Source organism: Xiphophorus couchianus, chromosome 4, assembly GCF_001444195.1.
Source record: "Xiphophorus couchianus chromosome 4, X_couchianus-1.0, whole genome shotgun sequence".
Lineage (NCBI taxonomy): Eukaryota > Metazoa > Chordata > Actinopteri > Cyprinodontiformes > Poeciliidae > Xiphophorus > Xiphophorus couchianus.
Genome location: NC_040231.1, coordinates 24,739,335 through 24,882,603, shown reverse-complemented (window position 1 = coordinate 24,882,603; position 143,269 = coordinate 24,739,335). Strand labels below are relative to the sequence as shown.

Below are 143,269 nucleotides of genomic sequence, written 5' to 3'. Positions count from 1 at the left end.
GAGCTTTGAAAATGTAGGTCAAGGATCTACATCTCCAGTCCCTGAGTACGCCTGCTGTGCAACCTTTGGACGCAAACGTGCTCCAACACACCTCAATCAAAAAGCTCAATTACCTCCTTGGCAGGTCAGCAAGTTGTGCAAAGACCTAGTTATTAATAATTTATTTGGTACAGATGTGTTGGAGCAGGGATGCATCCAAACGTTGCAGGGCAATGGTACTTGAGGACCGGAGTTGCAGACATTGAAGGAATCTTTCACCTTGTTTTGTTTGGAAAATCATGTCTATTTGTTTGGCCTGAACTTTTACTTAAATATGCTGATCCAAACTATTCTATTGCATGTCTGGTTATGTGTTCTGCCAGCAGGTCTCAAACAGGTTGTCTATATATATATATATATATATATATATATATATATATATATATATATATATATATATATATATATATATACATATATATGTAAAGGGGTATAAATGCATTTGCATCCCACTGTATCCCTCTCAGTCCTTTCTATACTCCTTTGGCGCCGGCTCAGCTGGCTGCCTGCAGACACAGCTCCTGTCGTGTGTGTTAATCTGTGTATAAAAAATTCTTGCTGTAACTGCGAAATAATTTCCCTGCTGGGATGAATAAAGTAATTCTTCTTCTTCTTCTTCTTCTTTCCCTAAAGGTTGTGAACAATGCCCTCGTCTTTAGTAGTTTTTGAAAGTTCTCCCTATGCAAAGGTAAACAAATGTGGTTTTGGCAGACATCTGATCAAACTTCCTGTTACCGTCTCTGTTTATGATAATGAGTGGAATAATTTCCAGCAGTGGTCTGAGTGTTGACAGGTATGCATTTCACCTTTGCTCAAGCTTTTTTCTTCTTATCTCATCTGAGCAGTGATTTCATCAAGTGTGGGAAATGGAAATTAACAGCAGATCATCCATCTCATGGGAGGTTGTGCAACAAAGAGAGATAAACTTTTACATCAACACAATGACTTACTAAGAGAGACCTCTGCACCAATACAAAGGCATTCATCAAGCCACTTGCTGTCCACAGACATGTGAGGCTAAATCCAATAAATGCCCATTAATCCACTTTATGCGGAGTACACAGACCGCCTATTTAATTGTCTTTCCTACAAATGTAATTGAGTTCCCTGTAATACTCTAAGGGCAGAGATAAGGTAATCTCGCATCAACTCCCCAGGTTTTATGCAATGGAAACTTACTATTTGTGTTGTTGGTGTTTGGAAAACTTTGTGTGCCTCCCCCAATAGTCTCTATTCACAGCGTTGACGATGCAATAGAGCAGTGGTTCTCAAACTTTTTTCAGTGATGTACCCCTTTAAAAATATATTTTTAGTCAAGTACCCCCTGACACGGGCAAAACATTTTTGGAATTAAAAAGAGGTACAGTGCTGTAAAATCACTGTCTGATTTATTAAAGCCAAACAACTTATATCAGTGAACCTGACAAATACATCCATATTGCAAACATTGCATGGTTAAACAAAAAAGAAAAACAGAAGACGGTGACCACCAGGAAGGTATAAAACCAGTCAAACCGTTTTATTTTAAAGGATATTGAAACTAAATACTGAATATAAAATTCAGTGCATGAACACACATTTATATTTTATCGAACTTTTTACAAAATAATTTTTCCCAAGACTTATTATGAGGAGCCTACTGATTTTTCAAAGATATTTTGAAAAGCTTCACGTACCCCCTGCAGTACCTCCACGTACCCCCAGGGGTACACGTACCCCCATTTGAGAACCATTGCAATAGAGTATGAACAATGGATATCCAAACAGATATGGGGTTTTTTTTAAATCTTGTTTTAGGAAATTTTCAAATAATTTAACTGATAAAACATGTTAAAAACATCAAAAATTTTTTTGTTTAAATATTTCTAAATGGGTCATTGATATACAATTCATTTACCAGATCAGCAATATTCCATTTTAAACACACATACAGAGAAATCAAAGCAAATTAGTTCCCAAATAAAGGTGTGTATTGTTAAACAACTGGAATGACACAGGGAATAAGTGTGATTTTAAGCTATAAGTCCATACAACGTCTTTAAATAGCAAAGGTTTCAGGGCTGCTTCATATACACTTAAGTTGTTTCCCCAGATTTTTTTTTTAATTGGTAAAACGTGAGATTATTGCCTGCGCCATTGTATCAGTTCTACTTTCTTTATCTGAAACCAGTAAGGAGTTACACAGGCTGTGTGTTTGGAAATATTATTTTGATTTGAATGCAAAGTCTACTCAAGTGTCCAAGTGTTTTGCTCGTTCATCCAAATCTTCTGCAGCGAACATTACACAAGCTACAAAATGCTTTTTCTTTAGGAGTGGAGTTTTGTGTTGTGAGTGTGTGAAAAGACCATTTTAGACAACTTAATAAATTATTGTTTCATGGGATAAACTCTACCTACTATTTGAATTGTCATGACGTCGTGGCCTGTGATTTCTGCTTTTCTCTTGGAGAAGTCTTTTGATGAGCGTTTCAACTCTTGTCAGAAATATTATAAATGACATCTGGCTGTATTTGGTTTATGGTAAAATTATGGTCTTTCCATTTAACTCCAATAGCCCTCGCTGGAAGATTCACAAGTTTAAAAATGCAGTTGAAACCTTTGCCACTGTCAAATGCTACAGTAAAATCTAGCTAAAATAAATGATTTAAGCCAAGTTTTAAACGTAGAAAAGGTGCCTGACAATATTTCAATCAAAATATAGCAGCTGAGTCTAAAAGAGAAAGGTCTGATAATCCTGCCCCACTCTATGTCTTACAGCAAAGTGCTCTGTTTGAAAACTAAGTGTTTGGTCACTACAGATGCTTTGTGTGTTTGTACATTGCTGATGATGTCTGCTACTTTAGAAATATGACAAATTTAATATTCACTGCTTTTACTCTAAAGTGTCAAATAATTTACAGAAAACAACACATCAAATTATCACTAAAGAGAATTTAATTTACATGGGTTCCTGCTTTGTCTTATTGGAAAGAAACTGCTCTGAAAATATTTCCACGGCCAATATACTAACAGTATGTGAGATAAATATAATGTTTACAGATGTTTTGGGGGGTTTCTGAAAAGATCCTTGCAGTAAAGTGCATCTGCAATTTTCCTTTCAGTGTTGCTAAACAAAAACATTAACACAGCATATAAAGCTACGCGATAACATTTTCATTTAGGACAGGGGACTCGGAAGAAAATGATAACACATCTGCTTCTTGAAAAAAAGTGGGGGATTTGTATAACCATGGTATGTATGAACTCAGGCAAGCCATTCAAGAGAAGAAAAGTTATGGCAAGCGGATGCATTTTCCCCCCCCACTCTGTCAGGTTCTTTCACGAGTGGCTCATCTGTGCCTGGCTATAGGAACCTTTACATAAATCACTGCTCACTCTGACAGGTTGGCAGCATGATAAGTGTAGGTGAATTTATCGTCGTGGGCTCAGCAGGTTCACGCTACCATTTACCTTGCCTGAAGATTTAGCTGCAGCAACGGGGCAGACCTTCAGACGTCTTCAGTCAGCTCTATTTGTTGCTTACTTATTATCAGTATTATCAGTTTTTTTTATTTATTTATTTTTATTTAGTTGATACCTTTGATTGTGAAGGAGTTTGGTTCATCTGAGGAGCTTTTGTTAGAAAAACCCCCCATTGAGGGGAACAGGAATGCAAATTCTCAGTGGTTCAGAAAAAAAACTTTGGATGACTTAGATTTTTCACTCATCTCCAGAATTATGTGCAAGAACTGTTTCAATAATATGATCGACTTCCATTCTGGCTTCCACTTTTCCAAACTGCTCGATTGATCACCATGTAATTAACTACTGTAAGAGGAGTTTCTGAATTGTGTAAAAAAAAAAAAAACACCTTTCACCTTTGTCCCATCACAATCACTTGCCAAGAAACAGTCCAGTACTGACTTGATTTAGTTTCGTGACGGAACAAGTTAAACTGACATGTCGAGTAATACACCTTTACGTCCAGATGACCTCAGTCCAGATCAGTCCTGTCAAACTTTGTTTATGCTGTTTTTGTCTCTCTGATGTTTGTACTGGATGGTCTTCAGTACGGTGTTGTGTCATGAGCCTGTCCAAAGTTAGAGCAAAATTGCTCAGCTGATAGTATTTCTGCTCTTTGTGTGCATTTATAACACACGGAGACTCCCAAGACATCCCTGCAAACTTTGCGTAACCCGTTCAATTCACATACCAAAATATGTTTGCGTGTGATGCAGAGGGAGTGCGTGTGGGCGGCCAGAGCAACTATTTCAGCCCTTGGAAGTTGGACTTCATTTTGAGCCTCAGCCCCACATCAAGGAGACTGTTACATAAAATTGAGACACGCTTCAACATACCTTGTAAAAATGAAAACAGCAACAAAAAAATAGCAAGAGAAAAAACAACCCGGCTAGTCACGCATCTTGCATTAGTGGAAAAGTGAAAGCAGCCATGATGGCCTGAGGGAAGGTTGTGCAAGGTTGCCAACTTTGCAGGTTGTTTGACTGCATGTGCATTTTCTGTTAATGTATGAGTAATGACGTACAAGTGAGTTGGCAGTGGGACAACCAGGGTTAGCAAAACTGCATGGTTGCTTGAAAGTAAGCGTAGTTGCTTTGTCCAGATTGTGCATTGATAAAACATGCATGCATTTTATGTGGGTACGATTTCATCGATATTTAGGAGGGGAAATTAGGATTAAAAACTGAAAATAAAAAAGTTAAATTCCAACCATTTTTAAAATGTACTTGTTCAACTAAATTTCGTAAAATATGAATGATTACTAAGATGGGAGAACAAGTGGTTTGCTCTCCCATGTTAAAAAAATAAATTTAAAATAGGAATTGGTCATAGTGCAGACATAAAACATTAGTGAAACAACATCCATAGGGTCAATTAAATTCAAATTCAAAAATACTTTATTGATCCAGAAGGGAAATTAAATGTTGCTATAGTTCATTAATCAAGACTCTTCAATGAGTTATTGTAGATGCCAATGGCTGTGGGCAGGAAAGATCTCCCATAGTGAATTTATAGCAAATTTGAAGAAACCTCTCACTGTAGACGCTCCATGATAGTCTCATCAAGAGGATGTCCAGGGTTATTTCACAATTAGAAAAATTATATAAATTAGACAATTTGTATTTCTTTTATTTCAGTTCATTTTGTTTTGGACATTTCCCTTGTCAAGAAGCTCAACTTGCTAGCAAATTTGATGACAGCATTAGTACTGTAGCTAAGCAAGATAAAAATGGAAATAAACTTTCTTGAATTCAATTAATTTCACAATTCTTATTTTTTTCTAATTTGATCTACTTTTTTATAATACAGCACATCTAAAACTAACAGTCTTATTGTTCTTTGCTGGACATCGTACACAACCAATCAGAACTATGGCTGATCTCAAGTCTACATAAAATTATTAGATAGAAAAGAATAAAGTTGTGAATTTTGTTACAATTTAACAACTATTGAATATTACATGTACACAATATTCTCAAATAAACTTTCCATATTTTTTTTTTGGCTAATGTTAATTTCGCCCAAAATAGCTTTTAAATTGCATCATTTTGCAAGAAGCAAAAAGAGACTTCTGTTGTCAGGTGGTTGGTTTTTTTGATTCTTGTTTTTACTTAATGAATTAGTAATAAGGGATTTATGTCACAATGATAAGTTCATCAAATAATTTAATAACCATTAAAAGAAGAGATAATTAAATGTGTTTTAGGGGGGTTACAGAGTAGATTTACATGCACAGGTATGGATAGTTAACTTTATTTTTACTTTTATCACCCAATTTTCAGAAGTAAATATGTTCAGCAGCATTGCACTAATCTCTGAAATGTGTTGATGCTTCCTTGTTACTCGCTGGGATTTGATTCTGAGTGAGACGCACAACAGATCTCTGAACAGCAGTTCCCCCAAAAATAACATTAAATAAATAAATAAAACCCATCCTTCACAGTTTAAGCTCGCTACATCTATGCAAATCAGTCGATTTCTGTCGAAAACCAAGACTGTTAATCAAATTAGGGGATTTTCAGATGTTCCAGCTTTATGTTTTCTTCTAACAGTAATAATGGGAGGCGTATTAAACCAGCCAGGAAGATCGCTCCTTTCCCTCTGAATACTGTAGTTTTCCCCTCTTCACAGCTGAGACAAGCATTTTTTTTTTTGTTGAGGATTTTCACTCTGTAGACAAGTCCGTTCTAATAACAGTCAATATGAGATTTTAGGAAAAAGCCTAATAACATATAATTTTAGGAGGATTATGTGGGCATTGTGATCAAACATTGAAGTAAATTATCACCTATTTGTCTCTGTCTTAGACCAACAGATTTCCAGGCATCGGTTCTTGTGTTCACGCTGAGCTGTGCAATTAATGACATGTTGACAGACAAAGCGCACGCCACCATTGTTCATATTAAGCTTCTCACGCAGCCAACTAATTGGGGCAAATAGACTGTATCGTGTCACTAAAGAAGCAAAGACGTCATCTTCCCAGAGTAATCCCATTGTTCTTGCTTCGATGTGAAGCTGGCACACAACAAAGCGATGCCGTTTTGTAAATAATAATTCTGGCAGGGCAAACAAGAATGATGATATGGGTAAGGAAAACTCTCTGTCTGTGGCACAGGAATAAACACAATCACACAACCCAGAATACTAAACATTATTAACGATTAGCGTTATTACTCGGTCTGTGAAAACAGCCTCCTCCCTTCTAATGGTGTTAGTGATTTGCCTCTGGAGACTGTAAATATTATGGCCAGGCTGACTGCATCAGATCATAGGCTTGAGTTTTTCACCAGCACTCATCGGGTTTTTCTTTTCTTCTGCTTTTTTCCTCAAACTTAGAAAACATATGTTGATTACACAAAAGATGATTGCATAAAGTCTGTGTTGTGGAACTCAGACTCTCTTTTGTAATATAATTTTTCACAGTGTCCAATGTGGAACGAACCCCAGAGAGAGGTGGGGAGGTTGTCGAAGTGATGCTGCCAATGGTCTCTCTGCGTGGCAGCCAGCGCCGTTGAGTAGTCACGAAATCCGTTTGACAAGAACCTGATTAATGGGGCTGACTAACATCTGACACACACAGCTGGAGTTGCTGGGATATTTACAGTGATGGAAATCACCAGTGTATTTTCTCAACAACTGTGAATACACCTTGTGCTGTACCTTACCAGCTTGTACATAAGCTCTTTTCCCTCAAATTGTATTCAGTAGAGACAATTTGAGATCGTTTGCAAACAAATAATCTACTCTTAATACCAATTGTACAACATGGTACAATTTGAAGTTGTTGCAACAAAAAAGACAGAAAATGCTATATGTTATAAGATAACAAATTAATAAGTGATTTATAAATTAATAAGAAAATGCTGGCTGAAGTTAATTTTGATCCCTTGATATTCTAATCTCTTACAATAACCATCTTTAAGGTTAATATGGGTTGAGGTATGCAGTTCTCCAAAGAACTGCATACTGAGGTGCATCTCAGATGAAAATATTAGGGTAAAGGAAAAAAATACTAATTATTTCCATCTGAGCTGTTGCACAGCAAAAACAACAACAACAACAAAAAAAACATGGCATTCAACTCGAAAGTGAATTTTAATCAAATTGTTTTAAATAATACTTTACCCTTCAGAGCTGAAAAAGTATCAGAATTTGATAAATATTAGCCTATGAAGTAATACATGGTGAATTTATGTATTTGGTCGCTTATAGTGATCAATGTCACCTGGCGTAACCGACAATGCTATGGAGAATCTGATTGGTCTGCAGTCGAACTGCTGTGCAGGTTAACCAATCAAATGCCAGTATTTATTTAAAATGTAGTGGTGAATGTTTATATGATTCTATATTATGTAATGATGGATTGAAGTACAATCAGTAGTGAAAAGTTCAATAAATTTTGAAATTATCACATCATTTTAACATATAATGAATCAGAACTTTCATTACCAAGTTATAAATTAACCGTTTATTCAATACATAACTGACATAGAGAAACAAATACGGATACTTTTTTTTTTTAATTCTTAAGTATGTTTTTAAATGAATTACTATGACACAGAAAAATATGTATTTACGAATTGGTTAGATTTGATTTGGTTATGTTTGGTCATGAGTTTCTGGGGAAGACATGTTGTTAGAAAAAAAAAAACATAAAAACATCCGAGGACACCTGAGGCGGTGCAATAGCGCCATCTATGCCCGAAAGTGTGTCTCTGCTTCTTACCGCACCTCCTCACCACTTCTCTGCAAAACATACCACAGGCCCCGGCTGCTGACTGTCCCTGAAAAAGGACAAGAAACCCCATCAAAATGTCTGATATGGAAGACGATTTCATGTGCGATGATGAAGAAGATTACGACCTGGTAATTAAGATTATTATCACCTGTTTGGCTTTTAAATGTACATCGTTTATCCGCTGAGAGCTGTTACCAAAGTCCCGACAGCACGGGGCTAGTTAGCTTTAGCTCTTAGCTAACGTGAAGCTGTCACTATATAAATAACGTTAGCTTCCCCGCTGGTGTTATTATTAGTAAAGGCTGACATAAGAGAAATATCATGAAGCATTAACGCTGTCGCTGACAGAGGTGGTTGAGAAAACACGTCGCTTTACGATAATTTATTTTAGGGGAAGTTACGAAGTCATGTTGTTAGCTAACTGCACGTTAGCCAATGAGCCTACCATGCTTACCTCTGCTTCATGAAGGGAACAGTTTGATACCCTGATCAATACTGATTCTTATAAACTCAGGAATATTCAGAGGACAGCAATTCAGAGCCAAATGTGGACTTGGAGAACCAGTACTACAACTCCAAAGCCTTGAAGGAGGACGATCCCAAAGCAGCACTTAGCAGTTTCCAAAAGGTGCAGTTGAGCTCCATAAAAGCAATCTGTTATTTACGTGTATTTAGAGCAAAATATGCATAGACTTCTTCATGTTTGTTCTGTACAGGTATTGGAACTAGAGGGAGAAAAGGGGGAATGGGGTTTCAAAGCTCTTAAGCAGATGATAAAAATCAACTTTAAGTTGGTAAGTCATGTACCGCATGCTTAATTGAATTATTTTACTCCTTTCCATTAAATCAGGGTTGTTGTCATGGTCTTTTTTTTTTGTTCTCAACACCATAGACCAATTTTCCAGAAATGATGAACAGGTACAAGCAGCTCCTTACATACATCCGAAGTGCTGTTACCAGGAACTACTCAGAAAAGTCTATCAACTCCATTCTGGACTACATTTCTACCTCTAAACAGGTATGTTTCTACAGCAGCAGATAGATACGTGTCAACTTATTATTTAACTAATCCTTCCCTAAAATTTAAAAGAGAAAAAATTTGCATATTGACTTTTGCAGAGATCTCAATAATTTTGTATGCAGCCACTCTTTACAAAAACATACAGATACACGTTTATCACTTTCCTACTCTATCTCGTTTTTGCTGTTTGAATTGCTGTGCATCTTAAATTGTTGCCCTTCCGAACACAGATGGACTTGCTGCAGGAGTTCTATGAAACCACACTGGAGGCTTTGAAGGATGCAAAAAATGACAGATTGTGGTTTAAAACCAACACAAAGGTACATAAGCATCAATCCTCAGTCATACACAGCCAATTACTAGTAAAATGTCCTTTACAATTCCTTTTTGTTTCATTTCTTTAGTTGGGAAAGCTGTACTTGGAGAGAGAAGAGTATGGAAAACTTCAGAAGATACTTAGGCAACTTCACCAGTCATGTCAGGTAATAAATCTAAATAATATTGTGCATGAAATAATATTTCTCTTAAGGTCAGAGGCTAGTTTAACGCAGGTCTGACTCATACATTGACTGATTAAGTAGATATTCCTTTATTCATTCATATTTGTATTTAAATCCAGACAGATGACGGAGAGGATGACTTGAAAAAAGGCACACAGCTGCTGGAGATCTACGCTTTGGAAATCCAAATGTACACTGCACAGAAAAACAACAAGAAACTGAAAGCGCTGTATGAGCAGTCGCTTCACATTAAGTCTGCTATCCCTCACCCTCTCATAATGGGAGTTATTAGAGGTTTGCTCTCTTTTTTAAAAAAAAAAATAGATCAATAATTTGAGCTGCGTGCGCCATAACATTTTGCGATCCTAAAGCTGTTTGTGGAATAATTCGTCTTCGATTGGTCCCTGCCAGAGTGTGGAGGGAAGATGCATCTAAGAGAGGGCGAGTTCGAGAAAGCGCACACGGATTTTTTCGAGGCCTTCAAAAACTACGACGAGTCCGGAAGCCCACGAAGGACGACGTGCCTGAAGTACCTGGTCTTGGCCAACATGCTGATGAAGTCGGGGATAAACCCTTTCGATTCTCAAGAGGTGTGGAGATTATGTTTATTTATTTGTACAGCATGTTGAACTTCAGTTAAATAATGCCAGTGGGAGTTGGAATGATTGCACTACCAGATCATACAGTTAACATTTGTTTTAAAACCCAGCAGAAACAATTCTAATCAGGGTGATAAAGTATACTTTAACGTTTACTTTTTGCAAATTTTAACTTCTTTTTCTCCCCCTAAGGCCAAACCATACAAAAACGACCCAGAGATCCTAGCTATGACAAACTTAGTAAGGTGAGTGTCCATCTATGAACGCATAATCATAATAAGAGGGCTGAAATGTTAATATTTACTGATATATTTAATAATTACTGAGATTTAGACAAGCTTTAAGAATTATAGACAGTAGATGTTTATCTTGGAGTCTGTTGAACTCACACTTCTTCACACGAAGAAGTAAAAGAGTTTTACTTCTTTGGTTGTACATGTTGCTCTAAGAAATTTTAAGAGTAAAGCAAGTTCGGTGAGAAATATGTTTCTAATGATAAGAAGAGAAGTTAATATGAATCAATGTTTCACATGCAAAGGTTTTGTCTTTTGGACAGATGCTCACCGTGCCACTTTTGTATCGCCTTGCAAAAGTATTTACACATTGTTGGGTTTCTCACATTACAGCTAACAAATTTATTGGAACTTTTTCAGACAGACTCAATGCAAAGCAACAGATGAATGTGAAATATAAAAAAATATATACCAGATTTACAAATTTTCCTGTGAAATTTTTTCCAAAGAATCAATATGCAAATGAAGTGTGATGTATATATGCACTCAGTCCCTTTTATTGTGATACTATGAAAATTATGATATAAAAAGTTGTCCTATGTGAGTCTAATAGAATAGAATAGAATAGACTTTATTGATACCCAGGGGGAAATTGCTTATTTGTTGAAAGCACAGCAGTTTTTTTTTAGACTTTAATAAAATAAAACCATGCACCTTTTCCTTCTGCTTTAGGTGTTTGCTGCTTTATGTCGGTATATCAGATAAAACATGTAAGGGATGTGAATATTTCTGTAAGCACCGTACAACCAGTGTGAGCAGCTTTTCTTGTCTCTGTGGAAATCATCTATAGCTTAGCCTTAGCAAGAACATTAATGTTTATAAAACCATTCACTGCAAATGACCGAACAGTTCTTTATCAACTCAGTTGATAGAATTTGTAGAAATGTGAAGCTTTTACACATTTCCTGCTTTCTTTTTTTGCAAGCTTTTGTTCCAGTGTTTACACAGATACCAGATACTGTCAGTAAAGTCTCATTTTCCGAGAACATATCTAAGATTTAGTAAGATAAATAAGAAACTAAGAATGGAAACCCAAAGCTATTACAAGAATAGAGTTTAGAAGAAATATTTATATAATTTGCAATATGTTTGATGACCTTCAGGGTGGCTGGGGAGGGGAACTGAGGTCCCAGAGATCCCAGAAACATGGGAACTATTTAAACAACTGAGACTGTTTTCCTTTTTCAGCGCCTACCAGAACAATGACATCACCGAGTTTGAGAAAATCTTGAAGACAAATCACAGTAACATAATGGACGACCCGTTCATTAGAGAGCACATAGAGGGTGAGTCGAGGACGTGACCACAGTCAGTTTGCCTGAACAGTCGTTAAAATGTGTGATGTTATGTGACGTTTCAGAGCTCCTGCGTAACATTAGAACTCAAGTCCTTATCAAACTCATCAAACCATACACAAGAATACACATCCCCTTCATTTCTAAGGTGAGTCTGAAAATATGTGCCTATTTCCTGGCACCATAACTTTTAGGACTTGACAGATTTTTTGTCAGACGCTCAAACTTATGGCTACCTGACCAAATCAATACTTGTGAATTCAGATTGATCTACTTACTCAAATGTGTATTTTTACAAATTACATACAGGAATTCAGAATTGCAGTCTTCCTATGATGATATATTTGATGTTTTGTTTACCCTGTCGCTGTCATTATAGAGTGTGTACAATGTAGGACCTCTTATGTGTTGCTTTTCTGTGTTCACTCATACATCTTTAACCAGTTTGAGAACATGTCTGCTCTGTGTTGTTTCAGGAGTTAAACATTGACGTGTGCGACGTGGAGAGTTTGCTGGTGCAGTGCATCTTGGATAAGTAAGTTTGGCCTTTGTGTGCTGAGAACAAGAACAAAAGAAGAAAAAAAAACACCTGCTTTCCTGTAAATATCAATGTTTCCTCATAGTTTGAATCCCTTGACCTGTAAGAGTTAAGCAATGCGAATTGTTTCATCGATAATTAAGGCTTAATTGCTTGTAGGTTTTAAACATTCCTTTTCAAAAAGGGTTTGAGACAAGTACAGTGGAAGCTCAGGAAATTAAGGTAAGAAAATATTACATTAGTTACCAGAAGAAAAGACTGAAATGTAATACTTTCAGAAGAAAAGTAAATAAATTGCAGATTTGTCACACTAGTTTAGCTGGAAACACACGGCAGCAGGATGCATTATGGGAACGCAAACCAGTGAAGTCAGTGTGATGCTATGTACAAGGTTATTTTCTTTTCTGCCATTCGTGTGCATGTTATATTGATGTGTGCTAATTATGCAAGCAGTGTTGCAGACCATATACACCTTTTCAGCATCATCATACAGCGTCATATTCAAGCTGTAATGTTTCACTTGTAAAAATGAACAATAACTGAGACAGTAGGAAGTGAAACCACCTGTTTGATGTAACTTTCCTTTTGTTTATGCCAACTAATTTCTTGTCATTTGTTGTGTTTGTGATAAGTTTACCTGATCTCCCTGCCTATAAATGAACTAAACATTAATCTTTAAATTATAAATATGTCACAGATTTGAATTGTGTCTGCAATAAATGCCCTTTCTTTGGTTTTCCACAGCACGATCCATGGACGAATCGACCAGGTCAACCAGCTTCTAGAACTGGACTACCAGAAAAGAGGAGGCGCTCGCTACACAGCGTTAGACAAATGGACAAATCAGCTGAACTCCTTGAACCAAGCCATTGTTAGCAAGCTCACATGATGGCATATCGAATAAAGAGACAAAGGAAAATGGCATGTTTGAATACATCCATAATGTATGCTTATGTGCTTCTACGAGTAAATCTGCTCAGACGAGATACACAGCTCGGGTTTTGAGAATGCATCAGTTTCACGAGGACTCCATGAACCCCAGGAACATGTTTCTTTCTGTTCTGATGAGAGGAAATCACAGACTCCTGTTTTTTTGTTTTTGTTTTGTTGTTTTGGTTTTTTTTTTAATGTTGATTGGCCGTGTCTTTCAGGTGCAGCAGACAAATATCTTGGTTGTATAAAAAGTTAAAATGTGTATGAAAGTCTGTACACAACATTTTAATGTATACTGTTGCCTGTTAATAAACTTGATTTCCCTCGGCACTATAAAAGGTCTGAGCTGCTTTCGGGTAGCAGTGAGGTTTAAAATGTGTCCCAAGATAAATGTGGAATTGCAAATGAGATATTCTCTCTTAAAGCATTTTTATCTTAATAAGGCGTAGTTGAAATTAGAATTTTATATATCTAACTTTATGTTGTGTTTTTCCTTACATCACAAAATTAATTTATGTTTTTTTTATGCTGTCTTTTACTACATAGCTAAATTACATATTAAGTAGACTTAAAACCTTAGAAAGCACCTAAAAATTTCATGGGTGATTTAGTACTTATGAAAATACAATACAAATTGAAACATCTTAATGTCTGTAAATGGTGTGAGGTCAGAATTATTTATATTATTCTGATTATATATATCCGAAGTTTGACAGCTTCCGTTTCAGATAACTGGGTCCATTCCTTCACAGTCAGCCGCCGAATGATTTGGGTGGGAGCGGTGACAAACGGTGAGGGGGGAAGTTTATCTGTTAGGTGGTATCCGTCTACTGGCGCAGAAAGGTGCTTGTAACGTTGTGCATCACCAGTTTGTGGGAATGTGGATAAACACGTCATTAACACGTTGACAAATGTACTACATAGGACACGACGTAGCTAAGTGTATTAAGTTTGAAAAATGTTAGATAGTTCACGGCATCCAAACAACCGTGTTATTTTTATATCGGCCTTAAAGTGTGAGTGTTGTCGTTGAATGTAAGCGGGTTGCAATGTGTATTAGTAGGTTAAAATCCTGCATGTCAAATGCAGCTTGAATTGAAGCGTAAACTCCGGCCCTCTGATTTGACTCGCCGGCTGGGAAATGATGCTGAGCCCCTCCCATTTCCTCATCGACAGCAGTTTTCCCTTTGTAGCCAGACGGCGCTTCACGCTCGCAGCTGACGCAGCAGCAACAGTTAACGGTGGAGTCCGTGTGAGCCGCGAGTTGCTCTTAGGCTTTAGTGGTTGATATTATTTACAATGAAGAAACTAAACTGGGCTCCGTCCTGACAGTGTCCGCGTAGTGATCAATGACGGTCTGTGGCGGAGTCGGTGACTGACATGGACGCAGGTGACATTAAGGTACGGTTTATCGTTGCTCTGTTTTTGATGGCTTTAGCTAACGCTTTAGCCTGTGGAAAGAAACGGGGCAACGTTAGTTTGGGTTATCGAGGCCGAAATTTTGACTTTTTTTGCAGTTGCCCCCCTAAAAAAAAACAAAAAAACAACAACCACTGTTGTTGTTAATAACAACTGCGTCGTCACTTTTTGTTGCGTTCAAATGCCCTCTTGAATCTTATTCGATACTAGCCGAGAGATAGGGTTAGGTGTTTTGGAGACAGGCGACAGCTAAGTAAGCTAACCTAAAAAAACGGCGTTAATGTATCTTACGAACCCGCAACGCCGTATTATTATTTAGCCACGGACTGTGTTTGGTTTATGCCACCAAACCACCAGTGATAATTATAACCGCATTCCTTCGCGTTTTATTCCGCCGTGGTTGCAGGCTAGCGTTGTTGGCTAGCAGAAGCTAACTTAATATCTCTCAGCTGTCATAAGACGCGGCTGCCTCTTGGTGTAACCTCGTTTTATATATATATATATATATATATATATATATATATCTTCACTTTTTTTATCAGTTTTTGGATGTAGACAAATCAGATCTGGAAGGTTTCAGTCAGAAAGGAGTGTTTGCATGAGTGTTGTCATGAGAGACGGAGACGTTTCAGTGCGTGGACCATCAGGAGAGGAATGTCTGGTTCTTCTGCATGTCTGTCATTCCTTTGCAGCTCTCAGCTATGCAGAAAGTTCACTTTGGTTGCGATCGGATTTTTCCTCCCTTTTTAAAAGCCAAAGCTTCAATTTAACCTGCCACTAAAAGCATTACATAGTAGTCCTGCATGACTCACAGCTGGTCAAACGAGTCGTGCTAAATGAACTTTCACGTCTTATATAAATGGCTGACTTGAGTGAATTAAGCAGTAAACACATTAGTACCTCTGACGTTGTCTGCAGACATTAGGATTAAGGATTCTTAGATTTGTAAAAACAACACCCATAACAGTAAAGACATGTAGAGTTTTAATCTCCAAACCCTAATAACTTGTGGCACAATGATCTCAGAAAGCAGCCTGGATTACAAGAACCTAACAGGACTCATAGATACTGTGGCACTAGGCGATTTAAGCACTTAAGGAAGTAATCTACTTTATTTTATATTTAATCCTGCCCTAAAAACCTAACTGCTGTAACAATGCCATGGTAGATGTCAGCTCTTTTTGTAAAAAAAAAAAAAAAGTCTACAAAGTTGTAGTATGCTGTGTGGCAACCACATAGCTCAATTCCAGTATAGAATCAGATACTCTCCCATGGTTTCAGAATGTTTGGACAAACGGTGAGCTCAGAGAAGCCCGGTCGTTTTAGCTTGGTTCTGTCATCCCAAACGGATGCACATCTGGGTCTGACCTCATTGTCCTTTTTAACAATCGCAGCTTTTCTCAGCGACCCTCCCTCTCACTAACACATACCCACTGATCCACCCATGGTTGGAACGGAAAGATGAATCCTCTGGTTTTTCTCCACATATCTCTCTTTGGTCATGCTTGTCTACCCCCTGTGGTGGTGTTGTTTTGTTTTTGTTTTTTTCAGAATTAACATGAGAAGTCCATGTAGCGTTCTTTTGGATAATTAGCTAATCCCGTGATGCAGTGCCTGCCTTATCCTCTCACACTTAATCCTATAACGGCACACTATCAGCAACAGCATAAGATCGCACAACTCCAGAGCTACTGCGCTGTTAAACTCTGTGGCCACATCACTTTAGATTTGAAGACTATTACCGCTATGTTGGGTTTGAGAAGTTTAAGAAAGAAATCTCCATTTTTAAACATAATTTGGGCCTCTTGAGTGATCTGGTAGACTTCTATCTTCACTGGATGGGTTGAGGTCTCAGAGTCACCTAAGGGAAAGTGAAGAAACCACCCACAAACACCAGCAGTGGGAGACAATAGTTGTCTGTGCAGCATCCAGTGGCTGCACTGACACTCCATTCATCCACCACAACCACGGCTTCAGAGAGAGGGGACATCTTTGTACGCTGAACCCTGTCACCTCTTCTTTCTTTGCAAAATGGCAAATTGAAGTTTGACAACAAGTGCCACCACGACGTGGAGCAAAGGGTGTTAGGAGATAACAAATGATGCTTCCAGATGTCAAAACCATTGCTTTGGTTGGTTTCGGATCAAGTGAATACTTTGTAATGTCTGTTAATTAAAGGCTTGTCATTAACTAAAGTGCTCAGAGAGAAAAAGTTCCAAGGATAAAAGGAAAGAATAATAAAAATTAATTAAAAAGATAAAGGAAAAAAATAGCAGCTCATTTTCCTACTATGGTTACTAAAATCTGGATTGGATGGTCTTTTCGCCTCGCTGGCGAAGGTAATGATTAGTTGGTGTAATTAGATGTTTTTTTTTATTTTGCAAGAGTTTAAAAATAATTGCAGATATAAAGTAAACCAACTTTTCTTAACGAGGTAATTCAGTTTTAGGAGCATGTTGAATGCATGTTTACAATTAGCCTTAGTGTAATGTAGCGATGGATCAATCAGAAATCTGTGGCCCATTTTCCCAGCGTTTGTTCTTATAAAGCTTCGACCTGCCAATGTTGTCATTAGCTGATCCCGTTTTCTAAGTAACAACTGTAATTAAGAAGCGCATTCAAAGTATTTTTGTGACCGGTCATTAACTTTTTACAGAAAAGGTGACGTCACGTTGGAGTTAGCACGTCAGTCTAAAACAGGGTCTTATGATTCTGAGAAGAAAGAAAAAGATTATAGAGTTGGCATTTATCACTCGCAATGTCATATTTTAGAGATTAGAGAGTATTTCATTTGCCCCTAATAAAATAATAGCTTTTTTTGGTGAAAAAAGTAGATGTGATTAATCTAGGTTGGCTAAGAGTTTTCTAAGAATATATTTGCTCTGACTAAAGCCAGAATTTCCTCCCGTCAGTGTTATTTTTAGGCATTTGTTTTAGTTTTTTAGTTTTGGTTTGAACTTTTGTCAGTGATGCGTCATGGGGGGAAAAAAACAAGCATTATGTCATGGAAAAAAGAAATTGTGACCCTTGTATCATGTGACTTTTTTATGGTTAATGACAAGTAGGGTTGTAAAGTGACGGCATGACTAAGAGTAAATATACCTCCAGATGTGATCAGCTCAACACACTAAAGTTATAAACCTAAAGGTGCGTTGACTGATTATCTCTGACGTGCAGCATTATGTAAGCTGACTTTGGAAAAACAATTTTCTTGTCTCTAAAAAAATTTAAATGACAGACTTAAAACACATATTAATTACAGAGCAAAGTGTTTATTTCTTAATTTTATTTCATTGAAATGTTTAAGGAGCCTAGTTCTGTGTGGTCTTTCAGCTCTCTTCAGGTGTTTTAAAGACTTCCTTTACTTTTGTTCATAATATTTTTAATTTGTTTTTAAGTTTTTATAAACTGAATTGATCATTTCCTCACCACTGATCAGGGTTCACAGATATAAAATAATAAATTAATATTATGATTATTTGATCCATTATCAAATAAGATCAAATAATTGTTAACACATTTTTATTTCTTTTGCCACCAAGGTTAGTAATGTCTGGATTGGTGGTCTTTTAGTTTAGACTGGCTGGCAGACATAATGATTATTTGTATATTTATTAAAAAAAATACAAAATATGTATGTTACTAAACTATAATAATAGTAAAAAAATCAAGGACTGAGAACTTTGAAATTCGGCCAGAGAGCTTGGGAATCTAATGCTTGACCCAGTTTTGAAAGAATTATTCCTAAATGAGGCTCCAAGTGTAAATATTTGAGGGATGCCTTCAGACTTTTGCCCAGCACTGTAAATTAGGTGTTCACTTTTGTTGTCGAGGTTTATTACTTTAGCCCATGACTGGCAAATGTGACGGGAGGCCATAACCTCTCTAGAGTTGGGTGCTGCCACGAAAAAGAGCCCTCCTCTTCAAGCCGTTCGTCGATATCCCGACAGCAATTTGACGAGCGGATCTCCGCTGTTTACAGCTGTTTGTTTCTCAGATGCATCTTGGCAGCTGGTGATTACTCGACATCGCTCGTCGCGGGGCAGTAATGGTTGCTCGTTTGCGTCTGTCCAGGATGTGAAGCTTTCACCTGAAGTGGAACCATTTATCCCACTGAGGAAAGGTTTTGAAGGATCACTGGTCAGCATGAGTCTCTCTGGCGAGGCGGGCGGCGGCGGAGGAGGGGGAGCCAGCGGAGGGGTGGAGGCTGCACCCATACCCAGCTACCTCATCACCTGCTACCCATTCGTCCAGGAAAACCAACCCAACAGGTACTGTGCTGCTTTCACTGTGGGGGTGAAAAAGCACCAGAACATGTAGTTCATTTTTATTATTTAATGTCCAAACTCTATAAGCCCTAAAATGGCTGACCTAAGACAATTGGATTTAATGTTTTCTCAGAATGAGGTTTGCTGCTATAAAAGCAGAACATTGTTTCCAGCATGTTATGTTTCACAACAAAATTATCATATTTTTTTAAACATCTTACTTAGTCAGAACCACCGGATTCCTCTGTTCTCCAAAATGCCTTAATTAGAACTGGAGGCCTCACCAGTTTTGGTGTTTATTTTGAACCAAAATAAACTAATGTTTCCACCGACGCTTCCTTTGTCCACACTGATCATCTGTATCCTGCACGCATCCGTTTCTTTGTTTCCTTTCCCACTATTTGAATGCAAGGAAATGCCCACTATAGTAGACTGAGGCTGTGGAAATGTCACGTTGATCTTTATCAGCATTTGCCTGTACTGTGTGCATGCTTGGAGCAAACCACACATAGAAACATCATGCATATTAACCGCTCTGGCTAAAGGAATCTGGGCCTTGTTCAGCCTGGACTTGAGTTAATTCAATTTTGCGTCTTTAGTGAAATCACAAAACAGGACATTCACCATCTGCTTTTTTACAGGCAGCATCCTATGTACAATGGAGGGGAGCTTCGCTGGCCGCAGCCTAACCCCAGCCCTGGGGGTCCATACCTGGCCTACCCCATCTTGTCTTCCCCACAGCCTCCCGTCTCCAATGACTACGCTTACTACCAGATCATGCCTGCACCATGCCCTCCTGTGATGGGTTTCTACCAGCCCTTCCCTGGGACGTACGCTGGTCCAGTGCAAGCCGGGGTGGTCAGTCCTGTGTCAGCGGATGTCGGTGAAAGGCCTCTGCCGCTGGGGCCTACGTATGGGATGGCCGGCCAGAGAGGGAGGGGCATTCCCCGATCGAATGTTCTTACTAAGGTGTGGAGCTTCAACAAGGTTTTTCCACTCATTCTGTTGCTGCATTGAGGCCATTTTGTTGTAGCTTCAACGGACGGTTAACATCTATTTTTCACTTCCTCCAGCAGCCACATTTAGGTGTTTGCCAGGCTCCAAGAGGTCGTCGGCCCCCAACTAGACACATTGCCGTGCAAAAGGAGGTGTGCACATTAACGCCTGACGGTCGGACCAAGACTGTTATGTTGGTGGATGCAGCTCAACAGACTGGTAAGAACAATACGACAATAATTACACTTATTTTAGAATTCAACTATTTTTATGTTTTGAAGGCTTTGCTGTAAATACTAGTTTGAATATCACTAATGCAGCAGAGATGTTGGTTGGACACACTAAGTCCAGCGCCGTGATCTCACGCCACCTCAACTTCTCTTTATTTATTTCAAACATGTAAAATATCAGAGAGAAATAAAATGAGGCGAAAACACAAATAATAAAACATACAAAATATTCATATCTGGTTCAAAAGGGAGTAGGGAGAAGCAAATGCTTACTAAATCCTACCTCGAATTATGTCGTCCAGTACATACAAAGTCCATTTCAGTGCAGAATGCAGACTGTTGCTGTGCACTACCTGTCAGCTGGCAGAAGGAGGGATTACACATTTCCTTTGGTGAGAAAAATGACAAATTCAGCTGTTTGGAAACACAGGCAGTCACTGGGTGGTATCTAAAGGAGCACTGCCCATAACTGTTTATTAAAGTTTATGCAAAGCTAAAGTTGGCCATCTTAACTTATTTGTTAAGCAGCTAACTGTAAGCTGACTACATGAGCAGATAACCGTACTTAATAACCAGCTTATAAAAGCTTGATTTACCTGTGTTGTATTTTTCCTGACGGTTATCATGCTGTTCATGAGAATCTCATGTGAGCCCAGGATTAGACTTCAGTCCTCTTGCTGATTGAAGCGTGCGATGACCACATTCCAGGGTTATTAAAAGATTGCTGCTTTTCACATCATGACAAAGCGCTTTTCCTGTCAGCTGCCAAGGACACAATAACAGTAAGAGCAGTGTCTGGTACTGCTCTTACTGTTATTGTTGATGTTGACGATGCTTCGGCTTAACCTCGAGAAGAACTGGAATGCTCAGATTCCAGTGTGAGATGGGAACATGCGTGCAGCACATGATGTCACCAATCAAGTCTCTGCTGGGAGAGTGACCTTATGTGTTTTCTGAATGCAGAGTTTTCTGAATGCAGCGTTTGTACGGGTGCTAGAAATCATTGAAAACGCTTGAAATTCAATTGGGTGTTTTCAAGGTTTGGAAAGTGCTTGATTTCTGTGTAAAGTCCTTGAAAGGGCTTGATAAGTGTAATCGAACATTTGATTAAAAGCCTAAATTTATCATGGCATTGTTACAGCAGTTAGGGTGTGTGAGAGACTTTTATTTACTACGTCCATACATTATAGAATACTATCACAAGATTTTATTAATAAAAGTAATAAATTATATCTTATATTAGTGAATTGAACCTCCCTGTTGTGGTGTAAAAGTTTGAAAGCTACCTTGAAAATGCTTGAAAAGTGCTTGAATTTTACACTGCGGGAAAAAGGGCACAAACCCTGTAAATGTTAGTCATTCTTAGTGTTTGTTTAGTTGGACCAGGTCTTCAGGGTCTGTCTGTTAATGAAAAATACATGCTTATCTTTTTTTTTTTTTTTTTTGCCCCCCTCAGACTTTCCAGGTGAAGTGGCGGGGCGTTGTGCCTCTGAGCAGGTTAGTCCACAGATGTGGAAAAACCGAACAAAGAGAAGACGGGCTTCGCACTCGGCAGAAGGCTACAACGAGCAGGGTGCCAGCGAGGCAGATATTGACAGCGACAGCGGCTACTGTAGTCCCAAACACAACCAGGCCACTGGAGTGACACAGCGAACTCCAGAGAACACCGCTACGCCGATGGTATGTTGAGTTTTCTGTGCTTAGCCGAAGATCAAAAAAAAATCTAGACGTTTATACAGAACTGATTAATTTGTTGTTTTTTTTACCTCTGTCCTTTAACCCGGCCCAGTGCATCCTGGTGTGTTGCTGTGTTTTATGTTGCTGCAATCATACCAGTTTAAATGTACCTATAACTCAAATTGTCTGTTAGCTTTTAACATTAATAAAGTTTCACACAGTGTGCTTAAAGCGTCCTTCAAAATATTTAAATCTTAAAACTGTTTATGTTCTGAGGCACACATGTGAGAACATCTACAACTCTCCTGGATTATTGAAATATTAAATTAAGCAAATAGGAGAGGGAGTTTTAGGTGAGTGAGTGTGATTAGGACGCATTGCAACGTCATCTCCAAAGGAAGACAACACGAACGTCCGCGTTGGCAGATCTTGCTTTAAAATTTGCTTTAAAAATGCAGATGTTTAACAAAATATTCTAGAAAATAGCTATTGATAACCATGAGATCATGTAGCTTAATATTTTTATTCCCACAGATCATCTTATAAACATTTTTTAATTACACCTGAAATTATTTTAACCTTTTAAATGCTCATCATATTAAATTCTTTTATGTCTTTGTTTTCCTAGGGAGTGGAAACTGGTGTGGTGACAGGTAAGTTTAGTCCCTCAGATTTTTTTTATAATGTAGGAATAATACATCACTGCTAATTGGTATTTTTTCTTATACCTTAACATTTTCTTTTATTTGCCAGCAGGTACCTGGGTAAATGTAGCATCTCAGGCCACTCCGAAGTACTGGAGGGACCGAAATGGCCAGTTCCACCGAGCCGATCAGAGGAAGATTCCTGAACAGAGAAATTTGCCACAAGTAAAGTTTTTACACTGCATCTAAATTAAACAACGAAGGTTATGACTGTAGTTTTATATTGGCTCCTTTCCTATCATGCCCTTCTTACCAGAGTAGATCCACAAGTAGTGATGGGTAAACCTTTTATTTACTTGAATTACTTTTTTCCCACCAGGATTTCCATAATGGTTACTCTGGACATTTAACATCCAACCAATCAGAGCAAATAGTCCAGTCAGCAGTGGCCACTGGTGGGGATCTCACTCCAGAGCCGCTTTACTTTGAGGTTAGATGAAGCATTGGTCTGTTTCTGTATGAATTTTAGCAAGACAAAGGCATTTCAGCCTCCGTGTTTCAAAAATAACTAAACTAATACGACCTCCGCATGTTTTCTAGGATGAGGATGAGTTTCCAGATCTTGCAGCTGGAGGATCTGTCCAACGCAGCACTAAACCTGAGCCTGCTCTGCCTCAGACGCACACACAACCTAAACTGCCTAAAAATCTGGTGAGAGAAATGTCTTTCTACATATCTGTAGGTTTACAGTCAAATATCTCATCGACCAAAACTGCCTCAGATGAGTCTTTTTATCATGTTGGAGAAAGCCTTTTTCTTTTGAGTCGTCTTCGGAGTTAGAGCTCTGGACTTGGTGTGCCCAACGTCTTTGCTCAATAGCAAAAAAAAAAAGTGTTTCTGACTAAGATCATCATGGTTACGCATTGCAGCTGGATGACCTACCAGAAAACTCTCCAATCAACATTGTGCAGACACCCATTCCCATCACTACCTCCGTTCCCAAGAGGGCGAAGAGTCAGAGGAAGAAGGCTCTGGCAGCTGCCCTGGCCACCGCCCAGGAGTATTCTGAAATCAGCATGGAGCAGAAGAAATTACAGGTATGGACAAAACATTCTGATCCACAGCGCCGCGTGTGCAATAATATTTTTGTTCCTCTGCGGCCTCTAATTGGTTTAGCATGTGCTCTTGCAGGAAGCGTTCACCAAAGCAGCGGGGAAGAAGAGTAAAACCTCGGTTGAGCTCGACTTGGGAGACATGTTGGCTGCTTTGGAAAAACAACAGCAGGCTATGAAGGCCAGACAACTCACAAATACAAAGCCACTATCCTTTACAGGTATTTGTTGTGTTTGCAGAGGAAATACTTCAATAAAAACATGACAGAAAGTCAGTGGCTTAATCTTGGATTTTTCCACATGATGCCCTTATTTTAGAATAACTGGTGGCGTGTTTCCTGTCTCTTGCTCTTCCTAGTTGGAACGACCACTCCATTCCACAGCTCGGGCTCCACCAGTGTGCCGTCCATGTTGAGGGGTCACCAGCAAGCCCTCTCGGCCCCACACAACGCTCTGGATTCCACTGCACCGCGAGTAAAGAGGGGGAAGGAGAGAGAAATTCCCAAAGTGAAACGCCCTACTGCCCTTAAAAAAGTTAGCAAATTAAACTTAATAATCTACAGCTGCTTAGAGAAATAAAAACTTGTTTTTCTTTGTTTTTGTTTCTTGTGGAATTATACAGTACGTTGACAGTCTTCTCCTTTCCCTCCTCTGCGTTTTCTAGATTATCTTAAAAGAGCGTGAGGGGAAGAAAGGAAAGTCATGTGCAGAGCAAGACTCTGCAGGCCCTGACGAGCACGGAGACGAGTGCCTCCAGTTTACCGATGATTTGTCACGTGAGCCGGCGTCCCAGGAAGGTGAGCTCATCAACACACAGATTATTCTCCTTCTGTGGGAACTTGCTCTTCGACTAAATGCTGCAGACTTTACTGCGTTGATACTGGATCATAGAAAGAATAATTTGGAGAAATCCCAAAAAATTGATTAATATCTTGTGAATTAGGGCTGCAAAGATTAATTGTGATTATTGATTATTGAAATATCAACTAATTTAGTAGTCGATTAATCATTAGAGGATACAGACTGGAAAAAAACAACATAGTCAGAGTAGCAATAAAGCTAAGACTGTACAAAAAATATATGATTTAGCATTTAAGATAAAAATAAAAACAAACCTTTGTCTGTAAATAGGTTTTAGCCAAAATTAATCGAGTGGCAGTTTTAGCTTCACCTGGTTCAAATTTACTAAAGGATTGATGTGTTATAAAATATTTTTTCTTATTTAGGAAGAATTTACTACATTTGCATATTTTAATGTATTTCTAAGATTGTCTAAAAAGGCTCAAGTGGTTAGATAAAAAAAATTATTCTTGAATGTGCCTTTCTTTAAATCTGATTAATCATCAGAATAATTGATAGTTTAATCTATTACTAAAATAATCGTTATTTGCAAGTGGTTCTTTAAAATATCTTGCATGTTACACATTTTAAGCCATTATAAAACTACATACAACTATTGCCATAGGCTCATCTAATTCTCTAATATTGGTTTGAAAGTTCCATAGAGGTTTCAGGAATGTGTAATTCTTTTCTAGGGCTGTTAGCATGAGTTTTTTTAAGTTGAAATGTTTTTAATAAAACGTTTTCTGCTGGTGGTTTGTGTGACAGAAAACGGCTTGAGCGTCCCCAGCGACGGCTCCCTGTCCCCGGCCAGCCAGAACTCCCCGTGCAGCATCACTCCGGTGTCACAGGGTTCTCCTGCCAGCTCCGGAATCGGCAGCCCGATGGCTTCGAACGCCATCACCAAGATCCACAGCCGACGTTTCAGAGAGTGAGTGCCCGCTCCGACCCCACGTGGAAATGTTATTAGCAATCTCTGATATTTGGATGTCTGGATATTATTCATTACTTGGCGGGCAGAATTTGTTGGTTCAGCAAATGTGTGTCCCACTCAAAAGCACCTTGGCTGTGAGAAGCAATGGGTGGCTTTAATGGGTGGGAAAGGACAATAAAGAATTGTAGAGTGTGGCACAAATGTCTAGCACTTAGTAAAACTGGATGCCTGACGTCTCAAACACAGCTTTGTTCCTCCATGCTCTCACTTAAAGGCCCTTTGTCCCAACCCACCGCTTTCTAGCTGTCTGTTCCTTTTTCTTTTAAAGTCTCCAAAAGGCCTCTGTGGCCAAAGCTCCTCCTCTGAGATCCAGATGCCAGGACGCTGAATCCTCACATCACACCATGTTGACCTTGTGATGAATATTTCTGATTTTTCAAAATTTTTTATCTGTTGTGCTTTACCATAAGGCTGAAGGCATTTCCTCTTTCTCAAAATGGCAATTCATTCTGAAAATGAATTGCAGCAAAGATACGCAGTTATCTGTGTAGGTTGTTTTGAGCAGCTGTGTGAGCTTTCTTTACCAGCTGCAAAAGTCGACCACAGTTTGGCTTGAAAGCCTGACGTGAAAGCAGAAGGATGTTTCTTAAGCTATTTTAGCAGCTAATTTGCTTAAGTCTAAAACTATTGTTTCTCTTTGCACTTTATTAGAGTCACTTTTTCACAAATAACTTCTGTTAATTGTAAAAAATTCAAATTAAACTCTTGGTAATTAACAAACAAAAGTTTAACAAAATTAACTTTTGTTATGAAAAAAATGAACAAAAGTTAATGTGAAATCAATATGAAATGTTAGCATATATTAGCCATTTAAAGTGTATGAAGATACCTGTAGCAAAACATAAATACGTACTATAAAGCTCCTATTTCTTGATTTAATTTTTATAGGTTTTCAGAATATTGACGAAAATGGCATTAAACTTCTTTTGAGTCATGATTGCATCTCCAAAGAAAAACTCTGTTACACCCTTTTGTTTAAAATGTCTCAGTGGAAACTAACGTTTTCATGCGACTTCCAGATGACTTGTATTTAGAAACTCCATTTACAAGTGCGTCTTATTTATAATGCATTCATTTAGATATCGACATTATTGTCACAGTAGAGTGTGATTGAAGCAGCATGAAGTACAGTGGACTTGGTTGGCTGAGTCGGCTCATTAGCACACGCAGGTGCAGAGTTAGATTAGCATGCCACAAAATGTTTCCATAAACAGATATTCATTGAACAGGAAACCAGACAGAAAATTTGTCTAACTTTAGAGTGAAACCTTTTATGACTCTGCTCATTTGACGCAGGAGCTTTTATCCGCCACGGTAGATTTGACACTTGATCAGATAGCGCTAAACCTAGCTGACTTATGCAATGTGATCTCATGCACCGCTGGGGTCTGCAGCCAGGCACCAGTTTGGAGGAAAATATTTGTTTTGTTGAAAAGTTCAAAGATCGACTCTTGAATTATATGTTGGCCTAAAATACTGAGATTATCTTAGGCAGCTTCGTCCTTTATGGTGCTATTTGAGGCATCAGTAGTTCCCACTAACGTAACGACGACCTATAACCTTTCACCTCTCCCCCCTCATTGTAGGTACTGTAACCAAGTCCTGAGTAAGGAGATCGATGAGAGCGTGACTCTGCTGCTGCAGGAGCTGGTTCGCTTCCAGGAGCGGGTCTACCAGAAAGACCCCACCAAAGCCAAATCTAAACGTCGGCTGGTCATGGGCCTCAGAGAGGTCACCAAGCACATGAAGCTGCACAAGATCAAGTGTGTCATCATTTCTCCCAACTGCGAGAAGATCCAAGCTAAAGGTGAGAGTCGGGATGTGTAGGACGCTCAAGCAAAAGGGATAAATCCAGTCAGTAATTTGAGGGTCATTTTCATCCGTTTTAACAGAAGAAAATCCTTTTAATGTGACTGCATGTTAACTAAGCTGCAATGATGTAGATGTTTATGGAGAGAAATTCCCTCTTAGTCCAAAAATCATGACTAGAAAAGTCATGAAATAATTTTAATACCAGGTGTGTGAATAATTGGTCGCATGCAAAGGGATTTAAAACCCAGCAGTGTAATAGGTACCGAATGCTCCCAAGCCAAATTACTGTGTTGTTGCACCCCGTTATTGAGGCGATTTGAGGTTCCAACTGTTTTATGTGTTGCAGGTGGTTTGGATGAAGCGTTGTATAATGTGATTGCCATGGCAAGAGAGCAAGAGATCCCGTTTGTGTTTGCCTTGGGCAGGAAAGCTCTTGGACGCTGCGTCAACAAGCTGGTGCCTGTTAGCGTTGTGGGAATTTTTAACTACTCTGGGGCCGAGGTAGAGCATCGCTATCACTCTAAAATCCTTCATTTCTCAAAGTTTCTCTTGAAATATTATTCTGGACTAAAAAAAAAAAAAAAATCTTCAGGGATCCTGGAAACAGGATTATTTGTGATGATTTTTTTTTTATTTGTCATACTTTTTTTTCTTTCTCTCAGGGTCTCTTCAATCGTCTGGTGTCACTGACAGAAGAGGCGAGGAAGGCCTACAAGGACATGGTGTCTGCCCTGGAGCAGGAGCAGGCCGAGGAGGCTCTGAAAAATGACAAGAAGGTCCCACATCACATGGGCCACTCACGCAACCACTCAGCTGCCTCCGCCATCTCTTTCTGCTCCATTTTCTCTGAGCCCATCTCAGAGGTCAATGAAAAGGAGTATGGTGAGCTCATGTTTCATGTCTGGCTTTTGGGTTATGTTTGAATTTTATGCTAACTTTTTCTCTTGTCTAGAGAGACAAGAATGAGAGCAGACTTCTCTTTAGCTAGATATCTGTTCACAATTTAGAGTTTTGCAGAAAGTCCGAGTCTCTGTCAGAGCGGGGTTGCCGTGTGGTCTTTAAATGTCTTTAAAAAAACAGGCTAAAATTTGAAAAATCTGATTTTAAGAACATAAAAGGTCTTAAAAACAACTAGATTTTCGTCCGAGGTCTTAAATTTAATTTAGTCAAGTTTTATTTTCGGTCATTCCCATGAAGAATTGATGACAATAAAATGTTTTTTTTTAATTAAAATTTTCAAATGGATCTGGTAATGTGTCATGTTGGTCTTACATTTCATTCATAGAAGTCTTAAAAATCTTTAAAAGGACTTAAATGTAACTTTCTGGAACAGGCAAGCTGCCTGTCAGACTAATAATGCTGAAATGACGAAGATTCTTCTGAATTTCCAAATCCACACAGAAGAGCCAAAACTAATCCAATAGAGGAGAGAAATGTATTCCTTCACAAGGTGACGGGAAGAATACATTTATTTTTGGTCCGGACAGAGGATACAAAAATAAAGAACATATTCTCAATCATCTTGCTTTAAATTGGTTGGTGTGCTTTTGTCACCTGCTGATACAGTGAGGTTATTGTAGCGTTTATAATTGGAGTCCCATCTCTTATTGCTAGAAATGGGGAAATATCCTAAAAACTTGAGTGTAACATTGACATTTAGCACATTTGCAGTTTTTCTAATAGGTTTATGCGGTATGTCTGATTCTAAATATTTTGTGACAGCCACAGACAATTTTTCTATGTTTATACTGAAGCATGGAATAACATTCCACAATGTATAAAGTCCATCTACACACCTTCTTTTGTAATCATCAGAACAGGAACTTGCTGTAAAACCACAATTATGCTGAGCCAGGCCTGATTTATTTTTGTTTTAATCTTTTCCTGTTTAAAAACTACATAAATAATTTAAAATAAAAAATGGAAGAAACTTCTTTTCTTTTTTTCTTTCAGAGACGAACTGGAGGAGCATGATGGAATCATCAGATGCGCCGGAGCCTGTAGAGACGGAGCCGTGTCGCCCCGCGGCTTCCGCAGCCTCCCAGAGTAATAACAGTGAGACATCAGCAGCCACCATCACCACCAACACCACCAGCAGCAGCGTCGTTCCAGGCTCCACTGCCCCCCAGCCCAGGACGGTCCCCCCGACGCAGGGTCCCGCCGAGAGAGACGAGGTCCGGGCCGACGACCGGCTGGAGCTGGCCTCTCAGAGCACGGAGACGGGATCGTTGGACGGGAGCTGCAGGGGGCCGCTGACCTCCTCGATCACCTCCACCACTTCCACCCTGGTCCCTGGGATGTTGGAGGAGGCCGAAGAGGAGGACGAGGAGGAGGAAGACTACACTCCGGAACCTATTTCTGTCGAAGTGCCCACCCTGAGTAGTCGCATCGATTCGTGGGTGTCAAAGACCCTGGAAAACCTGAACCTTGGGAAAAGCCAAGAAAGTACAGAGGAGGAGGAAGAGGACGAGGAGGAGGACGAAGAGGAGAGGGGGCAGAGCGGCGACGAAGACGACCTGGACTCGGCAGACGTCACGGAGCCGAAGGTGGAGGAAAAAGAACAGGTGGAAGCTAAGAAAGCCTCAGTCTGAAGCCACTCCAGTGTTTTCTCTCCACATCCCGTCTGTCCTTCATCCCTCCTTCTCCTCCGTGTGTGACCTCTGACACCAGGCATTATCTCAGGAATCAACCCGTCGACCAACATTCACACACGTCGCAGAAGATCTGACCAGCTCACAGACCAAACTACTCCTCACACTACAACAAGGGTGCCCTCCCTTATTCAACCCAGAACCTGCAACACTTGAATCCAGAGGGGGGGAAAACTTGATACTTGTTTTTTTTCCCTTCACCTCTGAAGCTGAACTCTTTATAGAGACTTTTTCTGGGAGCAAGTGTTGGGAGCGACGCGGAGTTTGGGGAATATTTCTTCATCCAGAGCTCTGACGAGGTTTACAGCTCTACATATATTTCGTCTGCGTGTGTGTGCTTTACAGACTCGTGCGTTCGATTCACTTTGCTCTTTTATTGGCTTTATCTGTATATTAAATACGTTGTTTCTTTTGTTTGTTTTTTTTCTCCTGTTCATTCTTTTTTTTTGCTTACCAAGGGATAGAGAGATTTGCATTTACTACCTAATCAGTTTTGTCATCTGCTTCTAAAGTGTCGGGGGCTTTTGTGTTGGAACCAAAATGGCTCCTCCTTCCCATCCATCAGTCTCCACAGAGTGTTTTTAACGTCTAAACAATGAGTGTCTCATTCTGTACCTAGATTATTTGAATAACTTTACTTCTAAGAAGCAAAATAGGATTTGTGAATATAACCTTGTCTTGGTGGTTCTACTAAAGCATTTAATGATTTGTCATATTGATCTTGCCTTGTGTGAAAGTATTAGAGGTTTTCCAATGAATTGGAAATGTAAAATCCCTGACCTGTGCTTCATAAAGAGAAAGAAAAGTGATCCTTATTTGTTTTCTTAAGTGTTTATTTTCCCCCAACGGGAAAGAGGTTGTCGTCCACACAACTCTTCTATTATGAACACTTGAGATTAATGTTTCCATTAAAAAAAAAAAGTATTTTACAAGTGTTTGGGTAAATAAACGCCCACTTTACCGTCTAGAAAATTTGGGAAATTACCAGTTTACTGGTAACCGAAACGCATTGATAGTTCCCTTAATATCCATTTCTGTTTCACTGAAATGAATCACAATGGAGCAATTCCAGATTTAATAAGCAGTTTTTTATTTTTTATTCACCCAACTTCAAGCACCAGTAAAGATAAGAAGTTTCCAGTCTAACACAAATTTATGGACCTATTTCTGTAAATACAGGCATAAAAAGAAAACCCAAAATTCAGATTTGTATAAAAAAAAACAAAAAACGCAATCATCCTTTTTCTAAAGCCATTCAATACTTTGAACATGTGAAGACTTGGAATCCAATTTGATAATGGTATTTGATCAATAATCAGACTCTTAAGAGATGTAAATGCAATGTGTGAGGCCCTGTGCCGGGGGGTTGTCTGTATACTTCATGCTTTGAAATAATGAAAGTATTTCTGGTTTAATTAAAGGTACGCCGAGTGTGTGTGCGTGTGGGTGTGTGTAATGACTTCCATCAAAGTGTTTTGATGTGCTAATTGAAAGCTAATGTGTGTGTGTGTGTGTGTGTTTCTTTCTTCTTTTGCACTATGTAAATACAGTACCGGTTAAAGTCTTGTAACTAATGTGAACAAAAACAGAAGGAAAAAAAGAAAAACCAAACAAAAAAAAATACGGTTCAATGAAGTAATTCTATTTTGAGTGTGTTGTCTTTCTATGGATATTTAAAATTGTCTCCCTCTGACTACTTTACTTATGACACTGTTGGAGGCTGTTTCTCATAATCATGTTAACACTCTTAACCTATATGGACTGATGATTAACATCATTAAAATATTGTTTAGGTAAATTATTTGGACTGATGCCTCATTTTTTTGCGCGCAGCTTCAACACAAATACTCCGCAGCTTCAGTTAGGTCTTTCTCCAGCGTTTCGACTCATGACGTCTTCACCTGGTTCCAAAGATGCTGGGTGGGATTAAAGTGTACTCTTTACTGAAAACTCCGATTTGTATTCATTTATTTATTGTTAAAATTGCAAGTCAGTTGATTTGCACACATACAATACCTTCCAAATGTAATACTACCACTTCCTGTAATCACAGTTGCCATATCCACCACCAGATTTGCACAGCTATTAAAAGATATATACACTCATTCTTCCTTGGAAAATATCTACTGTGTTGCATAAAAGTTTTATATTTTTAATGGTTTTCGCCGCTGTTTTAAAAGAAATTTAGTCTCAGTTTAAGCATGAGGTTGACATACTCAGAGTGTAGTTTTACAAAATGACCACTAGGTGGAGAAAAAGCTCTGACAACTTGCCAGTCAAAACTTCATTCAAAAAGATACGAACTTACTGTTGTACTTTGAAACAGTTAATTTAAATGTCGTCTTGCAACACTTTATTTTTTTGTTGTTAAAATTAATTGAAAGTATATACAAAGTATTTTACTGTATTGTGTCCTCAGTTATTTCCAATATTATTCACCTTTTAAGGTCTAAATGACGTTTCAGCTAAATTGCGATAACTTACCCATTTTATTTCCAGTAAAGTTCATGCTTGTGTTTTTATATTAATTTTTTTATTTTACATTTTCAGAAACATATTAATTGATGCATGTTTTTTACTTTTTGGTTTGTTTTTTTCCCCCAAATAACAAATATCTATTTGACATTTTGTTACTGTTTTATTTATTGCCACTATTTTATTGGTCATAAATGTATTTTTTGAAGTGCATTTACTTCCGAAAGGTAAATAGCTGGACGCTTCCTGTTTGTATTTTCCAAATCTACAGGATTAGAGGGATATCCCATATTAAGATGAGCTAAATTTAGATATGTTTTTACAAAGTATTTCACAAATCAATGCTTTTTGAGGCGCATTTTTTTATTTTACTTGTTGAACATGGACAAATCTTGTTTACTTTGTGCTGTAGATAATAAGCACATTAACTTAATAATTTATTTTCCCTAATTGGTTAAAGGGAAATTCAGAATATGGAAGCTGTCCTTCAATAAACAGCATGTTATGCGTAACACAGGGACATTTACCTGTGTTACCTGCTTCAATGCTGTTTGGGGTAAAGTTTTTCTTGGCAGTATTACCAGAACTACTATTTCTATTAGCTAAATACCAGAATAATGGAAGAAGGAATATGTTGTGAGATTTATTTCTTAATGTCTTCACCATATGGTCTGGGCCGGATTTTAGCAGGGGCTTACCTGCTAAAGGGGCTGCAGCCCGGGGCCCCGGCATTTCGGGGGCCCCGAAGGATGTTTTATATTTTTGTGACTGGATAGTGTCAGAATTTAATCAATGACTACGATGATTTTGACAGCACCGATGAAAAATGTTCCAATTTGTTCTGGCAAACGTCCGTCTTGAATGCTTGCTTGTTATTGGTCCACTTTTGACGCATCTTACGCATTGGGGAGGAGGAGCGTCAAGGGAATATTATTTTACAGTGGCGGACAACAGAAAATATGACAGCGGAGCGCAGAAAAGAAGGAAGAGAAAAGAAAAAGAGCATCGCGCCAAAGAGGCGACAAACAAAATGCCTAAACTGACAGGCTTTTTTAAACCTGTTAGCGGAGATGGAGCAGAAACATCATTATCCCTCGCTTACCAAGAACTTTAAAACCAAAGAAAAAGTTTGAGTTTTGATATATTCCACTTGTACTTATATGGACTTGTAAATGCTGGGGATATTTGTATAAATATTGTTTTACTCGCTTTGCTTTGTAAAAGTATATTTGAGCATTGCACTTTCTTGCACTCAATCTGTTTTATAGTTTGTGTTGAAGTCCAGGCAACAATAACTATTCAGTGATTTTATTTTGTGATGCAAGCATCATATTCTAGTTTCAACCCCGACATGTGGTTTAGTCTTTCTAGAAAAGAGTTCAGAGTTGTTTGTAGTTTGTGACAACTGGCTTATTAAAGTTGTAAGTTGTCAAAACTTACTGTTCGGTCTTTTTCTGCTCATCCTCTAAAACAAAACAAACACATACAAATATATATATATATTTTGACTCTAGCCCAGGGGCCCCCATCCTGACTCCAGCCCAGGGGCCCCCATCCTCCTAAATCCGGCCCTGCATATGGTTACATGCATATCTATTGTAGCATTATCTTTGAACTGTAAGATGTGGGTCAAACATTCTGGGTTTCCTTCCACATGCTTCTGTTTAACTGGAGTTGTGGCCCATTCCTCCTCACAGAACTGATGTGACTCAGTCAGGTTTGTAGGCCGCCTCGTTCACACACGACTTTTCAGATCTGCTCACAAATTGTCTAGAGCATCGAGATCTGTCCTGCCTATTGTCTACTTTAAAAAAGACACATTTGCGCCTGAGCTTTAACTTCCTGGCTGATGTCTCAGCATGTTGCTTCAACATTTGCACATAATGTTCTTTCCTCATGATGCCATCTATTTTATGAGGTGTACCAGTTCCTCCTGCAGCAAAGCAGCCCCAAAACATGATGATGCCATCCCCATGCTTCACACCTGGGATGCTGTTTCAATGCTTACAAGCGTCCCCCTTTTTCCTGCAGATGTAGCAATGGCCAAACAGCAATGGCATGAACATGCCCCCAAATAACGAAGGCCTGTAAACTGAAATATTGCTTCTTCATGCTTTTTTGTATCAATGGGTTCCTTCCTTGCTGAGTAGCTTTTCATTGCTCATTTTTCAACTTAACACATCCATCTCTTGGCCACAGAACCCGTTCCCTTTCTGATGATGATGGTTGGACCTTCCCATCGTATCTACACGTGTTGTTTGAACAGCTGAATGCGGCATCTCCAAGAATCTGGACATCTTTTTCCAAGGATGAACCAGACTTGTGCAGCGCCACAATTATCTTCCTTATATAGTGGCTGATTTTCTATATTCTTCTTCTTCTTTTTTTACTTTCCCATTGATTCAAACCAGCAAGCCGTGTATTTGAGGTGTAGTCTTACAATACATCCACAGGTGTGTCTCCAGTTAACACAAATGTCTCAGTTAACTTGTCAAGAGATTTCCAAAGCCATAAGATTATCATCCATAGCTTTTCCTCCTTGTTTAACATTGTACTTTTTCTGTATGTAATTTTTCTGATCTGGAAGACATTAATGAATAAATATGTGATCTATGTATATTTTCATTATTGTGACATGTAGCAAATAGAAGCAATTTTATATATTCCATCTGACCTAAAACAAGAGAAGTTTGGTCTGATTTAACTTCGGACAGTAAGAAAAAAACAAACAAAAAAAACAAAACAGGTGTGTCTATCTTTTTACACAGTGTAAGTAAAGTTCTTACACTTTACTTACACTAAGTTCTTAATATTTAGTGTATTATATTATCACTACAAGATTTGCATGTTTTTGTGTGTGTTTTTTTATCTCTTGTTTGCATGTTTTCATTTGATCTGTATAAAGGTCTGTGCCGCGTTGCTTACATCCGAGTAAAATGTCATGAAAACAGTTCAAAAATAGAAGTGACGATCTGTTTAATCGGCAGCAAACTCTCTATGTAAAATACTCTCAACACTGGCGCCGGGTATAACGCTCCGATCTGAATCACACGGAAATGCAAATGTTTCATTTAATCCTCTTCCGCTTGTGCGCTCATGCGGGTCATTTGAATAATACCTTCATTGGATACACTACGATTTTTTTTATTTTTATTTTTTTATCGCAGAGATCAAGTCAGCCCGACCATGTTCCTACAAAGCAGATGTTAAAAAGTTCATTTCATTCAGAAATCAGATAGGAAGCATTTTGAAGGGAGGAAGCCGAGCTAGTAATGCATTAATAATGCGCTTTAAAAGCATCTCCAAGGTGCAAATGATGTTAACAGAGAGGGACAATGCACTCTATTGGCTCTGCTTCAGTGTATAACTGTAGGTGTGTGTGTGTGTGTGCATGAGAGAGAGAAAGAGAGAGAAAAAGAGAGAGAGAGAGTGTGCAGAGCATGACTCACCCTGCCTTTCTGTGATTGGATGGTAGTTTATCGGTGAGGGAGGGGCAACAGTGCCTTAGGGTCCGTCTGTCAATCTCTCCTCTGGTTCATTCATACATTCATCTGCAGCGTCATAGAGAGAGACATAGGAACTGAGCCAGAGTCTCTCATTCATAAAAAAAAGTGACTTCATTCATAAAAGCTGCTCAGTTGATCCATACCTCAGAGAGAAAACCCTGGATGCCTGGTAAACTGACTGTAAAAGTGTTCAGTCTGGAGGTTTGAGACTTTACTCGGCATGACTGCAGCGGAGCAGACAGGATTGTAGTCTACACAGGACAGACCCAGACCGGTGAGGGTGAGTTGAATTTGCTGTGATGTGCGGTGGGAATCACATCTGATGATTCCCCCCAAACACGGGGATACATTTGTAAAGAGCAGCTGATTGGCATGGAAAACTAAAAATCAGAACTTTGTTGCTTTTCTCAATGTTGTCATTAATGTTATCAGCTCCCTCTTTTCTTCCTTCTGCCAGTGTTCCAGTGCCCTGATTATGCGAGAGCAAACCATACCCAAGTTCAAACCACAGACAGGACTTCTACCAGGTGGGTCTCTTTCAACGACATTTAATGAGAAGACATTTTCTGCTTATTTGCATCTTTACACTTTTCTCAATCGTCTGCAGATATGCTGAAACGCACCAAATACAGCCCACTGCGCAACGACTCCTTGACCTCTTTGGAGGATCGCCCTGAAAGATTGCTGCCCTCAAAGAGGGACCTTTGCTTAGACTCTAATTTTGCTCACCTTGATTCCGGGACTCCATCTCCCCATGGATCATCCACCCTGAGGAACTTCATGCCCCGTGTGGCCAGCATCCAGCTGCAAAGTCCGAACTGCCTGAGGAGAGTCCTGAAGGGACAAGCGAACACAATCAGAACTGTCAGTAAACGGGACGACAGAGCAGATTGGAGCTCTTCCCTCGGTGGGTCCTTCTCCTCTGGACCAGACCCGATTCACCCGGCTCTCCTCTCCACAAAGCGTCCCATCACACTGCACCGGATGGCCAGCCTCCCCTGCGCCTCGTGCTCGCAGCAAAGTGACGGGCTCTGCCGCTTGAAGACAGTAGACGACTGTGCAGTGGTGAGGACATCGAACAAAGCAGTTCACCATCACGTGAAGGTACACTTCTGACCACTCTCCATGCCTGCACACTCAAAATCTAGCAACAACTAATGCTGAGGAGAATTTCCATTCCGTATGTTTGGGTTTAAGCATCACCACATATTCTCTTTGTGAAGCACAGTTGAGTTTTCCGGATGTCTGTGTTGATTTTGATCAACAGTTTTTGGACAATCGGACACAAAGAAAGCCAAAGAAAGCACACAGACCCTTGTCTCATTTTGCTCTTTCCACACTATCATGCTCACTTTCATACGTTCCCCCCCTCCAGTTCTCACGTACAGCTTCCTGTGTAGGCAGTAGTGACTCATCCTGGCTCTCTGCTCCTCTACATCAACTCTGCTTGCTGGCGTGCGTGTGTGTGTGTGTGTGTGTGTGTGTGTGTGGGGGGGGGGGGGGGGTGTCTGTGTGTGTGTTTGGTATTAGCAGGGCTCATGCTGTCCCATAAACAGAGGTGTGTTCTCGTGGGTGATTAGGACCAGGACTTGTGAACTGACCGATAGTGGAAAAGAGAACAGACTGTCTGGCTGTCCTCTGTCCTCTATAAACAAGCACACACACACGTATCACACTTCTGCCCACTCACCCCACCCACATGTACACTTATTGATTTGAGCTGGGTTCGCATCAATGGATTTACTCATCCTGGCTCTGGCCTATAGGGCCTGTTTTATTCAAACGCATGACCAATGGGAGAAGGGCTGCAAAAAGTGAGCAAATTGTCGCCTGGTGGCATTAATGCCTCTACAATCATCTCCATGTATTTACTATCAAGTTGTGAAATCCACTGTTTAATGACACTGTGGACATATACAGTGGATTTATGGGACAGAAAGTCACAACAGCTCTGCCTAATGCTGTTTTTGATCATGTTTCTATCTACTTAGTAACTGGTGTTTTGTTTATTTGCTTGTGTTTTGAAGTACATGGGTAGCGTGGAAGTGGTCCAGTCCATGAGGACACTCGACGTTGATACAAGAATGCAAGTCACACGGTACGATAACTCACCCATGGCAAAGATTGTAAATACCTACGTAAATGTGATTTCTCTTTCTTTCTTTCATTTTCAGTAAATTTTCAAAACCCTCAAAAACTTTCTTCCACAGTTTTGTGTGAGTTTCCAAGAAAGAAATGAATTTAGTGCAATTTGGAATAAGGGCCGTAACAACAAAATGTGGAAAAAGTGAAGTGCTGCGAATGCTTTCCAGATGGGCAGCTTACAGGAGCCCCTTCTAATGTCCGGTTAATTGTCCCTTTAGCTACTCCTTGATCAAAAGTCTTTGCACTCATCAACAAACTTGTGTCATTATTCTGGATGGATATGGGACAGCAGGCTCTGCTTCTAAATTGTTCCACAAATTTCCAGTAGAGTTTCCAGTGTCTGTTTCAGTCAATGGACTTTACCAGTTCAGCAAACCAGTTTATTATGTGGGACCATTTATTTTGGATTGGTTGGTACAATGCTCTTCAGCTTAAAGGCATCTCCAGCTTGCTGCTTTCTGGAGGACTGTGTTGTATTCTGTACTTTATTTTTAACCCACTGGAGAACAGTCAGAGTATTTAACTGGGTCTCTGTCTAAAATTTGGTTTGCTTGCTGATGGGAACAAAGGTGTTCCAGCCGTTTCCAGTTTATGATCGACTGGACCCTTTCAGCGGTCTCTGGGTTTTCTCCTGGATTTCTTCAACAATTTACTTTTGTCTGAGGATGACAGGATTTGGGTAACGTGTTTGCAGCTTGTCAACAAGACAGTAATCCTAAACACATTAAAACGTGTTTGGATTAAGCAGACTAGCTTCTGGCTCCGATCTATTGGAAATGAAATTGACTACATTTAAAAGCTGGCACCGTGACAGGAAGCCAACGAATTTAATCGAGCTCTGCCATTCTGCCAAGGAAAGCGTCAAAAAATGTGACCGTATCTATCCCAACCTCCTGTCTAACAATGTGTAACTCGCCCATAAGGATTTTGAAATTGAAGGCGAAGGTAAACGTTTCCCCAACACTGAAAGTGTTTTTTCTTTTTTTAGCAGTACAAATTTAAAGTACAAACTGCCTTCCTTTGGGTGGTCTGTATTAATTTCGGGACAAAGGCCTGCTTTGCAAACGCAAATAATGCAGATTTTGAAGTATGTGCACAATATAATCAACAGCCATGAAGTTGGAGAAGCTCAAAGGAGAAAAGATGTTTTCTCTGTCAGTAATGTGATTTAGAGTTGTCCACATAGACAGACAGGAAGAGGTCATGGTGAGGTCTGGAAGTACAAGTAATCATTCTGAGAAAAGAGCTTGAAGGATTCCAGAAAGTCTGATTACAAATGGCTGAAAAGCAGGGAAATTCACTAGACATGTTCTGCATTTTTACATTATCTAAATTCAAGTGTCAGATTTTTTTTTTCAAATCAGCAGTTAATGAAATGCTCGTGTACTTTAGAAACAAATTTAGCAACGAGATAAAGATCGTGTAGTTTGAAAGAAAATTAAACAACAGTTCTTCAAATTAAGTATTTAGAAAAACAAAGTCAATATATAGTTCTACTGGTCTCCGGTGTCTACTAGAGACACTTTGAAAAAAACTATGAGTTCTTTATCCTGCTAAGTTAAATGCTATCAAAAAAAAGAGAAAGCTGAAGACCAAAATAAGGATAAAAACAGGAACGTTTAAGCATTCGTCTAATGCATTATTGATATATTTGCTGATTTTGTGCATGTGTTTAAGAGAGCAGCGACATCCCTTTCACTCCAAGCTTGACGTTATATTTGCCAAAGCGGGCATGTGTAGCTTATTATTTATTTTCAAAGAGGGGAAATTAAATTAAATGTATAATGTTTCATAAACCGGGGCTTTCTCGTCAACATTTGATATTGACATCCTAGTGCAGAATGCCAACACACAGCAACCTCTGTTAACAACAGCGCTGCTGAGTGATGGGCCAGAAAATCCAATTAGATGAATTTCCTCCTAATGATCTCTCATAGTCTTATTAAAAAGCGAGCTGGAGAGGGAGAACACATCCATTACATGAAACCCGTTTTCAAGGAGGAAAAATGTTCTTCCAGGAAAACAACCTAGTTGCTTACACAGTTATGTGTGTTTTCATGTTTTCGTAATTCTGACCTGAGCATCTGCTCTCAGAAGTCATCTGGGCATTCGGATGGAGCTTTTTAACTTCTTCGGGGAATATATTTTCTCTGCAGTAAAACAAAAATCCAGTTATATGTAACCATCTTTATTCTCTTGACCATAATTTTGTATGAAATATTAGCCTATAAAATAACACATCTAAGGACTTTTCTTCTGAGAGTTCTTACCAAACACATTGGTAGGAACCCCTTCACTGAAGGAGCAGGAACACGCTTTCACACACACACACACACACACAAAAACACACGCCCACACACAAAAATCAAGTCGGCCATGAAATCTTGTTGGATCCTGCTTCACTGCAGACGCAGCACCAGTCCACCTGTCGATCTCCTGCTGCATTTTGCCCTCATTTGTGCACAAGACCCTGAGATACTCGAACTCCCCCACTGGGGGGTGGACCATGTCTCCATCTCTATCCTTTTCCGGCTCAGGATGCCTCTGATTTGGAGGCACTGGTCCTCATCCTGGCCACTTCATCCTCAGCTGCGCACCACTCCACAGAAAGCTGGAGCTCGTGACCCGATGAAGCCAGCAGGCGCCACATCATCTGCAAAAAGCAGCAGTGCAGTCCTGCTGCCCCCACTGACATGCCGGGTGGTATTTCATATTTCTTTTGTAAGCTGTGTGCAAATATTGCCCAGCATTTTCCTGTTCCTTCTTCAGTCTGCAGTTTAGTGAAATATTTAACCAAATTATGATAGATTTTGATTTGCTAGACAACTAGGAAAACTTTACGGCATCACTCCGATCCACTTAAGTAGGTCCAGATGAGTTTTGCGTTGTGCAGAGGCCTTGTTCATGCCTCATGTAACTAGATTTTTACCCCCTGGATTCTTTAAATTCTTTCATGCTCAGTGTTCCCAATTTGTTAGCAAATAATTTAGTTAGTTGATAAACTGTCTAGTATTATAATTGTGCACCAGAGCACATGTGTGTTTCACTACAATAATGTTGAATTCCTTCCTTCTTTTTTACTCCCTTTAACACACTGCTGCAATTTTGGAACTATTTTCTATTATCTTTAGAGTTTATCTTGATCATGAATCATTTTAACTTCGGTAAAATAGTTTCTATTAAGAACAATGTTTTTCAGAACAACGAAAAACTAATGATGCATGAATCAATTGACCAGAGTTTGGAATGAAGCTGGGAATTTTAGCCATTTTTAATCAGTAAACACATCCAGCCAACAACAGGAGCTTCGATGCACTTTTGTGAGTTTAATTTTAAGAAAATCACATAAAGGTTAGGGACATAAACTTTGAACTTATGGTGCACCGTATGTTAACAAGCCTTTACAACTTGGCTTTATCTGGTGTCTTTGTTTTTGTTCAATAGAGTTTGAATTAAATCCCTTAATTTGATTTTTATTGGGTGGGGGGCCATGGGGTATTTTTTTACCAAGACTAAATGTTTGAGTTGTTTAGCCTAAAATATTAATTTTAGATAAATAAAACAACAACTGCTAAATGAATTGTTTTGAAACCATATGCAATTTTAGCTTCTGATTTGCAGTATAATACTACATTATTCTTTTTTTTTATAAGGTAGGATTTTATTTCACATACTACTATAAAAATATTAATTTGTATTCTTCATCTGTCTAAGTTACTATAAGGAACAAATGTAACCCTGCTTGTTGTACACTGGCTGCTTCTAATGTGGTTTTTCTCCTTTTGTCACATGCATCACAAGTCACAGGACGCACCGAATCCCTTCTTTACAAAGGTATCTCTGTGCTTGTGCGCTCGACTGTTTACATGCTTCATATCTGTGTTTATGTGCAGGGAGGCAATTAGCAGACTGTGTGAGAGGACTTCAGTGAAATCTTTGCTGAGAACTAAGCGGGTAAGTGCGGTACAAACAAGCAGGGAGAGCATTCAGATGACGGATCGGTGGAGTAACTGGGATTCTTGTCGTCATCAGCCTCCGTGTAAAGGGGTTTCTGCTGTTTTGGGTCAGATCAACATGCAGTTTTCTGGGAGCAGAGCCATCCTGACAGTGTCCACAGACAGTTTGTCTCTGATCACAGCCTCCAACTTACAGGTACAACTTACCTCCCTCATATAATATATATATATGTATATATATACAGTACAGTACAGACCAAAGGTTTGGACATACCTTTTAATTCAATGAGTTTCCTTTATTTTCATGACTATTGACATTGTAGATTCACACTGAAGGCATCAAAACTATGAATAACACATGTGGAAATATGCACTAAACAAAAAAGTGTAAAACAACTGAAAATAGCCCTTATATTCTAGTTTCTTCAAAGTAGCAACCTTTTGCTGTGATTACTGCTTTGCACACACTCTGCATTTTCTTGATGAGCTTCAAGAGGTCGTCACCTGAAATGGTTTTCACTTCATAGGTGTGTCCTGTCAGGTTAATAAGTGGGATTTCTTGCCTTATAAATAGTCATGAAAATAAAGAAAACCCATTGAATTAGAAAGGTGTGTCCAAACGTTTGGTCTGTACTGTATATATAATTATTATTTTTATTTTTCTAACAACAGTATAAAAATTTTTTTTATGTGTCCCTCCCTTCTCTTCCACAGACGATTGTCAACCATCCCATGCAGGGCATTTCATTTGCCTCCGGAGGAGACCCAGTATGTTTTTTGTTTTCAAATATTCCACATGAACAAACATTTTCAGGTTAATAGCAAAGCAAAAAATTTACTAGGTTTTATACAATGTATTGTATTGCTTATGCTATTATTTTTTAAAATGTAGAATTAGGTCAGAAAGCTTGAATTAAAATTTCTTTCCTGATTAAAGTCAATCTATTAGCTGAGCTCGAGTTGTGCTAAGACTGAATATTTAGATTCACTGGTCTAACTCTAACTCAGGTCAGGTCCAAAAATCTTAAATATAACTTAAATCTTACTCTACACACTTTACCTCCATCTACAGATGTTGGACTTTAATGTGACATAATTATGCCCCTATTTATGACTAATTAAGCCTCTTTAAATGTATTCACAGGACATGTCAGACTATATTGCATACGTTGCGAAGGACGTCATTAATAATAGAGGTAGGGCTCATTTTTTAGGCCACAAAAAGCTCCAGATATTTGAATAATGGGAATGATGCGTCTCCTTTCCACTATCGGGTAGAGTGCCATATCATGGAGTGTCCCCAAGGTCGGGCCGGTGAAATTATCAGCACCATCGGGCAGGCCTTTGAGACGCGCTTCCGGCAGCTTCTCAGCCAGACATCAACGCTCCTCTCCCCAAGGTCATAAAGTTATTAGTGAGTCAGCGTGTTGTCAGACACGACAACATCTGAACATCACAGTTGTGGTTTTTATTCAGATCTGTGGTTAGGATATGTCCAAGATGGTGTCCCAAAGAGGCATCAATGGAGCAAAAGACCAAGCAGAAGGAAGAGGTCACCGAGCAGCCGGACTACTATAATGTCACCACAGGAAAAAACTTTTTTTCACTGGTTGGCGGCAAAAAGGGCAAGCAGGTGTCAAAGGAGGAGAAGAAACAGGAACCTGATATTCAGGAGGTAAGAGTTCTTTAAAATCTGTTATGTGCTGAGTTGAGCTATCTTACCATACACAATCATGAGTCAAAACTGTCTTGGGTCATATTTTGCTCTTTCTAACATTTTGTGACTCATTTTGACGCCGTTTCCTCCTGTGCTTGATTCCTAATACCATCTATGCTGTTAGTCTATAACTAAAAGCTAATAACCTGCAAGTAGTAGTAAGGAGATATAGATTTTTCACTTAGCTAAATAATTGAAAACTAAATAAAACATCTGTCGTCCTGGTGATAATTTGTAATTTAACATATTGATCTTGGATAAATATCTTTTGTATAATTGAGCAGCTCAGTGACTCAGTTCCCTGATGGAAGCTGCAGGATGTAGCTGAAAGCCTTAGGGTTAGTTTATTCAGCAGCAATTGAGTTAAAAAACAAACAAACAAATAAATGAATAAAGTTTTGTACTTCAATTTAAACAATAGATTGTAATATTTGAAACACGATCACTTCTAAAACACTTCATTCTTAAAACAAACTTTAAGAATGAAAAATATAAGTCAAGAAATGTTTCCTTTTTCAAATTGTTCTGAATTAGTTCATTAAAGCCAGTCATTTATACGAGTACACCTCGGGGTGGCCCTGCGCAGCGTAACTCCATCTGTGGGTCACTGGGGAGGAACAACTGAACAGGAAATGCCTTTCTCAGTAGTTTGTAATAGAGGACGCTCTTCAGTCACTTCCAACAATCGTTGTGAGAATTGAATCAGCGGCTTTCCTGTCACGACCTCACATCTCCAACCTACAGGCCATGGGTCTCGCTACGTTCACAAACTGCTGCTCACGCAGGACACACACACACACCCACCCACCTACACACACACACACACACACCCACACACACACACCTACACACACACACACACACACTTTGACAAAGATATCTATTACATTTGGTTTGCATGACTCATCTGTTGCAGGTCTGCTTGTCTCGGCCGGTTTCGCTCCATGACTACTCCGTCAGAGAAGAAACTTCAGCTCCATCTGCAGGTGAATGTCAGAGATGAGGCTGCAGGAGAGAAAGTTCTGTGGACGGTGTAGGTTTACGCAGGACTGACGCATAGAAAGGTTTCCTAACACGTTTTCAACATTTTCCTTAACACTCAATAATCTTATTCTCAGGCTGCGTTCACACTGCAGATTGAAGTGATCCAATTCCGATATTTTGTTAAATCGGATGTTTTTTGCCAGGGCCATTCACACTGCCACACATATGCGACCTGTATGTGTTCTGCAGTCTGAACGGGCAAAGGACCTGAAAGTGTCCCGCATGCGCGATAGAGGGCGCAATGGCGTCCGCGTTCTCATTGTTCTGCCAACCGCCATAAAAAGACGACGTGCTCAGTGTTTGCGGAAGTAAACATGGAGGCTAACGGTGGAGCAAAGCGTACATATTTGAAGTTGTTGTCTGACCGGAGCTGCATATCAACAACTTAATCCTCATTATAGTCCGTCGTGGTTGTTGTTTTACGTCCCGCTTGCGCGTATCAGGGCGCAGAATAGTGAGATGTGTCCGGTATCAGTGACGCTCAGTTCGGATGAATGCGACCTGAACGTTGGGCCGCATTTGAATCGGATACGTATCGGATATGGGTCGCATTCGAAAAGAATCCGACCTGTGCTGTTCAGACGGTCATGAAAAGATCAGATACAGGTCGCATTACGTAAAAAAAAATTGGAATTGGGTCACTTGAGGAGCAAATAATTCACTTAATAAGTCAAAGGCAGAGTTTGACTAACTAGTTTAGACATTAACTTAACAGGCGGACATCAGTTGGTGTCTGATCTGTTTAAACTGATTAATATGTTAAGGTGCAATCTGTTGTGTACCTTAACATATATATTTTTTTCATAATTTACTATAGTATAGTATTTATTTTTGATTTTTTTTGTATAGTAGCAGTGAGAGTTTTGCAGGATTATTCATTCACAACTTGAAATCAATCACTGTTTATACAACGGCTGTGTGTAAGTGAGTGCACACTTGAGATTTAACAGGGAAGCCCAGGCCAGTGTGATTTGATTAAATGTCCAAACATAGTCAAAACAGGAACCAATATGTTCACGCCAGCTGCTAACACTAAACGTTTGTCAGTGATGTGCTTCTTAAAAAGGATATAAATTCAATTTTGTGTGTTTAAATTTAAAATCCTCATTTTTTTCTTCAGGCGATTGTTCGGGATAGCCCTTCTATGACACACAGGAGCTGAGTGAAATCTGTTTTTCCTCTGTGGTGAATCTACTTACTTCACTGCATTAAAATGAGGCCATCAAAATATAGACATTATTGGCTTTAGTTTAAAACACTATTTTGAATCCCAAGCAGGAGCTTCAGCTCCTTTACATGAAGAGTTTGTGCAAGTTGAAACGTGTGTATTGCAGCTGATAATATCCTGTAAATCTTGTAGGAATGTACTGCATACCATTAAAATTCAGCTCCCTTTTTTCCTGTATTTCCTCTTGGTTTTGTCTCCACCAGACTCTGTGCAGTGTGATGACAGTGGAGAACAACACTCTCCCCTCTTCGACACCCCAGTCCAGAGCTTAATTTACCAGGAAGTCTGGTTCCACGGCAGGTGGGGAGAATCATCATACCAGCAAATTGTCAGGTTTCAGATTTTTTTTCCCATTATTTCACAGCGTCTTCATGTCCCTCGTTTCCAGGCTGGACAGAGAAAAGGCAGAGTCTCTCCTCACCTGCAGCGGGGATTTCCTGGTCAGAGAAAGCAGCTCGGCCTCCGGTCAATACGTCCTCAGTGGGATGGAGGGCGCCACTGTGCGACATATACTGCTGGTGGATTCACACGGGCAGGTAGTGTGCTGTTATCCTACCTCTTTAAATTGAACTCATTTTGACACGAAACAGACATAAACTTCATTGCATTTTATCTGGATTTTAAGTGACAGAGCGACACAAGGTAAGCCACACATGTGAAGTAAAAGGAAGGTGATATGTAGTTGCAAACCTAAAACGTTGAGGCGATCCACACAACCTGATGAGCTTAGCTCAGCAAGGAGAGCATTAATCGAGAGCATCATATCGTATCTGGAGGAGCTGCAGCTATAAGAAGAGACCACTCAGGTGGGACAATCTGATGACGGGGCAGGTTTTGGCTGCACACTCCACAGTTCCTGCATAACAGATGAGATTGATAAATTGTGGAAAGAAAACGAAAGAAAGTCCTGCTTGAAGTTGGCCTCAAGCAATGGAGGGGGCAAAGCAAATATGTGGATCTATCTTTTTTACCGCTATTTACGGCAGAAACCTAATACTGCACACTAGCCTAAACTACATCTGTCAAACTAAAGGACCGTGGGCCAAATCCGGACCGCCATAGCTACTTATATGGCCCTCAAGACCGCCTCATAAATAACCCTTCAAGATAACAATTGTGGGCTTAGATGTTATTTTATCAGTCAAATCAATTCAGTTTGTATAGTGCCAAATGGAATTAATGTGAAGATATATGTTCAACTATTTAATTTTAAGAATAGCTTTAATATTTTAACAGTTTAACAGGCTATTTTTAATGCATTCTGACACAGCAGGTGTATTGAAATTTGGTGAAGGTGGTGAGGCAGATGCAGTGGACCCAGCTTTAGGAAATGAAATGATGATTTTAATATCGATACCAAAAAATACAAAGTCCAACAATCCAGGCAGCACAGCAAGAGCTGAAGGCTAAGGCTCAATAACTGGTAGCAAACTGGAAACTAAATGGACAGCAAGTAAGACAGGAGAGCTCCGACAAGGACCCAACAAAGAATAACAAACACAGGTGGGTATAAATACACAGAGGGTAATCAGGGAACAAGACACACCTGGGAACAATCAAGGGGTAGACAGGACAACGCAGAGACTCGATAGACACAAAAACCTAAAATAAACACAGAAAAACTCAAATCCCCACCGCAGGCCCTTTGAGGACATTCATAATCTCTGTGTGGCCCGAAATGAAAGTGAGTTTGACATCCCTGCCCTAAACAAACAATCCTCATGATGGAACACAGTGGGGGCAGCATCATGCTGTGGGAATACTTAGTTTAGATGATGACATATTTATGTTTTAGGATGGTCTAGACTACAATGAAATAGATCATCTTCTTTTATGAATACTTCAAGCGGAATAAACATTTTTTCGAGGCACTGTCGATGTTTTCTGAGTTTTCATCTGTTTTTGTGTAATCAGGTGCGAACACGGGACCAGGTGTTCCAGAGTGTCGGTCACCTGGTCCAATTCCACATGGAGAAGCAGACGCCCATCTTCTCTGGAAGCAGCAGGCTGCGTCTGAAGCAGCCGATCCTGCAATCACAGTAACACCGAGAGACTATGAAATGTAAATACAAGATTCGAGCCCCAAAAATGAAAAAAAAAAAAAAAAGGTTTTTTAAAAATCAATCAATAAATAAGGTTCATCGTCACATTTAGCAGCCTGACAAAATTAAACAAACTGTAAATTCACAAGTTCAGAATTACAGTGAGCTGTGACTTTTTGAGGGCGGAAAAATGCGTGTACAGTTCTTGAGCTAACTTCCTGTCCATTTGTTTCTGTCCGTCATGAGTAAATTGTCAGCTCCTCCGTCCCACATTGAAAGCAGCTGCTCGCCTGCGGAACATCCGGCCTCCTCCATGCAGACTTTGCTGGCCTTTACTCGAAGTTTAAGCACAATCTCTGCTGCCTGGAGGAAATGACCAGAATGCTGGTTTACTATAAAAATCATTCTTCTTTTTTATAATAAATTTAACCTGTGTAAATTTGTTATTTTTTGGGGGGATTTCTTGTTCTGATTTCGTGTGCCTGACTCATATTATGCCGTCACTTTCTTCACTTTCTCTTTGCGTTAAGAACATAGAAACAGAAAGAACGTGCCGAAATGACATGTTTCGTTTTTATCAGATAAATGGCTGAGAAATGTTAAGATATTCTGTTTTCTGTGAAGCAAAAATAAATCTAGAGTTATTTTGCATAAAACCTTTGCGGTTTCTGTATTATTTACTCTCATCAATCTTTAAACATTTTAATACCCCATCCGTCCGTCTGTCCTTCTGTCCATCCATTTTATGGAGGGTTTCTAAGGCGTTATCAGGTGAAAAGATGCATTAAAATTTTATGAATAAAACACCCCAACTGACTCATTTTCATAGAAAGAAGAATCAAATAATTGGGCATACTGCATTTTGTTCCGAATATGTCCATTATGTTTTAATATGACATTATTTATACTAATCGAAGCTTTTCATTTGTATTTTAATTATTGACAACTCTTCAATTGTTCAATCATTTATTTTAGTTTTTTCTGCTACACCTCTGCATTTTCTCATTCGGTTATTGAACCGAATGACGAAACAATAACTGGAAATGAAATTGCAAAAATATGGATATTGACACTTAGATTTGTATGTTTTCTTTCACTTTTGAGGTCCCGTGGAGGACCAACTCCACAGAACTCAAAACTGCAGCTGTGTTTTCCATCGAATTTGAAAGGTTGTATCGGGGTATGTGGCTCGTTACTGTTGTAGCCACTGTTGACCACAAGATGGTGCTGTGGGTCTTCATAGAGCCTCTGTCCTGAAAGTACATAAAATATGTCCTGTTGATTGGTCAAATGGTCTCGTGAAGGACTGGCAGTCTGCTGGTAGTTTATCTTTCGCCTGGTGACAGCTGGGATAGACTCCGGCCGCTCCATGACCCCGGACAGGAAGAGCGGGTTTAAAAGGAAATGATACATAGAATGAAGCCTGCTAGGGTTTCCTAAACTACAGTATTTGTTTTCATTCTCGTGCAATGTATATTACGTCTTATTATGAAAAGGAGCCAATGCAAGTTTGTAGAAAAGACAGACATAAATAAAAACAATAATTCCCTTCGTTTCTGTAGCAAATCTGTTGGTCTGAAACAGATGTGTGCGAGATGGAACAGTGAAAACAGCTGGTTATCACCAGCCTACAGTAGCTGCTACTAGGCTTTAGTTTTCTGCTGCCTGTTACGTATTCACCTTATAGCAGTAAAAGATGCTAAAGTGTGCTAAAAACGCAAATTTTAACAGCTTTCATGTGACTGAGAGAAGCCTGGGAGGTCTCTCCTGTCCTAATCAGCCTGAGTAAAGCTCGTTAGGGTGAGACCAAGGAAGAACCAACAGCTGATATTCTTTTGAGTGGTACAAGAAAAGATAAATACTGAAAGGGTATCTTAGTGAAAGAAAAAACAAACACTTGAAGCCTTTCTGTTCTGAAGATGTGAGATGCTATCAGGGCATTCGTAACTTCCTCACCATCCCAAACTTGCGGAACATCCGATAGTGCAGGAAGTGGAGCTGCTTGAAGTGTTATCTCCTGTGTTTCCTACGCATTTAATGCACAATTTCAGTTTCATCACAGTGTGAGCGTAATTTGAATTAGTCGGTCCAAAGATCCACGGGGGTTTCAAGTTTAAGAATAAGTCACCTACAAATACAAAATGTGAAATGAAATGAAGCAGACTGACTGATTCGGTTTTATCCTCATATTTTCTCTGAGTCACAGGAACCTCTCCCAGAAAGTGTCACCAAGAACAACAATGACCTCCTCTGTGATGCCATTCTGTCGACTCTGAGAGGCCTGCTGACTGTCACAGCTTGTCGAAGCTGTGAGCTCATTGTTTAACCTTTAACCCCTCATTAATGTCAAAATGACAGCTGGGAAGCTGAGGTGCTGGTGCATAAGCAGTTTTAGACCCTTCATCAGGCTAGAAAAATCTCTTTTTTAAAATTACAAACCATCAACATGTGTTTTAAAGAAAGATAAGAAAAATTTTAACATATGTTATCTTCGATTAAGCACTACTTCCACCCGCCATTCTTCACTGCAAGGCTCGTAGTCTAAGGTTCCCACTTTTCTTCTGAATGTAACAATGATCATGATGGTGGGCAGCTAGTGACCCAAAAGATGGCTTCCTTTCAGAAACCTTAAGGTTATTTTGTTCATACTTTATTCCATCCGTGTTCAAAACCCATTTAATCCCGCTCACCATTTCAAACATTACTTCCCCACGCTATCTATGATTGGATACCACTTTGAAGCCAAGACAGAAACAAATGAGACAAGCTTGCTCACTTTGACACACGGCGAAACAACAATCCAAAACTATGGGCGACCTATAAACATGTTGTTCTTTCTTTGAGGAAGAAACTGTAAAACCGTTTCTTCTGTAAAACTTGTTTATGACGAGTTAACTGGAAATATAAAGATCAGTAAGCAACACATGGTGATGGTCACAATATTTTTTTTATTTGTGTCTACAATACCAAGTAAAAAAAAAAAAAAAACTTTTAAAACTTTTGCTTAGATGTTTGATATGTCATAAAGGTAAAAAAAAATAAAATAAAATCTGAACGACGAGGATACCTCATATTTTGCACCCATGTCTTCTGTCCATTTGTTAGTGTGAATAATTTCCTTGAACCCCATTGGTGACATGACAGCCTCAGAAACAGGAAATGATAAGCATTCTGGGTAATCTCCTTCTGTGGCTTTGGTTGGGAACCAAAAAAATAAAAGAGCTTGAGCTGTTTGGATTCCTTTTGCAGTATCAACTGAAAGACTGATGAGCCTGAGGGCATTAACTTAAAACACACACACCCACACATGCAGAGAGAGAGAAAGAGACGCGCACACACACCTTTCAAAAAACCATTCCCAGACCCTGAAGCGCCTTAATGGAACAGTTGAAGCCATAAAAAGCACCCCGAGTACAAGAGCATGAAATTGTTTCTCAATTCAATGTTATCAGAGTCACACAGAGTTCAGATCTGGAAGGAAACTAAGAGAAACTTAGCTGCGTTGCAGCAGTCACTGCAACGCTCCACATCCATGCACCTCTAGAGGCAGTTAAAAGAAGCAGATACTGAGTCATGTGAGGCTCACAAACAAATACACGCTAACAAAAAAACCCCTACAGGGTCTTGCGCCTGGTTCCGTTTTCTGTTTGCAAAAGTCCGGTTCCAACAAGGACGTGCAGCAGATCAGGGCAACGATGTCTATCAAAAAAGCAAACAGCAAGCGTTTCGCAGAGTGAATGCAGGAGAAAGGTTTGCATCTATATGTGTAGAGAGCATCTCTGCTTAACAGAGCTCAACTTTGGCTGCCAGTATGACCAGCAGGGTGGCTTACCTTTGAAGCTACTATGTAGGTGTGAAGTTGAGGAGAAACACACTCAGACTCACATCCACTCAGATGGAGTATTTTTACACTTTCCAAATTTCTAATCTTCCACTATTTCTTCTATTCTGTCTTTTCACAAAATAGGTCAGTGTGATTCATGTCATTAGCTCACACCTTATCAGCAATGAGAATCTGCCATTTGTTTTAAAGGGGCAGTAGTATGCATTTTCCATGCACATAGTGCCATTTCACAGCACATTCAAGTAACTAGTTGTTATCAAAATGCTGCACATGACAAAAATAAGATTTTGAAAATTGACTTTGCAATTTGATGCCTCTGTCTCTTTAAGGAGCTCCTGCACTTTCTGACAGATCACCTCACAACAACGCTCCAATGCTAACAACCGGTCTTAGGAGCTTTGTACTGAGAAGTAGTTAGTATGATGAGCTCAGCAGACTCACCAGGTTCCACCAGGAGTTTGCTAATTGCTGCTGCCGCTAGTCTGCAGGAGCTGAGTGGGGGAGTCATGAGTGGGGAAGCTGCAGGGGAGGGCTGCTCTGTGAGGGGGAAGCTCAGCTTGGAGACTGCAGATCTGAAGAGGAGCTTGGAAAAGGCGATGCTTTCCATGAGCGTAAGCATTTAGGCACTCCCAAATGGTTCTCATGGGAGATTAGAGGATTTTTTTTCAAACATGCGTAAAGGAATCAAATCAACACTCAATGTATGTTTTTTATGAGAGAATAGCATTGAAACATGATATAAAACAAAAAAACCCCCTCAATTTTACACAACGTCCCCATCTAAGAATCTAAAGGAAATTGTTGAGTTCATCCTTGTGTTTGCATCTCTGTGTGTTTGTGTTCCTGTTTTTGGTTTCTCCTTGGGATTGTTACCATGTCCAACCTCGTCAGGACCAGATGTTCACTTTTGGAGTGAGGAGCATCCTGCTAAGTGTTGACATGCAGTAGTGGAAAGTCAAGGCTTAGATGTACATAATGAACACAGCCCATTGGGTTGTCCTAATAAGGAGAGCTGCACAAGTCTGTGGGTGTTTTCTGTGTAATACAGTAATGATGATGAGGTGGGGGATTCCAGGATTCTTGTGCGAGGCAGTAGACAGATGTTTGAGACTAAAATCTAAACTCCACTGTTGGCAAGCTACAAAAAGAGCCTTTAACTCCAGCCTTGCTTTCTATTTCTCAGCTCGCGCTCTGGCCAGCAGCTCCAACGTTTCTCTTAGACTCTGACAGCGTGACTTGGACTGCAGCAACCAGCAAGAGAGAGGTTTCCATGATGGGGTTTTTTCCCCTCTCATTCTGCTCTTTTAATCAGTGAATATAACGACTCTCCACAAAAGCTTGTCTTCTGTTATCACCTTGAATTTATTAAGTTTGCCTAATTTTTGGAAACTTTAAAAATGTGAAATGTATATTTCATATAGTGTTTCAGAAGCAGGAAAAAGAGAAGGTTGGTTTTATAACATGTGTTATTTAACAAAACAGTCAGATATGATATTTTCCTTTCGTTTTGCCAGAGGAAATGTTATGGATGTAAAAGAAAGAATGGTGGCAAAAATAACATTAAGGTTTTTTTGTTTAACTAGCATATTTAAACAAATGCTAACTAAGTCATTTGTTTCATAAGCTCTGGTCTAAAGACAACATCTTCTTCTACACAGAAAATAGTAACATACCACCCAATTTATGCTCGCCACATTAAGGGAAAAACGTTTATGACAAAAAAATTATTCACACTTCTATCAAATTATGGTGATGTGGTAATTTTGTCTCTTGTAAATAAACGTGTATGTAAATGAAAACAGAAGCCCCGATTTCTTTAACAACATCAAAAATACCAATAATTTCCATTTTTTGTGAAATGTTTTTCTTTAACTCCCAAACATACATGCACCCTTTGTTCTTTTTAAAAATGATCTTACTCAGTTGTACATTTCTTTGAATCTGAATATGCTATTTCCAATGCAGCATTTATTTCTCTTATGTTATAAAATTACCCCCTGTATAGCCTCTTGTTCTTATTTTCTGTTTATATCATTTTTAATTTCGTGTAAATCCCTGTTTCTACTTTGCTGCGGGTACACCTGAATTTCCCCACCGAGGGAGAATTCAGGACATTTGCATCCTATTCTATTTTAAATCTGTATGAAAAGTGGAGGGCATTTTTGTTTCTATGAAGTGAGCTCTGCTGGTCCTCTCTCTTTGACTCGAAGTCTCTTGCAGATGGTAGCTGTGAACAGTTGGTAGGAAAATTCAGCAGGGAATGCTTTCCATTCCTAAGATGGTCAGATTTGTGTGGGGGGCACGGACTGCATAAATCCCATGTAAAGGGGGGGTGAGGGTAAGTAGGCTGTTAGAGCAGCCTGGATACTATCCAGTTTGCCCCGCAAGGGATAGAGCTTGCATAAATCTGTGAGCGTTCAGACACAGCATGTGGACAGCGCGACATTAACACCTGATATCATATTGCAGCTCAGTGTTACAAACTGAACTGCTGCATGCATGAATGGAGGACAATATGTCGTATACGTTCATCATTCACTGTTAAATATTTGAATTTTAGCGCAATAAAAGCTGCGGGGCTTACCTAACAAAACATTTCCTCTGTACTGAGCTAAGCATTTCCAGTGTTTTACACAATCTATGGATGCCAAGCAAATACCAGAGTAAAAATCTTGTTGATTTCTGTTCATTGTGAATAAAAACAAATGTCAGGAAGAGATTTCAAGATGCTTTTAACATCTGACAAGCGTCTGCTCTGTGAAGCTCAATGTGGATCAGTGTAGTGCCAACTCAAAAATGAAGTAAACCCAATGAGAGGAGAGATAAACAGTTATTGAAGTAATTAAAGCAGCAAGTTATATTAAGGTGGAGTCTCAGATTAAATTTGGCCTTTGTTAATTCCAGTACAAGCAAGCCATCCCATTCGTACTGCAGTTGAGCTGCTTGAGAGGAAACTCGGTGGTGAGGAAAACACTTGAAAGTGGATCAGTCAGATGTGCAGTGCTTGTTGCCACCCGTGGTTGTATTTTTGGGACGGTGAACGTCAGACGTGGAGGTTTTCTAATGGGGAAACAGAATCATCATTTGCTTTGGAACAATCTTACGTTAAAACATTAGATCATTAGTTATTCAATGTGTCATAGCAAGCGCAGTTTCTAATCATTTCAATCCAGTGCAGATTTTCGGATACGATTTAATGGCTTTTGGGAAGCTGTGATTCCAAAATGAGTCAGTTTTCTCTCATTTTGTTCCACATTAATCATTTCACAACGCCTCCTACTTAGCTGGGATCCTTGAAGTGCCGTGCTTCCCCAGCGTCTCAGTTTTCGACCTATAAAAAACGGGGACAAGACGGCAACAAGCTTCCACAACTATGCTGCGTTTTCCCCCCTGTTCATGATTACTTTGTTTTCATTATTTCTTTTTCTATTGTAACAAAGATATACTCTCACCAGCCTCTCCGATGGACACTGGTGTGCACAGACAGTTTGGGGGTCAAGTGGTAATAAAAGGGCAGTTTGCATTAAGTGACCACAGGCTTCTTTAGCAGTATACATGTTTTTTAGAAGAAGTGCTTGAACATTACACATAATCATGCTGTTTTGGGCCTCATACAATACACTGTGGGGGGAAAAGATTTCAGAAGGGCACTTTTTTGTCCAGAGGAGAAAGAGCAAGTATTTAGCACCTGCTACTGTCTATCTGTGCAGCTCCTTTCTGATAGCCAGACTTATTCAATTCCTTTGTTATGAGCTACAAAACACGTAGCAGTTTATTCATGTATTTAGCCATCAAAGAGAGGTAAAGGGAACTTATTGAAGTTTAATCTGAGCATTAGAATGGAGAAAAATTTTAATTTAGGTGACTTTGAACATGTCACGATTATTAGTGTCACACGGGCTGGTCTGAGGATCTCAGGTTTAAAATGATAGAAAGGCAACAGTAGTTTAAGGGACTTCTCGTCACAACCAGTGTATGAGGAACACTACCTCTGATTATACAGCATAGCGAAACCAACACTCTGCATTTGTACCAACAAGAACAGATGTTTTTTTTCATTTGAAAGCTCATATCTGGAATAGGTAACTTGGACCGCTTCCCTCAATCCATCAGGGAATAGAATGCAGGTAATCAGATTCAGTATCATTTCAGGGCGTGAGTAAGCACAAAACAACATCCAGGTTAAGAGCAGCCGCACTTAAACCCTGTTCCCAGGACGCTCAAAGATGACTCACTATCCAGCCTCGTGCTGCTTTTCCGTCATTCCTCTCATTGCTTGGAAACATCATCCTCTTGGTATTTGTGATTCACTCCCATGGGGAAACCACGGAGAGGGTGAAAGAGTGCAGACAGCACATACAGGTGCACGCAAGAAAACTGAGGAGACTGCTTCAAATATTTATCATTTCTTTGTTTATGCTGGCACTGGGGCCTCTACTATAAGTAATGTTTGTGTTAATGAAGGAGAGCTTTCGGGATAATAAACAGACGTTCTTAAACTGCTCAGTATTTTACACTAATAACCCACATAAACCACCGAGAGCACCAAACTCGCCTGTGAGCCTGTTGCACACGATTTTACGCCGAGTTTGTGTGTGCATGTGAGTCACGGAGACGGAGCAGGAGGAGAGGGGAGAGAGTTGTTTGTGCTGCAGCTCATTTTCATGAAATATTTCACATGAATATTGGCACCAGTTGTGCTGCAGAAGACAAAAGGAAATGAACCGTGGCTGCTGGAGCCAAACACAACACACTGTGTGAGAAAGTCTGCTCCAGTTGCTGCTCCCAAAACGGCGAGAGACAAAGCAAGCAACGCAAAGCGTCTTGGCATGTATTTTATGGACGATTAGTTAAAAAAGAGGTAGAGAAAAATTGTGCTTCGTCATGTTTCATCGAAAACGGATTAAATATACAAAGTAAATAGTTACTAACAAGAGAGAAATGTGGCGGGCTGTAAAATTCACAGCACAAACTAGCCGGCTGCTTAAAGATGTTTATCTGAACTCTGTTTCAGTCCTCAGACTTTTTAGCTCTGCCATTTTAGGCACCAAGAATAAACATTTCCTAAAATGAAACCCACGCTTACTTTCCTGAAAGAAAGGAGATTAACCGAGGGAAGGATGGGGACACACTAGTGGGCGTTTGAGTGGGTGGAGTGAAATGGGAGGGGTGTGTATCTTCCAGCAAATGGCACTCTTTGTGTAAAGGAAGAGCAGAAGGCATCAGCTTTCTCCCATACTACACATCTTGTTGATGAAAAGCATGACCCGAAGCCTCCGAAGAAACGTTTCTGACGTCACCGCTGTGACTCCAGCAGGGTTGCAGGAGTTGTTGTGTGGAAGCATTTATTAGATTTTCATTAGTCTTTCACAATCTCCAAAGCACTGTTATCTGCTTGGCATGTTGTACTTCTTGTTTCTCTTTCTTTTTCCTTTGATGCAGAGTAGAGCCACTTATACATCGACAGGGCATGTTTTTTGCAAAATTATTTGCTGGTAGTCCGTCCACTGAGCTGCCACTGGGTTCCTTCTCCAAGATCAGGAGGAATTCAATGGCAACCTTACAAACATTTTGGGATTTGAATTTCTCACATCAGTCAAACCGTGCAATTAATTTAATAAAATGGTTGCTTTAAAAATGTGACAGAGGTCGGTGGATCACTTCTGGTTTCTAGGAACCTTTCTCTCTCAGGACATGAGATGTTTGGATGAAGGCGGAAGAGAAACTCTATTTCCTGTAAGTACAAGCTTCCCCAGGAGCTGCTAGAGTCTTCTGTACTACCATCATTCAGACTGTCCTGTTCTCATCCATCACATTACTGTGTGCTTTGGCTCATCCACAGAACTGGACAGGTCCACACTGCAACAAACAACTAGATCTGCAGAGAAGGCCGAGCTTCCCTCCACCTTGGACTTGTACTGGTCTTTGGTCAAATAACATTGCTACAGATCCCACACAGCCACACATAGTTGTTTTTTGCTGTTGTCTTTTTTTTTTGGTCTGATGTAATCTAATTTTAAATCTCATGTTTTCATGACCTATTAGTGGAAAACCATCATAATTAACAGAAATAAGGAAATAAAGGCATTCAAACATCTATTTGCGTGTAATTATTCTAATGTTTTTCACTTAGTGATAAAAGTTCTTGAAATAAATGGGCTTTCAATGATATCCTGATTTACTGAATGGATCTGTGCGTTCTCAAGCAGATGCAGTCTGCTGCAAATTAATGCTGGATACAACAACAAGACTTCACATCTGTGAAATTGGAGGCTTTGTAACAGCAACCTTGAAGCCAGTTGGTGACATACTGATCCTCCCCACCCAGTTCATGTATATGTTGCACAGGTTGATGTCTGCTATACTTAGAGAGAGAGAACGAGCGAGTTGAAGCTCTCATATGAGGGAGAGTCCATCTTATTGCCAAAACAACGCCTCTAGTCCACAGTGGCCACTTCTCCCCTCTGCCTCTTCTCCAGACTCTCATTCCAACTCTGAACCTATTATCCTCTGACCAGCTGTCTCTTCTGTCAACACCCACAGCTTCTCTTGATTTAGCTCATTTGTTCACCTTTTATAGTGTTTTGGGGACATTTCCGTTGTCATTTACTCTCTTATTTCTCCAGTATGAAGAGAATCGTAATTAGCATTTTGAGCACTGGAAAGTAGGTCAAAATAGTAGCTCAGGCACAACACCATCATTATTTACAAAAGTACAATAGACTTTGATAGACTTTGTAAAAGTGCTCTGATCATGTTAATAAATTATTCCAGATGATGTAACCAGTGACTCCAGTACATGAAATACATGTAAAATATGTAATTTTCTTCTCTTGTAAGATAGAAAAATATTACAAATACATATACTTAAAACGGAAATTTATCATTAAGGACATGCTCCATCTGCGATGGACTAGGGATCTGTCCAGGTTGACCCTGCCTCTTGCCCGAAATGTCTGGAGACAGGCACCAGCACCCCTGCTGACCCCACTAGAAACAAGGATGTAAGAAAATGGATGGATGGATGGATGGATGGATGGATGGATGGATGAATGGATGGATGGATGGATGTATGGATGGATGGATGGATGGATGGATGGATGGATGGATGGATGGATGGATGGGCGCTTATTTTGATTAGATCAGTCTGAATCGTCTTGTTTCATTTCATTTTTACTTTAGTTCAGTCCTCTTTTAGTTATTCTAGTTTGTATTTTTTCCTTGTGTCTAGTTATTTTTTTATATTTTTAGATTAATTTCCCTACTCTCCTGTGCCATTTTCTCCCTCTGCCCCCTCACACCTGCAACCCATTTCTAATTGGCTATTTGTTCCTTATTCAGTAATCAACCTTCCCAGCACATCTACTCCTCATTCTCAGTTGCCCCTTGTTGGTTCCTCCATTTTACTTCCCTGGTTTCCCTGCTGGCTTTTTCCTTGAACATGTGGTTCTTGTTCTGCCCTGGCTCCCTGAAGTTTCTTGTAAGTTTTGCTTTACGATTTTGGACTCTGTATTAAATTTTAAAAAAATTTTCATCACAGTCACCCAGACTCCATCTCTCACTTTGGCCCATTATCCACCCACAAATCATGAAATTTAATGAGGAAGTATTAATAAAGCAAACATTCACCATCCAAAATACTTGCAAGTAATGTTTGGCACTAGAAGAAAAAACCATCTCTTTATTTGTCCTGTTCTGTTTTGAACTAAGCAATATGAGATGAACATTTTTATTTCGCCACCAGTGAGGAGGAACTTACATGAGATTTAACCAAATCTCTGAGCCGTCTGGTTTCAGAACCATCACAAGGAGTGTCATCTATGAGTCTCCAAGTCTCCATGACAGCGATTTGATGCTTTTATTTCAATCCATTGTTCAAAGGTTGTTCCACAAAAACCCCTCATGTATCCTACCATCACACAGTTAAATGTTTGGAGCTTGCTAAATGCTACAAATACTATAACTGGAGTCAGGCACCTTGGGTTAGATGAGTCTGAGTACGAGCTTTTCTGCAAGGTTCCTCCAGGTGAGTTTGGAGTAAAATAAAGGATCAGAATATGGAAAAGCACAGTGAGGGATTTGTTATGCTGTGGATCTGTTTCTCTTTCAAAAGCCATGGGAACCTTGCGCACGTGTGTGACATCATAAACGTTTTTGAAATACAAGGAGATTTTAAACAATATTCTGGTGGCTCCTGCAAGAAACTGAAAATGGCTCATGGTTTTCTCTTTGAACAGAATAATGAGCCAAAACATCTGGACAAATGGATACCAAAATGTTCTACCATTCTCCATTCGTAGAAGTCAAGAGTAGATGAGTAAGTAATACCCTACTGGTATAAGAAGTTTTTATAAAGTATAATTATTATTATTATACCTATGATATATATATTGGTGTTACTTAAAAATAATGAATAAATAAATATTTTAGTTTTTTTCCCTCTTAATTTAAATGTACCAGAAACTTCCCAAACTGCGACTTTAAAGCAAAGGTTCGTACCAAATGGACATTTTTTGTGCTGTAATACTTCAAGCTGTTTAAAGAAACATCCATGTGCAGAAATAAGGTCAGCAGCATGGGATAACATCAGTCATTTAATGTTTAGGAAGAGCTCCAGAGTAGTCCTAATAGGACTTAACTAAAGCATGAGTAACACTCTATTCAAGCCCTCTATTTAAAAAAAAGAGCAAAGCAGCAGAAATGCAGAGGTTTAACTCTGGGTGCCCTCTGACAGCAGGCAGTCTTGTGGCAGACTGCCTGCTGTCTGGTAGGTAAACACGATCTTGTCAGCAGTGATGGAGAGGCCATGCGAAGGGCAGGACTTACTGCTGAAACAGCATTAGAGTATCGATGAGGCTCAGTTTGAGCCGGCTGACAAACTTCCAAGAGAATATGTCCGAAAGACAAGAGGAGATCTATGCCAAAATGACAACTTGATGAAGCAAAGCTGATACACATCAGACACAGTGCAGGTGAAAGAGGGATTTTAATCATGTGCTGAAAAACCTTTTGTCTTCCTTAGAGCTCTTTCCCACATTTCAAAACAGAATCAACTTGGAGGGAGTGAAAGGTGTCAAAGCCAGTTAGCGGAGAAAAGAGGAAGAAACGCAGCGCACAGGGAAGCTGGTGTGGAATATAATGAAAAGTGACTGACTACTGCTGGATTCAGATAGGAAACTTCAGAGTGGGGCAGGCTGACTGTATATTTACAGGGTGTGGTGACAGACATCAGGCAGTGTGAAAACTATCACTGCGCTGAACAAAATTCCTCAAATCACAGTCTGTGCAAGGTAAATAGTTGCAGGGCCTATTGCAGCTCCAAAAGGCAGCACCGAAACCTCTTTTATTGTGCGTTTGTTGCAGATGGAAAAAAGTAACACAACTAAAGAGTCTTTGATGTGGAAGTCTCCAGAAAACCCGTTGACGTTCGAGCGAGCGCGACCTTTGGAAAAAAAACTTGAGCTGCGGTAATTTTGTGAGCAGATGTGCTTTAAAGCTACACTTTGGTGCTACTTTCCGCAGAATAAGATGTTTGCCAATCGTGAGCCTAAAAACGGCTCACAGTAAAAATCTGCAGGTGCAATGTCTTAGTCCATCCTCCAGCAAATAGAGATTATCAAAGATGTTAGTTGTCTGAAGTTGGCAAGCCAGTGATATTTAAAAAAAACTGTAGAATGGGTTCATGAAAAATTTCACATGGCCCAGTTAAAACGAAATAAAACCTTTTGTAGGACTTTGGCAGTAAGGAGTTTGCCTGTTGCGCTAGATCCATTTTAAAGAAGAAAATATTTAAAAAGATAAATGAAATAAATCCAAAAGCTAATTTATTATCTGACGCGCCAAAGAAGAATTTGTATCTCATAATCCTAAGTCAGAATTGGAATATAGTTGCTCTGTATCTCACAGTTATGGGGTAATGAGATTACAAAGGAAGAGGCAGTTCTCCCACTGATGAATAAAAATTACATATATCATATCGTATCTTCTAATTTTGCGATGGCTCAGGGTGGTTTGCACTGGAAGAATCAGGAAAAAGTTCCATAAACAGGGTAAAAAATGTTTAGCTTTTAGCTTTTAGATGGACCCACTTGATGGTAGAAACTCTTCAAATAATTCATTAGATGCTGCTTTTGCATCGGATCAAACCTTTAACGTTATTTAATGAATTGCTAATTACTATTATTATTATTTGGTCTGATATTCTTATCTTGAATCTTGTGTTTTCATCAGCTGCATGCGGAAAATCGTCCTAATTAAAAGAACAGTAGGCTTTAAGTAAGACTGTGTGTGATTATTCAATTTGTGTGTCATTTGGTGAATTGAGTACCTGAAAGAAAATGCCTTTTCAGTAATATTCAAATTCATTGAATATGACTGTAACTATGATTAGTCTGGGGGATGGAGGGTGGAACACGCTTCCATAGCTCACTGTGAAAGTTTAGGTAAGATGTCGTTTTAAATGAACCCACGCTTGCTTTTGTATCGCGAGAGCCCACACACAAAAAAAAGAAAAAAGAAAAGACGTTTTTGGGGAAAGTTGAGCAGAGCAGGGATGGGGAAAGAGCTCTGCGGAGAGAGGGGGAGAGACGCAGAGAGTTTCACTATCCTCTGGAATGCATCCTCTGCTCTGACTTACCAGTGCAGAAACCAGCGCTCAGCTACGCGCGCATGAGTCATCTCCCAAAAGTTACAATGCGCATCCACTTATAGCAGCCGCAGGCGAAAGCTTTAAGTGACTTTTCCTCCTCTGCGCAGTTTTTTTTCCTGCTCAGAGCGTTTATTCAGCTGTTACCTGGAAGTAAGAGTGAAGCCGTCCTGAGTCGCGTCCAAGGCGAATCTCCTTCTCTGGAGAGAAGGTAAAGCACCCTGTTAACTTTGATTTTCTTTCTTTAAAAAGAAAAAAAAAAAAGTCTTATTAGATGATGTAACTGCGAGTATAAGTTGATTTTATTTCATGCGGATTAATCATCTGCGTCTTTTTATTTATGCATTTGTTTTGTTTTGTTTTTTTTTAATAATATTGTTTTTCCAGCTTGCCTCCAGACTGCAGAGGTCCTACGGTGCTGGGGGGGAAACTAGTGGAGTCCGTTAAGTTATTATTATATCACCGAGCACCGGAGTTGCGCTCTGTGGAGAGGACATGCCGGGCAGAAAGCGTGCAGGACGGCTGCTGCAGTTGGCCGTGGCTCTGCTGGCCTCGCTGTCGCTCCTTGGCGGACTCGGAGGCGCTGCAGAGGAGGTGGACACCGAGGACAGCGAGGCGGTGACCAGGCACACGGACACCAGAGCCAACAGGAACAAGAGGAGAGGGGGGACGGATGTCCTCAGAGGGTAATGCGTCTGTCGTTTCTTTTTCTTTTTTAATTGTTTCTTGTTTTCTTCTTTTTTTTTTTTTTGTAATTTAGATTGACATCATTTTAAGCTGTTTTATTTGAACCTCGGAGCAGGTGTCATTACCTCCCGTCCTGCTTTTTGTTTTTTTGAGGAGCACTGTAGGTCAAAATTCATTTTTGTAGGCCTGCGCGCACGCGCGCGCGCGTGTGTTTTTTTAATAAGGCATGCTGAGACCTATGGGTGACATTGTGTGTGATGGGAAGTTTGGAGCAAAGTTTAGTAATTAAATACTGGCAGGAATACCGCATTCCTGCTGACTGCAATAATAAATTACTTCCAAACAAAGAAGGCCATTGGTCTTGTGTGGCTGTGGCAGAAAGAGGAGGGGTAGGTGGAGCGGGTTGAGGGAGTGGAGGGGCTGGAGATGGGGGTTGGGGGAGGACTAACAGCCTAATCCTCCTTTTAGTCAAATGCACCACACCCCAGTTGTGGATAAATCACATCTGCAGCTGTTCACAGTGGGTCATTGCTGGAGAGGTTGTGTGTAATGTGATTTTGTGTGGGCGTGTGTGTGTGACAGAGAGAGAGAGAGACAGACAGACAGAAGGAAAGCAATAAAGAAAGGAGCAAATGCATGCGTCCAGTGATGACAGCAAACAGCTGATGGAGGTCAGATAGGAGACAGCTCCATGAGCTCTCTCTGCAGGCGTTTCTATTTGACATGGCTAACTTTAATGTGTCGCAACATCTGGGTTCAAAGGCAGGAAGTGCATTCCGCCTGCACACTGTGTCACACTGACTTGCCACTGTTTCACACACCCGAGCCGATTCATTATTCACCTCACAGATCTGCTCCGAGTTACGATGCACATCTTCCCTCCGGGACCAGTGTGGGCTCAGCGGGTGATCACAAGTTCACACATGTTGACATGTCCCAGGCCTGTAGGTGGCAGGATGGTCACGATGTTTTCTAGGAGGATGTTTTCCTTATGCAGATGTGGTAAACAGGAAGTTGTTTCTTTTTTTACCTTCAAGTTCACACCAATCCACCTTCTTCCTGCCAACACGTGCAATAATCGCTGTTTCCACTTATGACCAAATCCCATTTCTCTTAAGGACAGTGCCTCATGAAAGAGAGGAATGTGCTGCAATGCTCAGAGAAGGTAGTTTTGAATCCAACTACAAGACTGTCCAGATATATGCGTAGCCCAAACTTTTATACATTTTTTTTAAACTCCAAAAAGTGCCATCAAATTTTCATGAAGTCATTTGGTGTTTTTATAAACCAAAAATCTTGGGAGTTCTTAGTTTTGATTGATTTTGTGAACTGAAATCAAAGGGCAGTTGACCCTTGTTTTAAGTTATAAATGATCTGCCTCTCAGTGCTAACAAAACCACCCAAAACAGTTTTTACCATTTGTAGATTTTATTAAGAGCAGAACAAACCACAAAAAACATTTAGAAAAAGAAAAGTAGAATGAGTTCAATATACAAATATATTATATGTACAGCACAATAACTTAGAGGGGTTGTAGAGATGCTCCAATCAACTGGTCAGAGATTGGAATGGAACAACATTTGGGTCAAGTGCTGGTCCAAAGATTACAATGCTCAATCTTAGCTCATTTGATTTAGTTGTCTTATTCATTGGACAAACCAATACTCAGATTTTGTGCCAAAATGATTCAATCCAAATAATGTACTTTGATGCACTTTTTTTGAGCATAATAAACATTACACAAGGATTAGAGGATTTGGGACGTGTTGTTTAATGCATAGATGGGGAAATTGTTTCATTTTCAGCTGAATTAAAAACTACTACTGCTTTCAAGGAACCTGCACCATTTTTTTTCATTTAGCTGTAACAGTCAGGAGAATGAAATAAACTGAAATTAGCCAGACAGGCTTCAAAGAAAACCAAAAATGTATATTTATTTTTGGAAAATCCTGATTATTGGCTCTCTTGGGCTGCATTTTTATTCTAATGTGACTGTCTGTCCGATTTAGATAAACTTAATGGCAATCTGCATCATAATTAATCAAATAAACTTTGGAAGGAACTTAGGATTTTAGTTACTTATTTAGAGCTCAAAAGTAACGGTGCATTTCTGCTTCTTACTGTCGTTGGTCTTAAATCACAAACATTCAAAGAAACTCATAGGCCTTCGTCGTATTGTTGTGCATTTGCACAGGATATTACGAGCGAGAAATATTGTTTTCTGGCTGTGTGTGGGAAGGAAGAACAGTGTTTGATTTTTTAGCTCATTTCTATAAAGAAAAACAAATTCCCTACAGAACCTTGACATAGATGAAGGTGAACTAAATCACTGGGATTAGAATTGAAATCCTCGTGTTATGGCTTTGTCTAATATGTTAAGAAACTCGAGCAGAGAGCAGCTGTGAATCCGGAGCTCAAGGAAGCTGTCAGCGTTATACACTTTAGAGTCACTTTGGACAAATGTGTGGACAACAGAAACCTAAAATGACCTTGTTTTTCACAGACCGAATGTGTGCGGCTCCAGAAACAGTGCCTACTGCTGCCCAGGCTGGAAGACTCTTACAGGAGGAAACCAGTGCATTGTTCGTAAGTACCTCCTCCCACCATTCACTGGTCTTTGATTCGAAATGTCAAGACAGGACTTAAGTCCCGCTTCGCAATTGGTTCAATTAGATCGCCTGTATTTCAGTTAATAATCAGCGGCAGCGGAAAAGTAGCCTCAGCATTCTTTGACTTGCTGCAGCAGTCAGCAGAGTTAATGAAAAAGAGCTGAAGTAGAGTGAAATAAAAACATAGAAAAGCAGCACCAGAGGTTCACTGCAGTTCAGAGTAAATTGTGGTCCTGTCCTTTCGGATCCATTGTGATCCGTTGCTCCCACTTATACCGCCACACTTTCACTGACAAAGTGTAGGAAACGTCCTTGTTTATGAAATGGAGACAATAAATTAAATGCTTAACAATTTAAAATAGTGATGGATGACCTTCTTATTCTAATTTGCATAGTAGTTTTTACATAGTAGAAGACACAAGTGAAGAAGACTTTATTTTCTAACTAATAGCTTCAAAAGTTTAAAAGAAAGTAACTTATTGACTTGTGGAACGTGTTCTTGCAGGACTTATAGAGTTACGTCAACTTCAGTTTTTTTCACCAAACAAAATCCCCTCTCCACCCCCACAATTTCAAAGTTAAAATTGATTTCTTCATAATAATCACAATTCCATTTTTTTAACACAAAAATAAGTAATTGCATGAAAAAAATTCACTCCCTTCAAGTCAGTATGTAGTAAAAGCTCCTCTGTCTCTGCTTGGAGATCGGCTGCGAATACCTTTTCAAGTCCAGACACAAATTCTCAATTGGATGGAGGACTGGTCTTGGACTAGGCCACATCAGAGCAGCCACCTTCTGTGTAGCTTCAGCCGGACGCTTTGCATTGTTGTCTTACTGGAGAATAAAAATGTTCTCTGAAACTGTAGTTCCCTGTTGGAAACAAACAAAAAGTCCTCCTGCATTTCCTGCATTCACTTTACCCTGCAGCTTTACAAGTATTCCAGGGCCGGATGCCGAAAGCAAAGCAACCCCACAGCATGATGCTGCCACCACCATCCTTCACAGTGTTGAAGATGAATTTATGGTGACATGCTGTGCTTGGTGTTGTATTCTGTTTACATCACTGTTGCTCTGTTGGCGCATTGAGGGAACAGTCAGTCTAAGCCAAGAAGTATCTGGTAACAAATCAGTTCTGGTTTTCTGTTGCTATTTCATAGAAACATTAATGCAAGCAGGTCCAGTTAAATGTTAAATACGGTCAGTTTGTAGTTTGATTCTTTCAGAGCATTTTGGTGCATAGCGATAATTAAACTGCTATTTGTTAAAATCAAAGTGTGTCTAAGGAAGCCAAAAGACAATGTTCTGTTCTGAGTGTGGAGATAAAAGTAAAACAAACAGGAAAATACCCTCGATAGATGAGGAAATTTGTTTCAACTGCATGGTGACAGGAATGAGAAGGGACGAAAAAAGCTCAAAACGCACAAACACTTGTTACGCAAAATGAAAATGTAGTTAATGAGCAATAATTGAATGCATGAGAGATGTAAGTATTTCCCATGTGTGTCCATTCTCTGGAGAACATTATGAGATAACTCTAACTACAAGTGTAATTTCTAAGGAAATGCTTCAAGCCTAAATACAAAGATCCAAAATGTTCTGCTTTCCAAAACTGTAAGCTATGATGGCGATGTGGACTTAAAATTTTATCTCTGTATTTTGTAGTATTTATTGGTTTAACAATAAAAGTGATAGTAAAAAGGCATTTACAACTTTTTTGGAGTCGTTTTTTTAGGCAACTGTTTGGCAATGACATGCATTCACAACCTCATAAAGACAAATATAGCTCCTAAAATCTGCAGTTAAGCTTATTTTGCAATTTATTCACATTTATTAGCCGAACCAACGGTGGAGGAACTAGAAAAAAATAACAATCCCAAGAATAGTGCCATTATTAATTGGAATGTGTTGTTGTTGTGATTAATCACAATCGTTATCACGGCAATAAACTTTTCATGACAACAAAGTTCACGATAAATGCCCGTCCCTACTAGAAACGCACAACCAGACTTAACTCCCATTTTACCTTTAACTTTAGGAAGATACATCTATCTTCCTAAATAAAACTCCTTTATCTTGGAGTTTTACAAGTTTTTTCCTGATGTTTGTTCATGTGCTCCACATAACTGGAAGTAATACAGCTGTTGAGAGTTCGAGCAACGTTGAAGTTGGTTCTGATGTTACTTTTTTCTCCGAGGCATTGTTTACCTATTGCTTTTTTCCCCCCTCCTTCGTCTCCCGGTGTTTCAATCCGGAGACATTAAAGTTTGAGGAGTTTTCAGAGCTGTGTGACTGAGCTCAGGCCGTACAGCTGGCAGGACTCCGGACCCGGCTCTAATGACATGGCTTCGCAGTGGGGTTCTTAGAGAAGGGGTCAGTGGCAGGACTTCACCTGACAGCAGCTGGGAGCAGTGGACCTTGCCAGAAACAGTCCGGGTAGAAAAAAAAAAAGGAAGCAAACGAACAGACTGTGACAACTGGAAACACTCTCTGGCAACGAAACTCTAAGCAGAAAATAGCTCGATCTTTTTGCGATCCTTCTTGAGATTTTACGAATGAAAGCTGAGTCTGAGGTTGAGATCATTGTCTAAGCTGCACCAAAGGAAACTCGTAGCAGAAATTTAAAACCTGCAGTTGACAGGTTGACAAGCAACAGACACAAAACATACATTTTCTCACATGAATAATAACGACAAAAGCTGGCTCCACAGCTCGAGAATCGCACAATATTTTGTCATTTGAATTACAGAGGACGTTTCCGCGGCGTGTTGTTTGACCAAGTGTTTTGTTCCCGTTTTCAGCAATCTGCCGGAGTACGTGCGGAGATGGTTTCTGCTCCAGACCCAACATGTGCACCTGCCCCAACGGACAGATTGCCTCAACCTGTGGATCGAAGTCAGGTCATTCAGCAATTCCTCTCTTCTTGATATGTTTAAAAAAAAAAAAAAAAAAATTTAATGCATCGGTCAGAGTTTAACTGGCTCTACACCAATAGATAAGAATGGAATGGATTTTAGAGAGTTCAGTCCAAATCCCACCTTTATCTTTACATTTTTATTTGGACGAAATAGTTTTAAAATAGCATTTAATCATCTCACAATCAGTAAGAATGTGTAGATCACGAAAATATGCAGGACCGCTAGATTGAGTCTTAGCTCTAGTAAATATCAAATTTCCTGAGCACTGACTAATGTGGCAAAAATAATACTAGGTCAAAGAATCGTCTGAACACATCCAGGACGCCGCCTCCAGATTGGAGCAATGGATACATGTTGCAATCACGTTTTTTGGAAGAGCAGCCAATCTCTTGGGCTGTTGTGTTTGAGTGCGTGTGTGAGCGGGCTATCTGCGGTTGTGTGTGTTTTGGAAAATGTCCACAGTCAACATCTCCTCCGTCTTTCTCTCTCGCAGCTGCCAGCACTTCAGCACTTCATATGTTTAACCAGCAAAAGAAAATCTCTTGGATATTATGTCTCAGCTCAACTGTTGAGAAAACGCTTAGAGTCAATCTTGTTTGTGCTTTAAACATTATTACATGTTTGGGTAATCTGTGAACAGCTCCAACGTTGGTTTGATTATGTGTTTTCACTTTGTTCAACCCGCAGTCCAGCACTGTAACATTCGCTGTATGAACGGAGGAACGTGTGCGGAGGACAACTGTCAGTGTCAGAAGGGCTACGTTGGAAACCACTGCGGTCAACGTAAGAACGACCGCCACTGCTTCCCATCTCCTCCGGACAAACAGTACAGACCAAAAGTTTGGACACACCTTTCTAATTCAATGGGTTTTCTTTATTTTCATGACTATTTATAAGGCAATAAATCCCACTTATTAACCTGACAGGGCAGGTTGACCTATGAAGTGAAAACCATTTCAGGTGACGACCTCTTGAAGCTCATCAAGAAAATGCAGAGTGTGTGCAAAGCAGTAATCACAGCAAAAGGTTGCTACTTTGAAGAAACTAGAATATAAGGGCTATTTTCAGTTGTTTTACACTTTTTTGTTTAGTGCATATTTCCACACGTGTTATTCATAGTTTTTATGCCTTCAGTGTGAATCTACAATGTCAATAGTCATGAAAATAAAGGAAACTCATTGAATTAAAAGGTGTGTCCAAACTTTTGGTCTGTACTGTAGATGTGCTCTCTAACCCTCCAACAAACTCCTACTAAGTATTTAGCACATTTATTTTGCTGATTGACCTGCACCATCAGCTCCATTCAAAATATAGGCGTAAGCACTTGGGGGGGGGGGGACACCCACTGGGTTGTGGTTGTCTTAAAGCTGTGGTTTTGGTGTTTTGGCTGTTGTTGTTGCTGATTTATGGAAACGGAGGAAAGGACGTTAAAGAACAGAGTTCATGCCTGTAAAGCAGTGACTTGGTCATCACAATAGCAGCATATTGCACAGCTTATCAGCTACTTGACTGTAAGTGGTGCCGTAATTTGATTTGAAACTGATCTGGGTTACTGAGTTAATAAATCAGTAGAGAATTAAGGCCATATTTTTTTCAGACTTCTACACATCCTAATACTTATTTTGGCAACCACAGGAATCCAGGCGCATGAAGCAGACCTTTTTTTTTTTTTACAAGGGGTGTGAGAATAGACCGGGGGGACAGCAGGGACCTCACATTTATTAATCTCTTAACAGCTACATGATATCTGCAGAGCGGTAGTCAAAATAATTTCAGCCCGTTTATGACTCTTTGTGGGAGAAACCGTGTTCATTAATGACAACATATTAAAAATCCTGATTGAGACCAGTGAAATATTTATCTGCCAAAGTGGCAAAAATCAGTCAACAGGTCATAAATAGTTCCATAAGTCTTATTAAACACATTATGAGATTTTTAGAACAATACTTTTCTAACTTTTTATCACTGGTAACTGTACTGCAATGTGAACTAACTTGTCTTTGATTGTCTAACTAAGAAGAGCAGAAAAACAAGCTCATATTTGATTTCAAAGAGTAATACTCCATACAGACATCTGGTTTCTGCTTATCTGAGCTTATCCTATCAAGGCAGGTCTAGTTGTTTAAGATGGAAAGTGTCTCCTCCATTGTGATGTGGGAGGAGACACCCATAATGTCCTGTTTCTCAGTCAAAAGCCAGAAGAATGGGCTTATTCCTGTTCTAACTCATCATGCTAACAACTGTTAGCAACATACAATCTCAACCACACATTTTTCCACATTTTAAATGAACAGGAAAATGTTTTAAGTAGTACAAAATGTGTTCGTTGGCTTGTTTCAATGGATTAAGCTTTTTCTGAAGACACAAACAAGCGGACATGTTTATTGGACCAGCGTGAAGATTTCAGTTTTGTCAAGAGAGTAAAGGCATTGTTATGGAGACAAGACTGGCTAACTAAAATGTGAGCAGTATGCTTGAAATTCTCTGGTTTGTCTATGTTGATTGAAATTTAAAAAAAATTAAAGCGGGCAATTTAAACTCTGATAAAAGCAAAATGGGAATGAAAGCAGGACTAATCCATGCATGGTGTAAGGAGCCGCACAGTTTGTTAGTAAAATGTAGTGACCTGGTGGAGCCAACATGAATTGTATTTAAAAACGCTGTCAACACCAGTTCAAATATTAGCAACATAAAAGCAGATTGTAAACAATTTTTGATGGAAATGAAGCTTTAGCTATGCAAACAACAGGATGTTATATCTGACAGTATTTAGACTAAACGCGTCATCTTATACACAGAACCTAAAACCCACTGTGCAAATGTGGCTTGTTCTCCCATAAAAAGGAATAAGCTGTCTTGTTCCCTCATAATTCACAGAGATCCTGGGAAAGACTTTAGCTCGGCAAACAGCTGATTAAATCATTGAGCGCTTAGGTTTGAAGAGTTACTTCCCTTCAGGGATGCAGAATCAAACCGTGCCCCTAAGTGAAATGGAAACAGCAAAAACAAAAAACAAAGTTTATCTGCTTTACACACATGTTCACAATCATTGAGAAAACTTTAATTTGGAATCAATGTCTTCATGTTGTCTCATGGTTATTTTTTGCCTTTTTTCTCTCCCTCAGCGGTTTGTGAAAATGGCTGTCTGAACGGAGGAAGGTGCGTGGCTCCCAACAGATGTGTTTGTACGTACGGCTTCACCGGAGCCCAGTGTGAGAGAGGTAATGAATCCCACACAGCTTCTCTCTCCTCCTCCCCTTCATCCTACATCCATCCCACTTTCGATTTCCTCCACATTCCAGACTCGCTGCTGCTTCTGCTGCTTCCGGACAGGTTTTCAGATCAGCACGTGCGGCTTTTGTAAAAACGTGACTCCACGCTGATCGTTTTGTCGTTTCCTCTGACTGGTCGGTCACGCCGCACGATGAAAGAACTCGGTTTGTCGAAGACCGTTTGTATGTCAGGCTCAGGTTCAGAAATGACCATTATTTTCCACATCTGCTCTGAAACGACACTCTGGGGAGCGTAACGACGCTGTGATCGTGCACTGTTTGGTAACTGAAGACCTCCCATCCTCCTGTGGTTGCTTTTTGGCATATGTAAGCAAAGACTCCCCAGTATACAAGCACACTCAAAGTACGGGCAATCAGTGCTGCGTTTGAGGTGAACGTTCATGTGTTCGAGCTTGTTCTCGTGCATGTTGCAGCAGTGACCTGTAGGGGTCAGTGTGATGGCCTCGTAACACCAATGTTTGGACTGACAGTACAGCTCTTAATTAGTTGCGTCCTTTTAACAAGACGATGCTTCATGGACCTCTCTGTCCTGTAGTTTACATCATTGTTTTCTTTAGACCATCTAACTAGTGAGTGCAATCTAGTCGCCCCTCAGTTTGTTGCCATGCCTTATCTTGTTGAGCAGCCTGCTGCGCGCTCTGCGTTTGGGCTTTTTTCATGTGAAAGTCTGTCTAGATGGTGTGTAAGGACTACTACACACATGTTCGTGGCTACGGGCCCGAAAGCAGAGTCGAAAGGCACATCTGGTTTTAAAACTTAGCTCTGCTAAGCAGAGTGAGGAGAATGCAAACAGACCATTTGCTCTCAGCTGTATTTATATCTTGCATCGAAATGTAACTTTGACTCTGGAATCCCGCCGTATTTTTTTTGCATAAACAGTGTTCTTGCAAACCCAACCATACTCCTTGACGTTGTTTCACACTACAACCTCAGATTTCAATTTATTTTATCTGGAATGGTATGTGACAAGCCAACACGAAGTAACACATGTATTGGATTTAAAATTATACGCGATTTTCATTATTTCTACAAATAAATACTTGAAAAGTGCACATCCGTCTTTCGCTGCAGTTTCAGCTGCGAAGTCTGTTGAGGTCTTTCTCAATCAGTCATGCGTAGCTAGAGGCTTAAATGTTTTGCCCATTTTTTAAATACTTGTGGCTCTCAGTCGGATTTGAGCAGAATGTTTTACGTTTGGCCACCGATCCCCAATTAGATCTAAGTCAGACCTTTACCAGACCGATGCGTTTGTGCGACTATAGGGTCTAGTTTGGCTATTAGTAATGATAAAAACATTCTTAGGCCAATTATTAATGGAACTATTAATTTGCCAAGTTGGACAAACACTTAATTATCAAGAAAATAACAGCAAAGTTGTTCAGTCTTAGTTACTGTCTATAAATGAGGCCTCATGTTTAGAATAACAGATGAAGGCGTAAGTTCAGCACTGGCATTTTTTGAGCAGAAAAATACTATATGTTCTTTTGATAATAAACATTAGTTTATTAACAAAAAGACTTCAGCCTTAAAAAACACTTTAGTCAACAAATTTACTATACTAATAGCCTCAAACTAAACTACTGAGAAAAAGATAAAACATAAAATAACATAAAATGATGAAACATATAAACTACTAAAAGCAAAAACAAAGAAAAAAATATAAAAACATAACCAATAAAATGATACAACTATGTCACATGAACTGTAAAGGTTGAGAAACCAGTCTTGTTGAAGAGGGATTTATAAATGGCTAAGTTAGTTGTAACTAATTCAGATTACTTTGGTGCAAAGCGCTTTGCACCAAAAGTGCACATCAGTTTCAGCTGCGAAGTCTGTTGAGGTCTTTCTCAATCAGTCATACGTAGTCATGTGACCCTTCCACTTTATGGCCCTGTCCAGAAAACAATCTTGTTTCCTCAGACACACGCATAAGAGTGACGAGCTTATGTTTAAGCTCGTCGCCCTGCAGGAGGATGAACCTAAGATCTGCTGCAGTCTCCAGCAGCTTGTCTTCTGGGTTTACAGTGTATTTAGTGCCGTCTATCTCACCATCAACTCTGACCAGCTTTCCCATCTCTGCTGAGGAAAATCATCGCCACAGAACGATGCTGTCACCACCATGTTTCACTAAGGGGATGCTGTGTTCAGTGCCTTGAGGTGACGTTAAGTTTTCTGCCCACATAGCAGTTGGAATGTAGATCAAAAAGTTTTGGTCCCGTCTAAACAGAGCATCTTCTTCTGTGTTTTCTGTTTTCTCACATGGTTTGTGGCAAACTGTAAACAGGACCTTATATGACTTTCTGTAAGCCAAAGCAGGCTGGGAGCCACTCAGCCACAGCAGCCAGACTTACAGAGTACACAAACAATAATTGTCTCGTGTGATCCTTCCACCTAAGCTGCGGATCACCTCCGAAGTTCCCATGTTTATCTTGGATGCTTTTCCGATTAATTTTTATCATTATAGGTGGATCGCCAAAGCTCGGTAGGTTTGTGGTTGTGCCATGCACTCTTCCTCGTTGAATGATGACTTAAGCAGCGTGTTAATGAGCAGTTCAAAGACTGTGATCATATTTTATAACCACAATCTGCTTCAAACATTTTCCATGACGTTCTCCTTCAGCTGTCTGCTGTGCTCTTTGGTCATCCTGAAACACTTTGTTCACTAATGTTCTGAACGAACCTCAGAAGTCCTAACGGAAGAGCTGGATTTATACTGAGAGTAAAACACACACACACATGGGTGGAGTCTACTTACTTATGGTTACTTTCAAAAACAATTTAAAAGCGAGAGTGGATGGGGCTGACTTTACATCACAATTTACAAATATGCATCTAAAAAAAATCCATGTCACCATTTTGTGCTCTTGTGATGTACTATTACATAAAATGTCAGTAAAACACATTGCTTATATTTGCAAAGTCACTAAATGTAATAAAAAGTTAAAGGGCTGTAAATATTTTAGCAAGTTTCTGTGATCCTTTGTTTTATAGCAAGTTCTCCTGTTTTGGTCAAAATATCACACTTTTGAGGCAAAAAAAGAAGAAAAAAGCTTCACATCATTAAATATAAATAAGATGAATTCATGTGATGCGAGGTTCCAGCTACAGGAAGCTTGGACTGATTTAACCCAGCTTCACCGCTCTAGGTGTTTGGAGGAGAAATCTGGAGGCCTTGGCTGGTATCTGTGCTCAGCCCATAATATCTGTTCATTTAAAAAACCAACAACCCTTCAGGCTCAGGTAATGAGCTGCTTTCAGCCAATATTAAAAACAACAGTTTTATTTGCTGAGTCGCTGTTTAGAGAATTTATGTCTCGGTGTTAACAATGCTATGGCAAAGGTTTTCGCTCTTTATCCTCTTCCCCATGAGATGACGCCATTGTGCATGACTTCCTGATTGCTATCCTTTGGCTTGATATTCTGCATAATGTCCTGTGGTTGTTGTCCTTTCGATCATGCTGCAAAGTTGTGCTTAAGGTCAACCGGTCGGTTTCTTCAAGGAATCAGATTCAACCGATCTCATCAATTACACAAAATCTTCCAGGTCCCGAAGCAGTAAAAACGGCCCCAGACCATCACAGCACCGTGTCTGACTGTCGGCGTGTTGTTGGGACCCAGTTCTTCCAAAATGTTCCATTTTTATTTGTCAATTCACTGAATATTTTCCGAAAACTCTGAGGGATCATAAAGAGGTTTTTGGCACATGTCTGATGAGGGAATTTGTGTTCCTTTAGGTTCCTTTAGCGTTTTACACCTTTGGCCATTTCTGCCCACTCTCATTTTCAGCGTTTAATCATGACCTTGGACGAGTGGATAAGTGAGATTGTTCCATATTTTCTCTATTTGTGGATAATGATTTCAGTTCAAATTCACAAGCCACACCGTAAAATGTGGTTAATCTCAGTTAATTTATGATTTGAGTTTTTCCACATACTTCAAGTTGGTTTAGATCACTTTTTCCCTTAATAACTGAAATCATTTGAAAACTTCCCTGCCATTTGCCTTTTTTTTAAGCTTATTTGATACCTTTAAGAGCAAAAAAAAAAAAGCAAAAATAAAACAAAAAAAGTGTGAGGGAGGAGATAACTTTTAAAGCATCGTTTTTTGGGTGCGTCTGTCTTTCAGATTAAAGTTACGTTTTAAATACACAAATTTTGTAGCAAAATAGTTGTGAAGGGATTCCTCCATGACATTCTCTCATGTTCATCTTCATTTAGCATTTTGGTTAAACAAAAAGACCTAAAGGATGGAGATGTATGGATGCAGTGGTATTTTAGGCTAACTTTTCTTTCTGGAATCTCTTTGGCCGGAATCCATCGTCTCCCTGAGGGAAAGTCATTGTGCTCTCACATAAACACAAGCACATGCATAAAGCACATGTGTTTGCAGACCCCACTTGATTTTAATGCAATTTACAGAACTGTGCTCCATTATGGCTTGATCTTATCACATTAGCAAAGTCACGAGGTTTCTAAACACATGCGATCCGAGCAGCAGTCGCACTCAGGACTCCTGAGGTTTTCTTGGATGTAGGAAAATGGGACGAAGACATCACTGCAGCAGAGAGACGCACGCTGCCTGAGTGACTGATGACCTGCTGACTGGGAACAGCTGACTGCTGCTTCAGTGTGCTCCTTTGTTGGTTGCAAATGCGATTTAGGTTGGAATGAGGAATTTCTAGAGACACGGCCACAGTCCGGCTCCTGTTGCATCCATCGCTGTTTCCTCCTGCTGCAGTCAGCTAAGGGGCAGTAAAATAAAGCATTAGCTATGACGCCAGTGAGTTCACTTGGGATGGTGGAGGAAGACGGGCCAAAAATGTGCAAACATGTGAGCTACTCAGTCAAAAAAAAAAATAGAGAGAGAGAAAAGTCTGCAAACAGAGCACCGGAGGGAAGTCGGTCAGTCAGCTGAGAGACGCTTTCGGTTCCTATGCCTCACTGACTTTCTTCTGTCAGCCTCTGTTTTATTCTGATGCAAATGTCAGTGGATAGATAACTAAAGTGTGTCTTTTCCGTCTGTGATTGACTTCATGCTCAACTAGTTTGTTCTGGGAAAATGGAGAAATCTGTTGACCTGCCAATAAGTAAACCCCACCCGACTATATAACCCAATAATGGAAACACACAAATTACAAAAACTCATGCATGCACAGCTGCGAGGGTAGAAATTATCTTTATTCAGGGGCATCAAAGTAAAAGTGCGTGAGCACAATGTGGAACAACTCCGAAAATTATATGATTTTTGTGAGTATAAATAGATCATATTTTGGACTTCCAGGACCCTGTTTTGACCCACTTCGAAGCGGGGATTCCTAAATTTACCCTGGCAGAAACATTTCTGCATGGAGTCACCACAAACTTTCCTCTGTCCAACATTTCTATAAGTTTGTGGTGTGTTTTGAGATTATTGCTGGCTCTAATGAGCTGCAGTTCTGCATGCGTGTGTGCACACGTACGATTGCTCCCAGATGTACTTACATGACTCGGGTGGGTCCCCCCAGCTGCATGCAGCAGACAAAGACACAGAAGGATGACGAATGAAATGACACCATTTTCACCCTACAGCTGTCTGCCTCTCCCTGTTTACCTCAGCCGACTCTTAAAGTCCCGTGATTATATTTATTCCCCCTCTAATATTTCAACTTAATGTCCTTTTTAATCTCTCGCACTAATTAGAGCTTTAACATGTGTGTCTAGTGTCAAATATTCATGTGTGACAATAAAACAAATATTACATCTGAAGTGCTCGACATACATTAGTGCCACATGAGAACTTTCCAGTTTATTTGTTATTACTGATCACACAGTACTTTGTTGCTATTGTTCATTTAAAGTTGAAAAAGTGTACATCTAGGAAGTAGTTTGCGGTCGTGGAGCTGAGTATTCAGGAATGAAAAACTATAGCCAATGCTAAGACCTAAAAATGTAAATGCAATTGAGATAAAGTATTTGTTTTTTAGCCCGAACCTTTGAATGCGAGGTTAAAGAAATATAGCTTTTAGGTTTCCCTGACTGGGTTTTGAGAGTAACCTTTTGCTAATACTTTTGATTTTGTTTCACCACCAACATCCGAAGCGTAGGGATTGAAGTACATACCCTTCTTCTCATTTCTGCCTGATTTTATTTATGTCTGTAAGATAATGGGATCTGTCCATCTTTACTCTTCTGTATCTTGAACAAATAACAACAACATGCTTAACAAAGGTGTCCAAGTCTTACTCATATTGGTCTCCTTTAAACATATTGACCATATGGATCTATTTTAAACAAAGTTAATGTGGCTTGAGATCTCCTGATATTGAAACGTCTTGATTTTGTCATCTACACTCGAGGAAGCCCTAATCAGTGGCAGCCATCTTTACTTTTTGTTCATGAGCAGAATAAAGAAAATGTGAATTTTCCAAAACCAGAATTGGGACTGGAGAAATCAGAAAAAAACTGAAAATCCATTAAATAAAAACACAACAAATTTTTGTATCACTATTTAGAATTGAAAGAATACTTTTGTAGATGTTGAGTTGATTATTGGTTGTGAAGTTCTTGGAATGTGACGTGTAGAGGCTGATTGGTTTGGAGAGTGATTGAAACGCCGCTACTTTGTAGCTGTTTGGAGACGGACTTGTGGCTGGAAGGAAAGTTGAGTAAAAATCAGAAAGCATTTGGACTCCAGTCGAGCCTGAGCGGGAGGGAGGGGGACAGAATGAGAGATGACCCAGTTCTGTTTCACACAGGACCGGTGCCAGAGGCACAGAGACCGTGGAGGCTGTGGTGCACGTGACGGGCCTGGGATGGGCCCCGGTCCACACGGGAAACGCACAATGTCTCGTTTGTTTTAAATGACTGTGCTGTTGGAGCTGGTCTCCCTCTTCCCTCTTGCTGTCTGCTGCGAGCTCTGAAATGTGGAAATGATTTTTGCCTTTGGATCGTAGCCAGATCGTTTTGGGGACTGATGTGATGTGACCTGATAAAACTCGGTGATTTTGTCAAATCGGCTGGGAGTTTTCAACTAAGGAGTGGCATTTGGAAGGAGAATACAAATGCATACCAGCCACTGGCTCAGGGGAATGAGATCTGAACCGGTTTGAAGGGGAGGAGAGGAGAGTGGTCTTGATGGAGGGACTTTCTTCACACTATCATATTTGTTGTAAGCCATTTAGTTTTACCTCTAGGGTGCTGCAGTTAGTGTGGAAATCACCTTCTATGTTCCAGAAACACACCCTGCCAGCCAGCCTCTGCTGACTTTAAGAACTTATCCCCTATATTTTGTATCATTGGAAAAATAAAAGTTCTCCAAACTACATGATACATGTGCCTCCCACCGGCCTCTGCCACTAGACACAACACAAGGACTGAAGTAGTGAAAGGGAGTTCTCACACCTGAGGTGTTTTGCCCATTTAAAACGAACTCTGGTTCCTTTCCCTCCTTGGTGTGGTTTGTTTGTGTACCCAGACCATTTGGAGGAGGTGGGCTCCGTATGCTTCCAAACGAAGCATAGAGCAGTCCACGGCCTGTCGTGTGAATCTGATGCAGACGCAGCTACCAGGCGCAAGCTTGATCTAAGTGCCTTGCCGTAGTCAGGTTTGTGTTGCATTGTGGGATGCGGTAGAGTAACCAAGCCAACAAACAGTGGCGGCGCACCCTTTCCTATGCAACTGTTAAGACATCTTCTCATAATCATTCAGTATGGATTTTTGGCTTGGATTTTTCTTGATCACCCCGCCCCAGCCCCCCGTCCTCACAAAAAAAATGACTAGTTATAAAACTCATCAACTGATTTGGACTGATTTGCTGAATGTCTGCACACCAAGTGGTAAGGTTGCTGCTTTAGCAAACTGTGAGAGCTTCATTTTTTCAAAAACAGATATTATCTGAGTCGGATGGGAAAAACACACCAGGTTTTATCTTGGCAAGGTTTGAGTTTGATCACAAAGGTGGGGAAAACAAACTATGGTTGTGAAATCATCCTTAGATCACACATTTTTAGGTGATACTTACATTCTGCAGCTGTCTTCTCAGATTATCCAGAGCTCCTCTCTATCTCTGGTTTTTCTCAAACACAGACAGACAAGTGCAATGTTATAATGTTACATGCACCTGAGAGTCTGGCCAGCACAAATGTCAAGAACAGACAATGAGTTCATTACAGAGTGCCTTCCTATACAATCTGTGGCCCTTTCATCACGTTTGATGGAAGCGCGCTGCAGAAGCTGGATTCAGGCCGAGCACTCCTGTTTATGCCTGACATAGATACTATGCCTGTAATCCACCGATGTTTTACTGTCTGAATGGTGAAGCGGTGTAGGGTGTAATGAAACATCCAGATCTGACATTGGCGTTCAGAATACAAAAGGAATCAAAATCTTCTTTTGGTTTAGTATGTTTTTAAAAGGTTTTATGAGCCACAAAACATTGAATGTTCGAGTCGAGTTTGTCCCCATGTCAAATGCAAACTCAAACTGCAACATAGGCCTACGATGAGGATAGGAAGCTTGAAAGCAGATGCTAAATTAGCTGCTGTTAGCGACTAATAATCTATTCATGGGATTCTCACGGTGCTTCTAAATCATTATAATCTTGTAACAATATCTTTGGCTTGCCAAGTTCCAAAAATACTTAGATATAGTATTTAAAAACGTGGGAAGTTTCTTCAGTGGCTTTACCAGGCGGAGAATGTCTTTTTTAGGACACCTGGTTGAGAAAAAACTACAACAAACTACTGTTACAACTCTAATCAAATATTGACTGAGATTAAAAAATATTTAATTGGTAGTTCAGTCAAACTGCAGTAAGATTTTCACTTTCAGTAGTTTTAGATGGCAGGAGTTTACTCTGACATGGACCTGCTCGGAGTAGGTGTTTGCTTTTCTCCCCAGGAGATTTTCCTCCTAACTCTGAAGTCGGATCGCTACCGTCTACTGCACTGCTAGGTTCTTCAACAAGTCCAATTTCAATCCCACTAACATATTCCTTTGGCTTTCCTATCACAGTTTGGATGGGTTTTTGTTGTGTCAACATGCCCCACTGCTTACTGAGTGTTATAACCTCTTTGCAATTAGTGCTGACAGTAAAGAGGTAACTACTCATTTTGAGTTAAAATATATTGTTGGTTTCTCCTGGCAGACTACAGAACCGGGCCATGCTTTGCCTCCGTGAACAACCAGATGTGCCAAGGCCAGCTCACAGGGATCGTCTGCACAAAAACCTTGTGCTGTGCCACAGTCGGACGGGCGTGGGGTCACCCCTGTGAGATGTGCCCCGCTCAGCCTCACCCCTGCCGAAGAGGGTTCATACCAAACCACCGCACTGGGGCGTGCCAAGGTAAAGTCTGTTCATAAAGCCTGAATCTCTTGTTTCTTTTTCTAATTTAGTCCTGTTTCTTTGCCTCTGTCTCTTTTCCAAGTCACTTCTATCCCTTTGTATCTTAACTCGCTTTTCCTCCGACTCTTCCCCTCTTTTCCTCTGTCATGCCCTCAAAGCCCGCTACAGAGGATTAGCTCTAATTGGGTTAAATTGGGTGGGTGGCAGTGCCTCCCACATGTGCATGGAATGCCCACAGACAGACACCCGCTGTGACAGGATTGTCAGAATTGGTAACACGGGTCAGTGGCAGTGCCACGTGGGAGAGCTCATTTCTGGTAAGACGGCCCTGTGCCTCGCTGCCTCAGACCCAATAACATCAGAACCTCCGCAGGGGAGGCGGACCTGAGCCAGAGACCTACTGGAACATGGAGTACTCTGAGTCCACTCAAGGTCAAAGCGTCCTGCAGATTTTCTGCCTCATTTCTTGATTTTATTTGCTCGAAATTGTTAAATGAATTAAACTGAGTCATCAGCATAGCGCATAAACCCGTTGCACTGTCTCAGCGATGAGTATCCCTTCAACCTTGGTAATGTCCCGTGATTGAGGGTTTAGCACTCTGTTAAACTCGACACCCTGCTTCAAATACTTTGCTAATGTTTCTTCACTTTTCTTTGCTTCGCTTTCTGTTCCTCCTGCAGGAAATCTTCTCTTTCTTTCCTCTTTTTCCCTCATCACAATGATGAACAAAGAAAAGTCAAAGGAGGACAGACCCAGAAAAGACGTACGCTGCCTAATGTGTTCATTTTTAGTAACTATGGAATGGGAACTAGGCATTAATTACATGTTTTTTTGTTTCTTTTTTGTCCAGATGTGGATGAATGCCAGGCCATCCCCGGCATCTGCCAAGGAGGCAACTGCATCAACACAGTGGGGTCCTTTGAATGTAAATGCCCCGCTGGGCACAAATTCAACGAGATCTCGCAGAAATGCGAAGGTGAGTTTTAAGCTTTGAGTTGTGGTGGTGAGGAGGATCATGTGAACTGACTGACTTTCAGAGTCAGCTTGAATGACAGAGTACGCTAAGAAATATTTAAAAGAGCCTAAACATTAAGAGAGAACCACATCCGTCTCTGTGGTTTACTTCATCTCAGTAATGGTATTTGGGTTTTTACTTTGTGGGGAAAAGACCACACACTTTTCCCTTAAAATAAGTTTAATTAAACCAAAGTAGCAGTCAGTTTTCTGTCAGCTGTACAGCTCTTAAAGCTGAGGTTTCAGAGAAATGCTGCTTTATTATCGTTTTGCTCTTGGTTCCCTGATAGTTACAGTACAGATCTTCTGTTTTCACTGTTTGTCGTACTAAAAATATTTCCGATCAGGCAAATTTAAGCTAACTAAAATACAAAAAAGCTGTTTTGACATGCTGATTTAATTTATTTAGGGTGAAAACTATCGTAATGGATCCGGCTCTGTTGGAAAAAAAAAACTTTAACCTGGTTGTGTCACCTGTAGTGGCAGATATGTGTTGTACTCAGTGGTGGGCATTTATCGCATCGCTTATCGGTTTTTGTGATAAATTTCTTATCATAATAAGTATTTAGATTTATTGTTGTCATTATGAATTCCAAATAATAATAATTAAAAAGAAACTGTCCATATTGTCAAGATTACTTTATTTTCTCTACTGTTTCTTTCAATGAGTGTCAATAAATACAAATAAAGTTAAAAAAAATTAAAGTAAAATGCATTTAGTATGAACAGTCTAGTGATGCAAACCAGTCACATTTCTTTGTGTGACTGGTGTCCTAAAGAAACCAATTACAAATGGTTTCTTGAACAATATTTGTATTTGTTGGGAAACGATTGCTGTGCCATGCAATCACAGCAACACAGTTAACTGCAAAAGAAGTAACAGATACCCCAATATTACCACAAAATATCATGAAAAACTTTAAGACCATATCGCCCACCCCTCATTGCACTGTGGAGTTTTCTCAGCTTTAAATAAGAAAAACATGGAAAAGACAAAGTTTTTATGTATGTATAGATAAAACTGATTTGCTGAACATTGTGATTTTAATTCCACCCTATTTTATTAATCTCTAATTTGGCTTCAGAATGACCCAGAATGTGTTAAATGTTTCCATCTTCGTCATGACTTGAATAAAACATGTCTCCTCCTCTGTAAGTCTGTGAGAAATATTGGCTCTGAAACGCATAAATTTTGATCGTTTCCAGACCAGCTTTAAATCTGTTATCCTGGCACTCTTCTTCAGAGAGAATATGTGCTATTTTATGCCCAATAATAATTGCCGGAAAACCTCTGGACTGTGTAAAACACATTTGACACACGTCTAAGTTACAGTGTGTTCTCTAAAAGATGCCGTGTCTGATTATGAGCACTTCAAGGAAAGTTGAGTTTTGCTCGCACAGGAGAGAATCTGCCGTGGCCTTTGGATTTTAATATCCTGTGACCATGTCTCGTTTCCATCCTCTCCTCTGTGCAGATCTGGATGAGTGTTCGAACATTCCTGGTCTTTGTGGCGTGGGTGAATGCTATAATACCATTGGCAGCTACTTCTGCAAGTGTCCCCAGGGATTTTACACCTCTGTCGATGGATCCAGGTGTTTGGGTGAGTTCCGGGTCACACCGACTCTCACGCCCCATTAAAGGACAAACAGGTTTATTGTGTCGTCCGGCGTCCGCTTTGTCTTTGTTTGTCTCTGGCAACTCAAACACAGAAAGTAAAGCATTTCAGTCAGGAAGGTGATGCTTCAACCTATTTCTTTTTTCCCATGAGTCCTATGTTTGGCACTTAGGGAAGAAAAATTTGAAACGCATCCATCGTTCCATCTGGAAGAATTTAGGTCAGTAGTCACGTCCCTGTCTGTAGTTCCCCAACAATGGACTGCAGTACTGTGCAAAAGTCTTTGGTTATTCTTTATTTGTTTTATATATGTGCATTTTTAAACTTTTATTGTTGTAATTGATCTTCAGGAATAGTTTATTAGGTTTTTCTTTTAAAGTTTTTGCTGTTATTTTCCTTAATTTGTAGTCCAGTGCCAAATCACTTTCTAAAGACTTGTTTTTGGTTTTTTTCTACTTGATTAACACTTAAAAAATTGAGAGATAAGTCCAAAACACACAGCTTCAGAACCAACTAAATTTGTTCTCTTTAAGCTTTTTATTTATTTTTATTTTTTACCAGAATTCTGCCAAGAAACAAATTAAGTTTCCATTATCTAACCCTAACCCTCTATGAAAAGGATCAAAGATAGTACAGTTGTTAGGACAAAATTGAATCACTCAGCAGTGCTATAATCTTGAAGACTCATTCCCTAAAATCCGACATATAGTAGATTGTCAACAGATGTTTAAAGACTGGATCGGAAATCAATAAAAAAGCATACACAGTTCGAAGAAAGATTTCGATTAACCTTCAGAAAGTTTGGGGTAATACTAAGAAACACTGGCTTCTTCGAAGCAAACAATAAAAAAGAGAAGTTTAAGCTTTTGGGGAAAAAAATGACATATTATGAGACGAGCTTGACTTTTGGAGGAAGAGAAATGTGCGTGCGTTTGACTGTCAGTCCACCGGAACTGCGATGATGATTTCCAGAAAAGCTGAAAAAGTCCCTCCTTAAGCTCAGTTTCAACCAAAACAGACCAGGGAAGAATGCGAGTCGGAATAATCCATTTGACCTTCAAGCGCATTATCACCCTCGCATGCATGCACACAGAAACATATGCAAACACACGCTCGCATTACCCCCCTCAGGAGAGCATGCTTGGAAGGAATGTCTGAGTCTTCCGTGCCAAAAAGCTGCAGTGCCAAACATTTTAGTCTACTTCCCATGCAGCAACGCTACAAGTCTAGACCCTGAAGGACAGATTTTTTTTCTTTTTAATGCGCATTTTTCAGTTCATGCATTCCTGGAATCATTCAAATTAACCAACAATAAGGTGATGGAAAATAGCTCTATGCTGGCGCACACTGGTTTAGCTGGCAGGAAATGAAACAAAAACGTGAATTTTTATGTTGATAGGCAACTTCAGTGTGACTCATGCTGGAGCAAGGAGCCAGAAACTGCAGGATGGAGAGAAAGTTCTCATAAAATATGAATTGATGACTTTTGGAAGTTGCCTCCATCCCCAAATAATGGAAAGTCTGAAACAACGACCTCTGTTTGATTCTACTCTTGCCAGTTTCTCAACATGCGGACAGCTCAGGTCATAATCATGGAGCATGATTTGTTTAACTTACTTCACGCCGTGCCATTTTTCACAGACGCTCGCGGTGGATACTGCTACGGAAGCCTGGTGGATGGACGCTGTGCCAGCCAAAACTCACAGCTGATGACTAAAATGCAGTGCTGCTGTGACAGTGGGCGCTGCTGGTCTGACGGTTCCACGCCGGAGATGTGCCCCATTCGTGGAACAGGTGGAGTCTCGGATGACCTCACATCAGCTCAAAGTCTTAAAAAAAAGAAATAATAACCCGCATATTTTACTTGCATTTTGTTTGTAATTGTGATCGCTGTAGAGGAGTACCAGAGGCTGTGCATCCAGATACCCGATTCTAACAACGGAGTGGTGATTCCCGGTCGGATCCCTGGGTCTCCTGACCTGCCCCACATCTACCCAATCCCAATACCTGGAGAAGTTCCTGGTCAAATTCCCATCCAGGTTCCAGGTCACATCCCAGTTCACAGACCGGTCGTAACTCCAGGCCAAGGTCCAGGGCCGTATCATCCACAAGGACCTTTTCCTCCTCCTCCAGGTGATTTCTGGTTTTCTTACGAAAAAATGTAGTTCGTTGCTTAAGCTAACAAACTAGAAGGCATTTGAGATCATTAAACGGGTAAAAGTACTACAGGTTTATGGGCAGAATATGTCTAAAAACAGTTCTAAAAACATTTGAAGACTAATATTCTTAAGACAACATATTACAATTTTGTGCAACTCTGAACTATTTTATAAATGTAGAATAAACCAGCCTTCCGTCTCTGGAGACTTTTTGCTCTTCTGTCCACATTTGCTTCCAAAATATTCTTCGATTGTTCTGCTTATAGAAAAGCCATCAGCTGCATTACGTTCTCTGAAATGGGACAACACAAGGGAGCATGGAGGTTATTTTATTTTATGTTATTAAAATTGTTTAGAAGTCATTATTTGGTGCAGTTCTGAATTACTTCTATGTCTCCATTTTGACGCTGAATTCTGCAAGTTCTTTTACATTAAAACACGTTTGGATGTGCCAAAGGACACTTAGCAGACAGTCTTAGTTAGGATTAAATGGGGAAGATTTCACATATTTAAGCTCTTAGTTGTTGGAGAGGAAGAACTGTTTACTGGCCACATTTCCAAGTTGGCTAAAAGTCCGTGTCTAATTTAATGATCAGACATGGTTTACATGATCTGGTCTTTGTGTGAGAGTAGCAGGTGGATTCATATGGCAGCTCATCTTGGAAATGTAATTTATCATCTCTGGATATTCCTGGTCCATTCCATAAGAATGCTCTTTCCTACACTAATGTAGAAAAGAGCATTGATCTGTAGCTTAACCAGTAATGTATTGTTGACAAATAGTTAATTTTCCTGAAGGTATCAATAGGAAGTAGACATTGATTAATGTTTGATCTGATTTTTCCTCTGCAGCCTTCAATGGACTTTAAAGTCTTCCATGTTTATTATATCAAAACATTTTAATCATAAAGAAACCTGCTCTTTTTTGTGAATGCAGTTGTGGACGGAAAACCGTATTTCACATTTCAGTTACAGTTTATCGTGTTAAAAAGTCCTGAAACTGTTTTTGTTTGAAACAGCTTATTTTGTTTTGTGAATTTTGTACAACCAAAATTGGAGACTGGTTGCCTTATGGACATAAGATTTAAACTACTACATAGAGACAAAATACTATAATTTATTTCAAGAATCCATAATTGTTCATCTCAACTCTAGATAATACAAACACATTTGCTTGATGTAAATATGTTTGCTTGCTTCATTTGATTGCTTTATTTCTGAGTTTCCATGTTTATAATGGGCTGTCTTAGAATTCATGTATTCATTTTGAGCTTGCACGTCCTCAGAAACGTGAACTCTGTGCACCCTGGATTCAACAACCTTTTACAGCAACACAGCTCTGACTTTGTCTAAATGCTTTTTGGTACCGCATAGATTGTTATACAGTATGAAACTATGTTTATATTGCCAGTTGTTGAATGTATGTGCTGTTGTTGTTTCTGTCAGGTCCTGTTATCATCCAGACACAGAATATCACCAACATGTGCCAGGCTTTCCGTAACCTCTGCCTGAACGGCCGGTGTATTCCCCTGCCGGGCATTGGATATCGCTGCGAGTGCAACATGGGATTCAAGCTGGACACCAGGGGCGAGTGCATCGGTAAGAAGTGTTAAGCTGCCTATTTTCCAGCTTGCTTTACGCGAGAAAGCTTTTTGAACCCCAGTGTTTATTCTACAGATGACGATGAGTGCGACAGAAGTCCTTGTCCACACGGTGAATGCATGAACACCCCTGGTTCTTACATCTGTCAGTGTCCTCCCGGATTCCAGACTACTGCGACTAGGACAGAGTGCCGAGGTGACACCCACACTCACCCACCCTGCAGAAGCGCAGGCGTACGCTTTAAGAAGCTGCGTGTGTTTACTGTACTTTTTGCCGCTTGCAGATCTGGATGAATGTGTCGCCAACGGGCGTATCTGCAACAACGGGCGCTGTGTGAACACTGAAGGCAGCTTCCACTGCGTCTGCAACGCTGGATTCGAAATTTCAACAGATGGCAAAAATTGTCAAGGTCCGTCAATTTGTGAGATCTACATTTCCGCAGCAGAGCCAGATTTTAAAGGGTGGTTCGCTTTAATGGTCACAGTAGGTGTGACGTTTATTTTTAATGGAGCACGGATTCGTTCGGGGTCTGGAATACAGTAGAGTGGGTGGGATTTTAAAAGATCATGCTGGCAATTTTATGTGGATTTCAGCTCAATGAGCTTTATAGGACATGCAAAAGTCTTTACCAGAGTAATTAATGTTATGGAAATACTTGCACCATCTTTGCTTGCCTTTTGGTGTAAAATTGTGTCTCTGCTGGTACTGCAGCTCTCCCCATACAAAACCAAAAGTTTGTTAGGTAACCATGCTAAGTTACTCATAGGTTTAGTGTATGTTTGTATAGTAGTCTGACCTGTTGGTTTGCTATTAAATGGTGATTCGCCTAAGTTGACTGAACTTTGGCCCATTGACTGATGAAAATAGGCAAGTTTCCCCAAAGATCCGGCTGGCTGGCTGGATCTTCAGACTCATTCAAACAATGTAACCTGGAACCTTCGCTAACAACCTCTGTTTTCCCACAGACATGGACGAGTGTCTGATCAGAAACATGTGCCTCAACGGGCTGTGCATCAACGAGGACGGCAGCTTCAAATGCATCTGCAAACCCGGGTTCCTGCTGGACACCAGCGGACGCATGTGTGTAGGTGTGTTGGTGAGATGGTTTACTGTTCAGCTGAAAGTTTCCATCAGTTTTTCCTTTTGCATAGCATGTAGTTTGCTGGGTGGCTGACTCTCTGGTATTTTATTGCTGCTTTTAAGTGAGTCTGAACAGATGAGGTAAAAAGCAAAAAGTCCCCCTAAATGTCTTGGGGGAAAAAACCCTTTTGTTTCCTGACAGGACCGCTGGACATGTCGGCAATCAGGATCTGCCTTTTTCTGCCTAACTCTGCCTCCAGCAGCCTATCCAAACCTATTTGGAGCGAAGAGAAAATGCGTCTGGCCTCTTTTTAACATTAAAACAACAAAATGACTATAGAATTCCTTGAGCAGATTTATATACATATCTTTACTTGACATTATCAGATGCATAAAATGAAATTCCCATGCCCTGTAGATAAATGGGAAACATTCTCCCTTCAAATGTGTCTTTCCAGGGTTAACTCCCCATACAGCCATTTGATCTCAGAGATGCTGAGTGCATCAAGTCATATTAGATTAAACAAACAGAACAAGGGTGTGGGAGAAGTGTGCTCATGTATGCAGTCACAAATTAAATGTGTAGCTTAAGAGGATCCTGGGGGAGAGAAGGGCGGGCAGAGGGGCTCATTGTGTTTCAGTAAAATCTGGCTCAATTCCTTACACATAAACATGAACACAATGGCACACAGGCCACATCGCTGCTAGGAATTATGACTGTGACAGACTGCCGTTAAACAGTGAGATGCCACAAGTGTCCTTGAGACTTTGCTGCAGAAATAAGAGGAGAAGAAAATAAATGTTCTGCTTCTGTTTGTAGACATTGATGAGTGCGAAACTCCGGGCATGTGTATGAACGGACACTGCGTCAACACAGAGGGATCGTTCCGCTGCGAGTGTATGGCGGGGATGGCGGTGGGTCTGGATGGACGAGTCTGTGTTGGTGAGCTACCATACGTATCCATTTGATTGGATACGTGATTCATTTCCTTCACTGTAAAATAAATATGGCAAGCAGAAATCTGACACTATGTTTTTGCCCTGCCGCATGGTAAAAATTCGTCTCTTGCATCGTATAAAGTGATTGATGTGGTTCAGTCATACTTATTCTACATGTAAGCAATGTCTGATTTTGATATTCTGAAGTGTTTACCGTACCGCGAAATACCATCACAGAACCACTACCATACTTTACAGATGCACTGCGAGAATGGTCAAACTTCCTGTAAACACGGGCTGGGATGTGAACCCACCTGTGAGCTAACAGCTCAGATAACTATTCCGCCATGCAGCCCCGCTCCTGAAGTTTTCCATCAACTCATTAAACTTTTATTGTCAACAGGGACGGATAAATGTTTGTCTGCTGGAGGTTTGTGTATTTCTAGTTGCTTAGTCACTGCTGACTAAACTGTTTACTGATACGTCAGTACACAGTTTAAATTCTTTGTGACTTCTAACCCTGAATTTTACCTTTTTTCCCTGACTAGTGTTTCCCTAAACTAGATGAGACGATCCGCCGGCGCATGTGACAAGTGAACAGTTTTTGCCATTGTTGTTAAATTAGATATTATGGCCAATTTAATCTCTCAGGATGCTACAGTGAGAAAAATAAATAAATCTCCTGCTGATTCTGACATCCAACAAATGTAATTGTATGCCGCAGAGTGAAATAACTATTTGAGCTCTCATAACAAATGGTGCACCTGTAGACAGAATCGGTTTCTTCTGACAATAGTCCGGAATATTTCAGGCATGTAAGCAGATCTGCTCAAGTGTTTTTATTATTCTCCACTAAAATGAATATATCCTAAAATTTATGATGATTTATTTTTAGACAAGGGAGGCTTAATATGAAGACAAGAAGGATTTCTGCCAACTATCTGAATTGATTGTATTTGAGCCTCTTGGCGCTCACGTCTTGTTGAGTGCTTATTGAAAACTAGAACTTCTTCTGCCTTGATGTTTTCAACATTTCCAACAAATGACACTGCATTATTATTTGTGAGACATGTCGATCCTGCACTGATATAAAGATGATATCAGTGCAGGAGAATGCCTTAAATCCAGGGAGAGTACGGATAGAACAGCCATTTGTTTTCGCTAGTGTGAATGTTTATTGGAGTTGCTGACTGTTGCCATTCTTTTCCCTCCGTGTTGGTCTATTTTCACCCGCTTTCAGGATCTTTTTTTTAACCTCAGTTTTGGTTTCTCACATACATGCCGTCATGTTTTTTTTCTTCTCCAAAACAGACACACATATGCGCAGTTCTTGTTACGGTGGCTACAAGCGCGGGCAGTGTGTCCGACCTTTATTTGGAGCGGTGACCAAGTCAGAGTGCTGCTGTGCCAACACGGCATACGCCTATGGAGAGCCCTGCCAGCCCTGCCCACCAGAGAGCTCTGGTACTGGAACTTAAATCTCTTTTCCTCTGCAAATGTATTATACCCGATTATACCCGACTCTTCAGAAGGACTCATTCTTTGCACAGTGCGTTTAGTAACTTTTACTCAAATCAGAGTAACTAGAATCCATTACCAGATGAAACAATCCTCAGTGAGCATTTTCCTGTTGAAAATCCAACCAAACGATGTCTAAACGCCTCGAAGATTTTTAGGCTAAAACTGGTTTGTATTTGATTTAAAAGCAAAAGTTATTTTGGTATCTGAATTTGTTTTTAAGACGTTATATAAGTTTAAATGTCGACCTATTTTAGCTGAGCATTAAAAATAAAGAATGAATTGCGCTGATTGCAAACTCAAACATCTATTGCCAACACGGCGTTTTTTCTATGTTCACATGTACAATTAATCGCTTGTAATTGCCAATATGTGAATAGTCTTTGACATGCCATTTTATGATAAAATGAAGAAAAAATATAATTCTTTGTAAAAATGTATACATTATATCTTTATAAAAGCATCTTTTAATAATCTTTAAGTGGATAATAAGCATGGTTTTCATAAAGCCCACAAAATGTGTTTTCATTTTCAGTTTGATGTAATATTCTAATCTTTAGCGTCATGTTTTCATTAGCTGTAAGCTGTTCACTATGAAATACTATGAAAAATTAACAGAAAAGGCTTGAAAACATTAGCCTGTGTGTAATTAATCTATATAAGTGGCTTCACTCAGTAAATTGAATTAATGAAAATAAATTAACTTTTCAATAAGCATCTATAATACGGAATACAACTGTGTTATATGAAAGGAAGAGGATGTTTTATTCCTCTAAATCAATGCTTTTTTGGTAATGTTTACATGGTTACCGACATTTTTTTTCGTCCTTAAAGATTTGAAGTTATTTTTAAACTCATCAGCCTACGTTAAACTAAATCTAGACTTAGACATATAGGTCTAAAACAGGGCAGTAGACTCTATATTGACTTTTATAAATAAGTTTTACATGCACTCTAGAAATCAGGTCTATTGTTCAGTGTTAGCTCACCTGCTGAGATTGACTGAGAGACATGTCATCTGGTCATGAAACGCAGGACACAAACTGTGTATATCTCGTGTTTCTTGTGTTGCAATGTAATTTGTTTAGTTGCCTCTCATTAGTCCTGCCAGTTAAAGAGTTTAAATTAAAGGACACCAGAGAAACACCACATAAAAGGTGCTTTATATACATTGCAGCAAAATAAGAATGCTTGTACATGGATAATGGTATGGTACGAAATGTCCTTGCATTTTCTTAAACTCTGGTAAAAGCTATGTTTTCCTGCATTTAAAATTATTTGCTTTCTTCATCCAATGTGTGTTTGTGTTTTGTTGCAGCTGAGTTCCTGGCTCTGTGTCCCAGTGGTTCCGGCACAACAGGCGACGGGAGAGGTGAGGAGAAATATGCAGACTTGTCCTTAACTGTTGTCCCGGTTAAAGAAAATAGCAAACAGTTGCATGTCAGACAGGCAGTTCTGCTTGAGCTGAAAGTGGGTTGTGATCTGATCATCTTCCCTCACATGTTCAGCAGGCTGTTCTTTGCCTTCTCAGATATAAACGAATGTGCCCTGGACCCTGATATCTGTCAGAATGGAATCTGTGAGAACATGCTGCGGTCGTTCAAATGCAACTGCAATGTCGGCTTTGAGGTGGACCACACGGGCAAAAACTGTGTTGGTAGGTGAACTTCAGTAAACTTGTGCTAACAGAACCCCGGAGTAGAAAAACTGATGGCGTGTATTGGTTTTTGATTTGTCCTTTAGATATTGACGAGTGCTACATGAACAAGCTGCTCTGTGACAACGGCCTGTGCAGGAACACTCCCGGGAGTTTCACCTGTCAGTGTCCGAAAGGATATCGCTTTGATACCGAAACCAATGCCTGCGAAGGTTAGACCAATGCTCAATCCCTGGTGCAGTGCATCGTTGCATATATATTTTCTCTTTCTCTGTACGATAGTGAATAACTGTTTGTGCCCACAGATGTTGATGAGTGTGACTCTTCCCCGTGTATCAACGGAGACTGCGCCAACAGCCAGGGGTCCTTCGTGTGTTCGTGTTCAGTGGGCAGCACCTTGGACAACACTGGACTGGAGTGCATTGGTAAACAAGGAGCGGCTTTATTTCAACGCCGTAACCACAAATATTCTTTAAATGAAATGTGCACTTTTTTCCCCCCCTACATGTTAAAGTATTTGTGTTCACTACGAGATTTTCTTTTCTGAAACAGAGACGACTAAGAGCACCTGCTGGCTGAAGATAGTCAACGATCGCTGTGAGGTCAACATCAATGGAGCTACCCTGAAATCGCACTGCTGCGCCACGCTGGGAGAAGCCTGGAACAGTCCATGTGCTAAATGTGAAAAAGGTGATCGGCGTTTTCTGTATTTTCATGATGCCAAGGCTTTGTCTAAGAAAAACACCACTAGCTGGAAACTGACTAATGTAACACATGTATATTCTGCATCAGAAGCTACTGAAACACTGAAAAGGTGAACTAGTACACACAGTATGAATCATAGCTACATTTTGTACTGTTATTTGCCCAGGCATGTGTAGAACAAATCATGTTTGATCAATTTCTAAGTGTTTTTTCCATAGCAAAAGATAGATTTGCTCTTTAGAAACATGTTTTCCACTTCTGTCACTATTACATGTTTGTCTTTAGATCTGTGAATATTTCTGCTGACCGTTCTCATCTAAAGTTACCGTAAACAGCACCAGGGTAGAAATCAATACCTTGGAATAAAAGCTTAGTGATAACAATCAAATTCTATACATATAAGCTGAATTAAATTGAACTGAATTAATACAAATGAAGCCTAGGCGCAAATTCAAACTGGAAGACTCTTTTATCCCCACCGGGACCCGTTAATTGAAGCGACCTGCCCACAATCGTCGACCTATCAACACTGGACCAAGCCACGTCACGTCCAATCATCGACCAAGTCCCAGCTGATAAGGACCTTCATCCATGGTGTCCTTCGCTCTCCAGCCGAGCTCAACCCACCACCACCCCTTCTCCTCCATTCGCCCGGTCCTGAGGCCCGCACCCTTCTTCAACCTCCACCACCAGTGCCGGGCCCTGGGGGATGACGTTCCTAACAGCATCGGGGATGCTCATCTGAAGCCCATCGCTAACGCTGCGATAACCGTTATCCCCAGCCGGGGCCCGAGCGCCAAAGACTTTAAATTCTGTTTGTCAATAAACTCTTCTAATTGTCTTCTCATCTCCATCTGAGTCTCTCCAGATTGAAAAATAATACTTAGGTGATATAGTTTTATTATCAAAATGATTTCATATTAAATTAGTTTTTATTTCCTAACCTCGCTCATATCTACAGCAGTAATTAACCCAGTTTAAAACAACTAAAACTGCAAACAGCAAAGCTGTGTGGCTCTCATAGTGAGCAGAACGGTTACTTTGATTAGCCTAACATTGACTTCATCAACTTGTGGTGTCCTCTTTGATTCTAATCAGACATCACTAATGACTAGCTTTGCATTGTACCCCTTCCTCTCTTCAGATCCAATCTGCGGTAAAGGCTTTGCCAGAGTCAGAGGAAATAACTGTGAAGGTAATGGGCTGCTGTGAGGACTTCATGGTGCAGAACATTGTGCTTTTACCTTTGAGTTCAGTAATGTGGAGCACTCAGCTCGGCTCTCGATGTTGCTTTTTTCTTTCCCCCCTCTCTCCCGGTTGACTCTCAGATGTGGACGAGTGTCAAGTGTTTCCGGGTGTGTGCATAAATGGCAAGTGTGTCAACACACAGGGATCCTTTTTCTGCCAGTGTCCTCCAGGGATGACTGTTGACATCAGTGGAAGGATGTGCATCGGTAAACCTTTCACTCTGTAACTGAATGATGTATGTATTATTTAAATTAAGATATCTAATGCATGTTAACATTCTGTGATTGAAAGACCTGCGTACCGAGCACTGCTACCTCACCCACAACGACGAGCGCTGTGGGACGCCCATATCAGGGAAACACAGGGTGGACGCCTGCTGCTGCTCCGTCGGTGTTGCTTGGGGGCCCGAATGTGATGAATGTCCAGAACAGGGCACACCAGAGTTCAACCAGCTGTGTCCTCGGGGCCCCGGCTTCTCACACAGAGGGGACTTCATTATTGGCAGACCCTTCCTCAAAGGTATTGTTGGTAGAGTGTGAACCGAGAAAAGGTGCCCCATTGGTTGAACTCTAACCGGTTTCTCCTTCCGCTTTAAACCTCAGACATAAATGAGTGCAGGATGATAAACACTGTGTGCTCTAACGGGAGATGCAGAAACACCATCGGCAGCTTCCGCTGTCGCTGCGACAACGGCTATGCCCTGGACTCGGACGAGAGGAACTGTACCGGTGAGCGACTTTTGTGAAAGTTGTCAAACAAAAATGTGGAACATCTGGTATCACATTTGTTACGATCCATCCGTCCGCCCATCCACCCAACAAGCTACCTTTGGCAAATTACACATTTTTAGCTTAAGATCTGTGGAAACATTCACTATGTTTTTCACACTTGTTCTTTTAAAACTTTCCAAATATCAAAATCAGAAGTAATACTAAATTTTGATATAAAAAATGGGTAGGAACTCTGTAAAAAATTCAGAAATCAGTGGTTCAAAATGCCTTTAGACCTATTTTTAGCTTCTATATTTGCGTTAGGAGTCTGAAGCTTATTCAGTTTGGCTGGCTTTCAACAATTTTAGCCTTTCTTCATCAGTTCTTTTCACTCCATCTTTCTGCCAGCTCTAATCACGTTAAAGCGCTGTTAAGCCATTACTTACACTCAGCTCATTCAGTCTAATGGGAACGTGGCTGCTGAGGATATACTGGAGCTGGTCCCACAATGTCTGGTTAACTGCGTTTCTGCTGTACTGAAATGTACACACATCACTTCAGGTTTAAATGGCCTTACAGTGTATGGATTCTGAGCTCTTTTAAAGGCTCTGAGTGATTAAATGATACTTGGGATGCGTTACCTCAGGTGAGTGAGATCCCAGACTGATTTCTCAGTGTAAAGCGTTTCATAATGCGGCTTAAAATCGAAAAGGTCAAAGCTTTTAGACTGGGGAGGAATCTGAGAGAGGAGCCACCTTATCTTTGCTTAACTTCACTTTATGGTGTTCTTTTCCTTCAGCTAATTTGAACTTTTATGATCCATTAGCTTCGCATGCAAACGACCTACCTTGGCTTTTTGTGTTAATCTATTTTTTAACAAAATAGGAATTCATCTCCAATTCAGAAGCCAGTTTTTCTTCTTGCACACTTTCTTAAAATTTTACAGCAGCTTGTTTTTCCGTACTATTTGATAGTTTCATATAAAAATATAAGCTAGAAGAAGTAGATCAGTGGTAATGGTATAAACTAACTCCTACAGGGTATTAGAGTTGCAAATAGTAGTCACTTAAGAAGTGTTTATATAAACTATATTACCAAATCTATGGCGTCTTCCCTCCAAATCATTGAATTCAGTTGTTCCACTCAGTTTTATGGGTGAAAATCCAACACTCAGACCGCCGACTGCGTCAACAAACCTTGTCTGAGGTACTCGGTGAATTCCAGTGTAGTACGTAATAGTTCTTGTGCAATAAGTCCAGTCATGAAACTTCCTCGCTCGCTTAGTCATGGAAAAATCCCAGTGTGGAAGACAGAGCAACGCCGAGGTCCGCACTGTGCAGAAATCCCCAACTACCTGCAGAGTGAACAGCCTTAAAGCTCCAAACTTCATTTGGTTTTCACATCAGCTCAAAAGCTAAGTAGAATGGATTTTCAGAACCAGATGGAGTTGTGCAAAGCATGCCGCCGCAGCACTCTAGAGCAGTGGAGATGGGTTCACTTGGGCGACAAATTGAGGAATCTGAGTTTGGTCAATTTCATGCTCCTAACTTTACAGGAACAGTGAGTTTATAGGAGCAATGCTATGTTTCAAATTTTTTGACAAGTGATTGAAATAAATGAAGTAAATAACTTGTTTTCAGTATGTTTGGTAGAATCTAAAATGTATTTCTTTTTTGTCCCCTGTAGACATCGACGAGTGCCGGATATCCCCGGACCTTTGTGGTCAGGGCAGATGTGTTAACACACCCGGAGATTTTGAGTGCGAATGCTTCGAGGGCTACGAGAGTGGCTTCATGATGATGAAAAACTGCATGGGTGAGCAATGACTCGATTTAATAAGCGTACGTCAGATCAGCTCTGCTGCTGCTGGTAAATTGATTGAGCAGTGTGCAGAAATGCCTCGTTTATGAAAGGTCGTTTCGTGTGAGAGCAGGAGTGATCTTTTTAATGCGGTTAAAGCGGTAGGATCTGAAAGCAGGGAGCTATTGCAGCTTGTAATAGTCTTCAGCTACAGGGAGGACCTGCAACACAGAGCCAGCACCAGAGCTCCCTTTAGGTTCATAAATTCATGATGAGGTGCTTATAAGTGCTTATGCCAAATGTGGAGCAGCCCACTTTTGGGTTGGGTGATGTAACCTAGTATTACTTTGGCTGTTTTTATTCACATATTACATACATGTTGGCGCAAAATGGGAGTTAAAATCATTCTTCCACCTGATTTGTGTTTGGAAAAGCCCCAATTTAGGCCTCCCAAGTTCCCATAAGGGTGGTCCAGAGTTCTAATTATTAAAAGACAATTCACGGTACTGGACCTCAAGATGGAGCAAATCAGCCGGCCCCCGTCATGGCTTCACAATACTTTGCATGCTGCTTTTCTTTTCAGGTCATCAATGGCACTCAATTGCATTTTTGTTATTCTCACGAATTGCAGCGTTTTCATCTGAAACAGAAAGATACAAGCTGTATTTTTGTGGCAATGTGGGCATTTGGAAAGGGAAGTAATAAATCTAGTATTATAATTATTTATTGGGTTAGGTAGGTAGACAAAACATGCAAATGGTAAATACTTTCTTACTGTTGATGCAACAAGCTTCCCTAAAGCTAATCCGACATGTTCAACCCAGTTAATATTATTAGGAAATTTGAAGTTGTGAAACAAATATGTCAGAGCCAGAGGTCTGACATATTTGTTATTTTGCCTGTGTTGTGTGTTCCTCTGCTGCCAGACATTGATGAATGTGAGAGGAACCCTCTCCTGTGTCGTGGAGGTGAATGTGTAAACAACGAGGGCAGCTTCCAGTGCATCTGCCCCGAAGGACACGAGATCGCCCCTGATGGCTCAGCATGTTTGGGTGAGCAATAACATCAACTTCCTCTTTTTTCCTTTTCTTTTCTCTCCCCTGTTTAGGGATTTTTGTTAAGGTGTGTAATGTCCTACGGATGGTGATCAGAAGTAGGATGTAGGAAGTTACCGATTGGGACCGATTGGGGAAAGAGGAACGTTGGATCATCTGGCTGGGTTTCTGTCTGCATGTGTATATGTGTGTGTGTGTGTGTGTGTGTGTGTGTGTGTGTGTGTGTGTGTGTGTGTGTGTGTGTGTGTGTGTGTGTGGCCTCACTGAGCCTTGTAACACCTGCTAATGTGCGTGATGTCTATTATTGGACAGATTTTAGTAATATACTTTAGAAAGATAAAATACATTTTTTGTTAATTATTTTAAATTGAAATATATTCACATCTAAAGTAAATATATATTTTGAATTACTTTTCACTGTTTTACAGGATTTATTTTTTAATTACTATTTTGTTTTCATAAATATGTTAAGTATTTTCAAGCTTGGTCGTCTAGTTTTCTGATATAAAATGTGGTCAATTCTGACAGCAGCCAAATTCAGAAATAATTATAGTAATTGTTTGGTACAACATTGCTCTGTGCATTAAAAGCAAGGTTGGATTATACCACTATGAAATGGCACTTTGACATAAAAGTACCCTGCAAATCCCAGCAAGACTTAAATAGCCACTGACATTAGCACAAAGACTTCAGAACGGTTATTCAGTCGCATCGTGTTGTCTAAATGTGTAAACAATGGAAATGTTGCTTGGAAATACCAACATTATTCTAAATTAGATGAGAACCAAATGTTAAAAGCTGTAGCCATTGTAAATATGTAGACAGAAATAAATTTTAAAAATCCATCTTAATCCAAACCTCTATGTTGTTTTTTTTTCCACATACAGTTAGTGCTGCAGCATAGCTGACTCCCATGGGAAGTTAGAAAAGTTACTTATTGCCTTGTGCCATATATAGATTTATGTAAATGTCTTTCTTGGTCTTTTGATTGAATTGTGCCTTGTGAATGTTATTTTACATATGCAAGTACATATACTGTATATGCTATTATATGACTAATCATTGCTATCTGTTCTCGTTGTTAATTCTACTTAACGAACCATTTAATATGTGTTTTTTTTTTTTTTTTCATTTTAAATTTGCCCAGTTTTCATCGAGGCTTTCTTCTTTTGCAGATATAAATGAATGTGAGTTGAGTGACAGGTTGTGCAGGAACGGTCAGTGCGTCAATATGATCGGCCGCTACCAGTGCACATGCAACACAGGCTACAAATCCAGCGAGGACAGGCTGGACTGTGTTGGTACGTGGTAAAATATGCGACTGGTTCACTTGTGATGACCGACTCTTTCTGCTTTGTTGATTTATTAAACCATTTTTACTCATCTTGTTTTTTTCTGCTGCTCAGATATAGATGAGTGCACCATTGAGAACGGTGGCTGCGAGTCTTTCTGCACAAACTCGGAGGGCAGCTACGAGTGCAGCTGCAACAGCGGCTACGCGCTCATGCCTGATCTAAGAACCTGCACTGGTAAGTAGGTGTATTGTGTTTTGCAGTGTATAAGAAAGTTGATCTTTTTATTACTTATGGACCATAATATGATTTAATATGCATATTTATTCCTATTTTTTACTTGTAATCTCGAGACGAGATAAGAAGCTGACTGATTCTGACTGGCTTCAAATTATCCTTTGTTTACAAAGTTACAGAAGTTCTTCTATATTTCTGAGAGTGTCAGTAGTAAGAGTAGTAATAGCAAGCTGTAGTGATCAATTCGCTACATGGTTATGGGAAACCTGCACTCAAAATGTAAGCCATAGACCTACAAAAATGTCTTCTTTTGTTTCCTACTTTGAAATGTCTTCAGGCAACGAAAGATGTTGTTCCCTCACTATTATCTCTTTCTAGCTTCAAAGCTGGCTCATATCTGAATATGGCTGCAGGTTGCATATGCTGTTCATAGTTTTGCTCTCACTCCTTTAATTTCCAACAGAATTCAAGGCTTCACCGTGGTAATTTGAGAGCAATGTTTCGGTGTCATGTTTAATTTATGCTCTTTCCTGGATTGACCCGACTAAAAACACACCGGCGTGTGTGCCGTGAAGGTCTTGTGTTGCAGCTTTGATTTGCCTCTGTGTGTCTTTAATCTTCAGATATCGACGAGTGTGAGGAGAGCCCTGAGGTCTGCGATGGGGGCCAGTGCACCAACACCCCAGGGACGTTCCAGTGCCTGTGCTTTGATGGGTTCATGTCGTCGGAGGATATGAAGACCTGCCTGGGTGAGCGAGCGAACGCTACAGCTCTGACCTTATTAAATCCAGGAGGTTCAGATTCTCTGGGATTTACTGAGACAATGTAGTGATCCACTTCAAGGGTATCCAAAGTATGAGTCATGAGAATGAGTTTTAATGACTCATTTCTGTGAGTGTGTGCCTCTCAGAGTAGGGAGTCTTTTTTTTTTGTTATTGTTGTTGATTTATGGGCTAGTGAGCGTTGTGTTATTTTCACCAAGGAGGGAGGAATGTGTGACATTTAGACGTCTGGCTTCCCTGCACGAGAAACAAGAGCTTGACACCCCTCATATAAAGGCGTGTATTTGCGCAAACACGCAGCTGGGATTTTCAAAACAAACAACCTTTATAGTCACAAAAACTTTTATTAACCATCATTAACCTTCTCTTTATTGCAGGTCTGTTTAAGCAAAGTAACCATGCCTGATTCTCCTTCCTGTCTCCATCTAGATGTGGATGAGTGCGAGCTGAACCCCAACATCTGTTTGAGTGGAAACTGCGAGAACACTAAGGGGTCGTTCATTTGTCACTGCGACCTGGGATACTCTGTCCGCAAGGGAACCACGGGTTGCACAGGTGAGTGTAAGCATGTAGGACTGCACACCCTGCCGCCGGGAAATCGCGGAGGGCGGTGAAAAGGATGTTTGCGTGTGAGCAGAGGTCTGCTGCTTGTTAAAGTTGTGTTGTGTAACTTTTCTAAAAAAAAAAAACAAATAAGAAAAGATTTTTGATGATTGTTAAAAATATCACCATGCCGTGTCACAATGACATGAAACAGAAAATAATCTGTGAAAAAATCAAGCTCCTCCAACTCCTCCCTGAGCTATTATTGCGGTCTGCAGAAATGAACCGCTGCCCATCAAAAACAACCAATCAGAGTCGGGAGGAAGGGCTTTGCGCTGTCAATCAACCTAGTTTATTGTTAATGTGCTAACCCGACCTCGGATAAGCGGAAGAAGATGGATGGATGGATGGATGGATGCTAACGACTGATAAACAACTTACCGTTCCAGGAAAAATGTTTGTCCATGTTAACTAGGCTGAGCAGTCATAGTGGGCTCTGCTGATGGGGAGAAGCTGTAGCTTAGCAGAGCGCAATGGGGAGGGTGTGAGCAGCGCATACACAAAGGTTATTAACAGTGCTAAGATCCTCACTCTGACTCTGGGAGCACTGGAAGAAGGAAGAGCAGCTTGATTTTTTCACTGTTTATCTGTCTCTTGTACACAAGAGACAGATAAACTTGCATACTCTTGCTTTTAATCACGAGCATTGTGTTTTTCTGTCGCCCTGTGGGAAGGAAAGAACCTAGGAAAAACGGGGCAGGACGCTAGGAGAGTTAGCAGAAGTGCTGCCAACATCACCAATTCCCCTCCGAAAGCTTCTGTCTGACTTGATGAGAAACACGCAGATAAACACACGCGAGTTAACGCACTCAGGCGCCCTCTGTAACAGCAGCAGGAGCAGTGAGATCACTATCTTGCATCAGATGCATGCATCATATTGCACCTTTGTTTATTCCTGGGTTGGTCTTTCATTAAGGTCGGTTAAACATTACGTGATTGTTGGAACGCCTCACCGGCACGTAATCACCTGTAACAGCTCCAGAACACATAAATACAAAGTCCGTCCGGCTGCTTCGACAGTTTGCTAGTTTGGAGCTACTTAGTGTCCAACGAGAATTAGGTCTGATTTATAACACCACTTAGTTTGTGATTAAAAGCTAGTTGTAAGTTTGGTCAGTGATTTTTTTCTGGCTTTGTCTTTAAAATGAGCCAATGAGCAGCAGCAGCAGGTCTCACTTAAGACACAAATAAACGCGTTTGTCAGAATTTGGACGCGGCCTGCCCCACTTACTCTCAATGACGAGTGCTACCAAACACAGACACACAAACACTCTGGCTCATTTCTAATCCCATTAAAACATCCATATAGAATTCTCCTGGTGCTGAGAAAGCTGGTGTCTCAGCAGAGCATTTGGGTCTGAATCACCCGTTTGGAATTTCATCCCCAGTCTGGAGAATTACGACTCCAATTCCTCTCAGCGAGGCAAGATGTCTGACGGACAATTTGACAAAGTCTGCTACTCTTTGTGGAACATGCCTCCTACCGGCACGTTGATTTGTGTAAAGATTATTGAAGACCCAGATTTGGCCCAGCTGGTGGTTAAAGCTTTCCCCTGTTTTGCTCCATAGCAGAGACATCAAACTTCAGCACTGCTGTGTTGTGGTTATGTTTCTTCTAAAGTTTGGACAAGGTGTGGGCGAGCTTACTTAAAAGGCATGAGTTTCAAACTTAGCAAACATCTGTATCAACTGCATTTGATACACAGAAAGGCAGGCTCCAGATTTAACTACAACTGTTGACGCACTCTTCACATGCAGCAATTTCTGAGTTGCACTTTGCTTTTTCCTCTCGCGTGTCTGTGCGTCTGCTGTGCTCTCTCTGTCATCAAAGCCTCGGTGGGGAAACGATCATTAATTCCATCTGTAATCCAGGGAGATTTGCTTGCTGCCAGCCCTCATATTAACTCCATGATCAAATGCAGTGTAAATATACCGTACCCTGTCCTCAGGAAGAATGTAAACCAGAAGTGGCATAATCTTTAATTGACAGTGTTTCTGAATTACTACCCTCTCAGAGACCGACACGCGGAGAGGGGAACGCGTCTCTCTGGCTGTTAAATCGCCAACATCTTGACTGAGTTCACAGCATGGCTCGCTTTTGATATGCGGGGGACACACAGTCGTGCTGCTTCCTTATTCTCAAGGCCAGGTATTGTCGGTTCAAGTGTCAGGAGGTCGTTTGGGGCTCAGATTAGAAGTCGTTATTGTGTGTTGTGGCCGTAAATAGGATCTTTTTTTCCACTGTGGTATTTAGGTATTCCTCCGAGAGTTCCCTGAGAGGCAAGAGTTACGCACTCCATTCATTATATCACCACCAGCTGCTGCAGTGAGGTCTTTATTAGCTCTACTCTACAGGATGTGCAGAGCTTTATAGGAAGGGCGCAATTTAATAGTAGTCAAAAGTAATTGTTCCTGTTATGTACTGTCACTTGTTTATTAGAATCCAGGGCTCCCACACGTCAAGTGAAGGTTTCGCATTGACATGAACGTCTTTACATCACACTTTCAAAGAAATTGTGCCTCGGAAAAATTTTGTTTCTATGTAGAACATCTGGAATGTTGAGAAAAACAGAACATCAACGTTATAAAAAGTAATTTAAGCAGCGCAGAGTTTATAAGTAAAGCGAAAAATCCTTATACCCTCAGTAATACCAGTTGAGAGGAAGCAGACAGATTGTTGCCTCAGGGCGCTGTTCTTCCACATGTATCTCTTTATTTCTCTCTTGTCACGCTTCAACAATCAATTTCCAGCTCATTAAATCCTCATAGGATGGCTGTTAGTATCGGAGATCAAGAGAACGCCACAATGTCTTTGTGGCCTGAAATGCAGCTCTCATCAGACCAAACTAGCGAGCCGGGAACATTTAGATCTGTCGCCTGTCTCTTTATGCAGTGCAAGCCAAGCATCAACTTTGGTCACCGTGCCAAAAACTCCAGCAAAAAAGCAAAGCAGACTCAAATCAGCAGACCATCAGAGCCTGGTTTTTTCTTTTTTTTTACTTTTTTTTTTCTTTACTTGGAATTTTTTTTATTTCTCATCAGATATCAACGAATGCGAGATTGGAGCCCACAACTGCAACCGGCATGCGTCCTGCACCAATACAGCGGGCAGCTTCAAATGCAACTGTGCGCCAGGTTGGATTGGCAATGGCCTCAAATGCACAGGTAATTGAATGAAATAGGCAGAGGTGTGGATATGGTCCTTTTTAAAAATGTCTTATATTTGCAATTGTATCTTGACAAATCAAAGTACCACAAAAAAATCTGACAAACTCAACAGTAAAACGCAAATTATGTAGTTTTATTTGTGCTAATTTTGATGATTATGGGCTACAGGTAATGAAAACTAAAATTCTGTTTTATCAGAAAATTTGATCATTACATTAAACTGAATGAAAAGACTTTCAACACAGCAGTGATGTGGACATATTATGGCAGAAGACTGATGACTTCACGTCAGTGATACCCTCCACGGGGACAGAAAACTTCACTGCTGAAGAAGCTGGTTGTGCTGCACACAAGCACATTAGTGGAAAGTTAATTGGAAGGAAAACATGCAGTTGAAAAACATGTGTAATAACAGTCTTGATTGTGATGCAAAGCCTCTTTACTAGTTTGTAGGAGATTCACAAGCCACAGACACCAGCCTCGGTAGATACCACATACAGACCTACCAAGGCATTCACTACAGTTACTGCATCCCTCGAACTATGCCACTCTTCAATCAGAGACAACATCAGAAAAATGGACTGCGTTTCAGTGGCCCAGTGTCATCTTTTCACATGGAAGTACACAATGCATTCTTTTGGAAATCAACGTCCCTGGAGCAAAAGCAGAAAGACAAAAAAATCCAAGTTGGTCCTGTCTAATAAGAAACTGATGATTGGGTTTCTGTTAGCTGTAAGTCATAATCCTCAAGATTAACAGAAATAATCACTTGAAATATGTCTGTACGAAATCTAAAATTTGAATTTGAGTTTTTAAATGGAAGTAGCTATTTATTAACTACAGTATGTGGGAAAAGAAACAGAAGATTAAAAATAATCTGCACTGTGATCCTTCTAGCATTTGTTTTCTTCCTAGATAAAGGTCAGTAAAGCTTGAAGCTTTTATTTATGGCCCAGTTCTCCACAGTTATTCAAATGCAAATGAAAACCAATTTTAAAAAACCTAAAATAAATGAACCAAATAAGATTAATGTGCATACACAAATGCTCCATGCTATGTGCGCATGCAGGATGGAGCATTTGCTGATTAAACTCATTTGGTATTTTTACTTCAACAAGGAGACTCTAAACACTTTTGTGTTTTTTTGTGATATACCAATATAATTAGTATAGAGTAAAAAGGATCAAAGACATGGACAATTTTAAAGGAAATGCTGAAAATATGAGGTTTTTTTCATGGTTGTTCTGTGTTTTGCATTAGATTTGGATGAGTGTTCAAATGGGACACACATGTGCAGCAACAACGCCGACTGCCTCAACACCATGGGCTCGTACCGCTGTGCGTGCAAGGAAGGCTTCTCAGGAGATGGATTCCACTGCTCAGGTCACACAAGCAAACCAAACAAACACAAGTTACATCAATTTTATTATTTTTTTAAAAGCCTAATTGTGATAAAGTCCGTCTGCTCACCTCTGCAGACAGCGACGAGTGTGCGGACAACGGCAACCTGTGTGAAAACGGCCACTGTCTAAATCTCCCCGGAGGTTTCCGCTGCGAGTGTGACATGGGATTCATCACCACTCCGAATGGGAAGGCCTGCGGGGGTAAGGCGCCGCTAAATATCGACGTTCTGGTTCCAGAACCTCTGAATTTCTGGCCATATTTGTTGTAAGTGTTAAAAACGTCCTGTGTTCACTCCTGTGAATGGCTGCTTGTTTTCCCGTTTAGAGAAACAGACAGTCCAACGAGAACGGGGCTTTCAAATGTGACTCATAAAACACAGTTTTGGATACAAGAAGTTTGCAATGTGCTTAGCATTAAAGTGGCTTTAGTTGTTTACTTGGGAATGACACAAGTGAAACTTGTGTCATTATGTTTTGAAATATGGCTGATGATTTGGTGTTCCAGCGTTCCAGTCAGTACTGAGAAATGATCGCTTTGGTCATTGAAAAGTTAAGTGTCATAACTTATCAATGAACTGTGAAAGATGTTTTCTCACTTTTAGTAATTTGTTTATCATGTAAAGTGCCAAAGGAGTAACTGATATCAAACTTCAATGTCTGTTTACCATTAATTATAATTATATATATATATATATATAATTTTTTTGCTGAATTTCAAACTCGATCTGCTGTCTAAAACAATGCAAAAGTCTTATAAAAGTCAAAAGTATATTTTCTGTGTTCTTTTTCTTCTAATGTTTTAATATTGATGGTATTTTTTCAGATTTTTGAAAATCTTCACATTGCTTTACTAGCCCCATAGCTCTCACACACCATTTACATAGAAAGTTTTACACAGATGTAGTGTTTTAGTGCGACAAATTAGACTAGTTTGTGACCCAAATTTCACAGTAATGTCCAATAACGACCAATCAGAGATTTCACTTATACCTCAATATGTTTAAGGCTTTAAAATAAGAGCAAGTCTGACAGGATGACCTATTTTTGAATTACATTGGCTAATATTTAGCATATAATGTAAATAATGTAAAAAAAAAAGACAGAGATTTCAATGAAAAGTGAACTACCTGGTCATGATGCAGGGGAACACTGTGAATCCCACTGTTGATTTCAATACACACACACTTTTCAGAACAGGAGTGCATCAAATGCAACACACACATCAAACCAACATGTCAGTACTTGTATGTCTAATAAAATTAAATTCTCACTTTACATCAATTTCACTCATTTTTTCAGTACACCAGCATAAAAGATATGAAATAAGTGACACAATCTGAAGCTTTTAAAGGGTATGCAATAACCTTGAGTAAACTGCTGAGTCCATCTCTCTCTTTCTGTCTTTCCCACAGATATAGATGAATGCAGCTTTGATGACATCTGTGTCAATGGACGCTGCCAAAATATCCCAGGACTGTTCAGATGTCAGTGCAGCCTTGGATATGAGCTGGACAGGGGTGGAGGCAACTGCACAGGCAAGACACATTGAGCAGGGAACCATAACTGAGCTGAGGAAATGGGGAATTTCATCAGCTTCTCTTTGTTTTTCTCTCAGACATCAATGAATGTGCAGATCCAGCTATTTGTCTCAGTGGAATCTGTGTCAATATCCCTGGAAGCTACATCTGTAACTGCCCACCCGACTTTCAGCTGAACCCCACTCGGGCGGGCTGCGTAGGTGAGACTCAACACATCATCTCAACCAGCCGGGGATGTTTATTGTTAGACTAGCAAGGAGAAAAATCCGGAAAAATCCCCATACATATATACTGTATATATGTGTGTGTGTGTGTGTGTGGGTGTGTGTGTGTGTGTGTGTGTGTGTGTGTGTGTGTGCGTGTGTGTGTGTGTGCGTGTGTGTGTGGACAGACACTCGTACCGGAAGCTGTTACCGGGATGTGCGTTTCCGTGGAGATTCATCCGAGAGTTTGGACTGCTCCAATGAGATTGGCGTTGGGGTTTCTAAGGCGTCGTGCTGCTGCTCCGAAGGCCACGGCTGGGGGAGCCCATGTGAATTATGCCCACTTGGAAATTCAAGTGAGTTCACACTTTGCTACATAGACTTAAAGAGAAAAGATAGATCTGGAAGAGGAATAACACACAAAAAAAAAACACTCCCACTATTGAATCTTAAGAGTTATATCATATTTAATTTCTTAAGAGTTATGTCAAAGTTCTATCATAATTTTTCTATAAGATATTGAAAAGATAGAAACATTTTAAAAAGATAAAGATATATTATGGCTTCAGGTTTTTTTTTTTTTAATCAAATTAGTTCTTTTTTAAAAGTTTTGTGTTACTCCCAAAGGTTTAGGATTATGGTTACTAGGGAAACTAGTAATTCAAAATGCTATTTTATATCCATTCAGCCAACAGTGCAGTCATTTCCTCCCCTTTTTATTTATCATTTCCAGTAGTAACTCCAGAGTTTAACACAAATGTAAATTTCTCCTCAGTGCAAGTTAGCTATTTTCATGCCGTGCAATGAAGGTTCGCTGTAATTGTTGCTGCTGGTAAAGATGAGACAGCTTTGTCCTGCTAACATAGAAATTACCACCAGATGGTTCAAAACAATGCAGGCAATGACTCATCCCTTTCAGCTTGAGGATACGCCGGCTGCTGGGACAAGAACAGACAGTTATCTCTGAGAAGTGTCCAGTCCACCAGACTCTGATATTCACTGGCAGATCTCAGACGTCTGATTAGAAGAAAAAAAAAAAACGAGCATCTTTTATGTGACCTAGTTTCAGGCAACTGTTCCCTGCAGATCCTGGAAAGCGACAAACTTTACTGGTGTTTGGTTGTTGTGTGGCTGATGTTTATTGTGATTTGGTATTACATGTTACAGCTGAGTACAAGACACTGTGTCCTGGAGGAGAAGGCTTCAGACCAAACCCTGTCACAGTCATCTTGGAAGGTCAGACAAACACATGCTGTCATTTAACTACAAGCCCACAGCCAAACACGGTGCCACTGATATTTTGTTGTTGTTTTTTTCCCTCCTCTGCAGACATCAATGAATGTCTAGAACTTCCTGGCCTGTGCCAGGGAGGACGGTGCATCAACACATTTGGTAGTTTCCAGTGCGAATGTCCAAGAGGCTTTGCCCTGAACCTTGAAACCAGAGTCTGCGAAGGTATTACACATGCACACACACTCATAGGGAACACACACACACACACACCCCGTACGCACACACACAGGGAACCTATCCCTCTCAATCAATTGCCCTAGGATGCTTTCGTGAGAAAATTGAGGTCATTATGGAGAGTAAACAAGAAAATAAAAATATTGGACCATTCCTCCGAGTCTATCCCAGAACTTCTCTGTTCTGGTTCCTGTCTGCTATCCCAGCAATGCTTGGCCAAGAGGATGAAGCAGCTGAGTTCATAGCTTTCAGAGGAGGGGTGAGAATCTGATGTGGTCAGCCCTCTCTTCAGGGAGGTGGACTCGGTTTCTGAAAGACAGGCCAAAGATGATGGAAAATGGGAGGAATGGAAGATCGAGGGGAAAATCTAAATAAAAAGGGTGTTTAGAAAACAGTAATGGGACCAGAGGGGAAAGGAGGAACCTGTGGGTAGGACAATCGCACGGCTGGTGACATTTTTATGTGCACATGTTTGTTTGCTGGACCATTAAGAGCGAATGAGGACACCACATCCGTTCATTCTTAAGAAAAAGAAAAAATCTCTTCTTTTGTTTTTCTGCAAGTAAAGTGACTGCATTAATGTTGATGCGGAAATAACTTGTGCTAAACATTGTTAGTGACTATGATTAGCATCCAGTAATTTCAGTTTGAATTATTAGCATTGCTGTCAGGTAGTTTTTCCACTTTTACCTTAAAGGAAATGACATCACATTTGCAAAACTGGTATTTTGTGTGTATGTCTGGATTAAATTTTAAATGTAAATAGATTATAAATTCTTACTGCAAAAAGCCACCAGTTTAATTAGTTAATATGAAGACCTTAACGGCATCTGGACGTCATTTCAGACGTTTTCTTCCTAGTTTTGAAGGATTTTAAGATTTTTTTTTTGGTTGCTTCTAAATATTTTCACACATAACAAAATGTATAAACCTAAGCACAAAAAATGCTAGTATTTTGTAACCATTCAGTGAATGCGCTCAAAAAAATTCAGTTCAAACCTATTGTTTTGGAATTGTGTATTTAAATCTTGTTCCCATCCAAATTATGCACATCTGCATCCAGAAGAGGTAGAGAACAAATTTAAATTCTGTTTAATGGAAAACTTAGAAAGTTTGCTGCAAAATATATAGTTCTGTTTGTCCCTTGCTGCTAAATTTATTTTACAAAAATACCCATTTTGCACCGGTGAAGCACTTTTCTGTTCTTTTAATGTATCAAACCTAAAATCTGTCTCTAAGCATATCAAATAGCATGTTCCTTAAAACTTAAATCCAAATAATCTCCTAAACATTTTTGCAACCTACATCAGAGTTTCTGCTGCAGAGTTTTATCAACAAGTAAATAATAGAAATATTTACTGGTTGTTATTTATGTGTTTCAACAAGTGCAAACCAGACACATACAATAACATTTCCTCTCTGTTTCCGGATGAAGATATCAACGAGTGCGAACAACCGGGAATCTGCGGCCCCGGCCAGTGCTACAACACCATCGGCAACTACACCTGCATCTGCCCCACTGACTACATGCAGGTCAACGGTGGCCACAATTGCATGGGTGAGTCTGAATGCTTCACAGGAACAGGAAAAATGTCTCGGACCTTTGGTGCCAAACTCACATTTGGCTGTTTTTATTTCTCCGTATACGCACAAAGACATGAGGAAGAGCTATTGCTACAGGAACTTTTACTCAGACAACAGGACCTGCGATGGAGAGCTGACCTTCAACATGACAAAAAAGATGTGCTGCTGCTCCTACAACATCGGCCGTGCTTGGAATAGACCGTGTGAACAGTGCCCTGTGCCCAGCACCGGTGAGCTCCGATGCCTGCGTCTGTTCTTTTGGTATAAACATCATCTCTCCCTAGTTAATTCATGATTTATGTACACTTAGATGAGTTTGCCATCCTCTGCGGCAGTGAGAGGCCAGGATATTACATCGACATCACTACCGGACGGGTTATTGGTAAGATTTTACAATCCTACTGTTTGTTTATGGAAAACAAGTTTTTAAAATTATCCTCTGCGTTGTTGTCATTCCATAGATATCGACGAGTGCAGGGAAATCCCAGGTGTGTGTGAGAACGGAGTATGTATCAACATGATAGGCAGCTTCAGATGCGAGTGTCCTGTTGGCTTTGTCTACAACGACAAGTTGCTGATTTGTGAAGGTGATGTCCACACTCACACGCTGATCAGAGACATTCTTAGAAATTCTGTCTAGACAAAGGAGACTGACTAATTCAGGTCGACTGAAGTCTAATCTGTGTGAACATGCTGTCTTTACGGATGCCAGATATTGATGAGTGCCAGAACGGACCCGTGTGCCAGCAGAACGCAGATTGCTTGAACATGCCTGGAAGTTACCGCTGCGAATGTAAAGCCGGATACCGCTTCACCTCCACCGGACAGTGTCTGGGTAAGGATGGACACTTCAGGTGCCTTTAGAGTGGACGCAACACTAAAACCGCCAACTGGGTTGCTGTGATACTAGAATTTCAGACTCTAAGAGAAAAAGGCTTGATACTTATGAAGTTTTTTGATGACTACTGTGTCAGAGTATCTTGAATTACAATATGAAATTTAGATGATCTGCTTCAAATGTTTGTACTTTTGCCGTTTTGGTGGGGAAATATCAGACTTTTGCAGCAGCCATTTGCCATGGGACATTTCAAACCTGTGTCACTATGGACCCACTTTAAAAACAAGAGTAAAAGGATGTTTTCACTCTACTTTAAGTCAAGGTCATGTGGTTACATGACTCCCTTAAGCATTCACTCTCAGCAGGGGGCTGCTTTGAGTTATGTCATCTGATCAACTGAGTCAACTGGTCCATACACGGGTCAGAACCACAGTCAGGAAACTGGTTGCATTGGGAAATCTTCAGAAAATAACATACAAATTAAATTATACATGGAATTAAAGGCTAAAATGTGCAAATATTCTAGGAAATAAGCTGCTGTACAATAGTATTTAGGCATTAAATGGAGTGAGAAGAAGCTAAATGGTGAAGCAAAGTACTGGGATTGGCAAAGTAAGACATTTGTGAGGAAAGGTAAGCTCTGATTGGAGGGAGGTTGAGAGCGAGACACCAGGGTATCTAATCTCGTCCACTTGAAGTGGAGACAGCCTGCTGACCCACTGGGAGTGGCCCATTTTCTGACTGTGCCCTCAGACTTGAAAGAACTGACTCATCCGCTTCACACTCGGCTGTGATTCGCTCGAGCATATGAAGAACCGCTTCACAAACAAAAAGCAAGAACGAGAGACTGCAGTTTGAAGCTCGGCCCAGGAATAAAACAAAGGTCGGAGACGAGGAATGCATGCTCTAGATACAGCTGAGGCTTTAACCTTTTGAACACGTTTGTCCCGCTCACGATTGAAACATTATTTTTATCCGACGTCAAATCAGAGCATTGTGACAGTGATATTTAACCCCAGAAACAGCAGAACATGCCTATCTCTACTCCTTACCTTTATATCCTCCTTCAGCCGAAAGAGCCAAAAAATATATTTCCTCAGTGAGATAGGGACAAATTTATTTCTAAAAAAATTGTCTAGTCTTCCTCACTTATGAGAAAGTTCAACTTTATTTTCCTTCACGTGATAAGCCGGAGTTGAAGCAGCAGAGGAAGCTCGGCGACATTTGGGGCCGAGCAGGAGTTTTTCATGGTGTTCTTGATACTAACGAGGAGAGAATGCGAAGCATGTGTTGAGCTGTTGAACATGTGCTTCAGCATATCTGAAACATGTTTCTGTCAGAGCGATAAGGAAATGTTAAATCAACATCCTGTTTTGCTTCCTGCTTTTCATGCAGTTCCCAAGAACAAAACAGACTCGTGATAAAAAGCTTTCAGGGTCGGAATGCCTTCCAACAGATTTGGAGTGTATTTATGTTGCAATCTTGCCAATAATTGAATTTGCATAGAGCAACAACAAAAAAACTGATATTAAAAGCTGCTCTTTTAATTGACTTTAATCAACTTTGACTTCCTCTTCCGTTTCCTTTTTGTCACATTTATCAGCATCAATTATAAAAATGGCTTTGTGTAAAAATTATTTTGTGAATTTTAGCAAATTTGCATAATCATAACCTTGAATGTTGTTCTGACTATGCATATGGAAACATTTAAGTGTTTTTTCACTGATATTTTCTAACAATAAATATAAATCTGACATTTCTTAAATGGTATGTTCTCTTATCCTCTCCATTTTAAAAAGTGGCTAACTGCCCTGGGAAGCAGGAAGCCATAGATTAGTATTTAAAAAGTACTCAACACACTTAAAAAATTAACCTTGATTAAATTAATCAAGGTTTATTAAGTTTAGATTTAATTTATAGGATTTATTAAGGATGCCTTTCATGAAAGCTCTCATTATTTTGGTAAAAGAATAAATGCTCATGGGTCAGAATATAGTAATGTATTAAAGGCTGAATTTATTTCAAGGTTTAAGACATAATACAGACAATAAAAAATGAAAGCTGATTTATTCACTTTTTTTATTTGATTTTATTTTTTTTCAAAAGTGCCCCTCAGTTTACCCCAGTGTTGACAATTGTCTTTCTCTGTCTTCAGATCGTAATGAGTGCGTGGAGAACCCCGGCATATGTAATCCTGGTCAGTGCATCGACACGCTGGGAAGCTACCGCTGCCTCTGCCCCAACGGCTACAAAACAACTGCCGATCGGTCGATGTGTGTCGGTACGTCCTTCTGTATTTTATTTTTTTTCCTCTTTGCGCTTGTTGTTCAGGTTTTGTCTTCATTGAAGTGAGAAACGTAAATGTTGTTTGTGATCAAACCTTGTCAGACGTGGACGAGTGCGAGAGGCAGCCCTGTGGCAACGGGACCTGTAAGAACACGGTGGGCTCCTACAACTGCCTGTGCTACATCGGCTTTCAGAACTCGCACAACGGCGACTGCATAGGTGGGCGCTGCCGGTCACTTTAGCAAGGATAGCAGAAAAGCTCAGAGTCGGTGCATTCTCTGACACGTCCCTGTGTTTTGATCAGACATCGATGAGTGCTCCACGCAGAGGGGCTTGTGTCGAAACGGGCAGTGCTTGAACTCGGTGGGAAGCTTCTTTTGTGTGTGCAACGACGGCTATGAGATCACATCAGACGGCAGACTCTGTACAGGTAATAACCTTTATCTTTTTCTTGTGTTACTAAACTCAGCTTTTGTTAGTTTTACTTATTTCTCTTTGAAATGTCTTGCTTTTTTCCCAGACATCAATGAATGTGCAGTGAATCCCAAGCCTTGTGGGCTGGGAACTTGTGACAATATGGACGGCAGCTACAGGTGTATTTGCCCACCTGGCTACTATCTCCATGAGGAAACATGTAAAGGTACAGGAAGCTATAGGGACCTTGAACACAAATAACAGCAGGAATCTGCATAGTATAAAAAAGCATACACACACGCATCCACGCCCACACACACAAACCGATAATTTTCACATGAACAAATCTGATCTTAGACCAATTCTGCTTAGCAGTGAAAATGTCCCCTTTGAGTAGACCTGAGCCAGAACACATGTATTGTTTATGCAGCGGCTCTGAGGAACGGATATTCAGCATTCTGAATATAACGCATTCCTGCTTCTTGCATTGTTCTTGAAAGCGGGAAAGAACTGCAATGACTTCTCTGCAGCACCAGGAGTTCATATATATACAGTATATACATATATATATATATATATATATATATATATATATATAAAGCATTTCATTTTCTGTTTAACTTCTTTTGACTAAATCTGCAAACAAACACTATTTTGTTGGTTGTAATATGTAATCATATTACAAATAAATATGGTCTCAGCAAAACAGTTAAAAAGTGAATAAATGCAAACCAAATTGCCAGTATGGAGAAAATAAATGAAAGAATGAAAACACAAAGAAACCAATAGTAGAATAAAATAATATCAATACATATTTAGCTGTTGATTTTGCCAATTTCAATCCTACAAATGTTTGTGACATCGAATCATTCCTAAATAAATGTAATCCCAAATGTGTTTTCAAAGTTTTACTTTCTAAGCACTGTGGCTGATGACATTCATAATCCTTTGTCAGACATTGATGAGTGCGTCCAGAGTCCTGAGAACTGCATGTTTGGAAAATGCACCAACTTTGAGGGGAGCTTCACCTGCGAGTGCCCCGAGGGTTTCCAGCTCTCTGCGTCGGGACGCAGATGCTTAGGTGAGCGCAAGTGGATGAAAAGAGAAACTGTGATGCTACTGCATGCATCTGCTTCACGGGACAAGGTTGGGAAGCTCTCAGCAGAGAGATGAAGTAAAGTTTTCTGGCTGTTTCATGACAGCTTACTCTGTTCCAGCTGGTTCTGCTGCCTCAGCCTCGACCAGACCAAGGGTGGCTCTGAGCAGATCAATTTTCCATTTCCTCACTTGCATGCATGCAGGGGTGTGTGTGGGCATGCGTGTGTGTGTGTGTGTGCCTTTACACATACTTGGTGTGCGCTCTTAGGCTGGGTGGGGTTGTGCTGAGTTCTCTATAAGGGAGTTCCCTCTCCAAACACTGAAGTGATGACTTCATCAGTTTACAGCTTGCGTTCCACTTCTCTCTACGGTTTTAGAAATTGCTAAAATTTGAAGCCTAAGTCTGGCTGTCAGAGAAAATGTGTTTCTGTTAATAACGACAGGGAGGCATTTGCTAAGATCACAGAGATTTATAAAGTTTATGGTAAATTTTATATCATATACTTAATTTTCTGAGGTCTTTTTTAAAAATGTTTTTCCTGAACCAGTGTTCTAATGGGGTTAGCTCTACATCAGTGAACTTCAACCACAGCTGTGCACGAAATATTCTTGTGATTTTAATTTGTGTAAATATGTCAATCTCTGCATTTAGACTAGGGGAAAACGAATATGTTGACATTAAAAGTGGCATGCTCAAAACTATTTTCTTCTTCAAAAGATGGTGAAATCCTTCTTTATTTCCTCAGATTTTCATTTTTAAGAGTCAATCGTCCTCACTGTTATTTATCTCCATATATTCAGTTTGTAAAGAAGAAAACTAGGTAGTACGTCACCATCTCTGATGTCAAACAAACCGGTATGTGCTCCACTTTTACTGACTGTGTTTAATATGTTTTCATTTACTTCTAGTCAAGGTTTTCCACATCAGTCGTCACCAATCACAATCTACTCTTTTCCAAGCTCTCGTTTATTTCAAAACTTCATTTTGAGCTTTTTATTTATTTTTACTCTTTAAGAGGTTGTTCTTGCTTCTGATTTTTTTTTTTTAAACTGTCTTGTCGACATTTTTGTTTGCCACATCGTCTTAAAGCTCCATCAGTCTCCCCAAAGGAATGGCTGAAAAATCACGGCTATGGCGAAAAGAAACATGACACTATTGAAAATTTTTTCTCACAGCACCAGGTGTTCATGTTTGTGGTCTTTGCCTCTGAGCCAGGTGTGTGTGTGTGTGTGTGTGTGCATGCGCACGGGCGTAGGGGTGTGTGTGCGTGTGTGTGAAGAAAGCTTATTTGTGTTGAGTTCAGTGAAGGCCAGAGATTGCAGGAGGGCACTGCCATGTGCTTCTCATTACAAGAAAGTCGCTGCTTAGTCAAAGAGGAACAAGAAAAACACACAACTCTGTGCAGGGAATTGTGCAGTTTATGTTCTTGAGGGGGGAAAAAATTAAAACATATTTGATTTATTGAGGAAAAACACTAACTTCTTTTAATACACGTTATGAGAAAAACAAGACCATTATCATTAGGGCTTCAATTGAATGTTCGGTGTACACAGTTAAACAATGGCCTTCTGTTTGGTCCCCGCAGCATGACTATTACCATGCTTCTAAGACCTAACAGAAGTTTTCCGAATTAAACTCAGCTCAGTTTATTTATAGAGCGGTAATTGACAACAAATGTCACCTCAACACATTTTATCCATCTGTGTCGTATCCAGTCGTGTTGAATTCAGTTCAGTCCAAATTTTGTTCAGATCAATCCAGTTCAGTACAATTCAATCAAACTACATGGTCCGATTCGGACCCAGTTGAAGTTCTTGCTGAAATGGGGCAGTGGGTGAGACCAAGAAGTCTCAAAAAAGTTCTTTTTTTTTTTAGTTAGAATAAAAAAATAATTAATCTAGAGCATTATGAAGTATTCTTCCATCCATCCATCCATCTTCTTCCGCTTATCCGAGGTCGGGTCGCGGGGGTAGCAGTTTCAGAAGGGAGGCCCAGCCTTCCCTCTCCCCGGCCACTTCTTCCAGCTCCTCCGGGGGAATCCCGAGGCGTTCCCAGGCCAGCCGAGAGACATAGTCTCTCCAGCGTGTCCTGGGTCTTCCTCGGGGCCTCCTCCCGGTGGGACGTGCCCGGAACACCTCACCAGGGAGGCGTCCAGGAGGCATCCTGACCAGATGCCCAAGCCACCTCAACTGGCTCCTCTCGATGTGAAGGAGCAGCGGCTCTACTCTGAGTCCCTCCCGGATGACTGAGCTTCTCACCCTATCTCTAAGGGAGAGCCCAGCCACCCTACGGAGAAAACCCATTTCGGCCGCTTGTATCCGCGATCTCGTTCTTTCGGTCATGACCCAAAGCTCATGACCATAGATGAGGGTGGGAACGTAGATCGACCGGTAAATCGAGAGCTTCGCTTTTTGGCTCAGCTCTCTCTTCACCACGACGGACCGGTACAGCGCCCGCTTGACGGCAGACGCTGCGCCAATCCGTCTGTCGATCTCCCGCTCCCTTCTTCCCCCATTCGTGAACAAGATCCCGAGATACTTAAACTCCTCCACTTGGGGCAGGACACCCCCCCTGACCCGGAGAAGGCACTCTACCCTTTTCCGGCTCAAGACCATGGCCTCGGATTTGGAGGCACTGATCCCCATCCCGGCCGCTTCACACTTGGCTGCGAACCGCTCCAGCGAGAGCTGCAGATCACGATCTGATGAAGCCAAAAGGACCACATCGTCTGCGAAAAGCAGAGATGAGATCCTAAGGCCACCAAATCGGATCCCCTCAACACCTTGGCTGCACCTAGAAATTCTGTCCATAAAAGTGATGAACAGAATCGGTGACAAAGGGCAGCCCTGGCGGAGTCCAACTCTCACCGGAAACGAGCCCGACTTACTGCCGGCAATGCGGACCAGACTCTGACACCGGTCATACAGGGACCTGACAGCCCATATCAAAGGGCCCGGTACCCCATACTCCCGGAGAACCCCCCACAGGGCTCCCCGAGGGACACGGTCGAACGCCTTCTCCAAGTCCACAAAACACATGTAGACTGGTTGGGCGAACTCCCATGCACTCTCCAGGACCCTGCCGAGGGTGTAGAGCTGGTCCAGTGTTCCACGACCAGGACGAAAACCACACTGCTCTTCCTGAATCCGAGGTTCGACTATCCGACGGACCCTCCTCTCCAGGACCCCTGAATAGACCTTGCCAGGGAGGCTCAAGAGTGTGACCCCTCTATAATTGGAGCACACCCTCCGGTCCCCCTTTTTGAACAGGGGGACCACCACCCCAGTCTGCCAATCCAGGGGAACTGCCCCCGATGTCCATGCGATATTGCAGAGTCGCGTCAACCAACACAACCCTACAACATCCAGAGCCTTAAGGAACTCCGGGCGGATCTCATCCACCCCCGGGGCCTTGCCACCAAGGAGCTTTTTAACCACCTCGGCGACCTCGCCCCCAGAGATTGGAGAGCCCAACCCAGAGTCCCCAGGCTCCGCTTCCTCAGTGGAAGGCATGTTGGTGGGATTGAGGAGGTCTTCGAAGTACTCTGCCCACCGACCCACAACGTCCCGAGTAGAGGTCAGCAGCACACCATCCCCACTATAAACAGTGTTTGTGCTGCACCGCTTCCCCCCCCTGAGACGCCGGATGGTGGACCAGAATCGCCTCGAAGCCGTGCGGAAGTCTTTCTCCATGGCCTCTCCAAACTCCTCCCACACCCGAGTTTTTGCCTCAGCAACCGCCCGAGCCGCATGCCGCTTCGCCCGCCGGTACCCATCAGCTGCTTCCGGAGTCCCACAGGCCAAAAAGGCCCGATAGGACTCCTTCTTCAGCCTGACGGCATCCCTCACCGAAGGTGTCCACCAACGGGTTCGAGGGTTGCCGCCGCGACAGGCACCGACAACCTTGCGGCCACAGCTCCGATCGGCCGCCTCGACAATGGAGGCACGGAACACGGTCCACTCAGACTCCATGTCCCCCACCTCCCCCGGGACGTGTTCGAAGTTTTGCCGGAGATGGGAGTTAAAGCTCCGTCTCACAGGGGATTCCGCCAGACGTTCCCAGCAGACCCTCACAACACGTTTGGGCCTGCCAGGTCTGACCGGCTTTCGCCCCCACCACCGGAGCCAACTCACCACCAGGTAGTGGTCAGTGGACAGCTCCGCACCTCTCTTCACCCGAGTGTCCAAGACATACGGCCGCAGATCCGATGAAACGATGACAAAGTCGATCATCGAACTGCGGCCTAGGGTGTCCTGGTGCCAAGTGCACATATGGACACCCTTATGCTTGAACATGGTGTTCGTTATGGACAATCCATGGCGAGCACAGAAGTCCAGCAACAGAACACCGCTCGAGTTCAGGTCGGGCGGGCCGTTCCTCCCAACCACGCCCCTCCAGGTCTCACTGTCGTTGCCCACGTGAGCGTTGAAGTCCCCCAGCAGAACAAGGGAGTCCCCAGGAGGGGCACTCTCCAGTACCCCCTCTAAGGACTCCAAAAAGGGTGGGTAATCTGAACTGTCGTTCGGCCCGTAAGCACAAACGACAGTCAGAACCGTCCCCCCACCCGTAGGCGGAGGGATGCTACCCTCTCGTTCACCGGGGTGAACCCCAATGTACAGGCGCCGAGATGGGGAGCAACAAGTATGCCCACTCCTGCCCGACGCCTCTCACCTTGGGCAACTCCAGAGTGGAAGTATGTCCAGCCCCTCTCAAGGAGACTGGTTCCAGAACCAGAGCCATGCGTCGAGGTGAGACCGACTATTTCTAGCCGGAACCTCTCGACCTCACGCACTAGCTCCGGCTCCTTCCCCACCAGAGAGGTGACATTCCACGTCCCAAGAGCCAGTTTCTGCAACCGAGGATCGGACCGCCAGGGTCCCCTCCCTTGGCCGCCACCCATCACACAGTGCACCCGACCCCTTTGGCCCCTCCCACGGGTGGTGGGCCCATGGGAGGATGAAGTATTCTTATGAAGTGTAAAATGCTCTGCTCTAAATACATCCACTTCAATTCAACTTGAAATAAAATTCAATTTATTTTAGTTAAAGTTCGCCTGGTTGATGGCAGCATTAGCTCATCCATTGCTGCTTCCTCTATCTAGGAAAAGTTTTCCAGCTCACTTTTGACTGTCTTCCAAAGAATTTACATTCTGAGAAGTTTGCATAAATCCAACCAATGCAGTGTTTCAGAAATAAAAAATTTGCATTTACCTGTACAAATTGCTCACGGGTATTAGTAGTTGGGGAAAAAAAAAAAAAATAGAAGTGATGCAAAGAAGTGAAGAATCAACAGTAAAGCTGGACCAATGTATTCACTGGCTTTCTGTCCCCGTCAGCCTCCTCTTGTTTTAGAGATCGCCTTTGAATCTGAAACAAATGATGTTTTTGGAGGGCTTATGAAGAAGGTGATGGGTTAGATGGAGATTTTTGTGTTTCAGTGATTGTGGGGGGGAAAAAAAGGTCCACCTCCCCGTAAGTTTAACAGTTTCTCTAAAAAACAATGGTCTCCCCTCCTCCTCCCTCCTGGTTTGTCACCACACTCTTATTGTTTCACACATAAGTTACAAATATTTCACTGACATATTTATCAAAAAAAAAGCTACATAATGTGTGCAAGCTGCATTTAACTGGTTCAAGGACCAGATGGAGCCATAATATGTTGTTTTTATCTTCTAATACCTAAAACTTCAGATGTGATATGAGATAACTTTACATTTAGGAACGAACCCCCATAAATTTATGAAACAAATGTTTTTCTAAATTTCTGTAGAACTTTGTAAAGCTGAATCAGTAGACTTCCTTTCTGTCTGCTACATTTGTTCTCTTTTGTGGGTTTTGACCCTCAGATATCCGTGTGAATTACTGCTACACCAAGTTTGAAAACGGACGCTGCCTGACACCAAAGGCTCTGAACACAACTAAGGCAGAATGCTGCTGCACTTTCATGCCTGGCCAAGGATGGGGAAGTCCCTGTGAGATCTGCCCCAGGAAAGATGAGGGTGAATATCCTTCCTAACACACATACAAAATCAGCAAAGCATACAAATGTTGGAAAATGGCACAGATATTATCTTTAATTTGTGACTTTTCCTATTTCTTATTCGCAGATGCCTATCGTGTTCTGTGTCCTAACGAGGGATATAAGCGGGGACCAGATGATAGCCCTAAAGGTTTATGACCATAATCTAAACAAAAGCTACAATAAGTTTCATCTGCTCTATATTTCTTGCATGTGATGAAGTTGTGCTGATTTATTTATTCATTTTAATTCCAGATATCGATGAATGCCTCAACGACCCATGCATTAACGGTCAGTGCATCAACATAGACGGATCCTTCCGCTGTGAATGTCCACTGGGATACAGCATTGATATCAGCGGAATCACATGTGAAGGTAAGTTTATTTGGTTTCACAGTGTCGGCATGTAACCCAATCTTATTTACTTGTCTCATTCCCTCATTCCTGTAAGCCAAGGTTTAATCAACTCCCTTCGATGCAGATACAAACGAGTGCGAAATCGGAAATCCATGCGGCAACGGCACGTGTGCTAACGTCGTCGGCGGGTTTGAGTGTGCGTGCGATGACGGCTTCGAGCCCGGGCCGATGATGACCTGTGAAGGTATGAGAGTTGGCGCCTGAAAGTCCATCCTCTGTCCCACAGTCTTGACAATTGACTTGTTCTTGATTCCTTAGACATCAACGAGTGTTCCCAGAATCCTCTGCTGTGTGCGTTCCGCTGTGTTAACGTGATCGGCTCCTACGAGTGCAAATGTCCCACTGGTTACGTCCTGCGCGAGGACAGGAGGATGTGTAAAGGTGCCTCAATGAAACCACTCAGTCTCACCGTTTTTTTCGCATGTGGTCTATTTACTAGGTCATGTAGTGTGGGTCGGAAACTTTCTGTGCCCCTCAGACATAGCGGCCCCACCTATAAAGTTGCATAACTTGTTATCTAAGCGAGATCCTCAGTGAATCTCTGTCTGGGATGAACTTAAAACAGTCTGACAACTGTAACCAGTCAAGTCCCTGTTTATACTTCCACTCTCTAAAATAGCTTAGGTACCATAGCAACAGATGTATTTGTAGAGAAGCACTGAAACAGGAGGAGCCCATCAGCAATCGTAACATCACTGTTTAGAGTAAAACTTCAAACAGATTGTTAAATCTGCAACTTCATGCCTGCTGATGCAGAAGACCTCAGAGTTGGAGTATGTTGAGGAGTATCTTAGTAAGGCCACTGATAAAGTTCCTATAAAAACACTCTGCTTCTTCTTCTGACTAAGCTTGTTGTCTGACTTTCCAGACCAAAACGAGTGCGAAGATGGTATAGATGACTGTTCCAGCAGAGGAATGACTTGCAAGAATCTGATTGGTACATACATGTGCATCTGTGCACCAGGATACACGCGGCCGCCTAATGGAGATGGATGCATGGGTAAATATTACACGGCTCTGGCTTTGCTTTCACTGACATTATCATGATTTTCTAGTTTCGGACATGGATAAAAAATAAACATATGTGCAGTTGTTAACATAATCCTGTCTCTTTGGGACTGTTCAACTAAATTTACTCTTACAAAGATTGGCGACCAGATTACAAGAACTTGAAAACAAAATCTTAAGAGAAATATCTCTACACATCTGCCCAGACATTTAACAGAAAAAAACAACATATGTACGTTGTTCACTTCAATTCTTTTCAGTTTATTTAAAAAGCCCCCATTCAAATCAATCCAATGTCAAAGAGCTTCCAATTTATATCTTGTTCTGTTTGGTCAAATTTATCCAAATCTATCCAATTCATTCCAGTTCTTTGCATTCATATCGTCACTGTGGAGAGGAACCACTCCCTTTTAACAAGAAGAAAAGTTTAGGCTCAGTAGGAGAAGCCATAGGTTTGAAGAGGCAGAATAAACAAAGAATAAAGTGATTCACCAGAAGTACTTCCTTTAGAAAAAAAAAAGAGAACACATAGCTAATGTCAGAGATAGTGCCGTCAAAAACTGAGCCGGTGAGTACTCCCAATGGGAAAGGAAAACAATGATAAATGCAGCAATAGCTTTTGAGATGACTCATTAAGAAAAGAGATAAAGCGAAATACAGGAACAGTGGGTCAACTGTAACTTTTATGGAAGTCTGATCTAATCCAAGCATATTGAAAGAACACTAAAGACTTTCTTTGGCAATGCAGTGTGTTGCGACAGCTTTACCCCCAGCACCTGGAATAATAATAATAAAAATCTTATCTTAGCACACTAAATTAAGTAAACGTGACAACACAGCACCAACACATAATTTCTGCCTTTTGTTGTGGTTTTTGTCTTAGACCTCAATGAGTGTTCGGCTAAACCAGGAATCTGTAAGAACGGCCGCTGTGAGAACACGGTTGGAAGCTACCGCTGCAGATGTGACCAAGGATTCGTTGCTAACCCCACACAGACAGAATGTATCGGTATGTAGTTGTTAATCCACTGTGCATGCCTTGTTAACCCTCATTGTCTTAATTTAATTGGCGTTTCACTTCATTGTTTGGACGATGCTCAGACAGAGACGCTGCTCTTACTTGTTACATCGTTGAGTGTTCTTGAAATGGCTATGCTGTCTTCGTGGTCAGTGGGGCCTTTTTCCCTCTGTCTGCTTCTATCCAGACAGAGACAAGGAAAAGCTCTCCTACCTTGTCTGAATATGCACGTCTGGGCAGCTGTACAATGTTAAGCTTGGTGAGAAAAGCTCCTGAGGGACATTTTAAATCTCATGTCTGTGTAGCTATCTTTCTCCTCACAGACAGCAGTGATAGAGGCGTGTGGGTTATCTATCTATGTCTGGCGTGTGAAGTCAGGTCCTGTCTGGGTGGTATCGTCTGCTTTCCACAGGCTCTGCTGGTCTCTCCCTCATGTTTCCGTCCTCTTTGCCTCTCTCCTTGTTCAGATAACCGCGAAGGCTTCTGTTTCACCGAAGTTCTGACCACGCTGTGTCAGATGAGTTCTAGTAACAGGAACCTGGTGACCAAGTCGGAGTGCTGCTGCGATGGAGGTCGAGGCTGGGGAACCACCTGTGAGCTCTGCCCCCTGCCTGCCACCACCCAGTACAAGAAGATGTGTCCACTTGGACCTGGGTTCACCACTGACGGCAGAGGTATTCCAAATTCAAGAGTTTTGCACATTACTCCCATATCTCAGCTTCATAAACTTCTGTGAGGTAAACCTTTCTTGTTTCCTTCCAGACATTGATGAGTGTCGTGTGATGGGAAACCTTTGCAAGAACGGTCGGTGTCTCAACACTTTGGGCTCCTACAACTGCGTCTGCAAACCTGGATACACCACTGACATCACTGGCACACAGTGTGTGGGTAAGCATGACCTGCACTCCAATTGTTTAATCCTTACACACTCCGTTCCTTCCTCTTGTTCTTGTTTCTGCTGTCCAGTGAAGAGTTGAAACTCTGTTGGTGAAGTTCTCCCAACCCAGATCTGCCGGTTTCCATTTGCCCCATTATGGGGTTGCTAGCGGCAGCATTCAAACTCTTCTGCCTTTTTGTTTTACTCTTTGTTTTTTCTGCTCACGCTTTAGATGTGGATGAGTGCATACAGGCACCTAAGCCTTGTAACTTCATCTGTAAGAACACAGAGGGAGGCTACCTCTGCTCCTGCCCCCGAGGATACGCCCTGCAGGAAGACGGAAAGAGCTGCAGAGGTGATACATAAAACATGCATGCACGCACAGTGAAACACAACCCCGAAATATTCAAAGAACCCTTCCATGATTTAGCTTCCAGGTTAGAGCAGCTGTAGTGGGTGTGCATGTGTGTGTTCAGGAACTGTGATGCAGTGCATCCGCCTGTGTCTCTGTTTATCGAGCTTTTTCACAAGTCTAAACAAGTGTATTCATGCTGTCCCTTTTTGAGGGCCTCTTTCATCTTTATTTACTGAAGCTTCAGTCCTCCCCCCTCAGCAGTATCCCTCTGTGTGTCCGGTGTCTGCTGCCTTTGCAGTTCATTTGTAGGCCAAAAGCTGTACAAGCACAAGGATTTAGCTCAGAAAGGAGCATGCAAGTCTTTTCACTGTATCTTAAGCACATTAGTTCAACATCTGAGCAGTTTTGAATTATCTTGAAAAGCAAATGCTTCATCCTGTTGAACCTCGCACTTTCAGATCTGGATGAGTGCTCAACCAAACAGCATAATTGTCAGTTCCTGTGTGTTAACACCATTGGCGGCTTCTCGTGCAAGTGTCCCCCTGGCTTCACCCAGCACCACACCGCCTGCATTGGTAAGTATTACCTCATCATCCACCTGCATTTTAATAATATTCATGTCTTTGTTTGTAAAATGGCAATGAAAACCTTAACTAAAGGTAGTTCAGTGTCACTGTATTTATTGGTCTTGGTCTAACTTGAGACTAAGACCAGACCAAGATTTTGAGTGAGACGAAACAAAGACCAAGATCAAACCAATGACAGGGTTTTCCACCAGCACAGTCCAAAGCTCGAGCCAGTTCCCGAATGTGATTCTGAACCAGTGTCCTGTGTTTTCAATGGAAGAATGAGATTCTTGAGTGCCAAATCTGGTTCAACCATCGTTTTCAGCGCAAGCCATGATATCACAGCTGCATCACTCATGGGCCGGTTTAACTCTACACAAAGAAGCAACAATCACTGTGGAAAACATGGTCTGCTCAGGAAGTCCACCAGTCGGTTATATTCTGGGCTTGTCCAGTGTTTCAGAATAAACCCAAGTCAAGCACCCAGAATGAGAAGCTATATGCTGAGCTGGTTCAACAGATGGAAAATGCAGGATTTATTTGAACAAACATTTTTAAACAAAGAAGTAGAACTTGAAGGGCGTCAAGGTCCGCCATCTTGCTACTACCCTTTTCTTGTACGGCCCTTCTGTGTTGTGTAGAAAAAAATATATATCTATAACTTTTTTTTTTTTACTCTGAGTATGTAGCAGCTTGCATTACCTCATATCAAAACTAGCACAGGGAACCCTCAGTTGGGACATCAGGAATGACCTCAACAAGGCCTCATAGAAGATGTTGAGGTCTGAGAATGTACAAGTAATGAGGTTAGAAAAATATGGGTGTGACATGAATAATAAAAATTATTTCTTGATAGAATTGCAACCTTAAGAACCAAAAGGGTCTTTCATGTGAAAGCTCTTCAGTGGACACCTCTGAAATCTCGACCAGCTGTTAAAACATTGAGATTGCTCTTTTGACTCATGTGTTCAAATGTTTGTTTGTTCAACTGAAAATTGTTAAGCCCGTTGAATAAAACAAAGCATTCAGGTTCAATTAGAACATTTTTATCAAAAGTCTAAAAAAATATTGTTTCTTTGCAACCTTATATTAGCATTGATGAATTTTCACACCGTCAAATTTGATCAGATCCAGAACTGTAACGAAGAAAGCATGTTATATTTCAATTCTTGTGTTATACCTATGCAGACACAAAAAAATGACGTGATCTTTACCCGATACCAAAATTATTTAAAACTTTTCCATCTTCAGAACAATATTAGAACCTGGCCAGTTTTATTGAGGCTTCATGCCAAGAACTGACTGAATTTCGCATAATATTCTGTGGACCTTAGTTTGCCGAAGTATTCATGTTGATCACCTTCTTGAAATACATATTTCGTACTGATTTATAAGCATATTTTAAGATAAAACCAGATATTTTCATATGCTCTATTAGGCTACATACAGCCTAATACATATGAAACAAGTAAATATGGTACGTGTTACCATATTTATTCTATTTTCTAAATGCTAAAATGATAAGTGAAACAATTTGTTTGGACTGTCTTCAAATCCAGAACTTTACATACATTTCCCTAGCATTTTGTAGAATCAACCTTCAGATTATATGGCTTGTGTCAGATGTTTTGAGTCTTCGTCCACAACCGTCTAACACTAGTTTATTGGATTCTAGTCCATTCCTACTGAGAGAACTGATGTAACTAAATCAGGTTTATTGGCCGCCTTACTCACACGCACCTCTTCAGTTCTGCCCACTAATTTTCTATGAAATTGGGATCTGGAGTTTATAATGGCCAGTCCAAAACATGGACCAATTGTCCTTAGGGTAAATGTCCATTTGGAAGACACATCTGTGTCCAATATTGAACTTACTGACAGATGTCTTGATCTGTTGCTTCAATATTTCTGCATAATGTTTTTCTTTGTGATGCCATATTTAGTTAAATACACCAGTTGAATGAATGAAAGTATGAATTCACACTTTTAGTCATGTGGATATTGAATCCAGGCAATACCTACACTAGCATTGCATACATAAAACTGTAAAAGTTTTACCTGAATTCATATCAGACAGAAAGGAGAAAAAAAAGGATTTAGCGTCTTTTTAAACAGTGAACACAGCGCATGGTTTCAGCTGTAAATCCAGGTCACAATCATCTTCCCGTTCGCTCCCCTGCCTGAACCTCCTCTTCCCTCTGCACAGACAACAACGAATGTTCAACTGACCCAAATCTGTGCGGTTCCAACGGGGTCTGCCAGAACTCTCCGGGTAGCTTCAATTGTGACTGCCAGCGGGGATACTCATTAGATCCCAGTGGACAGAGCTGCGAAGGTCTGAAAAACAAAAGAGCAATCGATGGACTGGTAACAGAAATGAAACACTTACTGTCATGGTGATTTGTGCTGGTCCCTGGCAGACATGGACGAGTGCGACGGAAACCACAGGTGTCAGCATGGCTGTCAGAACTTAGTGGGTGGATACAGGTGCAGCTGTCCCCAAGGTTACCTGCAGCACTACCAGTGGAACCAGTGTGTTGGTGAGCACTGTTTTATTTTTTTTAATGGCAACATAAAAACCTTTTGTGACACAGGATGATGTAGTAGCTAAAATATCAAACAGAGGCTGCGTTTTAAGAATGAGCTGTTCAAATGTGTTCAGTGTGACGAGAAATTGAAAAACATTTCTTACTGCCTTCTTGTTATTTTTGCTTAAAATCTTTTATGACTTAAATAGTAAATGACCTGTAAGTGTATATCACTTTATCTAGTCCAGACGACCCAAAGCGCTTTAAAATACATTGTCATTCACCTATTTAAACGTTGACAAAATAATATTCTAAAACAACTCATTAAGCTAAAAATTGTTGCCCCAGATAGAAATAATAAAGCCAAAACTGAATCACGAGATTTTCCACCACTGTAAAGCCAGGCCCCTGTTTCTAGTTTAGGTCTCTCTGCATATTGACGAGATTTAGAACAGACTTTCCCAGCATTGTTTGTGTCCTTTCACTGGAATGACCTCCCCCCCCCCATGTTTGTTTGCTTCCCACCAACTTCCTGTGACCCAGATGAGAATGAGTGTATGAACAGCCAGATCTGTGGGGGAGCGTCATGCCACAACACCCTGGGGAGCTTCCGCTGCCTCTGTCCCACCGGCTTCAACTACGAGCAGTCCACCGGAGGCTGCACAGACGTCAACGAGTGCTCCACCAGCCACAACCCGTGCAAGTTTGGCTGCTCTAACACAGACGGGGGCTACCTCTGTGGATGCCCGCCCGGATACTACCGCGCTGGACAAGGGTACATTTGAGACATTCGAAAAAATAAAAAGCGGCCACCGTGTTTTCGTTTTGACTGATTGCTTTGATTCTGCTCCAGGCACTGTGTCACAGGTCTTGGCTTCACGAGTGGCAGTGTGAGTGGTGGACAGGGAGGTGAGGAGGATGACAACTCGCTCTCTCCAGAAGCCTGCTATGAGTGTAAGATAAACGGGTACCCGAAGAAAGGACGCAAACGCCGCAGTGTCAACTCGACACATGATAGTGCTGGGGAAGACATGCAGGTAATTTGTTTGAAAGACTGGAAAACTTGAGGAACATATTAGTTCAAAAACTTCGACTGTGGCAGCATGCTTGATCTAGTGCTGGTAGTCTGTCAATTGTCGAATTCAGTTTGTGTCTAGATGTATAAAAAAGCCCTTTCAAGGTTGATTTGGGTGCTCAAAATATACATTTCTGACACATCATCGGTTCGAACTTCGAATTTGTATTCATATGCTGTTAAGATGAATGAAGGACTTTTTATTTAGACACATTTTAAACATGGATGATGATGAGAGATGCGTTCTTGTAAATTCACACATATCTAGCATGATGTGAGCAAACAAGAAACCAGAAAATCTAAAGTACCTTGTAAAAGCACCATTCTGTTAAAAGTATTTTGTCACAATTCAACCACAAACTTTAGTGCTCCAGTTGTACTTTAGAGATGCTGCCCTGCTGGAACAGGAACCTTAACTCCTTATGTCTTTTGCTGTCTCTAACAGGCTTGTCTTGTGTTTGCTCAATCCATCTTTACATCAGATCTGACCAAATCTGATGGAAAGATGGATTTGGTCAAATCTATCTCTTTTTGAAAACATGTCCCTGTTTTAAAAAAAAAGAAAGGAGCTTCTACACCGTACAAATACTGCCAACACCATGAATAGGGAAGGTGGTGCAGGGTGAGGTGGATATTTTATTTTTATATTACTGCGTCACCTGTGTGTTTCAAATTCAAGTTGGCATCACTGAAGACCACAATAAAGGGTTGGACTGCAATACTAAGTGATTTAACAATTAGCTAAATGATTAGTGAGGGCATCTCTCAGCATTAAACCAAATCTCATTAAATATATTACAAATGAGCATAAAATCATGTTGGTGCATGACTGAAATGTGCAGAGTGTGACCTGGCTGTAGAATTAGTTCTGTTGAAAAGTGAACTTCACAAAGTATTGTTTTAATTCTTCAGCTCACTGAGGATAACACAGTAAGCCTGGCCAGCATGGACATCGAAAACACGCTCCAGTTGCACCTGAACATCAGCGACCTCAGCAACCGCGAGCACATCCTGGAGTTCACCCCGGCCTTGTCCACGCTCAGCGACCACGTGCGCTACAGCATCGACAACGGGAACGAAGAAGGTCTCTTCAAAATCAACCAGAAGGACGGAGTCAGCTACCTGCATTTGAGTAAGAAGAAGGTCCTCCCGCCGGGGGCGTACGACCTTCAAATCAGCAGCGTCCCTCTGTACAGGAAGAAAGAGCTGGCCGAGCTGGAGGACCAACATGATAAAGACTACCTCACAGGACAGCTGGGAGATGTACTGAAGATGAGGGTGCAGCTCATCCTCCATTAACCATCACCAGACTGAGAGGGGCAGATGTTGCTGGCAGCTGCTGATCCAGCGTCATGCTCACCCTGCCTTAAAGGCCAAACAATTGAGACTCTGAATAAGTAGCCAGGGGCAACTAGGGGCTCGCCACCAAAGAGACAAAGTGGGAAGGGGGGATTACGACACCATTTGATCACCAAAGATGATTCTACATATCATAGATCCAGATTCTATGAAAGGAATAGCAGCTAAGTGAGGAAATGTTTGCTTGAAGTCTAAGGAAACACTTCTTCAGCTGTGTTTAGAGCACTATCGAGAGTGTGAATAGGTTTTTATTTTACTGTTAAATGTCATATGATATGTGGAATCAAATGCCACTTGGAGGGGCGTGTGGGCTGCAGAAAGCTATTTTATTAACTCAACTTGGTCGAAAGAGAAGAATGGGTTGAGTCACAATAGTCTATCAATTTATTTCATCCCCTTAAGAAGTTAAGGATGGTTTTCTTCCCCAGACGCTGAAAGATGAAAACGGTTGAAAAAAAAAAAGTTTAGGAGAGGGAAGGAACCCACTGTGGACTATTGAGATGTAACCACATCTGAGCTTGAATGAATCCTACTGCCTATTTAAACTCTGCTTTCCCATCTTTCCCACTGATCCAATAATCCGTATCCGTATTGGTGCTAACAACACATCTACAGACTTCTGAATGCACTGCACTACAAACCCAAAACCTTAGTAGTCAAATACGATCCCGACGGTCATTCTGAAGATTCCGTGTCCTTGCCGCTGCAACAACCAAGTCTGTCTGCTCTCTTCTGTGTATGTAAATTGTGTTTATACTGTAATAATCAGTGCCACTTTTAATCTATAAAGCATTTGTAAACTATAGGAAGCCCCTGGATTAGAGGGGGTCATAATGGTGCTTATAATGACCAACTACTTCCTTTGTAAACAGTGTATACAGACATGCAGTACACACACACACACCACATTTGATGATGCCAAACCTGGGCCTTCATGATTATGCACTGAGGTCGCTGTGGCCACATGTTCTCTCACAAGTAAAATCAGTGCTGCATTGTTACAGACCAGCCTGTTCTCTGTTCACATCAGTGAGGGTTTAGCTGTAAATCCACACAATAAAAACATATTTTTTTGTGTATGCATGTGGTTTTATTTCCTCCTCCCCCTCTTTCATCCAGGTCAAAATAACAAGAAGTTACAACAGGCGAGCCACACCGCTCCTCCTCTGCAGTTGTTTGATCGAAGTGAGGAATGTTTTGGCCATTATAAGTCAGATTAAGTCAAACAGCTGGATGTGATACACTGAGGTATCTCACACTTTCACCCCATGTTGGAGAAACGCTGCACTTGCAAAGGAATGTGATTTGAAGCACAAGTTTGAATTCTTGTCTACTACTGCCCTCATGTGGAGGATTGGAAGACTTTCGCTTTGTGGAGGGCTATTGAATGAAACAATACGACTGCAATAAACTGAAATGAGTAAAAATAAGAAGTAGTCTTTTCTGTATAAAAAAAGAACTTTATTAGCACCTAATTTTATTACCATAAAAGAACAACTTATTGCTAATACAGTAACATTATGGAGCCCTCAGTTGCGCCCAGTAGATCCAAAGCCTCCAGCACCACGAACAGTTTCATCGAGAGTCTGGGGAAATAAATTGAGCAAATTAAACAAGCCGAATAAAAATTATTTAGCTTACTTGTGTATATGTAGACAATTTGGAAATGTATGTGCAAGAATGTTTAAAAACCTAGAAAATTTCCTTGTAAAAGTGATGCTATTAAACAATTTCTGATCGATGCATAATAGCTCTGTTTTTTTTTCCACTGGAGGCACCATCAAGAAGCAAAGGGTTAAAACTGTAACCAGACTGAACATTCCCCTTATGTTTTCAGTTCATACCTTGCATTACTTCAAGTTTAGACTAACTGGAAACACCTGAAAGGCAGGGTGTAAATGAAAGTCAAAATGGTCACAGTTTACCTCTTCCTCCACCAGATCTGGGTAGCAGATTTTCTCACACACCAGCTGAGCAACTCTGTCGCCCTTTTTCACTGTGAAGAGCAACATTAATGATTAACTTGGACGACAGACAGCATGTCCTTTTATGTCATTCAGCACAATAAGCTCTGCACCTTGTCAATTTCCTGGTTGGTGGAAAAAAAACATTACCCTGAGATAAAACAAAGTTATTGTGTTGTTGGACATTTGGGCAGTTACTTTACATAAACAGCATCCTTCTAGGGATAAAAAAACTTTTAGTACAGATGTGAATTAAGTGAAAGGCACAAATTAAATTAATTCAGTGACATGGGCAAAATGTTGACAATTTTAAAATTGAAAACATTTATTTGTAATAAAACTCGACATTCATTTTGCATTACCTTTTAGAGAACACAACACACGCAAAGAACATTAAATTGAATTTACAAAAAGTGTGATTGAACATTCTAGCTTTTAGATCACATGTAAAAACTCGCCACCAGGGGAAACATTTCAGGCTGTTGCCACTGTATTCCACCAGGGGGCATAAAATTAATTTGATCCAACAATGACATCAAGTGTCTGTCAATGAGGGGACCTTTGATAGACCTTCCTGTGCCTAAATACCAATGACAGAACTCACCTTCAAATGTTTCTTTGCCAAAGTTGAAGAGCACGACTCCTACATTACCCCGGTAATCTTCATCTACAACACCAGCTGTGAACACACACACACACAAGCAGTCGAAATGCATAAATGCATGATCTGATTATGCGAATCAGAGGCACACATTTCTGCTCAGACTCACCACCAACATCAATGAAGTGTTTAGCTGCCAGTCCAGATCTTGGTGCTGAAAGGAAGAAATATCAAAGCTTGAATTCAAATGAGCCAAATAGGTAGTGTGACTGAGAAGCACAAGCTGCATGTCAGAAACTCACCAACTCTGCCGTAACAGCCATGAGGAACAGCAATCTGGATGTCTGTCTTCACAATCGCCTTATCCAGGGGACCAATGGAGTAATCATAAGCACTGTTGTGTCAAATGAAAAGCAATGCAGTTATCCTTAAAGAAAGCATTAAAACAGCTTCACACACGGTTCAATACGTGACAGTGCAGAAAACTCTACAACAAATAAGATTTCTAGACACAGAAGACTGTCTATTTTGTTAAAGCAATGTGCTATATCTAGAATTAAAAATAACTGCAAAGAAAACAGAATAGCCCCACAGCAAAAAAAAAAAAAAAAAAGAAAAGGAAAACCAACCTGTAGAGATCATATCCTGCTGCTTTTGCAGAACCTCGTGTAGGTGTTGTTGCAAAATCCGAAAGTTTAGAAAATCTAAGCACATATTTTTCATCTTCAGGCTTTGTTTCTGTTCTTGCTCTCTTGGATGGAGATACTGTGGACAAGTCTGTAACATCCAGGACAGGCATGATGGCAATGTGATCCCAGAATAGAACTGACAACAAGGTAATTAATTTAATCTGACTAAAACAACTACGTGTCTGCAAAATTAACGCTAAAAACTGCACTGTTATCGACTATGACCTGCTTCCCCAGTTCCTTTTTCCCGCTTTTTACAAATCGCTCCACGTCACGTCTGCATACGTCACAAAACGGAAACAGAATCATACAACACAAAATGATAACTTTTCACCTTTATTATCTCAAATAACCTGCTGTAATACAAAACCACATAGTCATAAATTGGGCAAGAAATAAAAATAAAAATATGGCTAAATCACAACGAAGCTTTGTTACCATAGCAACTATAAATGACGCTAACAAAGATTCTCGCGACAGTTGCAGGTATAAACAAACTAAACCTTAAAGCTACATTAGCTTTTTGAGTAAAACCAAGCCATTTAAGATTTGTAGATGTGCTTTACGCTAATGACATACTAGAATCAAACAAAGAAGGTGACGAACAGACTGTCTGAGCACAATATGTACTGTGACATGAGATAAAAACCAAAGCTTGTCAATTACAAAATGCTAGGTAGGCTAGCTAAGCTAACGCTGCGTTTCCATCTTGCTTGCCTTTGTTTTGAGAGAGCATCTGCGTGTGAAACTGTCTTTCAAAGAAACGCGGAGCAGTTTTGGACACCGATAAGCATCGCAGGAGGTCGTTGACCTGTATTCCTTTCATTTTTGGTTTCCTGATAGCAGCTCACATCAGCTCAGATCCTGTTAAACGACTCATACTCCCTCCTACCTCTTTCCCTTCCAGCACGCAGCCAAAAGAGGCGTTTTGCATAGTAATGAGCAGAGACATAAAGCTCACTGACCTAAACGCGCTAAAATGCATAAATATTTGTGTCAGCTCACCGTGAATTTTTATTTTGGAGATATGTCTATATATTTCCATGCACAACATTTTCTCTTATTCAATATGCGCACATGGCCAGTTCTATGTGAAATTGAACGTTTTCTTGCTTGAATAGAAATGCCACATTTTCCATGACTCTGTCTTAAGAGCACACCAGAGAGCACACCGTTTACTCCTATATTCTACTTCCAAGATGGAAAAATAGATGTACTCCTCGTAAACATGTTGGTCTGTGTCATAATAAAAATGTATTTGCAGAGGTATATAGGCAGTTTTACAAAAACATATCTTGTGAAGTCCACACAGTATGCTATATTGAGATTTTATTTGACACATCAACACATGGCAGTTGTTACGGTCACTGACCTCTAGGGGCTCTCTTCATGAGAGAGCTCTTTCTTTGTGTTTCAGTTTTACCTGGCTGCCACAGGTGCTATGTGTTGGAGCTCGTCAGCCACCCCATAAAGAGCTCCAGCCGGAGATGTCAGATCCTTGGGCCTTGATCTGATGTGATCTTGTCAGTGAGCCGATTGTTTGTGGGGACTTTGTATAGTTTTGCTGTGAGCATTCTTGTGAAGCATAAAGTGTATAACTTAAGTTTTGTTTCTCTTCACAGTGGAAGCTGGTAGGGGTTCTCTGACATTTTGTTTAACTGTTTTCTCCTGTTTTTGGTTAGTCAGGGAGTTCAGGTATTGTACTTTCTTTTTCAGTTCTCTTCTAGAAAGTGTTTCTATTTTACAATTAAGAGTGGGATGTTATGTTTGTTGTTTTGGCCTTGGAGACCCTGAAGTTTAAAGCTTCCCTGTGTTTGTCTACTGTGAGTGACATTTTACTTAAACTGTAAATTAAACTATATTTTTGGTACTGACACCAACTGTTTAGGTTGCCTTCTTTTTGTGTTACACCCAGTGCCAGACCTGACCCTTATTGCTTGTGGGGGGGGGTTGTAACAGCAGTGCACTCGTGGGAAGAAACCGGTGGTCTGACACATGTCAACAAATCTGAAAAGTTTGTGCTATTTTGCCATTCTTCTTTGCAAAGTAGCTCGAAATCAGTCAGATTGGATGGAGACAAATTCCTAATTGTATTTAGAATTGGGCATTCCGTCTGCTTTAGATTTAAATCATTGAAGTTTTAATTCCTGTCATAATGTTTCCTGCTGAAAGCAGAATGTCTGACCCATTCTCAATAATTTTGCACCCGCTTTAGCTTCATCCATCTATCCTTCACCGACATGTGACATAATGAAGCACATGTTTATCAACAAAGACAATTGTTTCCCTGTGGTGATGATGTGTTCAGTAATGTGCAGTGTTAGTGAAATCTTTTCATTTTTTTTAGATGACAGATCAACCGATAGTGTAAGATGTTCAATGTGTGGAGTATTGGTTTATAGCCACACACTCGTTCATAGGTTCACAGCTTTATCCCTGTCCTGTTTGCAGTGTTTCTTGGTCTTCATTGTGCTAATTGTTCTTAAAATTACCTCTGAGGCCTCCAGAACAGCTGGATTTAAACTGAAAACAAATTAAAGACAGATGGACTCCATTTACTATTAAGGTGACTTCTGAATACAATTAGATTCCCCCCCCGTTTCTAATCTGTACACTACTGTGTGGTCATACTACATCAAATCCTGATGAGATACAATTAACTTTGTGGTTTTTTGAAAGAATATGGGAAAATCATTTTGATATATAATCACTTAAAAAAACACGGGCATGGAAAAAAAGACATAAAACAGAAATAATCAAGTTTTTCATATTTTTTTTATTTCAAACAATCCCACTTATTTAAATATAATCACAATGATGAGTAAAAATACCGCAAAAAAAGATATTTAACAGTGCCTTTGAATCACTCAGCTTTCTTCAAGCAAAAGAAATGTGACGTAACAAAATTAAAATGTTGAAGCAAATTTAGGTGGAAGGGGTAAACAACATGATACAGTTTTAACTTTAAGAATATTAAAAGTAACTAGAACTAACAATGTACAAAAACGAATTAAAGCAGTACTACTACAGTGAAGAACGTATTTCTAATATTAAAGTAGCTCGTTTCATAGCTTATTAATAACCTCGTCCTGTCTTATCTCTTTCATCGAATTTCTTTGCCACCACTCTCCTATTCGCTTCGTTCCTCTGACTGTAACTTCCTGACCCCCATCAGAACCAAACATCGTACTCTCGGGCGTCAAGCCTTTTCTGCTACAGCTCCAGCCCTCTGGAACTGTCTTCTTCATAACAACAGGAACTCATTACTGTTGAACCTGGCATAACCATCATAATCCCCTTCTCAATTTTCAGCTACTTGTTTTATGTTGTTTGTGTTTTTCTTGTAAGGCATCTTTGAGTGTAATAATAAGTGCTATGTACATTTGATGTGTTATCATTATTATTGGTAATTATTAAAGCTTTTTGACTTCAAAAAATATGCCCTACAATATCCTATTTACATTTATATTACAGTCACAGTCACTCGGTTTAAGCACTCCAGCAGCGTCTTGTGTGTGCTGGTTCTGTCTTCTCTCTCTTATAATAAAAAATGGTTGCATTTCTTAGTAGCCACTCCAAATCAAGCAGTTTACATAGCTGCCGTATTGTCTAAATCCTACTTTCTGTCTTTTTTAAATCTATTGTGCTTTCTTTATTCACTTTCCCAAATTGATAATCAGAGTATGAATATATGACTGATGTGGGTCTGGAAGACAGTGTCGCTCATGTACTTGAACCCTTTATGAATATATAAATGAAAGTATTGCTTTTGTAATCCCCTTTCCAGCAACATTGTTCTTCAGAGTTTGGCCTTTGAGGTGCTCACGAGTAGAAAGTAAGAACACTCTTGTGGTTGCCCCGGATGAGCAAGGTGGGTGGGAGGTCCTTTGTCAAGATGTCCAGCCAGGCCATGTAGAGAAAATCAGAGATGGATCCTTTACGAGCGATGGGCAGGCTCCTGCAGAGGGTTAACCGTACAGAAAAACGTTAAATTAGATCAACTTTTGGAGTGGAGTAGGCAGTTGGATACCATCTGGCCGTCTGACACTTTATACTTACAAAACAATCAGGTTGGCCGATTTAGAATGTTCCTGAAGGAGCTCGTTTAGTCGTACCTGGAGGTGCGTCTGTAAAAGAGAAGATATGTTGTTTTCTTTTCTTTTTCTTTTAATGAATTAATGAAATTCCATTGAATCACCAGGAAAGAACCGTAATAAATTATTCTTCACCTTCTCTTCAAAGCTACTGAGCTCTGCATCAGTGATTTTCCAGGGATACTCCTGGATCCCCGCAGCCTGATCCCTGCCTTTAGACCCCTCACGCAGACGGTACGGCTCAATCATGTCTTCTAGTTTCTTTATGCTGGACGAAAGGCAGACAAGAGGGTGAGCTGACTTTCATAATGTGTGGATGACTAAGCATTTAAACTTGACTGTAACCGTTGTACCACTGCACCCGGCAGAAAGCAGCTACTCACTTGTCATTGCGGGGTTTAATGTGGATGTCGTCGATGACGGTGATGTCACTGCTCTTAATTCTGAATTTGTGCAACAGGGACCTCATCCTGCAAACCAAATCACCAAGCAAACAGATTCAGCTTTATTCAAACACATGCTGTTATTTCTGGCATCTTTATGTTCACATGATACGTTTTCACTGATACTGCCACATGAGTTTGTTTACTCACTCCTCTTTGTCTATCTCAGTTCGTCCAGGCTGCCCTGCAATAAAGATCCTTAGTTTACAGTCTTTCCACTTCTTCCTGGTGGTGAGGATGTAGGGGAGCAACAGCGTCAGACCTGAGAGAAGGAAACATAAGTAGGTTGTAGGTCACTTGAATTGAGAACAAGTTATTGTTTTCCAAGCATGTGACTTTTTTCCCCTTGTCCTTTGATACCGGTTTATGACATAGTTTTAAGACCATAAAACACATGTAAGGTGTTTTTTTATTATCTTGTTCTGCTAGTACATAACTTTGAATCCAGGAAAAGGGACTAAGGCTGAATGCCTTTCCCGTATCCTAGGATCACGTCTAACCATCCTTTTCTCGCGATTCCTTGGTATTGTATAGACTGTGTAAAAAGTTAATCTTTCAGCAGACATTATTCTGTACTGACCACAAAAGAACAAAAATTGTATATCAAAGGTAAGTTAATGAAAAAATCAATGCGCTTTCTAAAAGGATTCAAATTATTGGCACAGTACAGCTAATATACTGACAAGTTTCGAAATAATAAATGCCAAAAACAACAAACCTGAAACATATTGGTGAGTAGTCTTGCTGCAGCTTTGCTTACATAATTGAGAAAATGTAATATACCTCCTCCAATTATTATGTGATAGCACAGTACATCAGATTATGCATTTAGCTAGTGCTTCTCAAGCTGTCTATAAATGCTTCTTTTCTATATATTACATTTTAGGAGTACTACCTCACCATACAAAACACTTTGAAATGACACTACAAATAAAGATGGAATTTGTTTGTTATGGTTTGTATCCCATGCAAAAAGAGTATGTTATCACTGCTTAGAAACATGGGATTGAAGGCTAGGAAAGATGTTTATTTGGCTGAAATTGAATTAAGCCCAAAAATGCAAAAGATGTAGGATGTAAAAGCCAAAACTGCTAATACAGAAATATTCACTTTTTCTTTCTAACTTTTCCAAACAGTTGGTAATTATAATATTTGCTATATTAACTTTTTTTTTTTTTGTTGCAATCCTTTATTTTCTATATTATTTTATTGACTACCTGTGACTTTTTACCTTTTTTTTTTTTTTTTTTGCTACTTTTGCTTTCAGGGAGGATCTGATGTCTGTCCCGATGAATCCGTCACACTGTGAGAAATGTACCAACCAGAAGGGAAGTGACACCTACCTCCATCATCAAACAGCCACCACACGTCAATGGTGCCTTTAGGCTGTTTCTTTTTAAATTGACCACTGGCCTCCACCAGCTTCTCATTCATTTTGGCGATCTGAGGAGGCGGGGGTCCACACACCGACACTGGCAGACAGAGACAGAGAGAAAAGACACATGAAATGAGATTCAGTAAATATAAAGGTACATGGAGAATTTACTTGGATGGTACCAGTGGGACATTTGAGGTGGACTGGTCATTAATACATCCGGGGGATGTAGATGGTATACCAATGAGTTTCACTGTTTTTCCATTATGTATCTCACTGTTGATTGTGTATGATGCAGAGACATAGCTTGATAGAGTGGGAGGCTGCAGGTAGCCTCTCCTGTCTGGCTTAAAGGACTGCTTCTTAAGAGATGCTTCTTAAAGTGGAACAAATGGGGGCATATTATTGGATTACACCCACAGAAATGTCTTTAATAGGAGCAGCTGATTCAATTACACCTCAATAGGAATGTGGGGAAAAGTTCCACAGAAAACAATGCGAGTTCATTGACTTCATTTGTTAAATGCATGTTATTTTATTCTTTGATTCAGCTGGAATGTGTCGAAGAAAGTTTTCACGCACACTTAGAAATCTTAAATGGATGTGTCCTCTGCTTTAAGTTGCATGGATTTGTCTGTGCCAAAAGGTCATGTAGGTACATACCTCTAGTTGTGAGCACTTGCTGAGATGAATGCCTGGACTTCCTGAAGAGTCCCTTTGTTTTCCCCCCGTTTGGCAACATCTCATTATCCAGGGCCTGCTGCTCCTTCGCTGCCTTCAGCATTTCCTCTGAAAGGCACAATCAGGTAACCGATCAGATACAGAGAGTACTTGTATCATTAATCAGAGTTACCCAGAAAAGAAAGAAGGTACCTTTATTTAAATGTAGTGCCTTGGGACATTTATCCGCTTTTTATTGGTACGTTGCATTCTGCTTCCATTCCAAGTCATTTTAGCTAGAAATAATGGAACTGCTGCTTTCTTTTATATGTTTTACTGCGTTTCAGTTGTGACATTTTAATCTTATTCAAAGAATTATATGAATAACAGCCATAAGGATGAAATCTAATCTTTACAAGTTGCATTAAAAGCCATCTCTTTTTCTCAGAAGGGAAGGAAAGGGGCGGTCATGACAGATCTGGTTGTAGTTTCCTAAATGGGAGCTTGTATTTCTGTTACTGGTCTGGTAAAATGAGTAACTTTAACAGAGCATTTTTACAGGTCATAAAGTTAGAATATATCTGAATATTCACTTTTTCCAGGAAAGTACAAACAAACTTTACAATACTATAAAGACTGAGTTAGTAGAAATGGGCATTTGTCAGTGATTGATCAATTACTGGTGAATCTGGGATAAATAACACAAGATAAAAGTACACAGCAACAGCTCTTTTATGTACTTTTTAAAAATATTTTTTCATCACATCTTTTAATTTTTGATGTAAAAATGCCTTCATAAATTTACATCCAAACATTTTTACATTTTCAAATGTCATCTGACAGTTCCTATGAAATATATATATTTCTTTGGACAGTTTCCTGATTTACGTTTTGATGGTAATTGGTAACAGATTACTATATTTGTTGCCAAGCGGAAATTTCTGTGCACCTGAAGAAACCCCCGCCAACAAAACAGGTAACCTATAATTGCTTTATGGCATCATTGCACGTTATTTATTTTATCTGAAACAGGCCGACCACTGTAGATATTCTGTAATCTGCAGATCAAAGTTCCATGTCAAAAGTTCCTTTCATATTAGGTCAACTAAAGTTCCTCTTTTATTTTAATAAATATATTAAAATTTGTAGAATTCAGCTTTAGGATTAGTTATTTTTTACTTTTTCTTTACTATTTTTTATTATTTTATTTTGTACCTTAACAATCTCAGAGAGCCAAAAAGACTTGAAATATTTTTTAATGAATCAAAGAGCAACATATTTGTTTCCCCAAGACTCCAGTAGATAAATTATTTCTCCCAACAACTTGGTCTAAAAATATATCAGTGTTAGTGACCAAAACACCTCTTTCTATCATTGTTCCTGAAACTCATATTTGCTATGTTGAAAAGTTTTAAGTTATTTCTATTGAATTGTGGAGACAAGCTGTGCTGCAAATCCTACCAGCAGGTAAACAACCATTAGCTTGTCGAATAATCCTACATCTAGCCAGTATTGTTAATGAAAACCTGTTAAACTGTGTAATTGTTGTGGCATTCACTGGTCTTTTACAAAGGGAACCACACACAGATAGTTTAACATGCCCATCTGTTTGTATTATTGTTACCGGCATGAAATGTGGCATTGGATGATAGAGCTAACTTTGCTACTGTGGTAGTAAAGTCAAATTTTTTGGTCAAATTTACAAAGAGCCAAAGCAGACGGGTTGAATACCAGTGTGTGGCTCCACAGTAATTACCTTAGGTCAAGGTAATTGCAAAACCTTGACCTAAAAGATTTTAATTGAAATGCTGTATCATGAATCACACAGTAACTTCATGCTGACCTTCTTCTTCCACAAGATGCGACACATCCAGTGCCTGGTTCATTCGCAGCACCACTGTCCCATATTCAAAGTCAAATGCATCGCTGTCATAAAGACCAACAATGGTTATCATGCAGATCTGTTTGAAATTTCTAACGGCTGACATTGATTTTAGCATGTTTGCATGTTCATTTTGGGTACGTACTGCAGTATTCCCACATAGCTCTGCACTGCTTTTGTTTCTGCCGTTCTCCAGTTCCTCTTGAAGCCGATCATTAACGTGTTGGGCTTCATGCGGCCAAGACCGGAAGCCTGCGAACAAAACAGAAACCTTCTTAAAACCTCAGCTCGGATTGAGCCGTTAGCCGAAACAATAAGACACCTTGTCACGCTGTGATACAAAAGGCTGATGGACTTAAAACTACTTTCAGAAATTATTAAAATGTCCTTCTTGTACACAAGAAGGCCGTGACTCTGTTTTACAGTCAGGGACTCGTCCACTGCAGCATTAATCAATTATAGCTTTTAATCTTCTGTGCTGTTTGAAGTGAGTGATCCTGGCAATGAACAGTGTCCTTATCTCTGGAGTATGATAGTCAGAGCCATAAGAATGTTTCACTGTTTCTCAATATCTCCCTACTTTTCTACCTGCTGCTTCGATGTCCTGACAAGTTTCAAGTTCAAGATGGGTCATTGCAAAGTAATTCACAGGCAGTAAAAAAAGTGATATGAGCTTCTGCACATTTCCCAGGTTCCTTTGATAAGATCCTGCTGATTGCACATTGTTCTTGTGGACAATTTAGGTTACTGGCCTTTGTTTTCCTGCCTCTTTACAGACATATTGTGTAAATGCC

At 40.5% G+C, this 143,269-nt stretch overlaps 6 protein-coding genes and 1 long non-coding RNA gene across 10 annotated transcripts in view; 5 read left to right on the top strand and 2 right to left on the bottom strand.

Annotated features, from left to right (window-relative positions):
• The first annotated feature begins 8,247 nt into the window (after window positions 1–8,247).
• Window positions 8,248–13,795, top strand: cops2 (COP9 signalosome subunit 2). The gene is made up of 13 exons (XM_028015709.1): window positions 8,248–8,406; window positions 8,793–8,906; window positions 8,995–9,072; window positions 9,171–9,296; window positions 9,530–9,619; window positions 9,704–9,781; window positions 9,919–10,093; window positions 10,211–10,389; window positions 10,591–10,643; window positions 11,880–11,977; window positions 12,052–12,134; window positions 12,463–12,521; window positions 13,269–13,795. The coding sequence occupies exons 1-13, from the start codon at window positions 8,353–8,355 to the stop codon at window positions 13,411–13,413; spliced, it is 1,332 nt and encodes a 443-aa protein (XP_027871510.1). The 5' UTR covers window positions 8,248–8,352; the 3' UTR covers window positions 13,414–13,795.
• An 845-nt stretch (window positions 13,796–14,640) lies between these two features.
• secisbp2l (SECIS binding protein 2-like) lies at window positions 14,641–31,901 on the top strand. 3 transcript variants are annotated; one of them, XM_028014290.1, is made up of 18 exons: window positions 14,641–14,858; window positions 18,951–19,147; window positions 19,786–20,113; window positions 20,221–20,359; window positions 21,827–22,050; window positions 22,676–22,700; window positions 22,801–22,916; window positions 23,071–23,181; window positions 23,292–23,402; window positions 23,621–23,788; window positions 23,883–24,024; window positions 24,162–24,337; window positions 24,468–24,600; window positions 25,412–25,574; window positions 27,224–27,444; window positions 27,796–27,950; window positions 28,112–28,331; window positions 29,403–31,901. In XM_028014290.1, exons 1-18 carry the CDS (start codon window positions 14,838–14,840, stop codon window positions 30,038–30,040), a joined length of 3,288 nt encoding a protein of 1,095 aa, XP_027870091.1. In that variant the 5' UTR covers window positions 14,641–14,837; the 3' UTR covers window positions 30,041–31,901. The 3 variants fall into 3 exon arrangements, with proteins under 3 accessions (XP_027870091.1, XP_027870092.1, XP_027870090.1); XM_028014291.1 differs by having other exon boundaries at window positions 20,218–20,359; window positions 22,804–22,916; XM_028014289.1 differs by having other exon boundaries at window positions 14,642–14,858; window positions 20,218–20,359.
• Window positions 31,902–36,115: 4,214 nt separating this feature from the next.
• Window positions 36,116–48,869, top strand: LOC114142814 (SHC-transforming protein 4). Of its 2 annotated transcripts, none has more exons than XM_028014294.1 (14): window positions 36,116–36,355; window positions 36,539–36,608; window positions 36,689–37,185; window positions 38,109–38,179; window positions 42,120–42,180; window positions 42,259–42,378; window positions 42,897–42,950; window positions 43,327–43,378; window positions 43,461–43,581; window positions 43,659–43,857; window positions 44,816–44,885; window positions 46,375–46,471; window positions 46,560–46,707; window positions 48,086–48,869. In XM_028014294.1, exons 2-14 carry the CDS (start codon window positions 36,557–36,559, stop codon window positions 48,212–48,214), a joined length of 1,671 nt encoding a protein of 556 aa, XP_027870095.1. In that variant the 5' UTR covers window positions 36,116–36,355; window positions 36,539–36,556; the 3' UTR covers window positions 48,215–48,869. The 2 variants fall into 2 exon arrangements, with proteins under 2 accessions (XP_027870095.1, XP_027870094.1); XM_028014293.1 differs by having other exon boundaries at window positions 36,116–36,361.
• A 13,740-nt stretch (window positions 48,870–62,609) lies between these two features.
• fbn1 (fibrillin 1) lies at window positions 62,610–132,512 on the top strand. The gene is made up of 66 exons (XM_028013986.1): window positions 62,610–62,913; window positions 63,090–63,388; window positions 65,893–65,975; window positions 68,798–68,896; window positions 69,602–69,697; window positions 72,040–72,135; window positions 81,331–81,528; window positions 82,380–82,505; window positions 84,019–84,144; window positions 85,801–85,953; window positions 86,056–86,292; window positions 87,765–87,917; window positions 87,996–88,115; window positions 88,204–88,329; window positions 88,886–89,008; window positions 89,821–89,943; window positions 91,251–91,403; window positions 92,776–92,829; window positions 92,989–93,114; window positions 93,201–93,326; window positions 93,420–93,539; window positions 93,667–93,804; window positions 94,964–95,014; window positions 95,148–95,273; window positions 95,359–95,586; window positions 95,670–95,795; window positions 97,464–97,592; window positions 98,504–98,629; window positions 99,808–99,933; window positions 100,039–100,161; window positions 100,785–100,910; window positions 101,373–101,498; window positions 104,589–104,711; window positions 105,975–106,097; window positions 106,193–106,318; window positions 107,530–107,652; window positions 107,733–107,855; window positions 108,047–108,214; window positions 109,026–109,094; window positions 109,188–109,313; window positions 110,761–110,883; window positions 110,981–111,139; window positions 111,220–111,291; window positions 111,371–111,496; window positions 111,622–111,744; window positions 113,903–114,028; window positions 114,136–114,252; window positions 114,338–114,463; window positions 114,554–114,673; window positions 115,403–115,528; window positions 121,392–121,544; window positions 121,653–121,715; window positions 121,820–121,939; window positions 122,046–122,165; window positions 122,240–122,362; window positions 122,850–122,981; window positions 123,873–123,998; window positions 124,475–124,681; window positions 124,770–124,895; window positions 125,117–125,239; window positions 125,698–125,814; window positions 128,012–128,140; window positions 128,226–128,345; window positions 128,877–129,108; window positions 129,187–129,370; window positions 130,321–132,512. Exons 2-66 carry the CDS (start codon window positions 63,198–63,200, stop codon window positions 130,705–130,707), a joined length of 8,715 nt encoding a protein of 2,904 aa, XP_027869787.1. The 5' UTR covers window positions 62,610–62,913; window positions 63,090–63,197; the 3' UTR covers window positions 130,708–132,512.
• dut (deoxyuridine triphosphatase) lies at window positions 132,207–134,947 on the bottom strand. The gene is made up of 7 exons (XM_028013987.1): window positions 134,739–134,947; window positions 133,962–134,109; window positions 133,635–133,726; window positions 133,502–133,546; window positions 133,336–133,410; window positions 132,693–132,763; window positions 132,207–132,353 (listed from the first exon to the last, which is right to left on the bottom strand). Exons 1-7 carry the CDS (start codon window positions 134,845–134,847, stop codon window positions 132,297–132,299), a joined length of 597 nt encoding a protein of 198 aa, XP_027869788.1. The 5' UTR covers window positions 134,848–134,947; the 3' UTR covers window positions 132,207–132,296.
• Window positions 134,948–137,588: 2,641 nt separating this feature from the next.
• Window positions 137,589–143,269, bottom strand: part of slc12a1 (solute carrier family 12 member 1) — a 13,610-nt gene continuing 7,929 nt past the window's right edge. The window contains exons 18-26 of the mRNA XM_028016076.1: window positions 142,621–142,727; window positions 142,437–142,519; window positions 140,597–140,722; window positions 139,902–140,030; window positions 138,709–138,820; window positions 138,499–138,585; window positions 138,251–138,383; window positions 138,081–138,148; window positions 137,589–137,979 (exon numbers count right to left, since the gene is read on the bottom strand). Of these exons, the coding sequence (XP_027871877.1) occupies window positions 137,844–137,979; window positions 138,081–138,148; window positions 138,251–138,383; window positions 138,499–138,585; window positions 138,709–138,820; window positions 139,902–140,030; window positions 140,597–140,722; window positions 142,437–142,519; window positions 142,621–142,727 (981 nt within the window). The 3' untranslated portion in view covers window positions 137,589–137,843. The remainder of the gene's footprint in view (window positions 137,980–138,080; window positions 138,149–138,250; window positions 138,384–138,498; window positions 138,586–138,708; window positions 138,821–139,901; window positions 140,031–140,596; window positions 140,723–142,436; window positions 142,520–142,620; window positions 142,728–143,269) is intronic.
• Window positions 138,727–139,976, top strand: LOC114143765 (uncharacterized). Its single transcript, XR_003595311.1, has 2 exons — window positions 138,727–138,839; window positions 139,826–139,976. It is a non-coding gene; the product is annotated as an uncharacterized LOC114143765 (long non-coding RNA).

Coding starts and splice junctions, on each gene's coding strand:
- LOC114142814 (XM_028014294.1), top strand. CDS start 36,557: ATGCGAGAGCAAACCATACCCAAGTTCAAACCACAGACAGGACTTCTA. Junction 42,181..42,258: donor CTTTGCTGAGAACTAAGCGG/GTAAGTGCGGTA, acceptor TGTCGTCATCAG/CCTCCGTGTAAAGGGGTTTC. Junction 42,379..42,896: donor TCACAGCCTCCAACTTACAG/GTACAACTTACC, acceptor TCTCTTCCACAG/ACGATTGTCAACCATCCCAT.
- secisbp2l (XM_028014289.1), top strand. CDS start 14,838: ATGGACGCAGGTGACATTAAG. Junction 19,148..19,785: donor CAGGAAAACCAACCCAACAG/GTACTGTGCTGC, acceptor GCTTTTTTACAG/GCAGCATCCTATGTACAATG. Junction 24,025..24,161: donor AAAGCCACTATCCTTTACAG/GTATTTGTTGTG, acceptor TGCTCTTCCTAG/TTGGAACGACCACTCCATTC.
- dut (XM_028013987.1), bottom strand. CDS start 134,847: ATGAAAGGAATACAGGTCAACGACCTCCTGCGATGCTTATCGGTGTCC. Junction 133,547..133,634: donor TGGCTGTTACGGCAGAGTTG/GTGAGTTTCTGA, acceptor TCTTCCTTTCAG/CACCAAGATCTGGACTGGCA. Junction 133,411..133,501: donor ACACTTCATTGATGTTGGTG/GTGAGTCTGAGC, acceptor GTGTGTTCACAG/CTGGTGTTGTAGATGAAGAT.
- fbn1 (XM_028013986.1), top strand. CDS start 63,198: ATGCCGGGCAGAAAGCGTGCAGGACGGCTGCTGCAGTTGGCCGTGGCT. Junction 93,540..93,666: donor CACTGGACTGGAGTGCATTG/GTAAACAAGGAG, acceptor TTTCTGAAACAG/AGACGACTAAGAGCACCTGC. Junction 123,999..124,474: donor CACACAGACAGAATGTATCG/GTATGTAGTTGT, acceptor CTCCTTGTTCAG/ATAACCGCGAAGGCTTCTGT.
- cops2 (XM_028015709.1), top strand. CDS start 8,353: ATGTCTGATATGGAAGACGATTTCATGTGCGATGATGAAGAAGATTAC. Junction 10,094..10,210: donor CATAATGGGAGTTATTAGAG/GTTTGCTCTCTT, acceptor GGTCCCTGCCAG/AGTGTGGAGGGAAGATGCAT. Junction 10,390..10,590: donor ACCCTTTCGATTCTCAAGAG/GTGTGGAGATTA, acceptor TCTCCCCCTAAG/GCCAAACCATACAAAAACGA.